Consider the following 144,179-nt stretch of genomic DNA (forward strand, 5'->3'; position numbering starts at 1 on the left):
CAGTATTCAAAGAGTCTATACTGCTTTGGTGGAGGAGGAAATGCTTCCGAAGAGGGAAGGATGAAGAAAAGTGTCCTACGGGTGGTAGAGTACACCCCATAGATGTGCGACTGCGAGAGGTAGAACAAAAGGCAAAAAGGAAACAGATACAAGAGCTAAAGCACAAGGAAAGGGAAAGAGAACGTGCAGCCGGACAACAAGAACAGGAACGTGAGCATGCCATTCGATTAAGAGAGATGGATCTGGAAGCACTCCGAATCCAGTCAGGCCATCCTGCACCCTCAACAGAGTTTGATCTTGGTCGGAACAGCCGACTTGTACCGCCTTTCAACGAAAAGGAGGTGGACCTATATTTTACTCGTTTTGAGCGGATTGCCATATCCCTAAAATGGACACGAAATACACTATATATACAGAAGTATATGGACACCCCTCAAATTAGTGTATTCGGCTATTACAGCCATACCCCTTGCTGACGGGTGTATAAAATCGAGCACACCGCCATGCAATCTCCATAGACAAACACTGACAGTAGAATGGCCTTACTGAAGAGCTCAGTGACTTTCTGCCCTGCTAGAGCTGCCCCGGTCAACTGTAAGTGCTATTATTGTCTAGTCTAGGACCAACAATGGCTCAGCCATGAAGAGGTAGGGCACACAAGCTCACAGAATGGGACTGCAGAGTGCTGAAGCTTATAGCGTGTAAAAATCGTCTGTCCTCAGTTGCAACACTTACTACCGAGTTCCAAACTTACACTGGAAGCTTCATGAAATTGGATTCCAAGGCCGAGCAGCCGCACACAACCCTAAGATCATCATGCTCAATGCCAAGCACTGGCTGGAGTTGTGTAATGCTCGCCGCCATTGGACTCTGGAGCAGTGGAAACGTATTCTCTGGAGTGATATATCACGCTTCACCATCTGGCAGTCCGACGGACGAATCTGGGTTTGATGGATGACAGGAGAATGCTACCTGCCCCAATGCATAATGCCAACTGTAAAGTTTGGTGGAGGAGGAATAATGGTCTGGGGCTGTTTTTCATGGTTCGGGCTAGGCCCCTTAGTTCCAGTGAAGGGAAATCTTAACGCTACAGCATACAATGACATCCTAGACAATTCTGTGCTTACAACTTTGTGGCAACAGTATGGGGAAGGCCCTTTCCTGTTTCAGCATAACAATGCCCCCGTGCACAAAGCAAGGTCCATACAGAAATGGTTTGTCGAGATCGGTGTGGAAGAATTTGACTGGCCTGCACAGAGCCCTGACCTCAACCCCATCAAACACCTTTGAGATGAATTGGAACGCCGACTGCGAGCCAGGCCTAATCGCCCAACATCAGTGCCTGACCTCGCTAATGCTCTTGTGGCTGAATGGTAGCAAGTCCTTGCAGCAATGTTCTACATCTAGAGGAAAGCCTTCCCATAGAGGCTGTTTTAGCAGTAAAAGGGGGACCAAATCCTTATTAATGCCCATGATTTTGGAATGAGATGTTCGACGAGCAGGCACTGTTAAAGATGCTATCTTTCAGGCTTATGAGTTAATCTCTGAGGCATACAGACAACAGTTCCATAAATGACAAAATACAGAATCACAAAGCCATGTTGAATTCGCAATCAATCAGTCAATCAAATGTATTTATAAAGCCCTTTTTAGATCAGCCGATGTCACAAAGTGCTGTACAGAAACCCAGCCTAAAACCCCAAATAGCAAGCAAAGCAGATGTAGAAGCATGGTGGCTAGGAAAAACTCCCTAGAAAGGCTGGGAACAGGCTTGTCTTTTTGATCGGTGGTTTGGTTCTCAAGAGGCCGAAGGAATTAAAGACACTCATCAAGCACTGCAGCAGTAATGAAAGTAGGAAAGTGTTTCAATGGGCCTGCGTTGTTGTTATTATTAGTGGCTTGAGTCTTTTTTAATTGAGAAATATTAAACTTTTTCTGTTCATCGGAGGAACAACATGAATTTGTGCATGAGGCACAAATAATGCAGTGCGACTTGAATTTTTCCATCAGCTTTTTTTGGTCAGTGGAGGAGGGGAGAGCAGAGGAATGTCAGCCCAGTAAAATAAAAATAAAAATAAAATGATTTAAATGTATGCTCACTCAGCTATGCTTCACAAGTAATACAACAACGGATCTATTACCGGTGTGATCATATAGCCTATCTCAAATTTTGAAATATAATTTTCAAAAATGGCCCGAACAGCAATGCATTGGCAGGGCAATTCAAGAAAAGTCAATATGCGGTGATAATGTATTGGGCTTATAGCTTACTGCACAAACCTCATTGCTAAAGTACTGTTTTTAATTGGTTCATGTTGCATAAGCAATGTGTCTATTTCACAATAATCTATGCTACTGGGTTCGTTTCATGAGCTGACATAAAAGATCCCAGAAATGTTCCATGCGCACAAAAAGCTTATTTCTCTTAAAAATGCTGCACACATTTGTTTAAATCATAGCATTTATCCTTTGTCAAGATAATCCACCCACTTGACAGGTGTGGCTGATTAAACACCATGATCATTACACAGGTGCACCCTGTGCTGGGGACAATAAAAGGCCACTCTAAAATGTGCATTTTTTTCACACAAATGTAACGTGTGCGCTGGGAGTCAGGAAGCAAGTTCATGGAGTGCATAATTTAATAAACAAATGAACAAAACAAAAGACACAAACAAAGCACAGACATGACACTGGAACAGAAACAATGATGCCTGGGGAAGGAACCAAAGGGATTGACATATATAGGGAAGGTAATCAGGGAAGTGATGGAGTCCAGGTGAGTCTGACGACGTGCAGGGGCGCGTAACAATGGTGACAGGTGTGCACCATAACGAGCAGCCTGGTGACCTAGAGGCCGGAGAGGGAGCACACGTGAGAGTACCCCCTCCCCGATGCGCGGCTCCGGCCGCAGGACACCGAGCAAAATGACGATCCCGGGGATCAGGAGTGGACCAGTCACCTCTGCTGAGGCGCCGGAAACCTGTCAGTCCTGCTGAGACGCGGGAGCATGACTACCTAGAGCGCTGGAGAGAGCATACGTGACGGTACCCCCTCCCCGGGGCATTCGGCTCCAGCCGCAGGACGCCAACCAAAGGGACAATCCCGGGGATCAGGAGCGGACCGGTCACCCCTGCTAATGCGTGGGAACCTGACAGACCAGCTGAGGCAGGGGAGCCTGGCGATCCAGCTGAGGCATGAGAGCCTGGCGAGCCGGTGGAAGCAGGAGAGCCTGGCGATCCGGTGAAGGCATGAAAGCCAGACGAGCCGGCTATAGCAGGGGAGCCTGGCAATCTGGCTGAGGCATGAGCGCCTGACGACCGGAGGCAGGGGAGCCTGGCATCTGTCCGAGGCATGAGAGCCTGTAGCTGCTCCCGGACCTGACATCATTCCCATCGAAACAATTATATATTTTTTTAAATAGAAACACTCCCTGAAGCTTCCCTTTGGTGAGGCGTCATTCTGTAACGTGTGCGCTGAGAGTCGGGAAGCAAGTTCAGGGAAAGCATAATTTAATAAACAAATGAACAAAACGAGACACAAACAACGAACAGACATGACGCTGGAACAGAAACAATGACGCCTGGGGAAGGAACGAAAGAGTGACATATTTTGGTAAGGTAATCAGGGAAGTGATGGAGTCCAGGTGAGTCTGACGACGTGCAAGTGCGCGTAACGATGGTGACGGGTGTGCGCCATAACGAGCAGCCTGGTGACCTAGAGGCCGGAGAGGGAGCACACATGACAACAACACAACGCCACAGATGTCTCAAGTTTTTGAGGGAGCATGCAATTGGCATGCAGACTGCAGGAATGTCCACCAGAGCTGTTGCCAGATAATTGAATGTTCATTTCTCTACCATAAGCCACCTCCAACGTCCTTTTAGAGAATTTGGCAGTACGTCCAACCGGCCTCACAATCGCAGACCACGTGTAACCACGCCAGCCACGACCTCCACATCCGGCTTCTTCACCTGCGGGATCATCTGAGACCAGCCACCTGGACAGCTGATTAAACTATGGGTGTGCAAAACTGAAGAATTTCTCCACAAACTTTTAGAACCCATCTCAGGAAAGCTCACCTGCGTGCTCGTCATCCTCACCAGGGTCTTGACCAGACTGCAGTTCGGCGTTGTAACCAACTATAGTGGGAAAATGCTCACCTTCGATGGTCACTGGCACACTGGAGAATAGAGCTCTTTACGGATGAATCCCGCTTTCAACTGTACCGGGCAGATGGCAGATAGCGTGGATGGCATCGTGTTGGCGAGCAGGTTGTTGATGTTAACGTTGTGAACAGAGTGTCCCATGGTGGCGGTGGGTTTATGGATGGAATTTTAAATTCACAGAGATGCCGTGACGAGATTCTGAGGCCCATTGTCGTGCTATTCATCTGCTGCCATCACCTCATGTTTCAAGAATCTGTACACAATTCCCTATGTTGCAAGGATCTGTACACAATTCCTTGAATCTGAAAATGTCCCAGTTCTTCCATGGCTTGTATACTCACCAGACATGTCACCCATTGATCACGTTTGGTATGCTCTGGATCGACGTATACGACAGCGTGTTCCAGTTCCCAGCGATATCCAGCAACTTGTCACAGTCATTGAAGAGGAGTGGGGGAACATTCCACAGGCCACAATCAACAGCCTGATCAACTCTATGTGAAGGAGATGTGTTGCACTGCATGGGGCAAATCGTGGTTACCCCGGATACTGACTGGTTTTCTGGTCCAGGCCCCTACGTTTTTTTAAGGCGTCTATGACCAACAGTATTCCCATTCATGTGAAATCCATAGATTAGGGCCTAATGCATTTATTTAAATTGACTGATTTCCTTATATGAACTGTAACTGAGTAAAATCTTTGAAATTGTTGCATATTGCATTTATATTTTTGTTCCGTGTAAATATAAGTGTTGATATTAGGTGACAGGGGTCCCTACTTCAACATTATTGTGTTTGGATGTATTTCTAATACCTTTTAAGACTGTTTCCGGAAGCTGTTGTCTCAGACCCCTTTTCCATTTGATTGACCAGAAATCAAAGGCTTCACTTATTTCACATTTTTAGGATGGAAAATGGTTTAAAAATGTATATATGCCTTAATATAAACAAATATATATAGACTCTTATCTTTCATTTGACACCCAATTTGACATGCTCCTATGAACTTCACATGTTGGTGCTCATGGATCCTTTTAGATGGGAATGTCCATATGTTGTTTCAAGCTGGGTGAATGACAAACTGATAACGGTTGCATCCTCTGCCCAAACGCAGTGGGCGCTCCACGCGCCTCGGGGATTGACCTGTGTCGTGCAGGACGCCACTCAGAGTGATCAATGGGGTAGCATTGAGTGTAATATTTCCTGGTGTTTCTGATGCGTGCCGTTTGGTGAGACGTAGACCCGGTGGCAATGGCGAGACGGAATACCCTGTCTGTCTTGTTGAGCTTTGGCACAGAGTTTCTACCTGATAAGGTCAGGTTAGGCTATATTTGCTATTCTGTGAGAGCCTATGTTCTGAAACCCTACTGTGCTTTAGGTGCCAAGGATTTAGTGCAGTGTTTAGGAGGGAGATCCCAAAATGTGAGAAATGTGCAGGAGGGCATACCCAAGCAGGATTTTTTTCTTGTTGAATAAATCAATATATTTAACTATATAGAAGTATGTCTGTGATAAATATACTTTCATATATTTAAAATATATAATATATCTAAATTAGATGTATTTTTTGTACTTAAGTATATTCTTAGGATATTAGATAAATAGCAAAACAAATATATTTTGAATACAGCTAAACACCAAATGCACTTCAAACAACTATTATACGTAATTATATTAAAGAACCCCATTAATTTCAGTATCAATTTTAGTTTTAGTAATCATATTAAAGTTACTCTTTCTGTTCAAAGCATTGGATTTTGCAATCACATGAAAACTGTTTCCACACCATAACATAGAGAGAGATATGAAATGTTATGAGGTTACAGTACACAATCCAAGATCTCCATAAAAAAAATGGTCTGACAACAATATCCAGGAATTTCACAGAATCAATGTCAATGTGTAATTCAATTGTTAAATGCTTAGTATATGATATAACAACAAACAACTGTATCATAAATGTAAGGAAAGAAAGGTGGTGTTTTATGTCACACGATTTTTGCCAAAACTGTGAAGACTCCAAGCATGATAAAGGGTTTAAACATAAGTTTTGATTCAACTCATGAATTCAATTGAATGTATCTATATTCCCCCTTTTATATTTTAATGTATCCACATGGAAAAAATTGCAAATGTTTATTAATTACTTGGTACCCTTGTTTTAGAAAGATCCATATACACTGAGTGTACAAAACATTAGGAACACCTGCTCGTTCAAATCAAATCAAATGTTATTTGTCACATGTGCTGAATACAACAGGTGTAGACCTTACAGTGAATTGCTTACTTACAAGCCATTAACCAACAATTCAGATTTAAGAAAATACCCCCAAAAAAGAAAGAGATAAGAATAACAAATAATTAGTAGTAAATAACAATAGCGGGGCTATATACAGGTGGTACTGGTACAGAGTCAATGTGCGGGGCACCGGTGTCGAGGTAAATGAGGTAATATGTACATGTAGATAGAGTTATTAAACTCCTCTGACACCGCCTGGTATAGAGGTCCTGGATGACAAGAAGCTTGGCCTCGGTGATGTACTGGGCCGTACGCACTACCCTCTGCCTTGCGGTCGGAGGCCGAGCAGTTGCCATACCAGGCAGTGATGCAACCCGTCAGGATGCTCTCAATGGTGCAGCTGTAAAACCTTTTGAGGATCCAATTTGTAAGTCGCTCTGGATAAGAGCGTCTGCTAAATGACTTAAATGTAAATCTGAGGACCCATGCCAAATCTCTTCAGTCTCCTGGGGGGGAATAGGTTTTGTCGTGCCCTCTTCACGACTATCTTGGTGTGCTTTGACCATGTTAGTTTGTTGGTTATGTGGACGCCAAGGAACTTGAAGCTTTTAACCTTCTCCACTACGGTAGTATACTTAGACAGAAAAACCAAAAATGTGTGTTAAGTGTAATGATAGTAAAGATAGTACTAAATATACTAGAAAAGTACATCTCGTATTTGTAGTATATTATGTGAATTTGTAGCATATTTAAGTATACTTCAGTATACTTGTAATATATAAAAATGTACTTTTTTCTCAATTGGATAGTCAGAGGGAGTGTAAAGTTGGGATAGAGAAAGCACTGTGTGTGGGCAGCTAGGGATCCGAAGTGCCCTGTGAGAGAGAGAGAGGTTGAGATTGCCAGAGTTTGAGTGGGGAAGAAAGTGTCCTATGCTGAGGCAGTGACGAGAGTAGCGGTTAGCCCAAGGGTGAGGGATTCGACTGGGAGCCCCTCAGTGAGTAGGCCTGAAGAGAGAGATCCAGAGAGGATGAGTTTAATAAGGTAGGGTTTCTTGTCGTTTATTGCTATGGTGGCGCTTGAATCAATTTGCAGTGGAAATTAAGAATGGACATTTGTCCAAACAAATGGAAAAATAAGCTAAATTGATGTGGAAAAGGCTAGGGTTGATAATTCCTCATCGTATCTATGTAGGAGTATGTTTTCTGGAACTATGTACACCCAACTCGGTAAATTGAAGATATCCAAAGTGGTGGAGAAAGCTTTGGGTAAAGTTAAATCAGAGCAGGGCACCTATTAAAGGAGTCATTTCTGGAGTTGCATAATAAGTTAATATTGATATGCTAAAGTAAATTCCTGGAGTGGTTGATGCACGCTGGATGAATAGTGTGGTTAATGGCAAGAAGGAGAAGAGTTCGTCTCTCCTTGTGTTTTTTTTAAATGTGGAGTCCCTCCTGACTCGAGTGCAGCTGGGATATGTGTATTATCCTGTCAGAGCCTTTATATCCAGGCCTTTGCAGTGTAACATATGTCAAATGTTTGGACATGCAGAAAGTGTCTGCAGATGGAAGGACCCGAGATGTGGGACGTGTGGGGGAAACCACTTTGATGGAGACTGTATAGCAGAAGAGAATTACAGAGGAATAAAGTATTGTAACTGTGGTGGAGAACATGAGGCGACATTCCTTGGAAAGCCCATATAGGGTGAAAGAGATGGAGGTGGCCAAAATCAGGGAATTCAGTCTGTCTCCTATGCGGAGGCGGTAGAAAGGATAGAAAAAGTAGAATGTCCGATGTTGTCAGGTAGGCCTCTGCAGGCTGCAGAGTTGGCCTCCCACCAGCAGGATCTAGATATGCTGTATGTAAAGAAGGTGGACGTTATGGTTTTTATGGCAATGGTGATCAATGGCACAGCTAATGTGGAGGGAAAGTCAAGGAAGATGAGCATTATTGTGGTTGCGGCAGAGTGGTTTGACGTTTGAAGAACTGAAGGAGAGAGAGATAATATCAAAAAGTATCTCCCACTCTCACCGTGTGCAGTTTCCTTTTTTCACCCCTGTACAGTTGGTGGCGGTAATGCACCATCAAGATTGGATGCCAACCGCCGTTAAACCCCACCTAAGAAGAAGTAGTAAACGGAAATGAACCACAGTGACCATGAACAATTTCTTAGACGTTTATTAACACCCTGGATTTCAAAATATGAGTAGTCATAACTGCACAGCATCACATTCTCACCCCATATAGAGTATAATTCGTGTTGGAGACGATTTAGTTGATAGAAGGTATATAGGTAAAGCTAGCTACTAACGTTAGCTAACAATGGCTAACTGTATGGTGTTTCACACTCAAATAGCCTCCATTATGGAGGTGCTAGCGAATGCAGCCGTTGCAGAGATCTGTAAACTCGTAGACGACGACTATGCAGTGTTTCGTTTGGAAATAACTCAAACCCAGAAAGAAAACAGGACATTGCGGAGGAAACTACTGGAACTGAAGGTGGCACGGGAGCGCGCAGAGAGAACAATGCCAGAACGCTTCCTCTCCAGTCGTCCCAGTAGTGTCAAGATCCTCGACCGATACAGAGGAATGGCAAGAGGTACATTTTTCAGAAGGCCGAGGATGCGCGGCCTGTCGCACCGTTCCGCTCTGGACATGTTTTCAGATGTGTTACCCAGAATTTGGTCTTGGTCAGTTTTTGGATAGTATGCAATATATCCCCTGATTACTTAGCTATCTTGGTGCAAAAACACTCATTTTCTAACCAGATTATTAATTTACTGCATTTCCTATTATTTACTCAATGAAAACAATGTAACACATGGAACATAATACATCGATCAATAAATAGTATTTCAAGAAGTAATGAGAAATGTTACCTTAGTGTACAATATACAGTTGAGCATTGACAGTAGCTAACCTATCCACCTCTTTTCGCCCAATCACTCTCTCAGGTGAAGGACATCGCACTGGAGGCTACAGGAGCTTTGTGAAGCCAGTGGGACACAATACATGGAGAGATGACCAACCAATCACTGTTGATGAGGGGAGTGGAACCTCAACCCAGCACATTATCATGATAGAGGTAAGTGTAATAGTGTTACATAAAAATTACAGTACATCAAATGTTGCCATTTTATTTCAGAAAGGCTCCCCTCGGCTATTAATTTGCTTACATGTACATCCTCATTTATCTGCCATAGGGGAGCTTGTGAGACTTCCCTATGACATTGTTATCCAATAACCTCCTCTCTTCTTTGTCAGTCTGCAGAGGCTGCAGGTCCTGGGGTCAAGCTGGAGCAGTCTGAAGGAGAGGAGGACCCACGACACAGCACAGACATCCAGACTGGAATGGCTGGAGCACACCCTGTAGTCACGGAGGACCCCACCACTGCCCCAGTGCAGCCCAGGACCCGACACAGCATCACGGAGGTCAGTGGAACGCCAAACGCCGCACTCAAGTCAGAGACAGACACCGAGACTTTAACGGGGCTGGGGCGACTGGGCTGTCCTCCTGCTCCCCACTCAGAGTATTTACTTTACGCTAACCCGAGGACAGTTTTATCCAATTGGGACTCAGGTGATGCATTACAGACTCACAATGATCCGTCCTGTTCATACGCTACAAAGACACAGATGATATCTGGTGACATGCCTGTGGTATTAGATACACAGACTAATCCAATGAGAGGGGACTGGAACCGTTACAGTAGTAGTGTGTATTCTGAAAGGTACCTAGATAAGAAAGGGGAAGGTATTGTCATAGATGAGGTTATTGTGAAAGTTGAGCGCAACACTCCTCTGACATGGAATGCAGACGAGACTCACTTAAGAGAAGGACACTCGCTGGACAACACCAGTGACGTCTTAGATTACAAGGAAAGCTTAGAGACAAATCGAAATGTTGCGATCCACTCCCCTTTACATGCGTTCAGAGATTGTGACCCAGTGTCCACGTCGATGGAGCCTTCTGATTCACACGGCCGCGTCGTTTTTGATCAGGTATTGAACTCAAATGACAGGACTAGAGCCCAGGCTCAGAGAGGGGACTCTACATCGTGCAATAGTAAAGAGAAACGGTTCCTCTGCATGTTCTGTAACAAAGGCTTCAGCTGCTCCCATAATGTGAAGATCCACCAGAGAGTCCACACCGGAGTGAAACCCTACAGCTGTACACAGTGTCACATGCGCTTCGCCCAGGCTGGCAACCTGAAGAGGCACCAGAGGGTCCACACAGGGGTGAAACCCTTCAGCTGTACACAGTGTCACATGCGCTTCGCCGAGGCTGGTGACCTGAAGAGGCATCAGAGCGTCCACACAGGGGAGAAACCCTACAGCTGCCCCCAGTGTGAGAAGAGGTTCTCTCGCCAGGACCAGCTGAAGATGCACCTGAAGGTCCACAAGGGAGAAACGCTGTTTGCCTGTATGCACTGCGGGAAGAGGTTCTCAGAGAGAAGCTACCTCAGAATACACCAGCAGAAAAATCATTCCAATCTATAACATCGAAAGAAACCATTTCATGCGATAGCTTCTGACGTTTAGATCAAACCCTGCATTAAAGACAAATTTATACATTGTCATTGTTATCAGCAGAAAAGATCCACAGGTGCATTTGGAATAACGAGTAACAGATTTCAGTGTTGAATATTCCTGGATAGAATTTTGCATCCAGACATTGCGTGTTATATAAGCCTAAAGTCTTTTACATATTATGTTTGTACTGTGTAGGATATATGTTTACAAATGCCTGGATTACTTCCATTCACCTACGGAATTTTTTCCCAAGACACTTTTAATGACAAAATAAATGCAGTTCAACAAGTTAATGCTGATATTTAGTTGGGACATGTGTATATGTGGTTTTCATATGGTGTATTTAAAACGTGTTTATGTTTAATAAACACAAAATGGGACTTTTATTGAGATTCTCTTTAGTATTCATCACAGATGATCTCAACCTATTCTGCATACACACAACAGTGCTTTATAACCAATATACACTTACTAAATATTTCTACTAGGGCCATCATTTAACGTGTGACATGTTTATAGCTGTACATTTCTGGGATGCCGTTAATTGCGTTTCCATATTTTCACCACATGGAACCTTTTTTTTAAGCGCGTGTTTCCGCACCGGCGCTTTTAAATGCAGAACACAACAGGGAGCACAGCTACAGTCCATGCTTGCACGTTTGCATAGCTGAAGACTGTGTGCCTCTAGCCAAAATCATGTGAAAGTTATGCCTAATAGTACTGGAGCTATGTTTTTTCTTTCAGATGTGGATTGGTTTTAAACTACTCACAAGCTGCTGTTTTTTGATTTGATAACAAACACCATTGGTTAGCTAGCTAGTCATGTTACCTAGCAACCTGATAACTTGACCACTGACTAGGCTATGCACATTTGGATGGCACAGGAAGAACTGAAAAGGAATAGGCTCCTCAAAAATATGCTTCAGAGTTAGGCTGCATATGCAAGAGTGGGGTGTGTATGATTGTGTGTGTGTGTGAGAGAGAGGATGTGTGTTTCACGTTTTTATTGTCATGTGAACTAGTCCAGTGAAATGCCATTCTTTCTCTTTCCCAACAAAGCAGTCAACAATATCATAGTCAATAGTGCGGGAGTAAATGGGAGGGAGACTGCGTAGGACTATGTGTGTAAAGGTATCTGAACAGTACAGATGGTTATAATGCTTTCATCAGTTTAAAAGCTCTTTGTTCTTTGTATCCAAAGAGACAGTTCTTTTTACCTAGAATGCTTTAACAGTACTTAAAATGGTGTGTGTAAGAGAAAGAGTGTGTGTGTGTGTGTGTGTGTGTGTGTCTGTACTGTGTACAAGTGTTACACTTCAAGAACATTGATAAGAGGGATTAGGCCTACACAAACATTGGGAGCACTAATAGCTGTAGCTATGTTAGGGACTTTTGTGTTGTTTATGGTGAAAATACTATTAAAAGATTCTGATGTAGATCATTTTGTGTTTCCGTCCCTTACGATCAAAGCATCGTATGCCTGTACCTCAATGCACTACTTTTTAAATGGAAAAGTATTTCTTAGGGGGAGAAATTTGAGCACATTTAAAAATGTTGACTAATACAATTTACTAATGCCATTGACTTGATTATTGTTATTGTTTGACAGCCCTAATACCTACACATACCCACACACTAACAAACACATACTGTACATGTGAAAATAGTTTAGTCAGGTTTGTCTGATGATGACTTATCATATCTGACTTCTATTTACCCACAACATCATATTTATGGGTTTAAAAACAATGAAGTCATTCTGTAACTACAGTATAGGACTCAAACGTAGTGGGGATGGGTAACTCCATGCTGAAAGTGTGTTTATTATCTGTGTATGTATGTACCTGAAGGAGTGTAATCTGTATCACCTGTCTCTTCCAGGAGGAGGAGGGTCCAGAGGTGCTGCTAGTAAAGGAGGAGGGTCTGGGGAACCCTGAGGGGACCATGGTCATGGAGGACAACCAGACTACACCTCCTCCTGAACCAAAAGAGGAACCAGCTGATCTGTACAGGACCACACACAGTCTCACTGAGGTGAGCCCACTGTGAACTGGGTCGTTCCATGAAATGAGTGCCTTTTAAAAAATATTTTAAGTTGAAATTGTCCACCAATATTACATTTTAAAAGCCTGTTATGGGGCCTCCATAGTGGCACAGCTGTCTAAGGCATTACATCGCAGTGATGAGGCGTCACTACAGCCTGGGGTTCGAGGAAGCATGACTCGACCTTCGCCTCTCCCGAGCCGTTGGGTGTTGCAGCGATGAGACAAGATCGTAACTACCAATTGGATATCACGAAAAGGGGGTCAAATTACAAGAACAAAAATATATACTATTCCCGATTATCTGTAACCCAACTTGCCGTGGCTATTGATACAGAGATTTCTGTGCATGTGCTGGAATTATTTTTACGTAGCTGCTGCCCACTCTGCTGCCTGCGTAGCTAAAATTTACACAACATTTTTTTCCTCATCAATCGGCACATAATACCCCATAATGACAAAGTGAAAACAGGTTTTTAGAAATGTTTGCAAATTTAAAATAAAAATAATACCTTATTTATGTAAGTATTCAGAACCTTTGCCATGAGACTCGAAATTGAGCTCAGGTGCATCGTGTTTCCATTGATCGTCCTTGAGATGTTTCTACAACTTGATTGGAGTCCACCTGTGGTAAATTCAATACAGTGCATTCGGAAAGTATTCAGACCCCTTGACTTTTTCCACATTTTGTTACGTTACAGCCTTATTCTAAAATTGATTAAATTGTTTTTTCCCCTCATCAATCTACAGACAATACCCCATAATGATAAAGCAAAATAGGCTTTTAGAAATGTTTTCAAATGTATTCAAAATTCAGAGCTGAAATATCACATTTACATAAGTATTCAAACCCTTTACTCAGTACTTGAAGCACCTTTTGGCAGCGATTACAGCCTCGAGTCTGCTTGGGTATGACGCTACAAGCTTGGCACACCTGTATTTGGGGAGTTTCTCCCATTCTTTTCTGCAGATCCTCTCAAGCTTTGTCAGGTTGGATGGGGAGCGTCGCTGCACAGCTGTTTTCAGGTCTCCCCAGAGATGTTCGATCGGGTTCAAGTCCGAGACTTTTCCCGAAACCACTCCTGCGTTGTCTTAGCTGTGTGCTTAGGGTCGTTGTCCTGTCAAGAATCTCTCTGTACTTTGCGCCGTTCGTCTTTCCCTCGATCCTGACTAGTTTCCCAGTCCCTGCCTCTGAAAAACATCCCCACAGCATGATACTGCCAACACCATGCATCACTGTAGAGACGGTGCAAGGTTTCCTCCAGACGTGACGCTTGGTATTCAGGCGAAAGAATTCAATCGTGGTTTCATCAGACCAGCAAATATTTTTGTTCATGGTCAGAGTCCTTTACTGTAGGTGCCTTTTGGCAAACTCCAAGCAGGCTGTCATGTGCCTTTTACTGAGGAGTGGCCACTCTTCCATAAAGGCTTGATTGGTGGAGTGCTGCAGAGATGGTTGTCCTTCTGAAAGGTTGGGGTATTGTGTGTAGATTGAGGGGGAAAAAATATTAAATCCATTTTAAAATAAGGCTGTAATGTAGCAAAATGTGGAAAAAGTCAAGGGGTTTGAATACTTTCCGAATGCACTGTATTGGAAAGATCCTAGATCAGTACTCCTAGTCTGAGACTCTTTGTGGATACGGCCCCGGTCTTGGTTCATGTCGTCTTAAAGGTCCGTTCTGCCACTTTTCAATCTCATAATCATAATTTCCAGCACCAAATCAGTGTCCACATATGTGAAAACAAGACCGTTTCTATGATCTGTGAAAACAAGACCGTTTCTATGATCTGTGGTTGAAAAGATAAGGTCCTAAAAAAAACGCTTCTCTGTGACATCTCAGGGTAGGATTGAAAGTAAAAAAAACAAACCTGCACTGAGTTTCTAGCCCAAGGGAGGGTATTTTCTTGCTCCCCACATCACCGCGAATCTTAGTGTTTGAAAATCACTTTTCTTTTATGTCATCGGGTAGAATGTTTTTATTTTATATATATTTTTCTACTAAACTTTAGAAATGTGCCGTTTCCATGGTCGAGCAGCTGCACACAAGCCTAAGATCACCGTGCGCAATGCCGAGCATCGGCTGGAGTGGTGTAAAGCTCGCCGCCATTAGACTCTGGAGCAGTGGAAACGCGTTCTCTGGAGTGATTAATCACGCTTCACCATCTGGCAGTCCGACGAACAAATCTAGGTTTGGCCGATGCTAGGAGAACTCTACATGTCCCAATGCATAATGCCAACTGTTAAGTTTGGTGGAGGAGGAATAATGGTCTGGGGCTGTTTTTCATGGTTCGGGCTAGGCCCCTTAGTTCCAGTGAAGGGAAATCTTAACGCTACAGCGAAACAGACACCCGGACAGTCCCAGATCCCCGTCATTCGCTGGAGAAGGAAACTGAGATTTTGCGGAAAAAGATCAGGGTGCCTTGTGAGGATCAAGCAACGAGTGGCTAATCTGCCTTTGCATTCCGTCCTGCTAGCTAACGTTCAATCGCTGGAAAATAAATTGGACGAACTGAAAGCACGTATATCCTACCAACGGGACATTAAAAACTCTGATGTTTCACCGAGTCATGGCTGAACGACGACATTAAGAACATAAAGCTGGCGGGTTATATACTCATCGGCAGGATAGAACAGCAGCCAATGGTAAGACACAGGGCGGGGGCCTATGCAAATATATAAACAACAGCTGTTGCATGATATCTAAGGAAGTCTCGAGGTTTTGCTCGCCAGAGGTAGAGTATCTCATGATAAGCTGTAGACCACGCTATCTACCTAGAGAGTTTATCTGTATTTTTTGTAGCTGTCTACATACCACCACAGACCGATGCTGGCACTAAAACCGCACTCAATGAGCTGTATACAGCCATAAGCAAACAGGAAAACACTAATCCAGAGGCGGCACTCCTAGTGGCGGGGATTTTAATGCAGGGAATCTTAAATCAGTTTCTACTTCATTTCTATCAGCATGTTAAATGTGCAACCAGAGGGAAACATTTTTGACTACCTTTACTCCACACGCGTACAAAGCTCTCCCTCGCCCTCTATTTGGCAAATATGACCATAATTCTATCCTCCTGATTCCTGCTTACAGGCAAAACTTCAAGCAGGAAGCACCAGTGACTCTGTCTATAAAAAAGTGGTCAGAAGAAGCAGATGCTAAAGTACAGGACTGTTTTTCTAGCACAGACTGGAATATGCTCCGGGATTCTTCCGATGGCATTGAGTAGTACACCACAAAAGTCACTTGCTTTATCAATAAGTGCATTGAGGACGTCGTCCCCACAGTGACTGTACGTACATACCCCAACCAGAAGCCATGGATTACAGGCAACAGTTGCACTGAGCTAAAGAGTAGAGCTGCCGCTTTCAAGGAGCGGGACTCTAACCCGGAGGCTTATAAGAAATCCCGCTATGCCCTCAGATGAACCATCAAACAAGCAAAGCGTCAATACAGGACTAAGATCGAATCGTACTACACCGGCTCCGATGCTCGTCAGATGTGGCAGGGCTTGCAAACAATTACAGACTACAAAGGGAAGCACAGCCGAGAGCTGCCCAGTGACATGAGCCTACCAGATGAGCTAAATATGCTCGCTTCGAGGCAAGTAACACTGAAACATGCATGAGAGCATCAGCTGTTCCAGACGACTGTGTGATCACGCTCTCCGCAGCCGATGTGAGTAAGATATTTAAACGGGTCAACATTCACAAGGCCGCAGGGCCAGACAGATTACCAGGACGTGTACTCAGAGCATGCGCTGACCAACTGGCAAGTGTCTTCACTGACATTTCCAACCTCTCCCTGTCTGAGTCTGTAATACCAACATGTTTCAAGCAGACCACCATTGTCCCTGTGCCCAAGAACACTAAGGTAACCTGCATAAATGACTACCGACCTGTAGCACTCACGTCTGTAGCCATGAAGTGCTTTGAAAGGCTGGTCATGGCTCACATCAACACCATTATCCCAGAAACCCTAGACCCACTCCAATTTGCATACCGCACCAACAGATCCACAGACTCCACACTGCCCTTTTCTACCTGGACAAAAGGAACACCTATGTGAGAATACTATTTATTGACTACAGCTCAGCGTTCAACACCATAGTGCCCTCAAAACTCATCACTAAGCTAAAGACCCTGGGACTAAACACCTCCCTCTGTAACTGGATCCTGAACTTCCTGGCGGGCCTCCCCCAGGTGGTAAGGGTAGGTAACAACACATCCGCCACGCTGATCCTCAACATGGGGGCCCCTCAGGGGTGCGTGCTCTGTCCCCTTCTGTACTCCCTGTTCACTCATGACTGCATGGCCAGGCACGACTCCAGCACCATCATTAAGTTTGCTGATGACATAACAGTGGTAGGCCTGATCACCAACAACGATGAGACAGCCTATAGGGAGGAGGTCAGAGACCTGACAGTGTGGTGCAAGGACAACAACCTCTCCCTCAACGTGATCAGGACAAAGGAGATGATTGTGGACTACAGGAAAAGGAGGACAGAGCATGCCCCCATTCTCATCGACAGGGCTGTAGTGGAGCAGGTTGAGCGCTTCAAGTTCCTTGGCATCCACATCACCAACAAACTAACACGGTCCAAGCACACAAGACAGTCGTGAAGAGGGCACGACAAAACCTATTCCCCCTCAGGAGACTGAAAAGATTTTGCATGGGTCCTCAGATCCTCAAAAGGTTTTACAGCTGCACCATCGAGAGCATCCTGACGGGTTGCATCATTGCCTGATATGGCAACTGCTCGGCCTCCGACCGCAAGGCACTACAGAGGGTAGTGCGTACGGCCCAGTACATCACCGGGGCCAAGCTTCTTGCCATCCAGGACCTCTATACCAGGCGGTGTCAGAGGAAGGCTCTAAAAATGGTCTCTTCTACGCTGCTGTAACTCTCTAATTATCTATGCATAGTCACTTTAATAACTATATCTACATGTACATATTACCTCAATTACCTCGACACCGGTGCCCCCGCACATTGACTCTGTACCAGTACCCCCCTGTATATAGCCCCACTATTGTTATTTACTGCTGCTCTAATTATTTGTTGTTCTTATCTCTTACTTTTTGGGGGGTATTTCTTAAAACTGCATTGTTGGTTAAGGGCTTGTAAGTAAGCATTTCACTGTAAGGTGTACACCTGTTGTATTCGGCGCATGTGACAAATACAATTTGATTTGATTTGACAATGACATTCTAGAAGATTCTGTGCTTCCACCTTTGTGAAAACAGTTTGGGGAAGGCCTTTTCCTGTTTCAGCATGACAATGCCCCATGCACAAAGTGAGGTCCAGACAGAAGTGGTTTGTCGAGATCGGCATGGAAGACCTTGACAGGCCTGCACAGAGCCCTGACCTCAACCTCATCTAACACCTTTGGGATGAACTGGAACGCCGACTGCGAGCCAGGCCTAATCGCCCAACATCAGTGCCCAACTTGACTAATGCTCTTGTGGCTGAATGGAAGCAAGTTCCCGCAGCAATGTTCTAACATCTAGTGGAAAGCCTTCCCAGAAGAGCGGAGGCTGTTATAGCAGCAAAGGGGGGACCAACTCCATATTAATACCCATGATTTTTGAAAAGAGATGTTCTATGAGCAGGTGTCTACATACCTTTAGTGTATGTTGACACTGGTATTGTGCTGGAGATAATGAAAGTGAGGTTGAAAAGTGGTGGAGTTGCTCTTTAAGTGTCATGCCTTTGAAATATCAAACCATTAGAGAGTGTTTAGTAATCAAATCAACCAATATGTTTGCATAGTATCAAATCAACTAACATGTTTGCATAGTACTCATAGCAATCCCTCATTGCCCAATCAGAAGATGCTCCATTGCAGGGTGCTCATATCAGATTTCTTGATCCAACATCCTCTCACTCTGTATCTCTTACAGTCAGTAGACATGGAGGATGGGAAGCCTGATCTGCTGCTAGTCAAAGAGGAGAAAATAGAAGATGAACCAGAGAGCATTGATCTGCTGAGTGGACCTAAGATGGGGGAGCAAGGTAAGGGAGACATGCATATTTACATTTTAGTCATTTAGCAGACACTCTTATCTAGAGCAATTAGGATTAAGTACCTTGCTCAAGGGCACATCAACAGATTTTTCAACTAGACAGCTCGGGGATTCGAACCAGCAACCTTTCTGTTACTGGCCCAATGCTTTAACCGCTAGGCTACCTGCCTACATACAGTAATCAAATCAAATGTATTTATATAGCCCTTCGTACATCAGCTGATATCTCAAAGTGCTGTACAGAAACCCAGCCTAAAACCCCAAACAGCAAGCAATGCATGTGAAAGAAGCACGGTGGCTAGGAAAAACTCCCTAGGAAAAACTCCCTAGAAAGCCAAAAACCTAGGAAGAAACCTAGAGAGAAACCAGGCTATGAGGGGTGGTCCTCTTCTGGCTGTGCCGGGTGGATATTATAACAGAACATGGTCAAGATGTTAAAATGTTCATAAATGACCAGCATGGTCAAATAATAATAATAATCATAGTAGTTGTCGAGGGTGCAACAAGCACGTCCGGTGAACAGGTCAGGGTTCCATAGCCGCAGGCAGAACAGTTGAAACAGGATCAGCAGCATGGCCAGGTGGACTGGGGACAGCAAGGTGTCATCATGCCAGGTAGTCCTGAGGCATGGTCCTAGGGCTCAGGTCCTCCGAGAGAAAGAAAGAAAGGGAGAGAGAATTAGAGAGAGCATATTTAAATTCACACAGGACACATAAGACAAGAGAAATACTCCAGATGTAACAGACTGACCCTAGCCCCCCGACACATAAACTACTGCAGCATAAATACTGGAGGCTGAGACAGGAGGGATCAGAAGACACTGTGGCCCCATCCAATGATACCCCCGGACAGGGCCAAACAGGCAGGATATAACCCCACCCACTTTGCCAAAGCACAGCCCCCACACCACTAGAGGGATGTCTCCAACCACCAACTTACCGTCCTAAGACAAGGTCGAGTATAGCCCACAAAGATCTCCGCCATGGCACAACCCAAGGGGGGGGCGCCAACCCAGACAGGAAGACCACGTCAGTGACTCAACCCACTCAAGTGACGCACCCCTCCCATGGACGGCATGGAAGAACACCAGTAAGCCAGTGACTCAGCCCCTGTAATAGGATTAGAGGCAGAGAATCCCAGTGGAGAGAGGGGAACCGGCAAGGCAGAGACAGCAAGGGCGGTTCGTTGCTCCAGCCTTTCCGTTCACCTTCACAGTAATAGATCTTCATTGGGAATAGTGATGCGCCTGGCTATTTTCTTTTCTTCTATATTTACTTCATTCGTGAAATTAATCAATAGAACTTATGTTTACATGTAAAAGCAGACATTATAGTCTATGAACTTGACCAGGTAATTGACTATAACAAAAAACTCCATATGTAGAGTTTTCTCTGACATGTTTTTAAAGTCTATTTTGTAACCTCTTCCTGCAGGTGGTTGGTTGGAGGCTAACAGAGGAGACTGGACAACAATTTTGGATTCCCAGACCGGTGCAGCCAAGAGCCCAGGGGACAACGTCACTGAGCAGGCCAGGACCAGAGGTGACATAGTGGAGGTCAGTGGATGGGACAGCATCCTCAACTCTGGGCTGGGGAACAATACTGTTAACCACAACCAGAAACAGACAGTCGAACATAAAACAACAACCGAACTTAGTCTCCATGACAACAGGGCGAGGTGTAGATTTGGTCCACGGGGACTGGGAGGTATCCATATGCGGCAGGAGAGAACAGAAACAGACTCTGCTAACGATGCTCCGTCCTGCTCCTATAGTTGTGATTCAGAGAGACTGATGGCGCCTCAGGTTACCCCCCTAACAGGTGCTGCCTTCAGCCTGCCTTCTATAGGATCTATCAACTGGAACATGGACCCTGAGACAACACAGACACTCCCTGGCCCTCGTCCTCCTCACACTCTCCTAATGTTAAACCAGACCTCAGACAAAGCCAGTGCTTCAACACTAAATGGCTACACAAGCCCATTGACAAATGACAGTAGTAGTGATGCTATCAGTAGATCCGGTGGCAAAGAGAAGCGCTTTCCGTGTTTGTTCTGTGGGAAAGCCTTCAGTTTCTGCAAACAGGTGATCCACCAGAGGGTGCACACGGGGGAGAAACCATTCGGCTGCCACCTGTGCAAGGCCAGTTTTTCACAATCGTCCAGCCTGAACAGGCACCAGAGAGTCCACACGGGGGAGAAATCCTACAGCTGCCCCCAGTGTGAGAAGAAATTCTCCCGCCAGCACCAGCTGAAGATGCACCTCAAGGTCCACACGGGAGAGAGGCCATTCGCCTGTACTCACTGTGGGAAGAGGTTCTCGGAGAGGAGATACCTCAAGATGCACCAGCAGAAAAAACATTCCACCATAACATAGAAAGTAACCATTCCACTCGATAGCTTCTGACGTTTAGATCAAACCCTGCATTAAAGGTAGACGCAGCAAGATGACATAGATGCATCCAGTAAAGAGCAGTTGTGGGTCAATCGTTGAAGTGCAAGGCCCATACATTGGGTGATATATAAGGCATGTAATACAATATTGTGTTACAGCCTGAATTTAAAATGTATTTCATTTATATTTTTTGTCACTCGCCTACACAATATCCCGTAATGTCAAAGTGGAATTATGTTTTTCAAAAGTTTTACAAATGAAAAGCTGAAATGTCTTGAGTCAATAAGTATTCAACCCCTTTGTTATGGCAAGCCTAAATAAATTCAGAAGTACAAATGTGCTTAACAAGTCGCATAATAAGTTGCATGGACTCTATGTGCAATACTAGTGTTTAACTTGATTTGTGAATGACTACCTCATCGCTGTACCCCACACATACAATTATCTGTAAGGTCCCTTAGTCAAGCAGTGAATTTTAGACACAGATTAAACCACAAAGACCAGGGAGGTTTTTCAATGCCTCACAAAGAAGGGGCCCTATTGGTAGATGGGTAAAAACTAAAAAAGCAGACATTGAATATTCCTTTCATTACACTTTGGATGGCGTATCAATACATCCAGTCACTACAAAGATACAGGCGACCTTCCTAACGCAGTTGCTGGAGAGGAAGGAAACCACTCAGGGATTTCACCATGAGGCCAATGGTGACTTTAAAACGGTTACAGAGTTTAATGGCTGTGATAGGAGAACACTGACACAACAACATTGTAGTTACTTCACAATACTAACCTAATTGACAGAGTGAAAAGAAGGAAGCCTGTACAGAATAAACATATTCCAAAACATGCATCCTGTTTGCAACAAGGCACTTAAGTAATACTGCAAGAAATATGGCAAAGCAATTACATTTTTGTCCTGAATACCAGTGGTGGAAAAAGTACCCAATTGTCAAACTTGAATAAACTATAGATACCTTAATAGAAAGTTACTCAAGTAAAATACTACTTGAGTAAAAGTATTTGGTTGTAAATATACTTAACTATCAAAAGTAAAAGTGTAAATCATTTCAAATTCCTTATATTAAGCAAAGCAGACGGCACCATTTTCCTGATTTTGAAAATGTACGAATAGCCGGGGGCACACTCCAACACTCAGACATAATTTATAAATGATGCATTTGCGTTCAGTGAGTCCGCCAGATCAGAGACAGTAGGGATGACCATGTATTATCTTGATAAGTGCGTGAATTGGACCATCTTCATGTCCTGCTCAGCATTTAAATGTAACGAGTACTTTTGGGTGTCAAGGAAAATGTAGGGAGTAAAGAGTACATGATTTTCTTTACGAATGTAGTGAAGTAAAAAGTAAAAGTTGTCAAAAAATAGTAAAGTCCAAAAACTACTTAAGTAGAAATAGTTTGAAGTACTACTTAAGTACTTTACGCTACTGCTGAATACAAAGTGTTATGTTTGGGGTGATTGGGTTCACCTTGGGGTCAAGATAGGGGCTGCACCAAATGATTGATGTATTATAATAATTGATTATGCTAATGTTGTATTAATAGAAGGGGAGGGCTATAAGACCCCTCCCCCACTACATTTATAGGGTCCTGGACAACAGATTAGCAATATATATGCATTATAAGGTTTAATATTGTTCCACAGTTCTTTTCTAGTCTCTGCTTCTTATAAGAAACGGTCTGAGAGATGTGTGAGTTATTGCAGTCAAAACAGGGTGTCTGTGAGAAAGCACCTCAAGGCTAAAAGAGATTCATAGACGCAGAACCCTGCAGGGGAGTGAAAGAGATAAGAGACTAGTCAGACATACCACTATAAAGCAACTTGGGGAGTGGAAAATTCCTGCTGAGCCCTTAGAAAACACTGGAACTATTGTCTCTCCTGCAGGTTTGTATAACTGCATATGCATGGGCTTGGTCTCATGAGTAGAAGGTGTTGACGTAGGCAGTTACATCACTAGGGGTTGACTGCAAGCGTATTAAAGCAACTTGGGCCCTTTCCTATTTTGCAGAACTTACTCGGAAACATGTGTGCTATGTTCCCGTTGTCAACTTCTGTCTGTAATTGCATTAATAAAGGTTTTTGATTGATTTACTTAAAGATATTGTCTGATTGCTGATTTCACCAATAAGAAAATGATTGACAAGGAACCTACCCCAACATTTGGCGAGCTTGCCAGGAGTGAGTGTCCACCCCGGTTGGAGGAGATTCTACACCATGATGCCAGAGCTAATTAAACAAGGTAAGCAAACACCTGTTTAATCTAAGTCTGTAATTAATTGGCATTCACTGGTGTGGTTTCCCTCTAACAAGTAAGTGGCACCTCACTTACTCTAAAATATATACATACACTTTGAATATAACATAGTCGAATTCTAGATTGGAGAAATGACATAACGGGCTATTGGTGAAATGCATGCTGTCAATATATGATGAATGAAATGAATGATTGATGATTTTAATTTTTAGTTCGGGTGGTAATGCAGAGACCATTACTGAATACTAGTTATTTTATTTTGGAGAGGTGGTTCAGCGATAATAATCATCTATTTTTTATTTTGAAAGAGGTAATTCAGTGACAATTACCCAATACTAGTTATTTTGGTTTTGAAGAGGTGGTTCAGCGATAATCTTTTATTTTATTTCAGGTAGTAATGCAGCGACCATTACCCAGGCCACCTTGGCCTATGGGAGGGTGGTTTATTTTTTATTTTTGTAGAGGTAATTCTATGTGAAATTTACCCAGTGAATGAGTTGAGTTGTTTATGAATAGTGCGTTGTATGTTTCATTTGTTTGTTTGTCTGTGGATTATGGCGGGGGTTTTGGGTAATGGCCAAATGGTGGAATAAAAGTAATTTGAATAAAAGGTTGAGCATATTTGTTAGTGACACTTTCTTTCCATAGGACAGTATAGAAAATGTACAACCCTTAGTATACCAGTAAAATTATTACAAGGAAGTTCTGTAGAGATTTTCATAGAAAATTACTTTGTGACGCTATCACCAGGGGGCACTGGTGTATAACATATTACTGTTACTCTACACCCTTAAGATATAATATTAGGAATTGAAGTCTATCATGCGGTTCTCTCTGTGAGGCCCGTGTGTGAAATATATTTGAGTTTAGTAGAACCATTTACTATAGCCTGGATTAAGTGTAAGTAGAATTCGGATTACAGTATCACCCACTGTTGTTTAACACATACTGAAAGGAGATGGAGAATAATTTATATAGGCATATGTCTACATATTACACCCACTTTAGGATAACCCTATAGAAATTGGGAAAACATTACACGCAGACTATCTAAATAAAAAGCCGGAGCAGCGTGGCACAGTCAATCCAGAATGACGAGATAGGAGCAATGAAGCCTGTCACGCCTGTTGAATATATCAAAAGAAGTTTCCCGCTGTGGAATTTACATTCACTTTTAAGAAATGGCATGTCTGGACAGAGATGACAGGAGAAAATAGATATCCAATGGATGGTTCATTCAACAAGACTAGGTTGGATTTAGTCAAGGAGATAATTCAGACAAGAAAAATGGACAAAAAGAAGGGGAAGAAGAAAAGTACTCTTGTATCAGAAACTGTGATAGGAATGATGATGCTGGAAGGACAGATCTTCATGAACAAGGCTACCGTGACCAAACTAAAGCTGGAGAGAACAATAGAGTGCGGGAGGAAAGAAATGAGTCAGGACAGAGGCAGGTGCTGTTCGTTGATGATTCTGCTTATATAGATCAAAGCGCAGGGAAGAAACAACACAACCTTCAATGTTATGTCATAATTACGTAAAATTCTGTCAAGTTAGTTCGCAACGAGCCAGGCGGCCCAAACTGTTGCATATACCCTGACTCTGCGTGCAATGAACGCAAGAGAAGTGACACAATTTCCCTAGTTTAATATTGCCTGCTAACCTGGATTTCTTTTAACTAAATATGCAGGTTTAAAAAAATATACTTCTGTGTATTGATTTTAAGAAAGGCATTGATGTTTATGGTTAGGTACATTCGTGCAACGATTGTGCTTTTTTCGCAAATGCGCTTTTGTTAAATCATCCCCCGTTTGGCGAAGTTGGCTGTCTTTGTTAGGAAGAAATAGTCTTCACACAGTTCGCAACGAGCCAGACTGGGCTTGGTCTCATGAGTAGAAGGTGTTGACATAGGCAGTTACATCACTAGGGGTTGACTGTAAGCATATTAAAGCAATTTGGGCCCTTTCCTATTTTGAAGAACTTACTCGGAAACATGCGTGATTCTGTCTGCAATTGCATTAATAAAGGTTTTTGATTGATTTACTTAAAGATATTGTCTGATTGCTGATTTCACCAATAAGCAAATGATTGACAAGGAACAAGGAACCTACCCCAACAGGGGCAAATCCAATACAACACATTACTGAGACCCCTCCATATTTTCAAGCATAGTGGTGGCTGCATCATGGTATGCTTTTAATTGTTAAGGACTGGGGAGTTTTTCAGGATAAAAAAGAAATGGAATGGAGCTAAGCACAAGTAAAATCCTAGAGGAAAACCTGGTTCAGTCTGCTTTCCACCAGACACTGGAAGATTCATTCACCTTTCAGCAGGACAATAACCTAAATCTCAAAGCCAAATCTACACTGGAGTTGCTTACCAAGACGACAGTGAATGCTACTAAGTGGCCGAGTTGCAGTTTTGACTTAAATCTACTTGAAAATCTGAGAAAAGACCTGAAAATGGTTGTCTAGCAATGATCAACAACCAATTTGACAGAGCTTGAATATTTTATTTTAAGAATAGTGGGCAAATGATGCACAATCCAGGTGTGGAAAGCTCTTAGAGACGCACCAAGAAAAGATTCTCAGCTGTAATCACTGCCAAAGGTGCTTCTACGAAGTATTGACTCAGGGGTGTGAATACTTATGTAAATGTGATATTTCTAAAAACATGTTTTAACTTTGTCGTTCTGGGTCAGAGTGTTTAGAGATGTATTTGTTCTTTTTTTATCCATTTTGAATTGGATAAATTTGAGCTGTACACAATAAAATGTGGAATAAGTCAAGGGGTATGAATACTTTCTGAAGGCACTGTATATAGCCAAAAAAGTCAGTTACATAGTGTTTGTACTGTATAAGCAATATGATGTTCAAAAATAACTATTTCATTACTTTCATTCAACTTAATTTTTTCTCCAAGATGCTTAATGAGGAAATTAATGCAGTTTATCAAGTTCATGTAGATGACTTTCATTGACTCTCTTTTGTATACATCACATCTGATCTCACCCTATTCTACATACACCGGACTACACTTTATAACCAATATACACTTACTAAATATACATATACATACCCACACACTAATAAACACCTCTGTACACGTCAACATAGTTTAGTCAGGTTTGTCTGTTGACTATTGACTTATCATAGCTGACTTGTTTTTTACGCACATATTTATGTCCACCGTGATGGGTATTAACAAAAATGAAGTCATTCTGTAAGTATAGGAGGCCTCAACGTAGTGGGGATGGGTAAACATTCCATGTCAGTATTTTTTTCTGGATCAAAATGGGGCTTAGGTGGTGGGTATGACAGGGGGCGTGGCCAATGGTGCAGTCGCTGACTGTCTAGCTTTTATTTGTTAGTTCTTAATGATGATCTTAAAATACACTGCTCAAAAAAATAAAGGGAACACTTAAACAACACAATGTAACTCCAAGTCAATCACTCTTCTGTGAAATCAAACTGTCCACTTAGGAAGCAACACTGATTGACAATAAATTTCACATGCTGTTGTGCAAATGGAATAGACAACAGGTGGAAATTATAGGCAATTAGCAAGACACCCCCAATAAAGGAGTGGTTCTGCAGGTGGGGACCACAGACCACTTCTCAGTTCCTATGCTTCCTGGCTGATGTTTTGGTCACTTTTGAATGCTGGTGGTGCTTTCACTCTAGTGGTAGCATGAGACGGAGTCTACAACCCACACAAGTGGCTCAGGTAGTGCAGCTCATCCAGGATGGCACATCAATGCGAGCTGTGGCAAGAAGGTTTGCTGTGTCTGTCAGCGTAGTGTCCAGAGCATGGAGGCGCTACCAGGAGACAGGCCAGTACATCAGGAGACGTGGAGGAGGCCGTAGGAGGGCAACAACCCAGCAGCAGGACCGCTACCTCCGCCTTTGTGCAAGGAGGAGCAGGAGGAGCCCTGCAAAATGACCTCCAGCAGGCCACAAATGTGCATGTGTCTGCTCAAATGGTCAGAAACAGACTCCATGAGGGTGGTATGAGGGCCCGACGTCCACAGGTGGGGGTTGTGCTTACAGCCCAACACCGTGCAGGACGTTTGGCATTTGCCAGAGAACACCAAGATTGGCAAATTCGACACTGGCGCCCTGTGCTCTTCACAGATGAAAGCAGGTTCACACTGAGCACATGTGACAGACGTGACAGAGTCTGGAGACGCCGTGGAGAACGTTCTGCTGTCTGCAACATCCTCCAGCATGACCGGTTTGGCGGTGGGTCAGTCATGGTGTAGGGTGGCATTTCTTTGGGGGGGGGGCCGCACAGCCCTCCATGTGCTCGCCAGAGGTAGCCTGACTGCCATTAGGTACCGAGATGAGATCCTCAGACCCCTTGTGAGACCATATGCTGGTGCGGTTGGCCATGTGTTCCTCCTAATGCAAGACAATGCTAGACCTCATGTGGCTGGAGTGTGTCAGCAGTTCCTGCAAGAGGAAGGCATTGATGCTATGGACTGGCCCGCCCGTTCCCCAGACCTGAATCCAATTGAGCACATCTGGGACATCATGTCTCGCTCCATCCACCAACGCCACGTTGCACCACAGACTGTCCAGGAGTTGGCGGATGCTTTATTCCAGGTCTGGGAGGAGATCGCTCAGGAGACCATCCGCCACCTCATCAGGAGCATGCCCAGGCGTTGTAGGGAGGTCATACAGGCACGTGGAGGCCACACACACTACTGAGCCTCATTTGGACTTGTTTTAAGGACATTACATCAAAGTTGGATCAGCCTGTAGTGTGGTTTTCCACTTTAATTTTGAATGTGACTCCAAATCCAGACCTCCATGGGTTGATAAATTGGATTTCCATTGATTATTTTTGTGTGATTTTGTTGTCAGCACATTCAACTATGTAAAGAAAAAAGTATTTAATAAGATTATTTCTTTCATTCAGATCTAGGATGTGTTGTTTAAGTGTTCCCTTTATTTTTTTGAGCAGTATATATATAGGTCCATTCATCTGTATCTAGTTTTAGTCATATAAGTTTACACTGAAAATGTTTTTTCATCCTTTTTATTTTTATACATTTTTTATTTACTGTTTGGACATAGGCTGTGCGGAAGAATAAAATTGCATGTTGAAAGTGTTTACTATCTGTGTGTACATACCTAAAGGAGTATACTGTATGTAATCTGTATTACCTCTCTATTCCAGGAGGAGGAGGAGAAGGGGTATGAGGAGGGTCTAGGGAACCCTGAGGGGACCATGGTCATGGAGGACAACCAGACTACACCTCCTCCTGAAACCACAGAGGAACCAGCTGAGCAGCACAGGACCACACACAGTCTCACTGAGGTGAGCCCACTGTGAACTACGGTCTGAATGATATTAGGTCTTGATACATGTTGTCTTAAGTGTGGGACCATGCCTTTGAATTATCAGACCATTAAACAGTGTCAAGTAATCAAAGGGTTGTTCCATTTTATTTCAAACCTTTTTATACATATTTGCCCATGGTAGAAGGGTCAGAAAGTTACAATTTTTTTTACCTGAATGCCAAAACATTCAGGAGATAGAGGTGCTCAAAGTTGATCCATTTTGCTTCCACCACCATACCATGAGACAGCCATGTCTTCATTTAATTTGTTAAACTCAGAGGTTGTTTTGGTCCACAGATGCGTAAGTGGTACTTACTTTGTCAATTTCAGTCAGAAAATAGAAAGTTACATATAATTGAAAGCTACGGCACTTGTCTTTTTGGAAATTGAGCTCAAATTAATCTTACTGCTCCCCCCCCCCCCCCCCCCCCCCCCCCCCCCACACACACACACACACACACTCTATGGTCATATTCATAGAGTATGCAATTTAGGCCAAGTCACCAAAAGTGCGAAAGTGTTGTTTGCATGGAAAGGGTGGTCATCGTAATGCATTTTTCTATCCACATTTAATGTGACATTACCTTGAATCTAAAACTTGAAGCCTGTGGAAGTTCCATGGCAGAAATCAGCCTAAAGAGGAGCGAGAACCCTGTGTAAATCAGTGACGCCTCACAACACGTCAAACCAATCAAATGCCTTGCTTGGGCGGAGCTCCAAAGGTGCTCACCAGATTAGAGCCGTAGGAGCAACTCAAAGGACTAAAAACAAGCACCGGTGACAAAACATTTTTGAATGTTTGCAGCACGCTGGTTTTCACAGCATTTTTCTGTTACTCAATATGAGCTAAAGCTACAGCAGGAGGGGAGAAATGGTAGAGAATTTTGACATTTCTGGAGTGATATGTCTGTGCAGGCTAGCATGAGGGACACAAAGTAGCTAGTTGCAAGGTTTGTCTGTAATAAAGCCCTTTTGTGGGGAAAAACTCAATCTGATTGGTTGGCCTTGCTTCCAAGTGAGTGGGCCTATGCCCACCCATGGCTGCGCCCCTGCCCAGATTAAAGCCTAATGAATTTATCCTTATATGAACTGTACCTCAGCAAAATCTTTGAAATTGTTGCATGTTGCGTTCATATTTTTGATCAGTATAGTTAGCTACCGTTAGCTACTAGCTAGTTCAATTTCTCTCACGATACTTCTTCTTTGCGGTTTATGAACAGACTCCACTCTTCAAGTGTATTACCGCCACCTAATGTAGTAAAATATGCCCAAAAAACGAAATGTTTTAGATGAACAAATTCATACTAACTACCAAAAACAAACGACACTAACCAAAATTCACTCTACTTCTGTTAAAATCACAAAGGACAATCTGATCCCTACACAGGGTCAGGAGCCTGGTACATCTTCCACCGCCAGTACCCCTTGCAGGTTTTCCGCTGTGAATTCTTTCAGGCTCAAAAACTTTTCTGCAATAGCCACAATGATGTCCAATTTTTTTGCAGTACAATTAATAACTGTTACATAAACGCCATAAAATCCACCTTTTTCACACAAAGCGTGTCTGGTTCTCTTGATTGACAAACATTCACTAATGTCTGGGGTGTATCCACTACCATATCAACACTAGCGTCACTTGCTGTCTCAATTCTTTTGCTTGCCTCTGCGTAGGAGATCCTATGACCCACCCTTACTTTTGCCACCCTGACCCCCTTACAGGTCACTCCAAGACCTCTGGATAATGATCACCACCACAGTTGCAAAACTGACCTTCTTCACTCCGATCTTCAATATACTCCTTCCGTCTGCAAACATTTTCGACATGGTCAAATCCTTTACAGTTATTGCATTGTAGTGGCTTATGGACAAATACTCTATCTGCATACTTTGCATAACCTAACTTTACATGCATAGGAATGTGCTCTTTATCAAAAAACAAAGGAACCGACTGAGTTTCTTCCTTTTCCCCATTCACCATGTGGTTCAGGGGACAGGCACCAACCACATCTTGGATTCTCTTTCATTCTCTCTACTATTATTCTGACATTTCACATTCTTAAAATAAAGTGGTGATCCTAACTGAGCTAAGACGGGGATTTTTTACTAGGATTAAATGTCAGGAATTGTGAAAAACTGAGTTTAAATGTATTTGGCTAAGGTGTATGTAAACTTCCGACTTCAACTGTATCACTTACTTTCTCTGTTCCGGTTCTGTTCCTCTAAAAGAAATGTTTACGGTTCTTTTCTCTGAACCAGTTCCAACCCCTGGTCATCCCTACCGCCTTTGATCTGGCAGACTCACGAATACTTTGTTTGTAAATTACGTCTGAGTGTTGGAGTGTGTCCCTGGCTATCCATACATTTTAAAACAAGAAAATTGTGCTGTCTGGAATGTGAAATTATTAAGTGACTTTAAACTTTTACTTGAGTCATTTTCTATTCAGTCATCTTTACTTTTACTCAAGAACAACAATTGGGTACTTTCCCCACCACTGGCAGTACCATATTTCAAAGACCAGCATGCATAGCTTTTTAATTGAACCACACCCTTTGAGCTATGATGCCAACCAATAACATCCCTTTTCTTCAGTGTAAACGGGGCTCGCCGTTTGGTGTGATGCAGAACCGGTAAAGAGCGATACTGAAGTGACCCCGTCTGTACTTTTTTTTCAGTGTTTAGACAATAAAGTCATGTTAGAATATATAAGTTGTCAGTTGAGAGCTTTTGTTTTCCGAACCACCTACAGTGTTTTAGTTGTCAAACTTATGGTCATGTTGCAGCAGTGTGTAGTAAGAATATTCTGAGATGTGTGCAGGAGGGCATGTGACAAAAAAAGTGTGTTTCAGTGGAAAAAGCTGTGTCAATTGCTGGGGATCAGAAGTGTCTGGTGCGAGAGAGACAGTTTGAGGTTGTCAGGGTTCAAGCAGTGCAAAAAGTTTCATGCTGAGGCAGTAAGGAAAGTAGATGATGATGGGCAGAGGGTGAGGGAGTCTGAGAGGATCAATGTGAGTAGTAGGCCAGTACAGAGTGACCCAAACAATTTGTGCTTTAGTAAGGTTGGCTATTTGGCATTCATTGCTCTGGTCATTAATTGCACCGCACAGATGGAACAGAAATTCCAGAAGACTGATTTGGTAGTAGTTAGGGCCAAAGTAGTGGGAAAAGGTGGTGTGTTTCTTGGGAATAGTGGCGTGTATGTAGGGTAAAATGGTGGTGCAATTAAATTCCCCAATCTACTTTTCCATTTTCTGTGAACAAAATGTGAAATTCACACTATGACCTGTGAAAAACAGTAATACGCAACTAAGCGTCTAGTCTGCCGGAAAACCACACGAAGAAGAGTGTAAACGGAAGTGAACACCAAGAACATTTTCCACGTTAGCGTTTTTGTTGTTATTTAGATGTTTATTAACACCCTGGAATATAAAATGAGTAATTTAACTGCACATCATCACATACTTAAGACATGTAGTCTTTAATTCGCTTTGTAGACAGGACTTGGTTGATAGGTGTTATCTAGGTAACGCTAGCTAGCTAGCTGCTAACAATGGCTAACTGTATGGTTTTTCAAACTCAAATAGCCTCCATCATGGAGGTGCTAGCGAATGCAGCTGTGGCAGAGATCTGTAAACTCGTAGACGACGACTATGCAGTGTTTCGTTTGGAAATAACTCAAAGCCAGAAAGAAAACAGGTCATTGCGGAGGAAACTACAGCTACTGGAACTGAAGGTGGCACGGGAGCGCGTCCTCGCCATTCGACCCAGTAGTGTGAAGATCCTCGACAAATACAGAGGAATGGCAAGAGGTACATTTTGCAGAACGCATGGGTTGTCGCCCCGTTCCCAGCTGCACATGTGTTCATAGGTGTTACCCAGAATTGGGTCTTGGTCCGTTTTTGGATAGTATGCAATAATTCCCCAGATTATTTAGTAAAGAAACAATATATTCTACCCTGATTATTCATTTATAGCATTTCCTATGATTTAATCAATGTAATACATGGAACATAATACATAGATAGTAAAACCTGCACCAGATAGGTGCAGTGAAATCTGTTGTTTTACAGGGTCAGCCATAGTAGTGCCTTGCTCAAGGGCATATCAACTGATTTTCTTTAAAACCCTGTTGGCTTTGGTATTCGAACCAGCAACCATCTGGTTACTGGCCCAACGCTCTAACCGCTAGGCTACCTACCGCCCTGTATATCAAGATAAATTACCTTACGTCCTTGCCATTTCTAGACAGTGTCAATAGTGTACAATATACCGTTTAACATTCACAGTAACTAACCTAACCACCTCTTTACCCCCAATCGCTCTCAGGTGAAGGACATCTCACTGGAGGCCACAGGAGCTTTGTGAAGCCAGCGGGACACAATACATGGAGAGATGACCAACCAATCACTGTTGATGAGGGGAGTGGAACCTCAACCCAGCACATTATCGTGATAGAGGTTAGTGTAATAGTGTAAATCAAACATGGCCTGTTTATTTCAGAAAGGCTCCCCTCAGCTATTCACTTGCTTACATGTACATCCTAATTAATCTGCCATAGAGGCATTGGTATCTTCCCTACGACATTGTTATCCAACTCAACTCATGTATCGGTAATAACCTCCTCTCTTCTTGTCAGTCTGCAGAGGCTGCAGGTCCTGGGGTCAAGCAGGAGAGGTCTGAAGGAAAGGAGGACCCACAGCATAGTAGAGACATCCAGACTGGTGCGGCTAGAGAGCCCCCTGTAGCCACGGATGAACCCACCACTGCCCCAGTGCATCCCAGGACCCAACGAAGCAGCACGGAGGTCAGTGGAACGCTGAACGCCGTCTTCAAGTCAGACACGAAGACTTTAACGGGCCTGGGGCGACTGGGCTGTCCTCCTGCTCCCTGCACAGAGTATTTACTTTACGGTAGCTCGAGAACGGTTCTGTCCCATCAGGACTCGGGTGACGCGTTACAGACTCACAATGATCCGTCCTGTTCATATGCTACAGAGACACAGATGATATCTGGTGACTTGCCTGTGGGCTTAGATACACATACTAATCCAATGAGAGGGGACTGGAACCAGTACAGTAGTAGTGTGTACTCTGAAGGGTTCCTAGATAAGAAAGGGGAGGATCTGGTCGTAGATCAGGTGACTGTGAAAGTGGAGAGCGATGCTCCTCTGACATGGAATGCAGACGAGACTCACTTAGGAAAAGGACACTCGCAGGGCAACACAAGTGACTTCTTAGACTACAGGGAAAGCTTAGAGACAAATCTAAATGTCGCAACCCACTCCCCTTTACACCGAGTGACCATGTTGATGGCACCTTCCAATTCACAAGGCAGCGTCCTTTTCGAACAGGTATCAAACTCAAATGATCAAAAGGCCAAGGAGCGGGAAGGGGCAGCAACAACGGGTGGTAAAGAGAAGCGGTTCCTCTGTATGTTCTGTAACAAAGGCTTCAGCTGTTCCCAGAAGGTGGAGATCCATCAGAGGGTCCACACAGGGGTGAAACCCTTCACCTGTACCCAGTGTCACATGCGCTTTGCCCATGCGGGCAACCTGAAGAGGCACCAGAGGGTCCACACAGGGGTGAAACCCTTCAGCTGTACCCAGTGTCACATGTGCTTCGCCCAGGCTGGTGACCTGAAGCGGCACCAGAGGGTGCACACAGGGGAGAAACCCTACAGCTGTACCCAATGTCCCATGCGCTTCGCCCAGGCAGGTGACCTGAAAAGGCACCTGAAGGTCCACACGTAAGAAGGCCATTTGCCTGTACGCACTGCAGGAAGAGGTTCTCAGAAAGGAGCTACCTCAGGATACACCAGCAGAAAAACCATTCCACTCCATATCTTCTGACGTTTAGATCAAACCCTGCATTAAAGACAAAGATTCATTTTGATTGTTGTCAACAGAAAAGATCCGCAGATGCATTTGGAATAACGAGAGTAACCGATTTCAGTGTTGAATATTCCTGAATAGAATATTGCATCCAGACATTGTGTGATATATAAGCCTAAAAAGTCTGTTACATATTGTGTTTGTACTGTGTAGGCTATATGATGTCTGCAAATGCATGTTTCATTACTTCCATCCTCAATACATTTTTTCCCAAGACACTTTTAATAAAAAATATGAAGTTCATGCAGTTTTTACGTGTGGTATTCATATGGTGTGTTTGACACTTGTTTATGTTTAATAAACACAAAATTTGACTTTTCATTCTTAGACTTTCATTAAGGAAGCACTTTATAATCAATATAGACTTAAATATAATATATATACGTACACATATCCACACACTAACAAACACCTACTGTACACGTCAAAATAGTTTAGTCAGGTTTGTCTGATGGTGACTTATCATAGCTGACTTATATTTTACCCACAACATCATATTTATGTCCACCATGATGGGTTTAACAACAATGAAGTCATTCTGTAACTACAGTAAAGGACTCAAACGTAGTGCGGATGGGTAAACACTCCCAAGTGTGTGTGTACGTACCTGAGGGAGTGTATGTCTGTGTAATCTGTATCACCTGTCTCTTCCAGGAGGAGGGGTGTGAGGAGGGTCTGGGGAACCCTGAGGGGACCATGGTCATGGAGGACAACCAGCCTACACCTCCTGAACCCACAGAGCACCCAGCTGCGCAACACAGGACCACACAGAGTCTCAATGAGGTGAGCCCACTGAACTACTGTCTGAATGGTATTAGGTCAGGGCTCGTATCCACAGTGTCTCAGAGTAGGAGTGCTGATCTAGGATCAGTTTTGCCTTTTAGATCATAATTAATAAGAATATGTAGACAGGTGGGGACCTGATCCATAGACTTTGTGTATACGGGCCCAGGTCTTGATGTATTTTGTCAAAAGTGTGGGACCATGCCTTTGAGTTATCTAACCAGTAGCAAATTAACTTACATGTTGCATAGTACTCATAGCAATCCCTCATTGCCCAATCAGAAGATGCTCCATAGCAGGGTGCTCATATCAGATTTCTTGATCCAACATCCTCTCACTCTGTATCTCTTACAGTCAGTAGACATGGAGGATGGGAAGCCTGATCTGCTGCTGGTCAAAGAGGAGACAGTAGAAGACGGACCAGAGAGCATTGACCTGCTGAGTGGACTAAAGATGGGGGAGCAAGGTAAGGGAGAAATACATATAGCCAACATACAGTAATAGATCTTCAATGGGAAAACTGATGCGCCTGACAATTTTCTTGTCTGAATTTTCTTCATTCATTAAATTAAATCAATACAACTTATGTTTACATACACATAATGTATGAACTTGACCAGGTAATTGACAAAAAAACTCCATATGTAGAGTTCTCTGCCACGTTTTTAGTCTATTTTCTGACCTCTTCTTGTAGGTGGTTGGCTGGAGGCTAACAGAGGGGACTGGGCAGCCGTCTTGGATTCCCAGACCGGTGCAGCCAAGGACCCAGGGGACAACATAACCGAGCAGGCCAGGACCAGAAGCGAAATAGTGGAGGTTAGTGGATGGGACAGCATCCTCAACTCTGGGCTGGGGAACAAAACTGTTAACCAGAAACAGACAGTTGATCACAAAACAACATCCGAACTTAGTCTCCATGACAACAGACTGGCTGAGACCAGGACAAGGCGTAGATTCGATCCAGGACAGGGAGGTGTCCGTATGCGGCGGGAGAGAACAGGCGCTGCTCCTATAGTTGTGATTCAGAGAGACTGATGGCACCTCAGGTTAACCCCCTAACACATGGTCACTAACCTTTTCTGAGTAAAGATCACTTTCTGAGTCAAAATGCAAGCTAATGCAACATGAACTTATTAAAAACGGTACTGTAGCAATGAGGTTTGTGCAGTAGGCTATAGGCCCAATACGTTATCACCACATATTGGCTTTGCTTGACTTTCCCTGCCAATACATTGTTTGGACAATTTGTACAAATTAAAATTATATTTCAACATTTGAGATAGGCTATATGATCACACTGGTAATAGATCAGTTGTTGCATTACTTGTGAGGCACAGCTGAGTGAGCATACATTTAAATAGTTTATTTTTATTTTACTGGGCTGATGGTGCCTGCATCTGATGGTCAGTCTCAGCTGAGGGAGAGAGCAGCACATGGGCTCTGCCTCCCACTGTCCCGCCACTCTCTCTTTCCGCTGCTGTCACTGACCAAAAAGGCCTGGAGTCGCACCCCATTATGTCTGCCTCATGCACATGTTGTTAATCCTACGAACAGAGAAAGTGAATTTTTTTATTTATTTAACCTTTATTTAACCAGGTAGGCAAGTTGAGAACAAGTTCTCATTTACAATTGCGACCTGGCCAAGATAAAGCAAAGCAGTTCGACAACATACAACAACACAGAGTTACACATGGAGTAAAACAAACATACAGTCAATAATACAGTAGAAAAATAAGTATATATACAATGTGAGCAAATGAGGTGAGATAAGGGAGGTAAAGGCAAAAAGGCCATGGTGGCAAAGTAAATACAATATAGCAAGTAAAACACTGGAATGGTAGATTTGTAGTAGAAGAAAGTGCAAAGTAGAAAATAAATAATGGGGTGCAAAAATATTCTTCGATATAAAAAAAAAACAAGCCCCAAATAACAACAACAACAACGCAAGCCTATCAATACACTTTCCTACTCATTCATTACAACTACAGTGCTGGTTGTAGTGCCAGTGGAAGTAGGAAGAATGTGCATTTTATTGCTTATAAAAGTGTTGAAAACAAAGTGTTGACAGTTCTGAGTAAGAACTTAAACATGAGCTCACTCATAAAAACAGCAGCTCTTTGCTGTATTCGTTGACAGTCTCTCTCTAGTCATGAATTTAAACTTTTTAAAATCTCACAGTATCAACTTGGCTGTATCTTTCTTTTAAGCCTGCTACGTTACTGCAGACACGGTCATCTGAGCCGTTCGATTGGCCGGAGGTAGGCCTATAGTGCTCTTGATTTGCTCTCCGGGCCTGCCGGGATAGCAGAGTTGACCCATTTCATGTGTCTGAAGGTACAGTGGGAACACAGCTGAATCAGTTGCACCTACCACCAACAGCGCGAGACGAATACAAATAAATAGGATTTATCATTGGGTTTTTTACAGAAATGTTTGGCGATCGACCAGTTGGTGACCACTGCCCTGACAGGTGCTGCCTTCAGCCTGCCTTCTATAGGATCTATCAACTGGAACATGGACCCCGTGACAACACAGACACTCCCTGGCCTTCGTCCTCCTCACACTCTCCTAATGTTAAACCAGAACTCAGACAATGCCAGTGCCTCAAGACTAAATGGCTACACAAACCCATTGACAAATGACAGTAGTAGTAACGCTATGAGTAGATCCGGTGGCAAAGAGAAGCGCTTCCTGTGTTCGTTGTGTGGGAAAACGTTCAGTTTCCCCAAACAGGTGGAGATCCACCAGAGGATGCACACGGGGAAAAATCTGTTTGGTTGCCACCTGTGTCAGGCACTTTCTCTCACTCTTTCAAGCTAAAAAGGCACCACACAGGTGAGAAACCCTACAGCTGCCCCCAGTGTGAGAAGAGGTTCTCCCACCAGCACCAGCTGAAGATGCGCCTGTACGCACTGCGGGAAGAGGTTCTCAGAGAGAAGCTACCTTAGTCTTTGTAGTTAATTCTGTTGGTTTTGGATGTAGTGGGGAACTAGATGAGGTGAACTGAGGAAAGAATAAGTATGATGAGGCAGAATAGATTATATGGTGATGGTTGGTGTTATGGTGTCTGTAAAAATGCTTTACTGATGAAAAGTGACAACTATGTCCCTTTAGCTCAGGGGTGGGCAATTCCAGTCCTCGAGGGCCTGATTGGTGTCACAGTTTTGCCCCAGCCCCAGCTAACATACCTCACTCCAATAACCACCTAATCATGATCTTCATTTTAGAGTGCAATTTGATTAATCAGCTGTGTTTGCTATGGATGGAGAAAAGGTGTGACACCAATCAGGCCCTGGAGGACTGGAGTTGCCCACCCCTGCTTTAGCTTTTATAGTGAGGTAAGGATAGTGCCTTAATTAATGTTTACTTGACATGAAGATGTGTGCAATGTAATGTTGAACTTTTTCCAAAGTATTCTAAAATGTATTTTATCAAAGCGATGGTACCAGATTTAGAATAAAAGGGCAAGTGTTACCATAGTGAGAAAAGTTATTCTACTTGTCACGTATCGTACTGTACTTCAAAGTTATATTACTGTGTGACAATTTTGTTGAAATTAAATACATATTCAACTCTGTGCTGACTGACTTGGTTATTTTTGTATCATTGCAGGGACTGAGTTTCCCTAATCTCAGTCGAACCAAAACATTATACTTAATTCTTGGATCAACACAAATGGATATTTTTTATAATAAACTCCAATGGCTCCATATTGTTACGTACTTGAATCACACCGTTAGAGATGGGCTTGACTGGTTAACATTTTATAATATCATGTTTCTGTTTGTACAGCAAGGAGATTCTTATATGAACCTTTTATATGCTCTTCTGTGCAATTTGTATTTACAGTCTGCAGTCCATGAGGACCTGCTGATATCAGGTGTTGCTGGCGGGAGAGACTGGACCTCTGAGGCGGCTGGTCACAAACCCTGGCCCCGGATCAGAACCCTGGATCAGGAACCATCGCGCTTCCTTCCCGATTTGGAACTAGGACCGAACCATGAGGAACAGAGACTTCACCACACAGAACACAACCAGTGGACACGTGGACTGAACCACCTCAGTCCTGGTGGTCATCAGAGAGTCAGAGGCTCCAGTCAGGGATCCAGTCTGCAGCACAGACCCTTCTCTTCACAGTCTCAGTGCAGTGATGAAGCAAGGCCTGGCGCTGATAGAGATAGACCCTCCTGTTCCTATGATACAAACACCACAGTATCCATGATGAACAGAGCAGGTCACCCTGGGCTTCAGCCTTCAGAGAGAGTGGTGGGAGACCCCCCTGGTGGTAGTCTATCAGGAAGTCTGTCTTCTCTTTCAGGGTCTCGTCTAATGCCTGGTGACTGGGTTCATAGAAGGCCTGGACCTGGGTCTAGCCTTCCTCAGTTACCTCATGGTTACCACACCAATACAGACATGGTCAGGATTGGCGTTCACCCCAAGAGGTACCTAGCCCATAACACAGAACACAATCCCAACAACACCCAAACAATGGCTAGAGGTCAAGGAAGGAGCTCAAAGACTAACCACCTGAGGGTGGTGGCTCCTGCTTCTACCTCTGGTGTCATTGGCTCACAACGTGGGAGGCCGAGCGTTCGGTCGGACGCAGACAAGCCGCATGCATGTCCCACATGTGGGAAGCGTTTCACTGAGGCGAACTATGTGAAGAGGCACCAGACCGTTCACACCAAGGAGAGGCCCTTCAAGTGTAAATTGTGTTACAAGAGCTTTGCCTTCTTGAGTAACCTTATCAGACATAAGACTGTCCACAATGGGAAGAAATCGTAGCATTGTGACTTGAGATGCACAAAAGGGGATATCTGGGAACCATTTTTTTCCCTGACATAATATTATTATTAAGATGAAGAGTCTTGGGGCAAGAGGTTAATTAATCACATACCCCTCCTTAAAAACCTTTGTTAACTGTGTAAATACCTGTTTTTAGAGAGACAATAGCCTAAATCTAGGCTAGACCATGGACAGTTGAATATTTACTGTACTGAGGTGATGTAGATGGAATAAAGTCATTATATTGCATTATTTTCTACTGTATTCTCTCTACACACTGTTCTTTCTAAACGAGTGTTCTCTCAGCTTGAAAGATACTGATCATAGGAGATCTGATGTGTAATGTAGTAAGCAGTTCCGTATTTCGCATACCTTTTTCGTTTAACCATATCCTTTGAGCTATGACTCCAACCGAAAAAGACCCTCTTCTTCAGTGTAAACGGAATCGCTATGTGTATTAACTGTAGGGGTAGCCATGTTGCTGGAGATCAGACGTGTCCAGTGAGAGAATGGCAGGTCGAGGTTGTCAGAGTAGTACAGAAGGTGTCGTATGCTAAGGTAGTGAAGAGAGTAGTAGAGGAAGATCCAGGGCGAGGGATCCGAAGAGGTTCCGTATGAGTAGGCCGAAGTTAGAGAGTCAATCGAGAGTGATTGAAATAACGTGTGCTTCAGTAAGCTTGGCTTCTTGGCGTGCATTGTCAACTGTACCGCGGAAATGGAACCTAAATCACAGAAATGTTGTGCCAGCTGCAGAGAAGAACTTTACGTGATTTTACTGAATAAGATTTCCAAGTTGTGTTGAACGATAGTGTTCCGTCCTCCTAGGCTGCCTGTCTGGTATAGGATCAGATAGGGCCAAAGTGGTGGAATAATGATGAAGTTTAATGGTTGTAGGGTTCGTTTTTGTTTGTTAGTTTTTTAAGGCCAGGCACCACAGGCAGAAATTGTGTCAATTTTCAGATTTTGGGATATTTTGCAACTATAACTTCCATACTTTCATAAAATGTACAAATAATTTGGCAGTAAGGTATATAAATACTTTATTTGTATCATTTTATCCCAACTCCGTCAACTACACCATAAATGTCGTTCTTGATAGCATGTTTCATGTAGAACTTCAACCGCTATTTTTAAAACTCTCCATGTTGAATCATATATAATTCAAAAGCTTGTTTTCCGGAACATATCGTTAGATGGTCCATACATGGCTATATCATGTTTAGACGTAGTGCTTCGTGCTGAAAAAGTTGTCATTTCCTGACATCCGATTGGTTATTGGCATTTAAAGGCCCTTTTCGGCAACCTGATTGGTTCTAATGCCTCACGTACGGCGCAGCGCTTCCTTTTTTGAAAATATCTCCCGCGAAGAATCAACGTAAAGCGAGACAAAATGAGAAAATCTCGAAGAATATACCTACAGTATATGAATAAAAATAGTCGATCTCAGTTAGCCAATGCGATAAAAGCAGTGAATGAAAGAAAAAATGTGCCTGATCCGCCGATCGAGGCAGTACAGGTAGAGGAGGAAAAGGCCCGCAGCAGCGCCTTGAAACGCAAATAATTAGTTGAGATGAAGATGACAGCTAGCAGCGATCAACCAGACAGCAGCCAGGCAACAGTGGTTTTTATTCCTTTTATTTTTGATCCTAAGTGTCTAAACACTGGGCTGAAAATCACCATAGACTTCACCAACCAGTGATTCTGTCATGATAGAATGTGCAGACTGTAGTGATGTAATGTGCAGACTGTAATGATATAATGTGCAGACTGTAGTGATGTAATGTGCAGACTGTATTGATAAGAATATGCAGACTGTAATGATAAGAATATGCAGACTGTAATGATAAGAATATGCAGACTGTAATGATAAGAATATGCAGACTGTAGTGATAGAATATGCAGACTGTGATGATAGAATGTGCAGACTGTATTGATAAGAATATGCAGACTGTAATGATAGAATGTGCAGACTGTAATGATAAGAATATGCAGACTGTAATGATAGAATGTGCAGACTGTATGATAAGAATATGCAGACTGTAATGATAGAATGTGCAGACTGTATTGATAAGAATATGCAGACTGTAATGATAAGAATGTGCAGACTGTATGATAAGAATATGCAGACTGTAATGATAAGAATATGCAGACTGTAATGATAGAATGTGCAGACTGTAGTGATAGAATATGCAGACTGTGATGATAGAATGTGCAGACTGTATTGATAAGAATATGCAGACTGTGATGATAGAATGTGCAGACTGTATTGATAAGAATATGCAGACTGTAATGATAAGAATGTGCAGACTGTATGAAAAGAATGTGCAGACTGTATGATAAGAATATGCAGACTGTAATGATAGAATGTGCAGACTGTAATGATAGAATGTGCAGACTGTAATGATAGAATGTGCAGACTGTAATGATAGAATGTGCAGACTGTATTGATAAGAATATGCAGACTGTAATGATAGAATGTGCAGACTGTATTGATAAGAATATGCAGACTGTAATGATAAGAATGTGCAGACTGTATGATAAGAATATGCAGACTGTAATGATAGAATGTGCAGACTGTATGATAAGAATATGCAGACTGTAATGATAGAATGTGCAGACTGTAATGATAGAATGTGCAGACTGTAATGATAGAATGTGCAGACTGTATTGATAAGAATATGCAGACTGTAATGATAGAATGTGCAGACTGTATTGATAAGAATATGCAGACTGTAATGATAAGAATGTGCAGACTGTATGATAAGAATATGCAGACTGTAATGATAGAATGTGCAGACTGTAATGATAAGAATATGCAGACTGTAATAATAGAATGTGCAGACTGTAATAATAGAATGTGCAGACTGTGATGATAGAATATGCAGACTGTAATGATAAGAATATGCAGACTGTGATGATAGAATGTGCAGACTGTGATGATAAGAATATGCAGACTGTAATGATAAGAATATGCAGACTGTATGATAAGAATATGCAGACTGTAATGATAGAATGTGCAGACTGTAATGATAAGAATATGCAGACTGTAATGATAAGAATATGCAGACTGTAATAATAGAATGTGCAGACTGTAATAATAGAATGTGCAGACTGTGATGATAGAATATGCAGACTGTAATAATAGAATGTGCAGACTGTAATAATAGAATGTGCAGACTGTGATGATAGAGTATGCAGACTGTAATGATAGAATGTGCAGACTGTAATGATAGAATGTGCAGACTGTAATGATAGAATGTGCAGACTGTATTGATAAGAATATGCAGACTGTAATGATAGAATGTGCAGACTGTAATGATAGAATGTGCAGACTGTAATGATAGAATGTGCAGACTGTATTGATAAGAATATGCAGACTGTAATGATAAGAATGTGCAGACTGTATGATAAGAATATGCAGACTGTAATGATAGAATGTGCAGACTGTAATGATAAGAATATGCAGACTGTAATAATAGAATGTGCAGACTAATAATAGAATGTGCAGACTGTGATGATAGAATATGCAGACTGTAATGATAAGAATATGCAGACTGTGATGATAGAATGTGCAGACTGTGATGATAAGAATATGCAGACTGTAATGATAAGAATATGCAGACTGTATGATAAGAATATGCGGACTGTAATGATAGAATGTGCAGACTGTAATGATAAGAATATGCAGACTGTAATAATAGAATGTGCAGACTGTAATAATAGAATGTGCAGACTGTGATGATAGAATATGCAGACTGTAATGATAAGAATATGCAGACTGTAATAATAGAATGTGCAGACTGTGATGATAAGAATATGCAGACTGTGATGATAGAATGTGCAGACTGTAATGATAAGAATATGCAGACTGTAATGATAGAATGTGCAGACTGTGATGATAGAATGTGCAGACTGTAATGATAAGAATATGCAGACTGTAATGATAGAATGTGCAGACTGTGATGATAGAATGTGCAGACTGTGATGATAGAATATGCAGACTGTGATGATAGAATGTGCAGACTGTAATGATAGAATGTGCAGACTGTGATGATAGAATATGCAGACTGTGATGATAGAATGTGCAGACTATAATGATAGAATGTGCAGACTGTGATGATAGAATGTGCAGACTGTGATGATAGAATGTGCAGACTGTAATGATAGAATGTGCAGACTGTGATGATAGAATGTGCAGACTGTAGTGATAGAATGTGCAGACTGTGATGATAGAATATGCAGACTGTGAAGGTGATCGTGATGCATTTAGGAGGAGTGTTTACACTTCCTCCAGGCTGCAGGAGTGTTCCACGGGAGATGTGGCATTTCATATAAATGTGAGGATGGTTCTTCTAGCCCACGAACTTGTACTCGGTTATGCAGCCCTAAAGAAAATAAGAAAAGTACTAGGGATTCCTTCCTTGCTTCTCAGCTCATATCAGAGACATGACAGGTAAATAAAATGGGAGAGTAGCCCATTATTGTCAGGTGACTTGCTGTGCATCCATAATATTTATTTCCTTGCTCCAGCAAATGTTTTCAAAGTTAACAAAACAGAGTGATAGGAAAACATAACTATCCAATGAGACTGTCACATAGGCCTACAGTGTGATAGGGCTGTAGCCTAATGTGATTAGTGAGAAATGAGCGTAACATAAAGTAAATACATGCTGATATGCTAATATTTACATAGGGTAACATGCTGATATTTAGTCCTGCAGTTATGTCTGTAATGTCAACAGACATAAGTACTTTTCCCCTCTACTTTAGTTTCAGAGATTTACAGAGGGCTACTAGTCAATGGAGAGTGCTGCAAAGATAATTAGAAGAGCATACGCAGATATAGACCCAGACATAGCAGTGTTGCTGAAGGAGGATGAGGATGTCATCATAGACATTAATCTATCCTTCGATGGCACTTGGCACAAGAGATGATTCACTTCCAACTACGGGATAGGTGTGTGCATTGGTGCTGGTACCAGCGAGCCATAGAAAATGGTGAAGATCGACCCTGTCAAAAAAAACCTTGGAGGCCATACTTTTTAATAGAGAGGTTGCACAGAAAATGGTACCTGTAAATCATAGGATGTCAAATGATAACGTCCTCAAAAGAATGTAGCACGGAGGAACCCAGAATGCAAATGAATGTCTGAACTCTGTAAAATGGTCGCGATGCTCCTAAACTGTCTTCGTGGGCAAAAGCAGCATTGACGGAACAGCCAGTATGGCAGTACCCACGTTCAGTGAGGGAGCCACTGCTATAACAAATGTGATGAACAAATTGTGGCTTGACAGCACTTTGGTGACACTGGAGCAATCAGAGAGGCGTTGTGAGAGCTGATGCTACTTCAATGGAGTGTGCCAAGCGTAGGCGCAGGTCCCATGACACAGTCAAAAAAGTAAAGCGTCACCAGCAATAACTCATAGAGGGCCTTACATATGGGGCAGGCATAGCTGATTAATGTTCTGCACATTTCAACAGCCATACAGAATCCTTGTATGTGACAAATTGAGCAAAGCGATATGAGAATTTGCCCAAAACTGCATATTTGCCCAACAGACCAGTATTCAAAGCAAATGCTCTATTGCTTGAAACAAATGTATTAAACGTGCTAATGTATTTGTAAAATGTATATTTGATGTTTATTTTTCAGTTTAGAAGTGATATATGAATAAGAGTTTCATTAATGTGACATAAATGGTCATATTTATGGAAAGTACATTTTAATTGCATTAGCCTCTTTATCGGCCGTTTTCTCAAAATGACATGTTCCCGGTGCGCCAATTCATTTTTCTCAGTCTTCAAAGGACGTACATTCCCATTATTCCACACACAAGTTCTTAGGTCTTATAGTCAGACTTTTACAGGGGCTTTCTTATATATATCTTGTGTCGTTCTGATTTTAAGTGTCATTTTATATGTAAATATATGCAAAATATGCATCCGTCATACTGAATAGTGTATTTTAAATAATTCCAAGAAATGGCAATATTTTGATAAACTGATCTGTAAAAGACTGACCATTGAGTGTCTTAACACAATAAAACAAAACAAAAACATTCTGCCTTGAAGCAATGTGTTGAAAAACAGATTCACGTAATATGCAAATTAGCGCATATTTAAGGACGATTTGCATATCTAAATTTTAAAATAAATAACATTTGTAATACAATAATATCTTGTATTTATGTATACTTTCAACTGGTAAAGTTTCAGTCTGATGAGAGTAAAGAAATAATATCCTTATTAGCCTGTGTCCCCTGGCCTTAAAATGATTATTAAACAGTAACATGCAAAACACAAAAAACAGAACAGCCAGAGGGATTACACACAAAAAAAATTATACAAATCCACGTTATATCAAATCAAATACAGACATGTACTGAATACATTGACATTTTGTATGGCATACGTTTGAATGATTCTAAATATTTGTTCAAGTCCGATTTTCAAAAAGTGGTCTTTTTCTTCATACATTTTTAATTTGTATGAAAAATATTCCTAATAAAATAGAGATTTATGACATTCTGACGATCAATTGTGGAATCAGTGTAGTAAAATAATATGTCAAACTTAGATATTTCAATGGTTGTATGCATTTTTTTGCCAATATATCGTTTTACATCAGTCCAGAACACCTTACTATGTAAACAATTACTAAATAAGTGTTCAATAGATTCAGTTTATTGTTCACAAAAACTGCATTCACTGGTAACATCAGGTATATATTACGATTATTATATATATATATTTTTTTTTAACTAGGCAAGTCAGTTAAGAACCAATTCTTAACTGCCTTGTTCAGGGGCAGAAAGACCGATTTTTACCTTGTCAGCTCGGGGATTCGATCCAGCAACCTTTCGATTACTGGCCCAATGCTCTAACCACGAGGCTACTTGCTAAAATCAAGATATTACACGGGTAGAATCTATCGATAATCTTAAAGGAGATCACCTTTACTTTATTGGTCACCATACATTTGTGTGGAGTGAGCCAAGCAAAGCACCAGTTTACATCAAACGATGAAACACAACAAAATATAGCAAGAAGGAATATAATTCCTGTATTAAATATCCCTTAATAAACGATTGTTGAATTTCTTATCTATTAAACTTGTGCCATTCACCTGGATATCGCTTACAAAAGGAGATGTTTCAAAATATGCATTATAGGTTTTATAACAGTGTCATATTCCTTGCTTGAAACCTCAAAGTTGTATCTTTCCATAAATTCTGAGGTGAGTTGTGTTTATACAGCAAAGCACAGCCTGCTTGTGAAAAGCCACCAATTTCATAGGAAGTTTACCCACAATATAGGGGTATTGTAGTAAAAAATTAAGCCCTCCGAGCTTCTGAAAAACAAAATGAGGTATAATTGACTTTTTATATCTGATAGACATTTAGACCGCCAATACAAACCCTGTTGGTGATAACATCTCTTTTTATCTTATGTGGCTTGTTTTTCCATATGAAGATGTACAATAGCTTATCTATAAGGTACAGCAAATGCATTTGGGAATGTCAATAGATGAAAAAGATACGATGCATGAGATAGCCCCTCATCTTTGGATAAAAGCACCATCCCTTGAAGACTTATTTTTGATCATTCATTTTTTTATAGATTCAGTTACAGGATTCAAATTAAGATCATTCACAGCCTTAAGATTGTTGGTGATCTTTACACTGAGGTAGGTTACAGTATATTTTTCAGAGATGTTACAATCTGCTGGATTGACAGCTCCTTTCAGAACAAACATCTCACATTTGGAAAGATTTAATACCAAACCTGAGATTTTGTAGAACTGCTTCACAATATCCAATGCTATTCTAAAATGTGAGGTGTCATCCATCAGTTGGCATATCTTGATCTCTCTGTCCTGGAATGTACTGCCTTCAAATTGACTTTGTTAAACTAATGAGCACAAGGTTTGAGATACTAACAAAAATTAAAAAGGTGAGATTAGACAACCTTGTCATATTCCTTTGTAATTGTTAAACCTTGAAGATGTTCCATGGCAGAGTTTGATACAGCTATTGCCACCATTATACAGAGTTCTAATAGCATCAACAACAAAAAATGACCAAACTTCAAATGCTTAAGACAATGAAAGATTACATTTGTGAGATACTGTATCAAATGCTTTTCTGAAAATCCAAAAATAAGTTAACCCGGGAAGTCAACCAATATATCACAATACTCAACCAAATCTAACATCAGCCTCAGATTATTAGATATATGGCGCCCTTTCATAAACCCTGATTGACATTCATCAATCAGATAATTCAAGCACAACTTTAATCTTTTCACAAAGACTGAAACTATAATTTTGTAGTCGTTCTTTAGGAGTGTGATTGAATGCCAATTATCAATAATTAAGAGATCCTTGTGTGGATTAGATATAAGAGTAATAACCACTTGCTTCAGAGAGACAGGTAGTTCTCCTTATTTATAGCCTCCTTAAAGGTTTCAAGTAAAAATGGTGCTATTTCTTCAGAGGTTTTGTAAAATTCAGAGGTTAATCCATCGCAACCTGGAGATGTAATTTTTTAATTTTACGTTTTAGTCATTTAGCAGACGCTCTTATCCAGAGCGACTTACAGTAGTGAATGCATACATTTCATACAATTTCATACATTTTTTTTTTTTCCTGTGCTGGCCCCCTGTGGGAATCGAACCCACAACCCTGGTGTTGCAAACACCATGCTCTACCAACTGAGCTACAGGGAAGGACTAATTGAGCAACCCGATATTGGATGTCCGTAATGGATCAATCTTGACAACAAGACCGATTGAATTCTTCACTAACTGAGTTAACATTCTCTATAGAATCAAGGAGTTCCTTAGAGTCACTCAAACTGTCATCTAAGAAGTAAAGATTCTCATAAAACTTTGTGGTAAAGTCTGATAACAACTCTCTATCCTCAGAGGTTACCCCATTAATCTTACATTTCCGAAGTGTGTTGAGTTTCCCTCTCCTCTTTCCAAATTAAAAATGTATCTACTGTTCTTTTTGCTTTTTTCAAGCCATTGTTTTCTGAATCTTATCAAGGCTCCTCTAGCCTTTTCCTCTTATAATGCATCTAGTTGATTCTGTAAATCATTCAATTTAGCTTTTCATTAAGATCAAGATGCTCAATCTCTGTGACAGAGCTCAGCTACCTTACATCTCCTTCTTAAAGCAAGCCGTTTCACATAAGTAATACAGGCTGAGCGGATTTTACATTTCAGCAGATCCCAATATTTCCCATATTCTGCATTAGAGGTAGCTAAATTCCAGTAAACAGAAATGTGATTCTTAACATTTTTTAAATTATCATGCAATAACAATGAGTTATTCAATTTCCAATAACCACCAGAGTATTTCTTATCATCATCTTCATCTTCTTAGTCAGCCATATGACTTTATGATCCACCAGGACAGCAGGCAGTATTTTTTACCTTCACAGTGTTGGGCTCAAGACTAGAGGTTATCACCCACAAGTCCATTTTTGATTGTAGTGAACGATCTCTATTACTCCATGTGTACTGTTTCTCTCCAGGGTTTTTAACTCTCCATATGTCAATTAAGTCCAGGCTTTGGCAGAAATTCACAAATTTGTTCACACCAATGTCAGACCTATGGGCTAATTGATCAGTCTCATTATAATAAACCATATTACAGTCCCCACCAACTATAATCTGAATGGATGGATATTTTCTCAATTTCCTTTAGAAGTAAGTCATTTGCAGGACTAGAACAGTGTCCATATACATTACACAACACAAATAATCTGTCCATGTGGTTGATGACCGCAACTAGCCAATGTCCATCGGTGTCCCATTTGAGTAAAAAAAAAAATCCCTTTGAAATTATGTGCTAAAATTGCCACCCCAGCTGAATGATTTGTCCCGTGGGCCAAGAAAATGTCACTGCCCCACTGATTTTTCCCAAAATTATAGTCCTCTTTGCATGAATGTCTTTCTTGAACGAATACAAGATCTGCGTTGCAGTCCTTACAAAACAAAACAAAAAGCTTTCATCTTCAACAAGTTTTTGTATCCCCTTGGCATTGATTGACATAAACTTCAAGTCCATATACAGAATAGAAAGGAAAATCCTATGCAATCTCAACTCAACCCTCTCTGTAAAAAGGTGCTTCAGTCAAACGTTTGGAAACACCTAATCAGGGTTTTTCTTTATTTTTACTATTTTCTACATTGTAGAATAATAGTGAAGACATCAAAACTATGAAATAACACATATGGAATAATGTAGTAACTAAAAAAGTGTTATTTCATATTTGAGATTCTTCAAAGTCCTCACCCTTTGCCTTGATGACAGCTTTGCACACTCTTGGCATCCATATTATGACAGTGATTCCCTCAACGTCAGCAAGACAACAGCGGATAGTGGGCAACAGGAAACGGAGGGCCGAGCCACACCCCCATTCACATCGACGAGGCTGTACTGGAGCGGGTCGAGAGCTTCAAGTTCCTCTGTGTCCACCTAGGATCTGTCATGGTCCACACACCAACACAGTCGTGAAGAAGGCATGACAACACGTCTTCCCACTCAGGAGGCTTAAAAGATTTGTCTTTCGCCCTCAGATCCTCAAAAGGTTCTACAGCTACACCAGCTACACGCTTGGTATGGCAACTGCTTGGCATCCGACCGCAAGGCACTACAGAGGGTAGTGCGTACGGCCCAGTACATCACTGGGACTGAGCTCCCTGCCATCCAGGACCTCTATACCAGGCGTTGTCAGAGGAATGCCCTAAAAATTGTCAGACTCCAACCATCCAAGTCGTAGACTGTTCTCTCTGCTACCGCACGGCAAGCGGTATTGTTGCACCAAGTCTGGAACCAACAGGACCCTGAACAGCTTTTACCTGCAAGCCATAAGACTGCTAAATAGATAGTCCGGGTAGCTATTTGGTTAACTATTTAACTATCTGCATTCACCATTTTGCAGTAACTTTTTGGACTCATCACATACCCTGCTGCTACTGTTTATTATCTATCCTGTTGCCTAGTCACGGTATTCCTAGTTATATGTACATACCTACCTCAATTACCTCGTAACCCTGCACATCGACTCGGTACTGGTACCCTGTGTACAGTGCACCCTTTTCCACGTTTTGTTATGTTACAGCCTAATTCTAAAATGTATTAATTTGTTTTCCTCATCAATCTACACAGAATACCCCATAATGACAAAGCGAAAAAACTGTTTTTTAAACATTTTGGCAAATAAAAAACAGAAATACCTTATTTACATACAGTTGAAGTTGGAAGTTTACATACACTTAGGTTGTAGTCATTAAAACTTGTTTTCAACCACTCCACAAATTTCTTGTTAACAAACTATAGTTTTGGCAAATTACTTGTGCATGACACAAGTAATTTTTCCAACAATTGTTTACAGACAGATTATTTCACTTATAATTCACTGTATCACAATTCAAGTGGGTCAGAAGTTTACATACACTAAGTTGACTGCCTTCAAACAGCATGGAAAATTCCAGAAAATGATGTCATGGCTTTAAAGCTTCTGATAGGCTAATTGACATCATTTGAGGCAATTGGAGGTGTACATGTGTATGTATTTCAAGGCCTACCTTCAAACTCAGTGCCTCTTTGCTTGACATCATGGGAAAATCAAAAGAAATCAGCCAAGACCTCAGAAAAAAATGTGTATACCTCCACAAGTCTGGTTCATCCTTGGGAGCAATTTCCAAATGCCTGAAGGTACCACGTTCATTTGTACAAACAATAGTACGCAAGTTTAAACACCATGGGACCACGCAGCTGTCATACCGCTCAGGAAGGAGACGCATTCTGTCTCCTAGAGATGAACGTACTTTGGTGCGAAAAGTGCAAATCAATCCCAGAACAACAGCAAAGGACCTTGTGAAGATGCTGGAGGAAACAGGTACAAAAGTATCTATATCCACAGTAAAACGAGTCCTATATCGACATAACCTGAAAGGCCGCTCAGCAAGGAAGAAGCCACTGCTCCAAAACTGCCATAAAAAAGCCAGACTACGGTTTGCAACTGCACATGAGGACAAAGATCGTACTTTTTGGAGAAATGTCCTCTGGTCTGATGAAACAAAAATGGAACTGTTTGGCCATAATGACCATCGTTATGTTTGGAAGAAAAAGGGGGAGTCTTGCAAACCGAAGAACACCATCCCAACCGTGAAGCATGGGGGTGGCAGCATCATATTGTGGGGGTGCTTTGCTGTAGGAGGGACTGGTGCACTTCACAAAATAGATGGCATCATGAGGATGGAAAATTATGTCGATATATTGAAGCAACATCTCAAGACATCAGTCAGGAAGTTAAAGCTTGGTCGCAAATGGGTCTTCCAGATGGACAATGACCCCAAGCATACTTCCTAAATTGTGGCAAAATGGCTTGAGGACAACAAAGTCAAAGTATTTCAGTGACCATCACAAAGCCTTGACCTCAATCCTATAGAAAATTTGTGGGTAGAAATGAAAAAGCGTGTGCGAGCAAGGAGGCCTACAAACCTGACTCAGTTACACCAGCTCTGTCAGGAGGAATGGGCCAAAATTCCCCCAACTTATTGTGGGAAGCTTGTGGAAGGCTACCTGAAACGTTTGACCCAAGTTAAACAATTTAAAGGCAATGCTACCAAGTACTAATTGAGTGTATGTCAACTTCTGACCCACTGGTAATGTGATGAAAGAAATAAAAGCAGAAAGAAATCATTCTCTCTACTATTATTCTGACATTTCACATTCTTAAAATAAAGTGGTGATCCTAACTGACCTAAGACAGGGAATTTCTACTAGGATTAAATGTCAGGAATTGTGAAAAACTGAGATTAAATGTATTTGGCTAAGGTGTATGTAAACTTCCGACTTTAACTGTAACTATTCAGACCCTTTGCTTTGAGACTCGAATTTGAGCTCAGGTGCATCCTGTTTCCACTGATCATCCTTGAGATGTTTCTACAACTTGATTGGAGTCCACCCATGTTAAATTGAATTGATTAGGCATGATTTGGAAAGGCACACACCTGTATAAGTATTCAGACCCTTTACTCAGTACTTTGATGAAGAACCTTTGGCAGAGGTTACAGCCTCGAGTCTTCATGGGTATGACGCAACAAGCTTGGCACACCTGTATTTGGGGAGTTTCTCCCATTCTTTTCTGCAGATCCTCTCAAGCTCTGTCATGTTGGATGGTGAGCGTCGCTGCATAGCTATTTCACGGTCTCTCCAGAGATGTTTGATCGTGTTCAAGTCCGGGCTCTTGCTGGGCTGCTCAAGGACATTCAGAGACTTGTCTCGAAGCCACTCAAGCATTGTCTTGGCTGTGTGCTTAGGTTCTTTGTCCTGTTGGAAGGTGAACCTTCGCCCCAGTCTGAGGTCCTGAACACTCTGGAGCAGGATCTCTCTGTCCTTTGCTCCGTTCATCTTTCCCTCAATTCTTACTAGTCTCCCAGTCCCTGCCGCTGAAAAACACTCCCACAGCATGATGCTGCCACCACCATGCTTCACCGTAGGGATGGTGCAGGGTTCCTCCAGATGTGACACTTGGCATTCAGGCCAAAGTGTTCTATCTTGGTTTCATCAGACCGGACCAATTAAGAATGATGGAGGCCACTGTGTTCTTGGGGACCTTCAATGCTGCAGACATTTTTTGGTACCCTTCCGCAGATCTGTGCCTCGACACAATCCTGTCTCGAGGCTCTACGGACAATTCCTTCAACCTCATAGCTTGGTTTTTGCTCTGACATGTACTGTCAACTGTGGTACCTTATATAGACAGACGTGCACCTTTCCAAATCATGTCCAATCAATTGAATTTGCTACAGGTGGACTCCAATCAAGTTGTAAAAAACATCAAATTTACATTACATTTACATTTAAGTCATTTAGCAGACGCTCTTATCCAGAGCGACTTACAAATTGGTGCATCTCAAGGATGATCATTGGAAACAGGATGCACCTGAGCTCAATTTCGAGTCTCATAGTATTTAAATAATGTTTTTTAGTTTTTTTAAATTAAATTTGCAAACATTTCTAAAACCTGCTTTCGCTTTGTCATTATGGGGTATTGTGTGTAGATAAAACATTTTTTAATCCATTTTAGTATAAGGTTGTAATGTAAAAAAATGTGGAAAAAGGGATGGGTTCTGAATACTTTCCGAATGGACTGTACATATTGCACCATACACATTTTCCTATGCATTGTGTCACAGTAAAAGAAGGGGTCCATTCTACTCATGAGCACTTGTACTTTCATAATGGACACATATATATTGTGCATAAAATAATTTCCTGTACATTGTGTCGCAGTAACCGGGGGAGGGGGGTCCATACTACTCAGGAGCACTTCTAGTTTCCAAATGTTTAATAGGAGAACACAATAGCTCAACCTGTAACCAGGATCCATGCAATTGTCACGCCGAGTCGGATGCACGCTCATGCACAGATAGAGACGATAGCTTCAAATCATACCAAGCAAACAATTTGAAGTACACGTATTCAATCTTCCAGAATCAAAATGATACCTAATCGTTTATTTAATTTTCGCGCCTTGTAAAAAATGACTTTGATATCACAGGTAGAGAGAGGCTGCAGTAGCATAACGGTGGTGCTGTTGAGCAAATGTTAAATTGTTTAAGCAAGATGTGTTTACAGTCATGACAGAAAAACACAGTACATACAGACACACACAGCTTCACAGCAATATCTAATGAGCTTGATGTTTTTTTTCTATTTCATTAAAGAGAGATTATAAATAGTGTTTAACAACCTTTTCTTGGTCTATCTCCACATTTTTTAAAAGTAGTTATATTACAGTGAACTTTGATGACCCCTATGTAATAAATGAACCTGTAAATATAGCTGGTAGATTTATTTTTTTACATTTATGTGTGCCACTAGTAGATCAATAATCCATTGTTATTAACATGGCAAAGCATAACATGCCCATATTGTGGCAGCTACAAGATAGGAAAAACACTAGTTTATTGTATATTATAAACTGGGTGGTTCGAGTCTTAAATGCTGATCAGACCGTACGTATATCACAGGTATGACAAAACATTTATTTTTACTGCTCTAATTACAATGGTAACCAGTTTATAATAGTAATAAGGCACCTTGGGGGTTTTTGGTATATGGCAAATATACCACGGCTAAGGGCTGTATCTAGCCAGTCCACATTGCGTCTTACCACAGCCGTTAGCTGTGGTATATTGGCCATATACCACACCCCCCTCATGCCTAATTGCTTAATTACAGTAAACTTTGAGGGATTATAATTCAATTTCAACACAATTTAAACATTTTGTCACATGACACCAGTAGATCAATAATAGAGTGATTAACAGGACACACCATTGCTTCCTGGTGATCTTGGGGAAGAAGATGAGAGGAGGATGTACACCATTGAAGCCAACAAACAGAAGAGGAGCAGAAGAGACTCCAACCTAACTGCTGGAAGACAGATCCAACTCAGTGAGGAAAGGACACACACCAATTCTATGTAGCCTCTTGCATGGTGTTCGTTTCCATTCTTGCCTCTTGGAACTGTCCCTAAGATGAACCTTTCCTGTCTCTCCATTTCCATCTCCCTTACAGGTTTCCTAGGGGAACTATGAGGTGCAGACACAGGAGAGGCATCAGGCAGAGGACAGGAGAAAAGAGAGGGAGGGGATGGAAGGGAGGACAAAGAGAGGTGAAAACACATGCCCAAACCAGCCCCCTGTACACCTGATCTGAGGATACACACGTTAGTTATTTTTCTATTTTTTTGTTTGTATAGTGTAGTAGAGCTCTTAAGCTATCTAAAATGATATCATGATGGGGTTAAGACAATGGGATGATTCTGTAAGACAAACAATGAATGGAGATCAGGGATTTATTGTGGGAATTTAGATATTCAAAGTATTATTACATTTCACTTGTTTTTCTTACAATGTACTCATATATACATTTTATTATTGTATCAGGTATTTTTTTAAATGTATTTTCTGTTAAAATAAAGAAAATTTTATGTGCCTTTTTTTACATAAATAAACAGTGTTCTTGAATATATTAATAAATTAACATAATAGGGAGGAACATTGCTGCAACCACCAATCACTTGCTCCGTCTACCCTACCTGTACTCACCTACACTGTCCAGACTGCCTCAATAATTACTGTTGTTGTCACGTTCTCTTGCATAATTCTACAAGCGAGTTAAAATCAACATGCTTGGCTCTAGATTACACTTATCTAAACATACATTACATTGTGAGATCAGACGTAATATCACTATAACCTGAGTGTTCATTTTTAGAAGTTGCTTTCATTTCAGTGCATCTAATTTGTAAACATTTCAACTGTATTAAATAATTTGTTTCTTAAATTCCACAAAAAAATTAACAGCCATCAAAATAAAGTTTAGTATTTCTCGTCTTACAGTGCCTTCAGAATGTATTCACACCCCTTGACTTTTTTCACAATTTGTTGTGTTAGAGGCTGAATTTAAAATAGATTAAATTGTGATTTTTGGGTCACTGGCCTACACACAATACCTCATATTATCAACGTGTAATCATATTTTTTGAAAGTTTGACAAATTAATTCAAAATGAAAAGCTATAATGTCATGAGTAATTAATTATTCAACACCTTTGTTATAGAAAGCCTAAATAAGTTCAAGAGTACAAATTTGCTGAACAAATAATGTTGCATGGACTCTCTGTGTGCAATTATAGTGTTTAACATGATTTTTGAATGACTACCTCATCTCTGTACCTCACACATACAATTATCCGTAAGGTCCCTCAGTCGAGCAGTGAATTTCAAACACAAATTCAACCACAAAGACCAGGGAGGTTTTCCAGTGCCTCACAAAGAAGGGCACCTATTGGTAGATGAGAAGATTAAAAAACAGACATTGAGCATACCTTTGAGCATGGTGAAGTTGTTACACTTTGGATGGTGTATCAATACACTCAGTATGCACACATCACTGAGTACCACTCTTCATATTGTCAAGCATGGTGGTGGCTGCATCATGTTATGGGTATGCTTGTCATTGGCAAGGACTTGGGAGGTTTTTTTGGGGGGGGGGGGGGATAAAGCACAGGCAAAATCCTAGAGGAAACCCTGGTTTAGTCTGCTTTCCAACAGACATTGGGAGGAGACCAATTCACCTTTCAGCAGGATAATAACCTAAAACACAATGTCACATATAGACTGGAGTTGCTTACCAAGACGACATTGAATGTTTCTGAGTGGCCTAGTTAGAGTTTGACTTAAATCTGATTGAAAATCTATGGCAAGACTCGAAAATGACTGCCTAGCAATGATCAACAACCAACTTGACAGAGCTTGAAGAATTTTTAAAGGAATGATATGCAAATATTGTACAATCCAGGTGTGCAAAGCTCTTAGAGACTTACCCAGAAATACTCACAGCTGAAATCGCTACCAAAGGTGATTCTAACATGTATTGACTCAGGGGTGTGAATACTTATGTAAATGTCATAATTCTGTATTTCATTTTCAATACGTTTGAAAAAAATTCAAAAAACATGTTTTCACTTTGTCATTATGGGGTATTGTGTGTAGATGGGTGAGAGTAAAAAAAACGATTTAATCGATTTTGAATTCAGGCTGCACCACAACAAAATGTGGAATAAATCAAGGGATATGAATACTTTCTGAAGGCACTGTAACTGTCGAAACGAAGCTTTAGAGTACTTATTGATTAAATGGAGACCCAATGTATCCTACTGAGCCCATTTCAGCCATTACCGGGGTGTTTGACAGGTAATTTAAAAATATTCAGCAGTCACAACGTTAACGGGAAAAAACGACAGGCACAAGCATGAGTATGAAAGAGTCACAGGAGTAAAATAAATCAATCCAGCGATATTTAAGTGACAAGTGGATTTTACACCCCTCAAACACTGGAAATAGATTGCTGAAAAAGACAGAGGTGAGCTGGGCATGCGCGTTGCTACGTTAAGTGCTGCAAAATAAGCAGCGACGCTCCTCTGGGTGTAAACTGTGGATATCGAAACTAAAAGTGCTCCTGAGTAGAATGGACCCCGCTTTTACTGCGACACAACGTAAATACAATTCTGCAATAAATTATAGGAGTATACATACAAAAAAGTTTGGTTAACCGTTTATGCTTGAAAAAATAAACAAATCACACATCTTATAGAAAGACTTTTAATAATGATTCTTTGTATGATAAGTATAAAACATACTGACAATTGTACACATTTTCGGTCATTTTCGCCCGTAATTATTCATTTATAAAATGTACAAGACAGGACTCTTATTCTGAAGAATTCCAAAATTCTGTGCCCAGAAGTACTTAGTTATTCTAGCCTGCTTCAAAATGTCCTTTACAATGTCCTTGCTGTAAAATATTTGGACATGTGAGAAGTGTCTGCAGAGGTGAGAAGCCGAAGGACATTTAACATGCAAAGTAGAAGAGAATGGACAAGGAGCAAAGTGTTGTGTCTGTGGTGGTAGAACATGAGGCAACATCCTTAATGCCCAATTAGAGTTAGAGGTTGCCAAAACCAGGGCAGTTAAGAGTCTCCTATGCAGAGGCTGTCAGAAGGGGAGAAAGATTGAGAAAGATTGAGTATCTGTGAAGGTCCGATGGGGGTGAATACCGTTAGGCCTACACTGCAGCCTGAGTTGGCCATATACCACAAACCCCAAAGGTGCCTTATTGCTATTATAAACTGGTTACCAATGTAATTAGAGAAGTAAAAATATACGTTTTGCCATACCTGTGGTATACAGTCTAACATGCCATGGCTGTCAGCCAATCAGCATTCAGGGCTCTAACCACCCAGTTTATAACCCCCAATAACTCTCTCAGGTGAAGGACATCTCACTGGAGGCCACAGGAACTTTGTGAAGCCAGCGGGACACAATACATGGAGAGATGACCAACCAATCACGGTTGATGAGGGGAGTGGAACCTCAACCCAGCATGTTATCGTGATAGAGGTTAGTGTAATTGTGTTGCATTACAAATTAGTTACTTTGTAAATAAAATGTGGTCTGTTTATTTCAGAAAGGCTCCCCTCAGCTATTCACTAGCTTCCATTTACATCCTAATTTAACTGCCATCGGGGAGTTTGTTTCTTCCCTATGACATTGTTATCCAATTCAACTCATATACCGGTAATAACTTCCTTTCTTCTTGTCAGTCTGCAGATGCAGAGGCAGCAGGTCCTGAGGTCAAGCAGGAGAGGTCTGAAGGTGAGGAGGACCCATGGCACAGCAAAGACATCCAGACTGGAGCGCCCCCTGTAGCCACAGAGGACCCCACCACTGCCCCAGCACAGCCCAGACGCAGCATCACGGAGGTCAGTGGAACGCCGGAGGTTAGTGGAAGGCATAACGTCTTCCTCAAGTCAGAAACAGATATTGAGACTTTAACGGGGCTGGGTCGACTGGGCTGTCCTCCTGCTCCCCACTCAGAGCATTTACTTTATGGTAATACGAGCCCGAGGACGGTTTTGTCTCATCAGGACCCAAGTGACTAGATAAGAAAGGGGATGGTCTGGTTGTAGATGAGGTAAAAGTGGAGGGCGACATTCCTTTGACATGGAATGCAGACCAGACTCAGTTAGAAGGACACTCGCAGAGCAACACTAGTAACTTCTTAGACTACAGGGAAAGCTTAGAGACAAATCTAAATGTTGCAACCAACTCCCCTTTACATGCGTTCAGGGATCGCGACCCAGTGTCTAAGTCAATGGCACCTTCCGATTCACACGGCCGCATCCTTTTCGATCAGGTATTAAACTCAAACAACAGGACTAGAGCCCAGACTCAGGGAGGGGGAACAACATCAGGCAATAGTAAAGATAAACGGTTCCTCTGCATGTTCTGTAACAAAGGCTTCAGCTGCACCCAGAAGGTGGAGGTCCACTAGAGGATCCACACAGGGGTGAAACCCTTCAGCTGTACCCAGTGTCACATGTGCTTCACCCAAGCTGGCACCCTGAAGAGGCATCATAGGGTCCACACAGGGGAGAACCCTTCAGCTGTACCCAGTGTCACATGCGCTTCGCCCAGGCTGGTGACCTGAAGAGGCACCAGAGGGTCCACTCGGGAGCGAGGCCCTTCGCCTGTATGCACTGCAGGAGGTGGTTCTCAGAGAGGGGTTGCCTCAGGACACACCATCAGAAAAACCATTCCACTGTATAACATAGAAAGTAAAAATTCCACCTGACCGCTTCTGACTTTTAGATCAAACCCTGCATTAAAGACAAACATTGATTGTCATTGTTGTCAGCCGAAAAGATCCACAGATGAATTTGGAATAATGAGAGTAACAAATTTCAGTGTTGAATATTCCTGGGTAGAATATTGCATCCAGACATTGTGATATATAAGGCATATATAAGCCTAAAAAGTCTGTTACATATTGTGTTTGTACTGTGTAGGCTATATGATTTTCACAAATACCTTTTTCATTGCTTCCATTCAACAACGTACTTTTTCCCCCCAAGACACTTGAATGAATGCAGATGTTTTTGTTGATGTGTATGTGTGGTTTTCATATGATATATTTAACAGTTGTTTATGTTTAATAAACACAAAATGTGTTTTCATTCTAAGACTTTCATTGAGATTTTCTTTAGTAAGCATGCATCTGATCTCACCCTATTCTGCATACATACAACAGTGCTTTATAACCATTATACACTTACTAAATATACCTACACATACCCACACACTAACAAAACACCTACTGTTCACATCAAAATAGTTTGTCAGGTTTGTCTGACTTTTGACTTATCATAGCTGACTTGTTTTTACCCACAACATCATATTTATGTCCACCATGATGGGTTTAACAACAATGAAGTCATTCTGTAACTACAGTATAGGACTCAAAAATAGTGGGGATGGGTAAACACTCCATGTTGAAAGTGTGTTTATTATCTGTGTGTATGTCTGTGTAATCTGTATCACCTGTCTCTTCCAGGAGGAGGAGGGTCCAGAGGTGCTGCTGGTCAAGGAGGAGGGGTGTGGGAAGGGTCTGGGGAACCCTGAGGGGACCATTGTCATGGAGGACAACCAGACTATACCTCCTCCTGAACTCCCAGAGGAACCAGCTGAGCAGCACAGGACCACACACAGTCTCACTGAGGTGAGCCCACTGAACTACTGTCTGAATGGTATTAGGTCAGGACCCGTATCCACAAAATGTGTCAGAGTAGGTTTGCTGATCTAGGAGCAGTTTTACCTTTTCTATTTGGAAAGATCCTAGATTAGCACTCGTACTCTGAGACTAGGTGTCTAGGTCTTGATTAATTTTGTTTTAAGTGTGGGACGATGCCTTTGAATTATTCGTTGATTAAGCCGCAACTTTTTTCCCACGCTTTGAACCTCCCACGCGGCTAATATATGGATTTTTCCCGCTTTCCAATTTTTTTGAAAGGAGATGACTTCAGTGGTTTCAGTGCACAGGAGGAGGAAGATAGTGACCTATGACTTTCTTGGTAGGCTACTGTTTACTGCTAATTTTTAATTTTTTGTTACAAGCCGTGTTTCGTTAAAGCCTATTTATTTTTGTTACAAGCCGTGTTTCGTTAAAGCCTGTGTAAAGTTCATTTGTTTCAATGTACCGGTAGGCACTTGCGGCTTATAGACATGTGTGGCTTATTTATGTTCAAAATAATATTTTTTTTTAAATTCACTGGGTGCGGCTTAAATTCAGGTGCGCTCAATAGTCCGGAAATTACGGTACTTGACACATGCTAGCTGTACCTGAAGACTTCCAGTCTTTGTGCTAAGCTAGTTTGCACTGGCTCGCAACATTGCCTCTAACTTCCTGCATACTAAACACAGAGATGTAAAAATGGTATCCACAGGTTAATCTGACTCTGAGGAAGTAGATCATTGCCAAAATCACAAACTATCCCTTTAAAGAGTGTCAAGTAATCAAATCAACTAACACGTTTTCATAGTATCAAATTAACTAACATGTTTGCATAGTACTCATAGCAGTCCCTCATTACCCAATCAGAAGATGCTCCATATCAGGGTGCTCATATCAGATTTCTTGATCCAACATCCTCTCACTCTGTATCTCTTAAAGTCAGTAGACATGGAGGATGGGAAGCCTGATCTGCTGCTGGTCAAAGAGGAGACAATAGAAGATGAACCAGAGAGCATTGATCTGCTGAGTGGACTAAAGATGGGGGAGCAAGGTAAGAGAGAAATACAGTAGCCTACATACAATAATAGATCTTCAATGGGAATACTAATGTGCCTGGCTATTATTTTTCTATTAAACACATATGAAACAATATGAGTACTTCATTTATTAAACAATATCAATACAATTTGTATAAAATACAAAAATGAAATGTGTTCACCGAGTGTACAAATCATTAGGAACACCTGCTCTATCCATGATATAGACTGACCAGGTGAAAGTTATGATCCCTTATTGATGTAACCTGTTATATCCACTTTAATCTGTGTAGATAAAGGAAGGAGTCAGGTTAAAGAAGGGTTTTTTAAGCCTTGAGACAATTGAGACATGGATTGTGTATGTGTGCCATTCAGAGGGTGGGTAAGACAAAGTATTTAAGTGCCTTTGAACAGGTTATGGTAATAGGTGCCAGGCGCACCAGTTTGAGTGTGTCAAGAACTGCAACACTGCTGGGTTTTTCATGCTCAACGGTTTCCGTAGTGTATCAAGAATGGTCCACCACCCACAGGACATCCAGCCAACTTGACACAACATTGGCGTCAACATGGGCCAGCATCCCTGTGGAACGCTTTCGACACCTTGTAGAGTCCATGCCTCAATGAATTGTGGCTGTTCTGAAGGGAAATGGGGGTGCCACTCAATATTAGGAAGGTATTCCTAATGTTTTGAACACTCAGTGTATCTCAACATAAGTCAGACATCACCAGGCAAATAACACACAAAATATCCATGTCTAAAAATATATACATGTGTCATGTTAAGTCTGGACAGTAACATTTTCCTGTAGGTGGTTGGCTGGAAGCTAACAGAGGAGACTGGGAAGCAATCTTGGATTCCCAGACGGGTGCAGCCAAACGCCCAGGGGACAACATAACCGAGCAGGCCAGGACCAGAAGCGACATAGTGGAGGTCAGTGGATGGGACAGCGTCCTCAACTCTGGGCTGGGGAACAACACTGTTAACCAGAAACAGACAGTCGAACACAAATCAACATCCGAACTTACTCTCCATGACAACAGACTAGCTGAGACCAGGGCTAGGCATAGATTTGGTCTGCGGCAACAGGGAAGTGTCCGTATGCGGTGGGTGAGAACAGACACAGACTCGGCTAGCGATGCTCCGTCCTGCTCCTATAGTTGTGATTCAGAGAGACTGATGGAGCCTCAGGTTAACCCCCTAACAGGTGCTGCCTTCAGCATACCTTCTATAGGATCTATCAACTGGAACATGAACGCTGTGACAATACAGACACTCCCTGGCCTTCGACCTCCTCACACTCTCCTTATGTTTAACCAGACCTCAGACAATGCTAATGCCTCAACTCTAAATGGTTACACAAGCCCATTGACAAATGACAGTAGTAGAGATGGAATAAGTAAACGTGGTGGAGCCAAAGAAAAGCTCTTACCGTTTTCATTCTGTGGGAAAGCCTTCAGTTTCCCCAAACAGGTGGAGATCCACCAGAGGATGCACACAGGGGAGAAATCGTTCAGCTGCCACCTGTGCCGGGCCAGTTTCTCAGACTCATCCAACCTGAAGAGGGTCCACCCAGAAGAGAAATCCTACAATTGCCCCAAGTGTGAGAAGAGGTTCTCCCAACAGCACCAGCTGAAGATGCACCTGAAGATCTACACAGGAGAGAGGCCATCTGCCTGTGTTCTCAGAGAGGAGCTACCTCAGGATACACCAGCAGAAAATGCACACGGCCCATGTATAGTGAAATGTAATGTAGTACTAGTTATACTGAACAAAAATATAAATGCATCATCCAACAATTGGGTGAGTTACAGTTTATATAAGGAAATCAGTCAATTGAAATGAATTCATCAGTCCCTAATCTATGGATTTTACATGACTGGGCAGGGGTGCAACCATGGGTGGGCCTGGGAGAGCATAGGCCCCCCCACCTGGGAGCCAGGATAATCCTCTGGGGTGCCAGGCCCAGCCAATCAGAATGAGTTTATCCTCACAAAAGGGCTTTATTACAGACAGAAATACTCAGTTTCATCAGCTGTCCGGGTGGCTGGTCTCAGACGATCCCGCAGGTGGAGAAGCTGGATGTGGAGGGCTGGCGTGGTTACACGTGGTCTGGTTGAGGCCAGTTGGATACAGCCAAATTCTCTAAAACGACATTGGAAGCAGCTTATGGTAGAGAAATGAACACTAAATTCTCTGGCAACAGCTCTGGTGGACATTCCTGCAGTCAGCATGCCAATTGTATCCTCCCTCAAAATGTGAGATATCTGTGGCTTTGTGTTGTGAGACAAAACTGCACATTTTAGAGTGGCCTTTTATTGTCCCCAGCAAAAGGTGCACCTGTGTAATGATCATGCTGTTTAACTTCTCTAGGGTAGGGGGCAGTATTTTAACGGCCGGATGAAAAACGTACCCAAATTAAACGGCCTACTACTCGGGCCCAGGAACGAGAATATGCATTTGGATAGAAAACACTCTGAAGTTTCTAAAACTGTTTGAATGATGTCTGTGAGTATAACAGAACTCATATGGCAGGCAAAAACCTGAGAAAAATCTAACCAGGAAGTGGGAATTCTGGTGCTTGTAGTCCTTTCATGTCATTGACAATCAAACACACAGTGAGTTAGGGTTCATTTTGCACTTCCTAAGGCTTCCACTAGATGTCAACAGTCTTTAGAAAGTTGTTTGAGGCTTCTAGAATGAACAGAGAGCGAACAAGAAGGTGGGGAAGTTGGTGACCCAGGGAAGGACATCAGTTCATTGGCGCGCATTCACGTGAGAGTTAGCTGTGTTCCAAAATGTTTTTCAAGACACTGGAATCATCCGGTTGGAATATTACTGAAGTTTCACGTTATAAAGGCCCTAAAGATTGATGCTTTACAACGTTTGACATGTTTGAACGAATGTAAACAGAACTTTTTTAAAACTTTTCGTCGTGACATTTTCCGCGCGCTTCCTACACTTGGAGTAGCTAACTGAACGCGCTAACAACAAGGAGCTATTTGGACATAAATTATGGACTTTATTGAACAAAGCAACATTTATTGTGGACCTGGGATTCCTGGAAGTGCCTTCTGATGAAGATCATCAAAGGTAAGTGAATATTTCTAATGCTATTTAATATTTTATATGACTCCAAAATGGCGGGTATCTGTATTGCCTAGTGTATTTTTCTGAGCGCAGTACTCAGATTATTGCAAAGTGTGCTTTCCTCGTGAAGCTTTTTTGAAATCTGTCACAGCGTTAGCATAAAGGAGATGTTAATCTATAATTCTTTGAATGACAGTTTAATATTTTATCAACGTTTATGACGAGTATTTTTGTAAATTGTTGTGCTGATTCACCGGCAGTATTGGAGGCAAAATATTTTCTGAACGTCATTCGCCAATGTAAAATGGGGTTTATGGATATAAATATGAACTTGATCGAACAAAAAATGCATGTATTGTGAAACATGATGTCCTAGGAGTGTCATCTGATGAAAATCGTCAAAGGTTAGTGCTTCATTTAGCTGTGTTTTGGGTATTTGTGATGTATCTAGTTGCTTGGAAAATGGCTGTGTGGTTATTTGTGTCTATGTACACTCCCAACATAATCTAATGTTTTGCTTTCGCTGTAAAGCCTTTTTGAAATCGGACAACGTGGTTCGATTCAGGAGAAGTGTATCTATAAAATGGTGTAAAATAGTCCTATGTTTGAGAACTTTGAATTATGACATTTTGTGGTTTTGAATTTGGCGCTCCGATTTTTCACTGGCTGTTGAATAGTGTGAACCGTGGGTGGGACGATAGCGTCCCACCTGCCCGATCAGCTTCTTGAAATGCCACACCTGTCAGGTGGATGGATTATGTTGGCAAAGGAGGAATGCTCACTAACAGGGATGTAAACAAATTTGTGCACAACATTTGAGTGAAATAAGCTTTTTGTGCGTATGGAACATTTCTGGTATCTTTTATTTCAACTCATGAAACATGGAACCAACACTTTACATGTGTGTTTATATTTTTGTTCAGTATAGTTTGTTGGTAGTTAATTCTGTTGGTTTTGGATATCATAGGGAACTGGATGAGGTGACATGAGGAAAGAATTAGTATGATAAGGTGATGGTTGGTGTGATGGTGTCTGTAAAAATGCTTCACTGATGAAGTGACAACTAATTCCCTTTAGGTTGATGGTGTTTCATAGTGAGATAAAGATAGTGCCTTAATTCATGTTTACTTGACATGAAGTAGTGAAGATGTGTGTAGTGTTGAACCTTTTCCAAAGTATTCAAAAAAATTATTTCTGTAGTAGTGAAGATGTGTGTAAGAGAGTGAGAGTGTATGACAGTTTTGTTCAAATTAAAGACTAAATTGACTGTGTGCTGACTGATTTGTAAAAACAAATAAAAAATTCTGGGACTGAGTTTCCCTCATCTCAGTCGAACCAAAACATCATACAGTGCATTCAGAAAGTATTCAGACCACTTGAATTTTTCACATTTTAAGTTACAGCCTTATTCTAAAATGGATGAAGTAGTTTTTTTCCCTTATCAATGTACACACAATACCCCATAATGACAACGCGAAAACAGGTTTTTAGTCATTTTTGCACATTTATAAAAAAATATTCAAAACAGAATTACCTTATTTACATAAGTATTCAGACCATTTGCTGTTAGACTCGTAATTGAGGTCAGGTTCATCCTGTTTCCATTGATCATCCTTGATGTTTCTACAACTTGGAGTCCACCTGTGGTAAATTCAATTGATTGGACATGATTTGGAAAGGCACACACCTGTCTATATAAGGTCCCACAATTGACAGTGCATGTCAGCGCAAGATTCAAGCCATGAGGTCGAAGGAATTGACCTTCCAGAAGGACATCCATCTCTGCAGCACTCCACCGATCAGGCCGTTATGGTAGAGTGGCCAGACGGCAGCCAGTCCTCAGTAAAAGGCACATGATAGCCCACTTGGAGTTTGCCAAAAGGCACCTAAAGGACTCTCAGACCATGAGAAACAACATTCTCTGGTCTGATGAAACCAGATTGAACTCTTTGGCCTGAATGCCAAGTGTCACGTCTGGAGGAAATCTGGCACCATCCCTACTGTGAAGCATGGTGGTGGCAGCATCATGCTGTGGGGATGTTTTTCAGTGGCAGGGTGTGGGAGACCAGTCAGGATCGAGGGAAAGATGAATGGAGCAAAGTACAGAGAGATCCTTGATGAAAACCTGCTCAGGACCTCAGACTGGGGCGAAGGTTCACCTTCCAACAGGACAACGACCCTAAGCACACAGCCAAGACAACGCAGGAGTGGCTTCGGGACAAGTCTCTAAATGTTGTTGAGTGGCCCAGCCAGAGCCCCTATTTGAACCCAATCTAACATCTTTGGAGAGACCTGAAAATAGCTGTGCAGCGACGCTCCCCATCCAATATGACAGAGCGTGAGAGGATCTGCAGAGAAGAATGGGAGAAACTCCCCAAATACAGGTGTGCCAAGCTTGTAGCGTCATACCCAAGAAGACTCAAGGCTGTAATCGCTGCCAAAGGTGCTTCAACAAAGTACTAGTCTGAATGCTTATGTAAATGTGATATTTCAGTTGTTTTTTTATTTAAAAAAAAAATGTTTTTGCTTTGTCTTTATGGGGTATTGTGTGTAGATTGCTGTGGAAGAAAAAAACGTAATCCATTTTAGAATAAGGCTGTAACGTAACAATGTGGAAAAGGTTAAGGGGTCTGAATACTTTCCAAATTCACTGTGTGGAGCATTTTATTTGTTATAATAAATTCCAATGGCGCCATATTGTTAGGTACTTGAATCACAGTGTTATAGATTGGCTTGACTGTGGTTAACATTTTATAATATCGTGTCATGTTTCTGTGTGAACAACAAAGAGTTTCTTATATAAACCTTTGTACAGAAAATAATAATCTTTATTTGCAGTCTGCAGTCCATGAAGACCTGCTGATATCCAGTGTTGCTGGCGGGAGAGACTGGACTTCTGAAGCTGCTGATCACAAATCCTGGTCCCGGATCAGGACACTGGATCAGGAGCCATCTCTCTTCCTTCCCAAGTCAGAACCAGGACCCAATCGTGAGGGACAGAGACTCCACCACAACCACTGAACCACCTCAGTCTTGGTGGTCATCAGAGAGACAAAGGTTCCAGTCAGGGATCCAGTCTGCAGCCCAGACCCTTTTCTTCACAGTCTCAGTGCAGGGATGGAGCAGGGACTGGGGCTGATAGAGATAGACCCTCCTCTTCCTATGATACAAACACCACAGTATCCATGATGAACAGAGCAGGTTACCCTGGGCTTCAGCCTTCACAGAGAGTAGTGGGAGACTCCCCTGGTGGGAGTCTAACAGGAAGTCTGTCTTCTCCTTCAGGATCTCGCCTAATGCCTGGTGACTGGGTTCATAGAAAGCCTGGACCTGGGTCTAGTCTTCCTCAATTAACTCATAGTTACCCCACCAATACAGACAGGGTCAGGATGGGCGTTCACCACGAGAGGTACCTAGGCTATAACATAGCACACAATCCCAACAACACCCAAACAATGACTAGAGGTCAAGGAAGGAGCTCAAAGACTAACCACCTGAGGGTGGTGGCTCCTGCTCCTACCTCTGGTGTCAATGGGTCAGAACATGAGGCCGAGCATTAGGACGGACGCCGGCAAGACGTACGCCTGCCCCACCTGTGAGAAGCTCTTCGCTCATGCGAACTATGTGAAGAGGCACCAGGCTGTCCACACCAAGGACAAGCTCTTCAAGTGCAAATTATGTTACAAGAGATTCTCCTTCCTGACTAACCTTATCAGACATAGGAGTGTCCACAATGGGGAGAAATCGTAGCAGTGTGGCTTGAAATGTACGCAGGGGATGTCTGGGAACTATTCTTTAGCTTAAATATTATAGTTATCATGTGAAGTGTCTTGGGGTAAGAGGGTAATTCACCACATACCTCTCATTAACCCTTTGTTAACTTACTATTTGAAATTGGATTGTGAAAACCTATTTTTATGAGAGTTGCTAACACACTTTTCTTTCTAAACGACTGTGCTCTCAGCTTTAAAGACAGTGATAACACATCATTTGATGTGTAATGTTATAAGCAGTATCTTATTTCAAAGAACAGCGCGAGTACGTTTTTCATTGAACAGTGTCCAAGAACAATTTCCACATTAGCGTTGTTATTTAGACTTTTATGAACACCCTGGAACTCAAAATATGACTAATTTAACTGCACAGCGTCACATACTTACCCCAGTTAGCGTTTAATGCGTTCCGGTAACTCAGAGCTCACCAGGTCACCCACCTCTCGTGCATATTTTTTGTTCCGGCACCTGCCGATTTACAAATTAATCACTGATTACATGATTAAATTACCATAGTTATTCTACAACATTGCCAGATTTTTTGCATCTTGTTTTCGTTCTATTGTAAGGCCTACATGAAATGTACAAAACATGTTTGTATGTAATAATTCTGGCCATTTAAAAAAAAAAAATCCAATGGCTCCATATTGTTAGGTACTTGAATCACACTGTTAGAGATGGGCTTGACTGTGATTTAACATTTTATAATATTATGTCATGTTTCTGTGTGTACAGCAAATAGTTTTTTTCAGGTATCCTAGCAGTTAAGAGAGTTGGGCCAGTAACCGAAAGGTCGCTGGTTTGAATACCCGAGCTGACTAGGTTGAAAAACCTGTTGATGTGCCCATGAGCAAGACACTTAACCCTAGTCGCTTCTGTAAGTCTTTCTGTATCAAAGCGTCTGCTAAATTACTAAAACGCAAACGTAATACTTTTATACTTTTCTGCACAATCTTTGTTTGCCGTCTGCAGTCCATGAAGACCTGCTGATATCCAGTGTTACTGGTGGGAGAGAGCGGACCTCTGAGATGGCTGGTCACAAAGACTTTCCCCGGATCACGACCATGGATCAGAAGCCATCACTCTTCCTTCCAGAGTCAGAACCGGGGCCGAGCCACACATCAATATCTCAGGTGCCACCTACCACTGATGTTTCCTTGAGCAAGGAACTTAACCCCCTAAACTGCTCATTGGACGGTGCACTGCGGCTGCTCTGTGTTTGTATGTATGTGTGTGTGTGTGTGTATATATCAAGAGTTGGATTAAAGCAGAAGACAAATTTCCATCACACAATCCCAATAACAATGGCTAGAGTTCAAGGAGGGAGCTCAAAGACTGGCTCCTGTTTCTATCACCTCACATGGGAGGCCAAGTATTGGGATCGACGTCGACAAGCCGTACATGTGGGAAGCCTTCACTGAGGCGAAGTATGTGAAGAGTCCGCTCACACCAAGGAAAGGCCCTTCAAGTGCAAACTATGTTACAATAGCTTCTTCCTGACTAGCCTTATCAGACCGTGTGTCCAAAACGGGGAGAAATCGTAGCAGTGTGGCTTGAGATATACACAGGGGATATCTGGGACCTTATTATAGTTATCATGTGAAGTGTATTGGGGGCAAGAGTTTTTGAGCATCTCAGTTGAGCATCTGAGGGGTATGCTATGATTGAAGCTAGATCTACTCAAGGTTTTCTAAAGCTAGCCTGCTTCAGTTAGCTTCACACTTCAGCTCAGGCTCCATCCATACTATGAGAGTTGATATTGCTCGTCCGCCTGCGGCTAACTCTAGCAGGCTTGTAACTGCGCGTGCATGTCGCACGTGGCTAGTCAAACGCTGAACCCCTTATTGCTGAAACATCAAGCCATTGGCGATTCAGTGCCACATTTTCATGTGTGCCTAAATCAAAATGAAAGAAAAGTTATCTTGCAAATTCGGCAGGCTACCGTGCGAAATAGGCTTGTTGATATGCCGTCTTTATTTTGTTACTTAATTTAAAAAAAGATATATCTCACCTTTATTTAACCACTGCGACCTTCTCACTTCTATCAATACAAATAATTGTATTAAATCAAACACAAGTTTTACTGTGCGTGAAGTTTCAAATACATTGTCATTACTATATGTGTAATGTGATTGGTATTGTAACAACAACAACAAAAAAATACCAAAATTTTTTTTATTAATAAAATATTTAATCAGTCATATTCCTCAAATGAAGGGGATGCTGACGCAATCTTTGTGAGAGGTTGGAAATAAAAGTTAATTGGTGCTCAACTCGCAGCTCAGACACTTCATTCATGATAAATGGAGTTAGCCCGCCCGGGAACACGTTAATTCTGAAGGAGTCGTTGCCATGGAAATGTACTTGGCTAAAAGGTGAGCCACTTTCGTTGTATCGGTTATCCCGAATGGAACTCAAGAGTTGACCAAAGTTACCTCGCTAACTTCTCAAACCATGTAGTATAGGGCTCAAGGCACGCTTACATTCTCACATGATACACAGACTTGTTGTTTGGTGTGCTGGCATAGCCAAAACTCTGTCATTGAAGCGTAACACTAAATTAATCCGAATTTGGTTTTGCCTATGTTCTATTCATAAGAAATGTCCCCCTCTTTTTATAACACCTTTTAACGGTGGTACCTGTTCCTTTACTACGGTGATCAAATCTGTTAATGAAGAATGGTGCTGTCCGTTTGATATGTTTACTTTTATTTGCTTGTTTATTATTTACAATTTAAATTGGTCTTAGTTTCGTTGGCTTCCTTGAAACCTATAGGTTTCTGTCCTTGCCACCGATGGGATAGAGCGAGCCATCATTTTTAGATAATTTACGGTAATTTTTCTAAACAAGGCTGCGCTGGCTTCAAAGAAAATGATCATGAATGGTCATTGCTATCTGCAGTCTTTGGGACGTCCCTTCCTCATTGAAGTTGAAAATTAAAATGGGTAAGGGTAGGGGCGGCCGACGTCCCAAGGATTCCTGATAGCAACGACAAATCATGACTCGTTGGTTTGATGTAGCATTACCGTAGTTCATAGAACAGCACTCGTATCCTGTTCATTTAGCCACACCCTATGAGCTATGACGCCAAAAACGTCCTTTCTCTTCAGTGTAAACGGAAGTTAGCAATGACCAAAAACAAGTTTTTTTTTATTACTGTTATTTAGATGTTTATTAACACGATGTATCTCTAAATATGACTAATTAACTTAACAGCATCACATACGCATTGGAGACAGGACTTGGTTGGTGTATGTTATCTAGGTATAGTTAGCTAACAATGGATAACTGTATGGTTTTTCACAATCAAATGGCCTCCATTATGGAGGTGCTAGCGAATTCAGCCGTGGCAGAGATCTGTAAACTCGTAGACGACGACTATGCAGTGTTTCGTTTGGAAATAACTCAAAGCCAGAAAGAAAACAGGGGATTGCGGAGGAAACTACAACTACTGGAATTGAAGGTGGCACGGGAGCGCGCAGAGAGGACATTGCGACAGCACGTCGTCGCCAGTCGTCCCAGTAGTGTCAAGATCCTCGACCGATACAGAGGAATGGCAAGAGGTACATTTTGTAGAAGGCAGAGACTGCGGGGCCTGTCGCCCCGTTCCCGCCTGCGCATGTGTTCAGATGTGTTACCCAGAATTGAGTCTTGATCAGTTTTTAGAAAGAATACAATACTTTCCCTCATTAATTAGGTGTTTTATTTATTTTACCTTTATTTTACCAGGCAGGTAAATTAAGAACAAATTATTCTTGCACAAAGACATAATATTCTAACCAGATTCTTGATTTACTGAATGTCCTATTATCATACGCAATAAAAATAATGTGATGCATGGAACATAATCAATCAATCAATCAATCAATCAATCAATCAATCAATAGTATATCAAGAAGTTATGAGAAATGTTACTTTGCCAATTGTAGACAGTTATCAAGTGTACAATATAGCGTTGAGCATTGACAGTACCTAACTTAACCACCCCTTTTCCCCCAATCACTCTCTCAGGTGAAGGACATCACACTGGAGGCCTTAAGAGCTTTGTGAAGCCAGCGGGACACAACGTGTGGAGAGATGACCAACCCATAGCTATAGATGAGGGGAGTGGAACCTCAACCCAGCATGTTATTGTGATAGAGGTTAGTGTCACAGTGTAACATAAAATGACTGTACATAAAATGTGGCCCATTTATTTCAGAAAGACTCCCCTCAGCTATTAATTTGCTTACATGTACATCCTTATTTATCTGCCATAGGGGAGCTTGTGAGACTTCTCTACGATATTGTTTTCCAATTCAACTCAAGTACCGGTAATAACCTCCTCTCTGCTTGTCAGTCTGCTAATGCAGATGCTGCAGGTCCTGGGGTCAAGCAGGAGCGGAATGAAGGAGAGGACCCTAGACACAACAGAGACGTCCAGACTGGAGCAGCGGCTGGAGTGGCACCCCCTTTAGTCACGGAGGACCTTGCCACTGCGCCCCAGGCCAGGACCCGACGCATCATCACGGAGGTCAGTGGAACGCTGAACGACGTCCTCAAGTCAGAGACTTTAACTGTAACACAGAGGCTCTTATACACAGGATCTGACCACAGATCAGACCCAGAGAGACTGGGGCTGGGGCCACTGGGCTGTCTTCCTGCTCCCAGCTCAGAGTACTTACCAGTATTTCACCAGAGCCAGAGGACGGTTAATTCCCCAGGAGATGGTGATGCATTCTACACTGGCATTGATGATCTGTCTTGTTCTTACTCTACAGAGATGGACCCTGGCAACATATCCTTGGGCTTAGAGACACAGACCGATCTGTCTAGAGGGGACTGGAACCAGTACAGTAGTAGTGTATACTCTGAAGTGTGCCTAGATAAGAAAGGGGAGGTTATAGTGGTAGATGAGGTGACTGTGAAAGTGGAGGGCGATGCTCCTCCTACATGGAATGCAGATAATCACCTAGGAGACGGACAGTCACATGGCAGAGATTTCTTAGATTACAGGGGAAGCTTAGAGACAAATCTAAATGTCGACACTCACTCCCCTTTACATGTGTTCAGGGACCGTGACCCAGTGTCCACGTCATTGGGGCCTTTTGATTCACATGGCTCTGTCCTTTTCGATCAGGTATTGAACTCAAAAGACCAAAGTGCCAAGACGCAGGGCGGGGGAGCCACATCGGGCAATAATAAAGACAAACCGTTCCTCTGCATGTTCTGTAACAAAGGCTTCAGCTGCTCCCAGAAGGTGGAGATCCACCAGAGGATCCACACAGGGGTGAAACCCTTCAGCTGTACTCAGTGTCACATGCGCTTCGCCCAGGCTTGCAACCTGAAGAGGCACCAGAGGGTCCACACAGGGGAGAAACCCTACAGCTGCCCCCAGTGTGAGAAGAGGTTTTCCCGCCAGCACCAGCTGAAGATGCACCTGAAGGCCCACACGGAAGAAAGGTCGTTCACCTGTACGCACTGCGGAAAGAGGTTCTCGGAGAGCTGCTACCTCAGGATACACCAGCAGAAAAACCATTCCATTCTATAACATAGAAAGTAACCATTCCACTTGAGAGATTCTGACATTTAGATCAACCCCTGCATTAAAGACAAATGGTAATTGTTTTCAACAGAAAATACCCATAGATTAATAAAACCCATTAGGCTACAATACCTCTTATTCTCTGGCTGTATACAAAAATCTATACGTCTTCGAATGGGTCCAATAATTGCTAATGCAGTTAAAGTGTGGAGACAGGCCAACAGACATCTCATGATCTCATTCCCTTTTCACAGCCATTCTCCATTATGGACAATAACCTAATTTTATCGGGCTCAAAACCCTTTGTTTTTCCTCAATGGTCTAGTAAAAATATTTTCATCCTCAGTGATGTCTTTGACAATTCAGGTCTTCAAACTTTTCAAGACTTCAAAGAATCATATAATCTCCCAGGGACTTAATTTTTTTTCTCCTTATGCTCCGCTTGGCTTTCAAAGCCTACGGAGTACCCTGGGATTCCCTTATTGCCACCCATCCCCTAGTTGAGACTCTTTTGAATACTCCCAAATCTGTTGGCCTGGTCTCCACTCTCTACTCTAAACTTAACTCGATCGACAAGTGTTCACCTGCGGTCACTTCCATCTGGAACAGAGAACTAATAGGTTTTGGAGAACAGTTGAACTGGAAGGTGATATGGAACAATGTTTTCTCATCAAAAAAAACATCTCGCCAGGTGATTCATTTAAAATGTATTCACAAATGTTTTGATACCCCATATCGCCGCTTCCAGATAACTCTCTGGTGATAATCTTTGTAAACAGTTGCCCTCTTGGATCAGTCGGGATCTATATAGATATGTTTTGGGAATGCCCAGTGAATCTGTGCTTGAAATTCACTGTTCGACTGAGGGACCTTACAGATAATTGTATGTGTGGGGTACAGAAATGGGGTAGTCATTGAGAAATCATGTTAAACACCATTATTGCACACAGAGTGAGTCCATGCAACTTATTATGTGACTTGTTAAGCCCATTTTTACTCCTGAAGTTATTTAGGCTTGCCATAACAAAGGGGTTGAATACTTATTGACCCAAGACATTTCAGCTTTTCATGTTTAATTAAGTTGTAAAAATGTCAAATAACATAATTCCACTTTGACATTATTGGGTATTGTGTGTAGGATACAAAATCTGTGATAAAAAAATCTAAATTTTTATAAATTTTTAATTCAGGCTGTAACAACAAAATGTGGAATAAGTCAAGGGGTGTGAATACTTTCTGAAGGCTCTGTAGTAGTCGACGGAGGTTATCCGAGGATGAACGATTTTTAACAAACCCACTTTCATCAATAAATGAAGTTCTGTCTTGACTTTGGAAATAGTAATAGCTACCTGGTCTGAAAATAGTTTGTGTTGAGAACGCTCTAATGCAGTTAACATTTCCAATTCTGATGTTTTCTTTCATTGTGATTTATTCAACCCAGATGCAAATGCAGTTACATCATTTTTTTATAAAACCTTTGATGGCATCCCATAGAATCGGGGGTCACCAAGTGAATTTGTATTGATCATTATTCATTCATTTCAAATTGATCACAGAATGTAGGATAACCAGATGGAATTCAGTTATTTCTAACAATATGCTGTTCAGGCAATGAAAAAACGTTAGATCATATGAATTTGGAGTGTACACATTAATATTTTTTTGGGGGGAGTGTACACATTAATAAATTGTTTCTTTCCATTATGGATACGTTTATGGAAAGTGATTCTGCCTTCGTAAGTCTGGGTCTTTACCCAAGATGGTGACTTTTGAGTTTCCTATGTATCATTATGATTAGATCTTTAGATTTGTTTGGGGCTGATGAAAAAGCAGACAGTTTGTACAAATGGTTCTGCATTCTATGTGCATCCTTATAGAGCAGGTGTGTTTCTTGGAGCGTTGCTATATCAATATGGTTTCTTGCTAGAATATCAAGACAGCTAGACCGTTTGATAGGAAAATGTATCCGTTTCAAATTCCATGAGAGAATAGCTAGCATTGACATTTGTTTTTCAGAAAGGAATGTTTTATTGATGATAAAATGGTTATCGTTAGTGTTGATAAGCCCATGGATGTGTAACAAAAAGCAGGATCCACAGGGAAACTCACCCATTGGTCGTTCCCCACACAGAAGACTCCCTATAAACCGTCCCCCCCTCCCCTTCTTTGTCCCCCCTAACCTAATCCTCCCCTCCCTAACCTAATCCTCCCCTCCGAGTAGCAGCAAACGCTTGTGGGTGTGCCCGCAGCATATAGCAGCACGTTCGATTGGGTGTCAAGAATTCAGCATAGTACGTTTGTATGAAGGTCTGGTTATTAAATAGTTTAATCCATTCTCCATTTCATGAATTTATTCACAGGTAAATAGTAATATGCTCTAAACCGCTCTGGTGACAGACAAACTTTGCTGCCCTGTTTCCAATCGTCCACATGGCTAGCAGAACCTATTCAAGTAACTGCATTTCGAAAATATTATTAAAACATTTTTTTTTTAACTAACCAGCTACAGTGTAGGCTAACTCAAATGAGCTGCTAACGTAGCTATCTATCTATCTAGCCAACTTTACATACTGTATAGCTAGCTAGCTGAATTAAATATCACCAGCTACCTAACTTCATATTAGCTATCTATTTTGTTGTATTTGTCATTGTAAAAAACAAACTCCAAATGCATTTGTAGGTAGCTAGCTAACAGCAATTGAGGAGGGTGAAAGGATAACCAACCCAGCTGTCAAAGTGAGAGAGTAGGCTATTCTGGATAGGGCAGGTACTTTTGTGTAGTTCCAGTCCCTAGAAGTGAGGACAGAGATAATAGTAACATAATATTCAGTTCTGTCTAGTTTGAGCATAATGAAGTCTGTTTCTTGTGATGTTTTCTGTCCTCGGATACAGAGAGCAGTGAAAGCCTGCCTGCAGATGAAGAACAGTGGTTCTCAGTCCTGGTCCTGGGGACTCAAAAGGGTGCACATTTTAGTTTGTTCCTTAGCACTACACAGCTGATTCAAATGATCAACTCATCATCAAACTTCAATGGATATTTATGTATTCATTTGTGACGCTATCCTTGATATGATCCAGCTGTTGTCACATGCTACACGTGTGCACATCTATCTATCCAATGTTATCAAATCAAAAAAATGTCACGTGCCGAATCTCTTAAATAATTATGAATAGATCCACCATTGAGCACAAAAACAACACTTGCTACAGAATATTTTACATAGAAATAACCTTACCGTGAAATGCTTATTTACAAGCCCTTAAACAACAATGCAGTTTTAAGTAAATAGAGTTAAGAAAATATTTACTAAATAAACTAAAGTAACATTTTTGTTTAAAGTAACACAATAAAATAAAAATAATGAAGCTATATACAGGGGGTACTGGTACCAAGTCAATGTGCGGGGGTACAGGTTAGTCAAAGTAATTTGTACAGGGGTAAAGTGACTATGCATAGATAATAAACAGCGAGTAGCAGCAGTGTAAAAACAAAGGGGGGGATGTCAATGCAAATAGTCCGGGTGGCCATTTGATGAATTGTTCAGCAGTCTTATGGCTTGTTAAGAAGCCTTTTGGATCTAGACTTGGCGCTCCTTTACCGCTCCTTTATTGCCATACGGTGACAGAGAGAATAGTCTATGACTTGGGTAACTGGAGTCTTTGACAATTTTTTGGACCTTCCACTGACACCGCCTAGTATATATGTCCTGGATGGCAGGAAGCTTGGCCCAGTGATGTACTGGGCTGTACGCACTACCCTCTGTAGCACCTTACGGTCTGATGCTGAGCAGTTGCCATACCAGGCGGTGATGCAACCTGTCAGGATGCTCTTGATGGTGCAGCTGTAAAACCTTTTGAGGATCTAGGGACCCGTGCCAAATCTTTTCAGTCTCCTGAGGGGGAAAAGGCCTTGTGCCCTTTTCACAACTTTCTTGGTGTGTTTGGACCATGATAGTTTGTAGAGAATCAGTGTGGCAGATATGTTGTTGCCTACCCTTACCACCCGACTGACAGCCAGGGGCCAATATTATTATCCCTTACGACATGCATTTGTCAGCTAAATTGCACTTTTATTCTGTACCACTCAACTCCCATTTATAATGAGTCTCATTTGTAATAAGAGGGATATAGCTGGATATAGGCCTATGTATTGTTGATGCGTTGCTATAGTCGTGGATGGATCAGCGAAAGAGATCCAACATGCGCAATGTCAAAGTGGACAAAAAATTATCATTTTTTTTCAACATGAATGAAAAATAAAACACTAATATAAGAGATGCACCGATATCCGATATTTTCCTTGCCCCAAGAACAATACCGATAACCAATATTTTTTAAGCATTCTAGTACAATTAAATAGTTAACACACACATGGATGCAGCAGTCTAAGGCACTGCATCTCAGTGCAAGAGGTGTCGCTACAGTCCCTGGTTTGAATCCAGGCTGTATCACATCCGGCCGTGATTCGGAGTCCCGCATAATTGGCCCAGCGTCGTCCAGGTTTGGCCGGGGTAGGCCGTCATTGTAAATAAGAATTTGTTCTTAACTGAATTGCCTAGTTAAATAAAGGTTACACACACCACACCACACTGACCAAAAAGTTATTTTGTTTGCATTTACATATTTCCCCATTACCAGTAAAACATAATCAAAACCTATTTCTTTCACTTACTTGCTGTGCTGTTTCATTGTTCATTTGTTCAGTCGTTTCATTCTCAACCAGGATTTCATCATACATGTCAAGCAATGACGTTTCAGCTCTGTCTGTTCGTGGCCTCTCTTCCTCGGTGCGCACTGTCACTGTGTCTGTTTCCATCTTGTCTAGCTGTGTCTGTAACATTTCACGTAAACCCTGTTTCTTGTCTGCATCGAAGTAGCGGTCTTTGTACCTAGCATCGAGCATAGTGGCGACACCGTAAAGAGGCTCAGAGATAATGCCACCGACTCGCTTGTTCACAGCCTCGAGTACTTTTGTAAGTTTTAACCCCACGGTCTGTGTCGGCAGTTTTGTTGAGCAGGCGTTTCAATGCCATGACAGAGGGTATCACGTCTGCTGCGGACGCAGTTGATGAGCTTATTTCTTGAGTCAGTTGTTCGAATGGAGCTAGCTAGTGTGTTCATATTTGAAACATGTTCTCAAATGGCAGCAGCGGTATGAGGACCGGCACATTCTTGAGCATGCAATACGGCTTTCCTCAGTACGAAATCCTCGTCGACCCACTGTGCTGTCAGACTCGACATGCTCATGGGGCTGACATTGCTGGTCCAAATGTCAGTCGTGGAGCTAATAGCACGACTGACGCCCATAACAAGTAGCTCATAGATGTACATTTAAACAATACTGTGTAACTCCGGTAGGGCAACATCTGAAAAATAGTGTGTACCGGGGCTCGACCAGTCGGCGAAAGCCAACATCATCCACGACAGAGAACGGTTGATTGTCAGGGGCAATGAATTCCATTATCTTGCCGTTAATGGATTTTGCCTTTCAGTTGTCTCGCTGAAATGTTCTTACTCTTTCAAATGACTGCTCGACTTGAACTTGTTTAGTTGTTGGAAGTGTGCGCTTAGTATTTTTCTGCTTCTGTTGTGTGTAGCGCTGTATTTTTGGTGGCGTCATTACGTCATCTACTTACGTTATATAGGTATGCATGTCAGCTTTGACATCGTTTTTGCACATCGGCGTTAAACTAGACATCGGGCCCGATGCCGATGTTGGCATTTTTAGCTAATATCGGCTGATTCTGATATGCTCACCAATATATTGTACATCTCTAACTTATATATATATATATATATATATATATATATATATATATATATATATATATATATATATATATACTGTGATTAGATAAGTATTCAATACATTTTTGAAACACCTATTTGAAAAAATGTATTAAAAAAATACTTATTTTTAACTAAATACAATTTAATGTGCATATTCGGTAAAAAAATAAAATATAACATTTTTCCATAAATAATGTGCATATTTTTTCCAAAATACAATCCACATTAGTACAAAAAAATCTGATATACCATCATTCGATTGTATTATTATTTCGTTTTTTTAAATTTTGAAGTAAATATACATTTTGTCATATTTGTGGTTAAAAACTACTGTCAATTAAATGGGGGTCAGACCAACATTTTAAATATACTTAATTTTATTGATAAATGATTCATCCATTGATCCTGAGAGAGAATGACCAAAAATATGGCTTAGTTTTATTTATTTACTTATCTCACAGCCAGCATTAGCATCGCTGTTAGTGAAACAATGGGAGTGGTGGAGCCAATGCCAGGATGCTTCAAAAAGCATGCTCAAATCCTCAGTGTCAGTTCAAACCAAATGTTATCGCAACCCAAATACCATATTAAGTTGCACATATAGAATATTGGAGGATATTATAGAAATTCTGCATTTCCAGTATAATAACTATTTTTCAGAGAATACACACCAATACAGCACTATGTGTACATTCAGAGGGGTAGATGGTTTCTGTATTACAGTTCTACCAAGTATCCATAGCACTGACAGACTTTTATCAGCTGTTTTGACTGGAACTAACCGTATATGTAAGGTCATTTTGATTTTGTTCACAGTCATACCTAGTTATAACCCGTTATAACCATAGACAAGTACTTGAGGAGCTATATCTCTGCAGCTGATCTGTCTGTCACTGATACAGGTCCCCCTCTACCCTCTAGTGATAAAGCAGGATGCTACTCTACAGGACTGTTTTGCTAACACAGACTAGAATATGTTTCGGGATTCATCCAATGGCATTGAGGAGTATACCACCTCAGTCACCGGCTTCATCTATAAGTGCATCGACACCGTCGTCCCCACAGTAACCGTACGTACATATCCCAACCAGAAGCCATGGATTACAGGCAACATCCGCACCGAGCTAAAGGCTAGAGCTGCCGCTTTCAAGGAGCGGGACACTAATCCGGATGCTTATAAGAAATCCAGCTATTCCCTAAGACGAACCAACAAGCAGGCAAAGCGTCAATACAGGACTAAGATTGAATCCTAATACACTGGCTCTGATGCTCATTGGTTGTGGCAGGGCTTGAAAACTAATACGGACTACAAAGGGAAACCCAGCCGCAAGCTGCTCAGTGACGCGAGCCTACCAGACGGGCTAAATGCCTTTTATGCTCGCGTGGAGGCTAGCAACACTGAAGCATGCATGCACCAGCTGTTACGGATGACTGTGATCATGCTCTCCATAGCTGCTGTGAGCAAGACCTTTGAACAGGTCAACATTCATAAAGCCGCGGGGCCAGACGGATTACCAAGACGTGTACTCAAAACATGCACGGACCAACTGGCAAATGTCTTCACTGACATTTTCAAATCAAATTTATTTATATAGCCCTTCTTACATCAGCTGATATCTCAAAGTGCTGTACAGAAACCCAGCCTAAAACCCCAAACAGCAAGCAATGCAGGTGTAGAAGCACGGTGGCTAGGAAAAACTCCCTAGAAAGGCCAAAACCTAGGAAGAAACCTAGAGAGGAACCAGGCTATGAGGGGTGGCCAGTCCTCTTCTGGCTGTGCCGGGTGGAGATTATAACAGAACATGGGCAAGATCTTCAAATGTTCATAAATGACCAGCATGGTCAAATAATAATAATCACAGTAGTTGTCGAGGGTGCAACAAGTCAGCACCCCAAGAGTAAATGTCAGTTGGCTTTTCTTAGCCGATCATTGAGAGTATCTCTACCGCTCCTGCTGTCTCTAGAGAGTTGAAAACAGCAGGTTTGGGACAGGTAGCACGTCCGGTGAACAGGTCAGGGTTCCACAGCCGCAGGCAGAACAGTTGAAACTGGAGCAGCAGCACGGCCAGGTGGACTGGGGACAGCAAGGAGTCATCATGCCAGGTAGTCCTGAGGCATGGTCCTAGGGCTCAGGTCCTCCAAGAGAGAGAAAGAAAGAGAGAAAGAGAGAATTAGAGAGAGCATACTTAAATTCACACAGGACACCGGATAAGACAGGAGAAATACTCCAGATATAACAGACTGACCCTAGCCCCCCGACACATAAACTACTGCAGCATAAATACTGGAGGCTGAGACAGAAGGGGTCAGGAGACACTGTGGCCCCATCCGATGATACCCCCGGACAGGGCCAAACAGGCAGGATATAACCCCACCCACTTTTCCAAAGCACAGCCCCCACACCACTAGAGGGATACCTTCAACCACCAACTTACCATCCTGAGACAAGGCCGAGTACAGCCCACAAAGATCTCCGCCACGGCACAACCCAAGGGGGGGGCGCCAACCCAGACAGGAAGACCACGTCAGTGACTCAACCCACTCAAGTGACGCACCCCTCCTAGGGACGGCATGGAAGACCACCAATAAGCCAGTGACTCAGCCCCTGTAATAGGGTTATAGGCAGAGAATCCCAGTGGAGAGAGGGGAACCGGCCAGGCAGAGACAGCAAGGGTGGTTCGTTGCTCCAGAGCCTTTCCGTTCACCTTCACACTCCTGGGCCAGACTACACTCAATCATAGGACCTACTGAAGAGATGAGTCTTCAGTAAAGACTTAAAGGTTGAGACCGAGTCTGCGTCTCTCACATGGGTAGGCAGACCATTCCATAAAAATTGAGCTCTATAGGAGAAAGCCCTGCCTCCAGCTGTTTGCTTAGAAATTCTAGGGACAATTAGGAGGCCTGCGTCTTGTGACTGTAGCGTACGTGTAGGTATGTATGGCAGGACCAAATCGGAAAGATGGGTAGGAGCAAGCCCATGTAATGCTTTGTAGGTTAGCAGTAAAACCTTGAAATCAGCCCTTGCCTTAACAGGAAGCCAGTGTAGGGAGGCTAGCACTGGAGTAATATGATCACATTTTTTGGTTCTAGTCAGGATTCTAGCAGCCGTATTTAGCACTAACTGAAGTTTATTTAGTGCTTTATCCGGGTAGCCGGAAAGTAGAGCATTGCAGTAGTCCAACCTAGAAGTAACAAAAGCATGGATTAATTTTTCTGCATCATTTTTGGACAGAAAGTTTCTGATTTTTGCAATGTTACGTAGATGGAAAAAATCTGTCCTTGAAACAGTCTTGATATGTTCTTTTCAAACTCTCCCTTTTCAACCTCTCCCTGACCAAGTCTGTAATACCTACATGTTTCAAGCAGACCATCATAGTTCCTGTGCCCAAAAAAGCGAAGGTGACCTTCCTAAATGATTACCGCCCCGTAGCACTCATGTCGGTAGCCATGAAGTGCTTTGAAAGGCTGGTCATGGCTCACATCAACACCATCATCCAGGAAACCCTAGACCCACTCCAATTTGCATACCGCCCCAACAGATCCAGAGATGACGCAATCTCAATCGCACTCCACACTGTCCTTTCCTACCTGGACAAAACGAACACCTATGTGAGAATGCTGTTCATTGACTACAGCTCAGCGTTCTACACCATAGTGCCCACAAAGCTCATCACAAAGCTAAGGACCCTGGGACTAAACACCTCCCTCTGCAACTGGATCCTTGACTTCCTGACGGGCTGCCCCCCAGGTGGTAAGGGTAGGCAACAACAAATCTGCCATGCTGATCCTCAACACTGGGGCCCCACAGGGGTGCGTGCTTAGTCCCCTCCTGTACTCCCTGTTCACCCACGACTGCGTGGCCAAGCACAACTCCAACACCATCATTAATTTAGCTGACGACACAACAGCGATAGGCCTGATTACCGACAACGATGAGAGCCTATAAGGAGGAGGTCAGCGATCTGGTAGTGTGGTGCCAGGACAACAACCTCTCCCTCAATGTGAGCAATACAAAGGAACTGATCATGGATTACAGGAAAAGGCGGGCCGAACAGGCCCCCATTAACATCGACAGGGCTGTAGTGGAGCGGGTCGAGAGTTTCAAGGTCCTTGGTGTCCACATCACCGACAAACTATCTTGGTACAAACACACAAAGACAGTCGGGAAGACACCTTTTCCCCCTAAGGAGACTGAAAAGATTTGGGTCCCCAGATCCTCAAAAAGTTCTACAGCTGCACCATCAAGAGTATCCTGACCGGTTGCATCACCGCCTGGTATGGCAACTGCTCGGCATCTGACCGTAAGGCGCTACAGAGGGTAGTGCGTACGGCCCAGTACATCACTGGGGCCAAGCTTCCTGCCATCCAGGACCTATATACAAGGCAGTGTCAGAGGAAGGCCCAAAAAATTGTCAGACTCCAGCCACCCAAGTCATAGAGTGTTCTGTCTGCTACCGTACGGCAAGCGGTACCGGAACGCCAAGTCTAGGAGTCTAGCTTCTACCCCCAAGCCATAAGACTGCTGAACAATTAATCAAATGGCCACCCGGACTATTTACATTAACCCCCCCCCCCTTTGTTTTTACACTGCTGCTAGTCGCTGTTTATTATCTATGCAAAGTCACTTTACCCCAACCTACATGTACAAATTACCTCGACTAACTTGTACCCCCACACATTGACTTGGTACCGGAACCCCCTGTATATATAGCCTCGCTATTGTTATTTTATTAAGTTACTTTTTATTGTATTTTTTACTTTAGTTTATTAAGTAATTTTGATTTTGTACACAGTCATACCTAGTTAGAACCAGTTATAAACATAGGCGAGTACACAAGGAGATATATCTCTGTAGATGATCTGTCTATCTAGTCAAAATCACTGATACAGTTCCCCCTCCACCTCTGGTGGTATGGATAACTTATTATGTATCCAGAGAGAACTAGATTCAAATAAAGGTCATATACATTACCAGTCAAACGTTTGGACACACCTACCCATTCAAGGGTTTTTCTTTATTTGTACTATTTTCTACATTGTAGAATAACACATATATTGAATCATGTAGTAACCAAAAAAGTGTTAAACTAATCAAAATACATTTAGATTCTTCAAAGTAGCCACCCTTTGCCTTGATGACAGCTTTGCACACTCTTGGCATTCTCTCAACCAGCTTCATGAGGTAGTCACCTGGAAGCCATTTAAATTAACAGGTGTGCCTTGTTAAAAGTTCATTTGTATTATTTCTTTCCTTAATGCGTTTGAGCCAACCAGTTGTGTTGTGACAAGGTAGGGGTGGTATACAGAAGATAGCCCTATTTGGTAAAAGACCAAGTCTTTTAGGTCTTCATTGTAAATAAGAATATGTTCTTAACTGACTTGCCTAGTTAAATGAAGGTTAAATTTAACAAATAAAATACATTATTATGGCAAGAACAGCTCAGATAAGCAAAGAGAAACGACTGTCCATCATTACTTTGACTGACCTTCATGTCTTAATCCGGAAAATGTCAAGAACTTTGAAAGTTTCTTCAAGTGCAGTCGCAAAATCCATTATGCGCTATGATGAAACTGGCTTTCATGAGGACTTCCACAGGAATGGAAGTCCCAGTTACCCCTGCTGCAGAGGATAAGTTAATTAGAGTTACCAGCCTCGAAATTACAACAGAGTGAAGGAAACGCACCCAACAAGTGCTCAGCATATGTGGGAACTCCTTCAAGACTGTTGGAAAAGCATTCCAGGTGAAGCTGGTTGAGAGAATGCCAAGAGTGTGCAAAGCTGTAAAAGCGTGGCTACTTTGAAGAATATAAAATCTAAAATATATTTTGATTTGTTTAACACTTTTTTGGTTACTACAAGATTCCATATGTGTTATTTCATAGTGTTGATGTCTTCCTTATTATTCTACAATGTAGAAAATAGTAAAAATAAAGAAAAACCCTTGAATGAGTAGGTGTGTCCAAACTTTTGACTGGTACTGTATATCAAATTACTATAGGCTGAATTACGTGTTTTTGACTGGGGTCAAAATTACCCCAAAGGACTAGATTTCTTTTTAAACACCATATTGATACAGAAATACTAAACAATGATTTATATTTGCTAAGAACAAGTTGATTGACAAAGTCATGAAACATTTGAAGAATTGAATAAACCACTTTTGGGCTATGATAAGAAATATGTCTCTAGGGTCAAAATCACCCTAGTCAGTAGTATGAGGGTTAGACAGAATAGCCTAATTTTCATATGTGCCCCAAAAAATGTGTTATCACATCAGCAACAACAGTTTGTGAGATTTATATTTACTAGGGATGGATATGGAAGAAAAAAATTGTTGATACGATATCAGTTCTAGAAATAACATTGTATCTGTGTTCCTTTTCTGTTAACTTCCAAGGCTCTGTGAAGGTCAGACAACTGCTTGTTGATTGCCCAATGGGCTAGGTGTGAATGCTCTGAGCCTAAACATACCCAAATAGTTTGAATAGAATCTTGAGCCCATCATCCACCAACAGATAATTAGGTATGCCTTTTGAGAAGGTCTGTGAAAGAGAGTCATGTAATATATAGTCATTGTTAAGGCGGCTGCACGCTTCCCAACCGAAACAGTTCAGAACAGTTTGCTCTTATATTATGACATTTTGTGACATTTTGTTCGTTTTGGTGTTCGGCTAGGGTTTTGTCGGCTGTTCAGGCACACACTTTTTTTCTCTCAAGGCCAGCCGAACCAAAGTCTACGCACCTTCGTTTGTGATTGGTTAACTGTAAGGTTGACACAAGTTTCTTCTTATTGATACAGCCCTAAACTCAGTGTGAATTCAACATGGCGAATGACAAGCTAACCAACTAAACTAAAGATCTTTACAACTTTTGATCAAACATTTTGTCAGAGAAATAAAATCATAAGCGTCCCACAAAGTTTGGTAGCAAGGTCAAGCTAGTCAAAATGTTGCAAACGTTTGCAACATTATATAGTCTGTAGTCTCAGTTAATGATATTTGATGTTCATTAATGTTTTGGATATGTGTACTAAATAGCCCTCTTTTTTATTTTTCAAGGCACAAACACCAGTGAATGGAGACAGCACCTGGTTTTGTTCTCTGCGCCCCAGCACCAATGTTTCCTCTAAACTGCTGTGCAGAAGAAATATCAGCCCATGCAGAGAAGCACGAGATTGAACTTCACTCAACTTTCTAGAGTTTTCCTCGTTAGTTAACACAATCAACGTTTCCCTTTACTGTTGGAATTGTGATCGAATCAACACAATATTAGCCACTTTAAATGCAACATACCGAAACAAAACTAACTATGCAAGACTTAGTATGCAAAACTAACTATGCAAGATATTTTGTTGTAGGCAGAATGCATCGGAGTAGGATTCTGTTTTATTGACCGGCACGACTCAGGCCCGTACTCTACACAGACCGATGCACCATAACCAATCAGAGCTGCAGTAGGCTTATATGCAAATTGACCATTGCCATATATGGATCTGTGTCATTCACTTTGAACTGGACTGTGTTTACAGCATGAGCGGTCATTGGTAGATGCACTTGTTTTGAGATCAAAGCGAGAGCTACATGTAGCCACGTGCACATTTGTTCATATGCGTGAGTTATTAGAGGGTAGCATAATTTGTTTGATTCTTTGTAATAATGGTATGGGAGTAATGATGCATTGGATTTTGTAAAGTGGTTTCCTGCATCAAATAACACAACAACATTTTCAGTCACCTCCTTGTCTGAAGGACAACTGGATGAACTTAATGTCAAGCCCTGCATGTTTTTCGGAGTAGGATTCACCTTGGCTGCTAATGTAGGCTGAATGATACATAGAACTGCTATTTCCATGTTAAAATGTTATGGGATGCATTTTCTCCACTGTTTTTTTATGGTAGGCCACTCTGGTAGGCCTACATTATGATCAAATATCTACAGTAGTCTACTTGACCACTGTTAAAATGGTAACTTAAAGCGGGTACAGCCTCAGTGTTCACAGTAAACGTGCACCGGACGTTGCACAGAATTTTCACAATGTTCAAGTTTGCGCTCAGCAGACCAGAAATTTGCTCACTGCTCAATTAGAGGGAACATTGCCCCATCTCCCCTCTACCAATTCCTCTTCAACTTACCCCCACCTCTTTTGGGATAAGTGGTCTATTCAGTTGCTTGTTAACAGGGAGCCATGTAGGATTAAGACCTGTCAATTTATTACTGGCAGGACTCAGTTCCTAACATAAGCTTCACTGACCACAATGTGAAAGACTGTACATGTGATGATGTGTCTTTGAACATAAGACATTTTCCATCACCGATGTACTTTCTAGAAAACTGTTGTCTGCAGCATCAGTGGATATAATTATGTTGTGCAATAGATCACTGATCTTACAAATTGTGTCTAATAATATTTGACATGTTACATATGTAAATATGTGGAACATAATCTTCTTGTAAATCTTCCTGTGGTCATAAAGTCACGAATACCAGGTCGGGTTTTACCTGACATTGCATCATATGTCATAAACAGTTTACAGTTTAGTCATTTACCAGATGCTCTTATCCAGAGCAATTAGGGTTAAGTGCCTTGCTCAAGCACAGACTTTTCACCTAGTCGGTTTGGGGATTCAAACCAGCAACCTTTTGGTTACTGGCTCAACGCCTCTTAACCATTAGGCTACCTGCTGCCCAGACATCAATCAAACAGACAACCCACGCACAAATCGAACTTAGTCTTAAGTAACATAACTAAAGCCTACAGCCACAAGACAACACACCCCTACCTAATCACCAAAACCCCAAATCAGTCATCCACAAACCAGATTTTTACAACGATGGGTGAAACCATGAGGTTATCTAATTTAATAACTTAATTGTATTACTTCCTGCCACGCCACCCCCTCATAAATCACAAGGTGTGAATCACATTTTGACAGATTGGACCCTATAGGAACTACGGGTGATTCATTATGGGTGAATAAACTTGATTTAAAAGCTGATTGGAGATTTTACGGGAACATTTTTACAGTAATGAGAAATGTGTTTTTCTGTAATAAATATAATGGTTTTATGTCAACTTCAAATAATATATCATTTTTATGATTTAGGATGAATTAAAAAAAAATACTACATTTAATTCATAATAAGTGGGACACTTTTTGCATTTCCATCTTCTGTAACCTCTTTCGAGCCAAAACCATATTTTCAGTTAGCATTTGGTAAACTAGGACAGCAGGTTAGATAAACGGGGATAGTCGTAATTGTACCCCAATGACAAATTCAATTTTGTGTGATTAGGAAACATCTTAAGGATTTCAGAAATCTATCGAAAGAGGTGACAGAAGCCGGATATGAAAAAAGTGTCTCACTTTTTCAGAATTCATCCAGAGATAGTTCTACTTGGTGCCAAAAATGATAGGATACCAGTACAACAAGTACAACAAGAACCAGAGCCCTGCCTAACCAAAGTACAGGGGGTCCCTAATGTAAACTGGATGTCTTTCCTCCATTGGAAAAGCCTATAAAGACTGTCCCACTTTAACTACTCCATGCTGTACTTCTTTAGCTAGCTATAGTTGGTAAAGCAGGACAATTTAAAAGCATGACTGAATTACTCAATTGAAACATACTATTGCAACTTTTTCATTTATTTTGGTGTACTAGTACATAGTATGCACATTATAATACATGATTTTGCACAGTGCATTATTTATGACAGTTTTATAACCTCAAAGGGATACTTCGGGTTTTTGGCACTGAGACCCTTAATCTTTTTCCCCAGAGTCAGATGAACTCGTGGATGCCATTTTTATGTCTCTGTGTCCAGTATGAAGGAAGTTAAAGGTCGTTTCACAAGCCAATACTAACTAGCATTAGTGCAACGACTGGAAGCCACTGGGTATCTGCTAGCATGCTAGTAGACTGACTTGACAAAAGGGATCTGCACATTAGTTTTGATTTTCACTTGTCAGACCAAGAAATAAACGTCAGGATTAACCCTTTAAAGCCCAATATTATATATCTGTAACATTGTCTTTAAACACCTGGTTAAGTGTCTGTATTTGATTAATACATAAAAGGAAACCATTATCTTCAAGAAGACATCCCCATAAACACTTTTGGCACCCTCTGGTGGCCAATCGTAATTACACTCAGATTTGGGCTGAAAATCCCAAATACTCCTCCTAATGGTCTCGTACATTGTCAAAAAGTTGAGTTACTGAAATTCAATGCATGCAAAATGCGTATACAATGTCCAGGGACGCCTGAGTACAGTTTTTAAGAAGAATATTAATTTTGAGATAAGTAAAGCCACTTGAAAGTTTGTTACCTATATGTAACATCGGGGATTATGTGATGCAAACCAAACCCCACAGAAATATGTTTTGGGGGGCCTCCTTGAGCATTCCTATCACTCTTGATGTATTTTTTTTGCAAGGAAAACTGGATCTGGGTACTTAAAGGTTAAACTGTCGCAGTTTATATGATGTCCCAGGTTTTTTTCAAGTAACATTGTATAAAATGACTTAATGACTTGATCCGAACGCATTTCGGTAAGAATTTTGGGTGAAACTGTACAACATTCTGGCTAAAATGTAGACACAGTGCCATAAACTAGGCATCTTAGTCTTCAGAATGATAGTTGTTTTTTGCAGATACATCATGGTTTTGTAACTCAATTTGCTACCATGGTTAAAACTGGACTGCGTTCAGTATTTTGATGGATAATTGCTGTACTGAATGACCAATTGAAAACGTGGAGAGGTTGTGGTTTGGTGAACACTGTCTGCATGGCCACTGCCCTTTATACAGTGCCTCGCTTATTGCTTTAAGGCACACCTTGACACACCCACCAAACCGGAGCAAACGTATCTCAAAGTCTGTTCAAGAACGTTTTGGGGAAACGTGTTGTTCAGTACAAACCCTTCCGCAACGTAACAAACGTGCAGCGAACTGAACGCTCCTCTGGTTTCATGAGCATCACCAGCGCAAACCCTTTTAATTAGGCCACAGCTTTTGAACTATGACGCCAATTTAGCCACACCCTTTGAACTATGACGCCGATCATCCATGTAAACGGAAGTAAACGACCAATAACAATTTCCACGTTAGCGTTTTTATTTAGACTTTTATTAACACCATGGAACTAAGATTATGACTAATTTAACTGCACAGCATCACATACTTACCCCACGTAGTATTTAATTCGTGTTGGATACCGGTCTTGGTTGATATACGTTATCTAGGAAATGCTAGTTAGCTGCTAACGTTAGCTAACAATGGCTAACTGTATGGTTTTTCACACTCAAATAGCCTCCATTATGGAGGTGCTAGCGAATGCAGCCGTGGCAGAGATCTGTAAACTCGTAGACGACGATTATGCAGTGTTTCGTTTGGAAATAACTCAAAGCCAGAAAGAAAACAGGGGATTGCGGAGGAAACTACAACTACTGGAACTGAAGGTGGCACGAGAGCGCGTTGTTGCCAGTCGTCCCAGTAGTGTCAAGATCCTCGACCGTTACAGAGGAATGGCTAGAGGTAGATTTTGTAGAAGGCCGAGGTGCGCGGCCTGCCCTGGTTCATAGATAGCTCAGTGCCTGTCGCCCCATTCCCCTCTGCACATGTGTGACTGTAGATGTGTTAACCACATATGGTTAACTGGAATTGGGTCTTGGTCAGGTTTTGGATAGTATGCAATAATTCCCCTGATTACTTAGCTATCTTGCACAAAGACACAATGTCATATTCTAACCAGATTCATGTTTAATGCATTTCCTATGATTTACTAATTGAATACAATGAGGCATGATATATGATTAATATATGAAGTTATGCGAAGTGTTACTTTACATCCTTGCCAATTCTAGACGTGTCAATAGTGTACAATATATAGTTGAGCATTGACAGTCCCTAACCTAAACACCTCTTATCCCCCCATTTACTCTCTCAGGTGAAGGACATCTCACTGGAGGCCACAGGAGTTTTGTGAAGCCAGCGGGACACAATACATGGAGAGATGACCAACCAATCACTGTTGATGAGGGGAGTGGAACCTCTACCCAGCATGTTATCGTGATAGAGGTTAGTGTAATAGTATTAGATCAAAATTACATATCAATGTAGCCTGTTTATTTCAGAATGGCTCCCCTCAGCTATTCATGAACACCTTTATTTATATGCCATATGGGAGCTTGTGATACTTCCTGACAACATTGTTATACAATTAAACACATGTACCGGTAATAACCTCTTCTCTTCTTGTGTCAGTCTACAGATGCAGAGGCTGCAGGTCCTGGGGTTAAGCAGGAGAGGTCTGAAGGAGAGGATGACCTACGGCACAGCAGAGTCATCCAGACTGGAGAGGCGGCTGTAGCCATGGAGGACACCACCACTGCCCCAGCTCAGCCCAGGACCCGGCACAGTATCACGGAGGTCAGTGGAACGCTGAACGCCGTCCTCAAGTCACAGACAGACACCAAGACATTAACTGTAACACACAGACTCTTACACACAGGATCTGACCACAGATCAGACCCAGAGAGGCTGGCCCTGGGGAGACTGGGCTGTCCTCCTGCTCCCGGCTCAGAGTACTTACCAGTATTTCACCAGAGCCAGGGAACGGTTAATTATTGTGGTGATGGTGACATGTTAGACACTGGAGTTGATGATCCATCTTGTTCTTACTCTACAGAGATGGACCCTGTCAACATTCCCTTGGGTTTAGAGACACAGACTGATCTGTCTAGAGGGGACTGGAACCAGAACAGTAGTGGTCTATACTCTGAAGGGTGCCTAGATAAGAAAGGGGAGGTTATAGTCTTAGATGAGGTGACTGTAAAAGTGGAGGGTGACGCTTCTCCCACATGGAATGCAGATGGTCACCTAGGAGACGGACAGTCACAGGGATCAGATTTCTTAGATTACAGGGGAAGCTTAGAGACAAATCCAAATGTCACTACCCTCTCCCCTTTATACACGCTCAGGGATCGCGACCCAGTGTCCACGTCGATGGGGACTTCCGATTCACACAGCCACGTCCTTTTCGATCAGGTATTGAACTCAAACAACAGCGCTAGAGCTCAGGCTCAGGGAGGGGGAGCCACATCAGGCAATAGTAAAGAGAAACAGTTCCTCTGCATGTTCTGTAACAAAGGCTTCAGCTGCCCCAAAAAGGTTGAGATTCACCAGAGGGTTCACACAGGGGTGAAACCCTTTAGCTGTACCCAGTGTCATATGTGCTTTGCCCAGGCTGGCAACCTGAAAAAGCACCAGAGGGTCCACACAGGGGAGAAACCCTACAGCTGTACACAGTGTGAGAAGAGGTTCTCCCGCCAGGACCATCTGAAGATGCACCTGAAGGTCCACACGGGAGAAAGGCCATTCGGCTGTTCGCACTGCGGAAAAAGGTTCTCTGAGAGGAGATACCTCAGGATACACCAGCAGAAAAACCATTCCACTCTATAACATAGAAAGTAACCATTCCACTCGACTGCTTAGATCTTTTCCTGAGACAAAGATTCATTGTCAGTAGAGAAGATCCACAGATGCATTTGGAATAACGAGAGTAACAAATTTCAGTGTTGAATATTCCTGGGTAGAAATTGCATCCAGACATTGTGATATATAAGGCATATATAAGCCTAAAAAGTCTGTTACATATTGTGTTTGTACTGTGTAGGATATCTTATGTTTTCATATGGTTTATTTAACACTTGTTTATGTTTAATAAACATAAAATGGGACTTTTCATTCCAAGACTGTAATTAACAAGGTTTCAATCCAACCTTTTTATGTGAGAAAAGTACATGTCGGATGTAGTGATAGGCCTGATGGAAACAGAAACATTTTCGGTCAACTTTCCAAATGTCGACAAAACAAAGTACGCTAGACAAGATGGGATCTTTTTGTGACTGAGTAATGTCAATTATGTGAGAAATGTCAGTGGAAACACTTATGTTGTGTGGTCCTCCCGCTACGACTTGTCAGGAAAACAGTTTATTATGCAAAATATGAAATAAATAATGATGGCTTTCACAGGGTGGTGAAAGTGCATGGGGATGAACTAGATGGTCCTTTACGATAAATAAATATTGGTTGCCATTTGACAAATACAAATAATATCGCTCTTTTGTCCATAATAATAATCTCATCATGTAGACTATACGTGCAGATAGCACTGTTGGCTAGAACACACTGCCAATACCAGAGTGGACAGACGCCCCAATCCTATGTCCCAGTCCTGCCCTGGACAGACCTGTTCAATCTTCGTCCCAGTCCGCTCCTGGACAGAGTCCAGAGGAACAAGAACCATTACATTATTTTTAGCGAAAAACATCAATAGAGTTGAAAATGTGATGGAAACCCATTTAACTTGTACATGGAATTTAACTGTGAAAGGTATTTTTATGTGCGCTACATCATCACACAGAGCCTTTCATCCGCAACAAGTCAATTTGATGGAAACGCATCTCTGGTGGGAAAATGCGCATTTTGTATTTAGAATATTCGCATGAAAATGTGTCGCCAATTGGACGGAAACATGGCTACGGAGACACTCTTTAATATCTGATCTCACCCTATTCTGCATACACCCGACAAGGCTTTATAACCATTATACACTTACTAAATATACCTACACAGACATACCTAACATACCTACTGTACACGTCAAAATAGTTTAGTCAGGTTTGTCTGACTTTTGACTTATCATAGCTGACTTGTTTTTACTCACAACATCATATTTATGTCCTCCATGATGGATTTAACAACGAAGTCATTATGTAACTACAGTATAGGACTCAAACATAGTGGAGATGGGTAAACACTCCATGTTGAAAGTGTGTTTATTATCTGTGTGTGTTTACATACCTGAGGAAGTGTATGTCTGTGTAATCTGTATCACCTGTCTCTTCCAGGAGGATGAGGGTCCAGAGGTGCTGCTGGGAAAGGAGGAGGGGTGTGAGGAGAGTCTGAGGAACCCTGAGGGGAACATGGTCATGGAGGACAACCAGACTACACCTTCTCCTGAACCCACAGAGGAACCAGCTGATCAGCACAGGACCAAACACAGTCTCACTGAGGTGAGTCCACTGTGAACTACTGTCTGAATGGTATTATGTCAGGGCCTGTATCCACAAAACCTCTTAGAGTAGGAGTGCTGATCTAAGATCAGTTTTGCCTTTTAGATAATAATGAATAAGACTATATAGACAGGTGGGGGACCTGATACTCGATCAGCAATCTTACAATTTTATGCTTTGTGGATATGGGCCCAGGTCTTGACCATGCATTTGAATTCTAAAACTATTAAATAATGTAAGTAATCAAATTAAGTGACATGTTTGCATAGTACTCATAGCAATCCCTCATTGCCCAATCAGAAGATGCTCCATAGCAGGGTGCTCATATCAGATTTCTTGATCCAACATACTCTCACTCTGTATCTCTTACAGTCAGTAGACATGGAGGATGGGAAGCCGGATCTGCTGCTGGTCAAAGAGGAGACAATAGAAGATGGACCAGAGAGCATTGACCTGCTGAGTGGACTAAAGATGGGGGAGCAAGGTAAGGGATACATACATGGGTCTTTCTATAAATAATGGGGCCAATGTGTGACATTAGGATCAACATTTCTAAATGGTTTGAAGCAAAATCAAAATGATTTTCATGCAGTTCCACATACCTGTACTTAGAGGAATATATGCAAATTGTCCCTTAACGCCACCTATACAACAACATAGGCCCAAGACTATACATCCTTTAAGCAGGGTTCATACAGACATTGGCAAGTCAAATTCAAGGACTTTCAGGGATATTTTCAAGCACGTAATTGTAATTTTCAAGGACCCCATTACCACTTTAAGATTAATGGATTTTTAGGCCTTGTCAATGCATTGATATACAAATGATTATTATTACCTTCTGATGCAGCCACGCATAATAAAGCCATGAATAACGGTAGCATTAATCTCACCATTTGTATCTCACCATTGCTGTTTTTATAATGAGAAAGCCACCAAAAACCAGGTTCCTTTTGCACTGGAAGGATTTGTATGGAAAGCCAAGTTGAAGCCAGCATTAGATGATGTCATCCTCATAATAACCACACGTGGTTTTAACGCAACAGAGTAGTGCAGCACCCTTCAATTGAAGCAGCGGGAAACAAACGAAAGTTGCCACTCACAAAAACGGATCAAAAAAGAAATCAAGGATAATTATAAGGGAGCAGGAGAACTTATACATTGGTTACAATAATTACAAGGACGTTAGTGCCAAGATGTAGCACCAAATTCAGGAAATGTCTGATTTTCAAGGTAGGCTAATTCCAATACTTACATTTCTGAGCTTCAAGTTCAAGTAGGCTAAACTTCAAGCCTGTTGTATTGTTTAAAACTGCAGGTGTAACATGGAAACTAAAATGAATTTTTCATTACCAGATCATGTTTTGATGAAGCCCACTAGGCTGTGAAATGTGTCATTATACCCAGAATAATTCATAGTTCCACAGGGATGCTGGCCCATGCTGACTCCAATGCTTCCCACAGTTGTGTCAAGTTAACTGGATGTCCTTTGGGTCGTGGATCATTGTTGATACACACGGGAAACTTCCAGTTCTTGACACACTCAAACCGGTACGCCTGGCTAGGGCTGTTACGGTGTACGTATTACCGAGTCATGACCACAGTCAAATTCCATGTGACGGTAACTAGGCTTCTCCAAAACTGCACTCTGTCGTTGATGGTCATTAGTAGCATACCAAACTTGCTAACTGCCAGTCGCTAATGGCCTGGTACTTAGCGCTCTATTGTCACTCTATTCCAAGGGGTCTACTACACTGTTCCTGGAGAGCTACCGTCCTGTAGGTTTGTAACCCCAGTTAACTAACCTGGTTCAGTTTATCAACCAGCTAATAATTAGAATCAGTTGTGGTAGATTAGGGTTGGAGTGAAAACCTACAGGACAGTAGCTCTCCAGGAACAGGGTTGGAGTGAAAACCTACAGGACAGTAGCTCTCCAGGAACAGGGTTGGAGTGAAAACCTACTGGACAGTAGCTCTCCAGGAACAGGGTTGGAGTGAAAACCTACAGGACAGTAGCTCTCCAGGAACAGGGTTGGAGTGAAAACCTACTGGACAGTAGCTCTCCAGGAACAGGGTTGGAGTGAAAACCTACAGGACAGTAGCTCTCCAGGAACAGGGTTGGAGTGAAAACCTACAGGATAGTAGCTCTCCAGGAACAGGGTTGGAGTGAAAACCTACAGGACAGTAGCTCTCCAGGGACAGGGTTGAAGAGCCCTGCTCTAATCACTCTTACATCAATGCAAATGCAATCAAAAATCAAGAGTTTTGATGGCCTCTATTAAAAAGAGGTTCCCATCACCTTTCTATAGGCTAGGCCTACCATATTTATTTGTCAACTTTCATAATATTAAGCACATTACTTTGCTTTACAACGGGAGTAGCCTACCTGGCTGGCATGAAAATGAACCACAGAAAAAGTGTCTTCCATTTGCTATTTAAGTGCATACATGTATTTTTTTTCCCCCTTGTTCCAACAGGTGCATGATAATGGCCCATTCTAAATCAAAACTAATTTCACACATATATATATTATTTAGTATATGTAAAGACAAGATTAAATTGAGAGTAGTCTGATGGGTTACAATATTATAACTTGTCAATGAGGGTCAATGTGTGCAGTCTCATAGTCACACACATCATGTAGCCTAGCCCATAGTTTTGATAAGGTAAACTGGCTAAATAACTCCAAATGTAGCCTATACGCCTAGGGACCCTGGAACACGGTTGGAGAGCACATAGCCTACAGAGCCTAGTGACAGATGTGTTTTTATAAGCCCAGTCAAAATCAAATCAAATACATTTTTGTCACATGTCCTGAATACAACAGGTGTAGACCTTACTGTGAACTGCTTTCTTACAAGCCCTTAACCAACAATGCCGTTTTAAGAAATAGTTAACATAGGTGTTTTTTTTTGTCCAGGTGGGAAAGGGCAGTGTGGAGTGCGATTGCGTCATCTGTGGATCTGTTGGGGCGGTATGCGAATTGGGTCTAGGGTTTCCGTGATGATGGTGTTCATGTGAGCCATGACCAGCCTTTCAAAGCACTTCATGGCTACCGATGTGAGTGCTACGGGTCGGTTGTCATTTAGGCAGGTTACCTTCACTTTCTTGGGCACAGGGACTATGGTGGTCTGCTTGAAACATGTAGGTATTACAGACTCGATCAGGGAGAGGTTGAAAATGTCAGTGAAGACACTTGACAGTTGGTGCTCTGAGTACACGTCCTGGTAATCCATCTGGCCCCGCCGCCTTGTGAATGTTGACCTGTTTAAAGGTCTTGCGCACATCGGCTGCAGAGAGAGCGTGATCACACAGTCGCCCGGAACAGCTGGTGCTCTCATGCATGCTTCAGTGTTGCTAGCCTTGAAGCAAGCATAAAAGGCATTATTAAGCCCGTCGGGTTTCCCTTTGTAGTCCGTAATAGTTTTCAAGCCATGCCACATCCGACGAGCGTCAGAGCCGGTGTAGTAGGATTCAATCTTAGTCCTGTATTGACGCTTTGCCTGTTTGATGGGTCATCTGGGGGCATAGTGAGATTTCTTATAAGCATCCAGATTTGTGTTCCGCTCCTTGAAAGCGGCAGCTCTACCCTTTTAGCTCAGTGCGAATGTTGCCATGGCTTCTGTTTGGGATATGTATGTACAGTCACTGTGGGGACGATGTCGTCAATGCACTTATTGATGAAGCCAGTGACTGAGGTGGTATATTCCTCAATGCCATTGGATGAATCCCGGAACATATTCCAGTCTGTGCTAGCAAAACAGTCCTGTAGTGTAGCATCCGCGTCACCTGACCACTTCCGTATTGAGTGAGTCACTGGTACTTCCTGCTTTAGTTTTTTCTTGTAAGCAGGAATCAGGAGGATAGAGTTATGGTCAAGTTTGCCAAATGGAGGGCAAGAGAGGTTTGTATGCATCTCTGTGTGTGGAGTAAAGGTGGTCTACAGTTTTTTTCCCCCCTCTGGTTGCACATGCTGGTAGAAATTAGGTAAAATGGATTTAAGTTTACTTGCATCAAAGTCCCCGGCCACTAGGAGCGCCACTTCTGGATGAGCATTTTGTTTGCTTATGGCATACAGCTCGTTGAGTGCGGTCTTCGTGCCAAAATCGGTTTGTGGTTGGAAAATAGACGGCTACAGAAAATACAGATAGTGTGGTCAACAGCTTATCATGAGGTACTCGAGACTTCCTTAATATTAGATATCACGCACCAGCTGTTATTGACAAATAGACACACACCGAAACTCCTCGTCTTACTGGATGTAGCTGTTCTGTCCTGCCGATGCACAGAAAACCCAGCCAACTGTATATTATCCGTGTCGTCGTTCAGCCATGACACTGTGAAACATAAGATATTACAGTTTTTAATGTCCTGTTGATAGGATAGTCTCAAACGGAGCTCATCCAGTTTATTCTCCAGTGATTGCACGTTGGCCAATAGAATGGATGTTAGAGGCGGGTTACCCACTCGCCGACGAATTCTCACAAGGTGCCCCCCTGTATCTCCATCTTTTCTTTGTGAATAATGGGATTTGGGCCTGGTCCGGGAGGTCCATTCATTGCGCAATCGCGTGTGAAAACAGAGTTTTGACTGGCAATGATTTAAAAGAGGATCCCAGCTTTCTTGTGCTGCTATATTTATTGCTAAATTCTTCAAATGAAGCACATTAATCCACTTTACAACCGGTGTAGCCTACCTAGCATACAAAGGCTGTGCGTGAGTGTCAAGTTTGGGAAAGCTAATTTTCACCATAAAAATGCAATCCATGCATCATCGCATTTGCAGACTTATGTGAGAGAGCCTACTATTCATTATGTGATGAGTAGATTGGATAGTCATAATTTAGGTTAACAATATAACTCAATCACTGTTCTCAAAAAAGACTGCTCAATGCATGGCTGAGCGCATAGAGTAGGACTAGACTATAGGCTATATTAGAAACGTTTCTTTCTTTGCACGGGAAAAATTTGGCCTTTTTTATTTAAAAAAATGTCACGCAATTCTACTACACTTTATATGACTGGTGACATTAACATAATATTTTTAATACGACAAATTACAGGGTAACCTATTCTGCTGATTTTGACAAACAGATCAAAAACAAAGAATTGTCCATATAATAGGCCTACGAGAAGTGGAGACGCAAAGGAGGAAATTATTGTCCAAAAACAAACTTAAGTAGCACTGACCCAACAATGATAAATAGTGAATATGTGCAGTGCGCACTCACCGGGGATATTGCCAATAAGATATACTGGCTATACTGTTCGTTCAATGAAATTGAGAATTTTGATAACTTAAAGACAGATTCGTCTTTTCATTGTCTTCTCTTTACAGCAATAACCATTTGCTTTCTAAACAATGTTTTCCCGAGATTGTATTTTGAAATATTGAGACATGCCTGGCTTGCTTGGCCTCTACTTTTCAGACTCAACAATATATGTAAAGACCAGATTCAATTAAGAATAGTCTGATGGGTGAGAATATTATCAAGTGCTTGTCAAATAGTGAATGAGAGATGAAGTGTACAGCCTGCGCATGAAACGGAGCAGAGCTCATGCCTTTCATGACTTTTTTTCAAATCATCATTAGTCACATCATGCAGCTAGAATGTATACAATATGTTAACGTATAGCCTCATTTTTGTATCACAACTGAAGTTGCATAAATGTCTCTAAATTAAGCAGATAGGAGGACCTGTTTCTTTGTTAACCACTCAACACAGAAGCCGCATGTGCGCACTCCCTCAGGATATTTTCCCCAAACGATTCCCATCTATTTTATTCAGCTATGTTCAATTTTATTCTATTAAATGATGCCATGGAATTCTAAGCAAATCTTGTCTGCTAAATGAACTAGTGTAGCCCCCAGCCATATGGCATAGACCTAACATAAAGACAACTCAGAATATGCTATTCTGTTCTTCTGAAATAGGCTACATTTTCTACATAACATGTTTATTTAGACCCGTCTAAAATAAATAATGGATTTATTGTGGTGTAGGCTATATTCAATGGATCAGTGGAAGCCAGGAGATGCTAAAGGTGTTTATGTTAATTAACTGTCAATTACCGTGAGACCGGCAGTTATTTGCATGACAATCGCAGCCTGACAAAATTTCATGACGCCACAGGCCTACGCCTGGCACCTACTACTATACCCTGTTCAAAAGCACTTAAATCTTTTGACTTGCCCATTCACCATCTGAATGGCACACGTACACAATCCATGTCCCAATTGTCTCGAGGTTTAAAAATCCTTGTTTAACCTGTCTCCTCTCTTTCATCTACACTGATTAGAGTGGATTTAGCAAGTGACATCAATAAGGGATCATAGCTCTTTCACCTGGATTCACCTGGTCAGTCTGTCATGGAAAGAGCAATGTTCCTAACCCTATACTCAGTGTAAGGAGGCACAAAATGCTACGTAGTTACACTGCATTTCTGAGATCTCTGTACAAAAGAACTGTCCGACAGCTAGATCAAGGTAGATCTTACAGGGTTCAAGTTTAAAGTATAATTGAACTGATTAATATGATACAACAACTTACACAGTGAAAAATGCAAGGACAGAAAAGTAATGTCACCTGATTTTGGACAAATCCATTAAGACACCCACCATGACAATGGTTAAACAGGTTTTAAATGAACTTGTGAATTGTATTGAATATAGATAGCTATGTTCCCCTTATCTTAATGTAATTACATTTACATTTTAGTCATTTAGCAGACGCTCTTATCCAGAGCGACTTACAGTAGTGAATGCATACATTTTTTTCCCCCGGTACTGGTCCCCCGTGGGAATCGAACCCACAACCCTGGCGTTGCAAACACCATGCTCTACCAACTGAGCCACACGGGACCATGTAATGACATGAGGGGGAAAAATGGTCTGATTATAATCAGTGACTTATCAACAGCTGTAACAAGTAGTTAATAGAAAGACCCACATAGCCTACATACAGTATTAGATCTTCAATGGGAATAGTGGCTATTTTTTTTTCTTCACAATATAACTTTTGTTTACATACGAAAACTCCATATGTAGAGTTCTCTGCCATGTTTTTAAAGTCTATTTTCTAAACTCTTCCTGTAGGTGGTTGGCTGGAGGCTAATAGAGCAGAATGGGTGGCCATTTTGGATTCCCAGACCCAGACTGGTGCAGCCAAGGGCCCAGTGAACAACCTCACCGAGCAGGCCTGGACCAGAGGTGACATAGTGGAGGTCAGGGGATGGGACAGCGTCCTCAACTCTGGGCTGGGGATTAACACTGTTAACCACAACCAGAAACAAACAGTCAAACCCAAAACAACATCTGAACATAGTCTCCATGACAACAGACTGGCTGAGACCAGGACGAGGCGTAGATTTGGTCTGCGGGGACAGGAAAGTGAACGTATGCGACGGGAGAGTACAGACTTGGCTTACGATGCTCCGTCCTGCTCCTATAATTGTGATTCAGAGAGACTGATGGGGCCTCAGGTTGACCCCCTAACAGGTGCTTCCTTCAGCCTGCCTTCTATAGGATCTATCAACTGTAATATGGACCCTGCGATAACACAGACACTCCCTGGCCTTCATCCTCCTCACACTCTACTTATGTTAAACCAGACCTCAGACAATGCCAGTGCCTCAACACTAAATAGCTACACAAGCCCATTGACAAATGAAAGTAGTGGAGACAGAATCAGTAAAGGTGGTGGCGCCAAAGAGAAGCGCTTCCCGTGTTCGTTTTGTGGGAAAGCCTTCAGTTTCCCCCAACAGGTGGAGATACACCAGAGGATGCACACGGGAGAGAAACAATTCAGCTGCCACCTGTGCCGGGCCAGTTTCTCTCACTCCTTCAGCCTGAAGAGGCACCTGAGAGTCCACACAGGGGTGAAACCCTTCAGCTGTACCCAGTGTCACATGCGCTTCGCCCAGGCTGGTCACCTGAAGAGGCACCAGAGGGTCCACACAGGGGAGAAACCCTACAGCTGTACGCAGTGTGAGAAGAGGTTCTCCCGCCAGGACCAGCTGAAGATGCACCTGAAGGTCCACACGGGAGAGAGGCCATTCGCCAGTACGCACTGCGGGAAGAGGTTAACAGAGAGGAGCTGCCTCAGGATGCACCAGCAGAAAAAACATTCCACTCTAACATAAAAAGTAACCATTCCCCTGGATAGCTTCTGACATTTAGATCAAACCCGGCATTAAAGACAAATATACATTGTCATTGTTGTCAGCAGAAAATACCCACAGATTTCAGTGTTGAATATTCCTGGGTAGAATATTTCATCCAGACATTGTGTGACATATATGTGCCTTAAGTCTAAAAAGTATGTTACATATCGAGAGTTTAGGACTATAAGGTTCTATCTGCAAAAAGATGATTCTGAGATAATTGGCTTTACATTTCTGAACCCTCATTGGTTTGAATGGTGTCAGCTATTTTTTATCTTGTATTCTTTTTAACTAAACAGCATGAATTGGGTTATTAAGAGTACTAAATAGGTAGAGAACATTGAACAGAACAAGGCTATATCAATAACACAATTTTGAAAAAACATTCAGAACCAAAGCTCGCGATTTTGTGTTTGTATCAGGGGCAAATCTGGTGCTTTTAGATAGAATGCAAGCTATATTAGATCAAATCCAGACAGGAACTTTTATTTAGGGCAGGTGACCCAAATTACAAGTTCGATAAGATTGACAGACGTAGTAATAAAAAAGGCAAATTTAGGGAGCCTCCAAAGAGGCTGGAATATGTAATCGCTACAAATAATTTATAGGACACCTAGAGATTACTATTCCCAACTAAGACTTACTTTTTTTTCTCTCAAAGTAAGAAAAGCTATTCAAGAATTGACCATTTTTATTCCCAAAAATGCACGATATAGTGAGATCGGATTGTTGTCCGGTATCATGCCTAATTACATCAACAGAAAATACACTTAGCGACAGAATCTGTAGAATGAACAGAGTGATCTTCTGGACCCGGAATGTATTAAATACCTAAATGAAAAAATAAAAACCATTACAAATTTAGAAATAGCAGACAAAGAAAAGCCGACCCCCAATATAATTTGGGATGCCTTTTAAGGCGTACATTAGGGGAATGATAATATCATACTTGGCAAAAGTTAAATCTGATTTAGTGATTTATTTTTATTTCAATCTTAGAAAAAGCCCATAGAAGTCTTTACAAGGTAAACAAGAAAGTAATTTCTGAACTTAAGTAGGAATACGATCTTTTACTTTTGAAGAGAGCCAACATCTACAGGTTAAACTCAAATAAAGCATACTACTTAATGGCAAATAAATATGGTAACTATCTGGCAGCTCTCACAAAACACTACATTTTATGTTTTAAAAATTACAAATGCGGTAATTAGAAACAGTGCGATTAATGACAATTTTAACAGCTTCTATGAAAATGTATATAAATCAGAATTAAACAACAGTTGGACGGATCCTATAGCCTTAGACTCAAGAACCCTGAAGCAATTTTCAGCAGACAAATAACAATTACTTAAAACAGAGATCACTCAAAAATAAATATTGGATACTATTAAAACAGCATGGAGAAAAGCACAATTTTAGGGAAAAGTACACCTATTTACACAAATGACAACACTCGTCACTTAGTACGTCCTAGTTCCATGTATCAAACTGTTATTTCAGTTATATTAAAACCAGGAAAATCTGGAGAGTCCCCTGCTGATTATAGACCCAAAAGTTTAATAAATTGTGACAAATTAATAATAGCAAATGCTTAAGCATTAGCATGGCAAAAGTCTTACCAGATTTGATACATATCAAACAGGGTTGATTCAAAATAGACAGACAAATACAAGGACATGTTTAATACAATACGCAAAAAAACTAGATAAAGATTTATCAATAATGCTGTTGATGCCGAAAAGGCTTTCGACTGTCTTAAATTGCATATTCTATTCAAAACTTTGGAAGCTTTCAATTTTCCAGCTGAAATACATTTAAATAAAAAATTATATCAATGTCATAAATCAAAAATACTCATAATACATTACCTGATGAAATTGCTTTAGAAAGGGGCACAATACAGGGATGTCCTCTCACTCCCCCATCCTGTTGACGGAATTAAAAAGAAACTTAAGTTACATATCACAATAATGTTTGGGACATCAGAGATACCTTGAGGAAATCTTATTTGAGTCAGAAAAGGGTGTTCATATGATATACAAAACCTTGCAGAGAGCATATCCACCTGACAATCTCTTATAAACAAATATAAACTATGGGAACCAAGACTTAAAAAGAACTGATGTTGGCACAAGATGGAGGGAATGTTGGTGCATAACTAATGAAATTACAGTTAACAAATGTACACTTAATCCAGTATAAACTAATCGTTAAAATGTATTATGCAAGAGACAAAATTCACAAATGACTCAATAATCCATGCTTTCTGGGAATGCTATGACGTCCAAAAGTTATGGGTTGAATTAGAAAGTTGGCTGTCAGAAGTATTACAATGGTAATTACATTTTTATCTGTCAAATTTCAAGACATGGGATATGGGGGTGTAGTGAGATACACAATGGCTGGACGATTCTCCTCTCATCACTCGTCTTGAAAAAATATATATAAAAAAACCTGGAAATGAATCAATCCGCCATCATTACACATTGAAATAGCATGGGTGACCTAGAAAAACAAATTGGTACATTTACATTTTTTACATTTTAGTCATTTAGCAGACGCTCTTATCCAAAGCGACTTACAGTAGTGAATGCATACATTTCATTAAAAAAATTCCGTACTGGTCCCCCGTGGGAATCGAACCCACAACCCTGGCGTTGCAAACACCATGCTCTACCAACTGAGCCACAAATTGGTACAATTTAAGGCCAATGTAGCAAACAACAATGCAGGCACTAGGGATGGGGGTGTGAACATGTGCGTCTCGGCAGATGAGCTGTAGTCATTTTTGGGGGCGTCTGTAAGTTGTTGTTAATATGTATATGTTTGTATTTGGTGTTGGGGAAAAAACACAAATATACAGTACCCTCAAAGTATTCACACCCCTTGACTTTTTCCACATTTCTATTGTGTTAAAGCATTAATTTAAAATGGCTTACATTGAGATTTTTTTGTCACTGGCCTACACACACACACACAATACCCCATAATGTTGTTTTTTTTAAATGTTACAAATTAAATAAAAATTCAAAGCTAAAATGTTGAGTCAATACGTATTCAAACCCTTTATGGCAAGCCTAAATAAGTTCAGGAGTAAAAATGTGCTTAAGTAACAATACATTGCATGGACTCACTCTGTGTGCAATAATACTGTTTAACGTGTTTTTTTATGACTGCCTCATCTCTGTACCCCACACATACGATTATTAATAGCTGTGATAGGAGAAAACTGAGGATGGATCAACACCGTTGTAGTTACTCCACAATACTAACCTAATTGACAGAGTGAAAAGACGGAATTCAACACGAGAATACAAATATTCTAAAACATTCATCCTGTTTGTAACAAGGCAATACTACAAAATGTGGCAAAAACCCTTTTTGTCCTAAATACAAAGTGTCATGTTTGGGGCAAATACAATACATTACGGAGTACCACTCTCCATATTTTTAGTCATCGTGGTAACTGCATCATGTTATGGGTATGCTTGTAATCGTTAAGGACTGGGGAGTGGAATGGAGCTAAGCACAGGCAAAATCCTAGAGGAAAACCTGGTTCAGTCTGCTTTCCACCAGACACTGGGAGATGAATTCACCTTTCAGCAGGACAATAACCTGAAACACAAGGCCAAATCTACACTGGAATTGCTTACCAAGAAGACTGAATGTTCCTGAGGGGCCGAGTTAGTTTTGACTTCAATTTGCTTGAAAATATATGGCAAGACCTGAAAATGGTTGTCAAGCAATGATCAACAACCAATTTGACATAGCTTGAAGAATTTTGAGAAGAATAAATGGGCAAATGTTGCACAATCCAGGTGTGGAAAACTCTTACTTACCCAGAAAGACTCACAGCTTTAATCACTGCCAAAGGTGATCGTAACGTATAGACTCGGGGTTGAATTTTCCACATTTTGTTACGTTAGCCTTATTCTAAAATGTATTAAATCGTTTTTTCCCCTCAATCTACACACAATACCCCCATAAAGACAAAGCAAAAACAGGTTTTTAGACATTTTTGCTAATTTATACAAAATACACTACTGCTCAAAAGTTTGGGGTCACTTAGAAATGTCCTTGTTTTTTAAAGAAAAACAATTTTTTTGTCTATTAAAATAACATCAAATTGATCATAAATACATTGTTAATGTTGTGAATGACTATTGCAGCTTTAAACGGCAGATTTTTTATGGAATATCTAAATAAGCGTACAGAGGCCCATTATTAGCAACCATCACTCCTGTGTTCCAATGGCACGTTGTTAGCTAATCCAAGTTTATAATTTTAAAAGGCTAATTGTTCATTAGAAAACCCTTTTGCAATTATGTTAGCATAATTGAAATTATCATTAGAAAACCCTTTTGCAATTATGTTAGCACAGCTGAAAACTGTTGTTCTGATTTAAAGAAGCAATAAAACTGGCCTTCTTTTGACTAGTTGAGTATCTGGAGCATCAGCATTTATTGGTTCGAAATACAGGCTCAAATTGGCCAGAAACAAAGACCTTTCTTTTGAAACTTGTCAGTCTGTGACTATTTCTGTTGAATACACAGAAATTATTTGTTACTCTCGTGCATAGATTAACATCGAACTCATGGAATAAATACACCTGCTGCTGTCTTACCGTTAATGGGATCCTTCAAACCATCTGTGTACACTGCAAGGCAAGAATAAAACTGATTACTAATATATTGATATTAATACATTATTCCTACATTATCTTCTTCACACCACTGTTTCTTTTCTTCCATCAGGCTAAGATCAACATATGGTCTTGTATAAAACCATGGTGGCACATTTCCTACTGCCGCAGATGGCCCTATAACAAGGTCCCTGAGTCCATATTCATCAAACCTTTTCCCAATATCTGGGCCAAAACCCATCTTTTGATATTGTGATAAGGGCTTACCAAGAAAAACTTCCAAAATGACTAATTCGAGGCAGAAAAGAGTTGGAGCACTCAACAAAAAAAGCATTGATTGACTTATTTTAGCTCACTTTAATCCATTGCACAGGATCAGAACAGGTGACTGACGTTTCGACGTCAAGCTGACGTCTTCCTCAGAGTGTCCTGACCAGACAGTATCCACCCCGTTACACGTTAAGCGGAACATACCGGTGGATATGATAAGTGTCATTGACAGGCCTATACCCTTGCTAGAGAGAGTGAACGTCAAAGTCTACTGACTGGTACTAATAGAAAACAGGACAAAATGCCCCCACATTTGTGTTTTTCTGGTATTGAAACACTGGAACATCCTCAAAAGGGATCGAAATCAACGTGAGTTCACAACATTGCCCCCTTGCATTTGTTTTTGCCGTGCGCGCAATCTAGTCGATTCCGTTAGAGTTCCTCTGTCCAGTGTCTGTGTTCTTTTGCCCATCTTAATCTTTTCTTTTATTGGCCAGTCTGAGATATGGCTTTTTCTTTGCAACTCTGCCTAGAAGGCCAGCATCCCGGAGTCACCTCTTCACTGTTGACGTTGAGACTGGTGTTTTGCGGGTACTATTTAAAGAAGCTGCCAGTTGAGGACTTGTGAGGCATCTGTTTCTAAAACTAGACACTCTAATATACTTGTCCTCTTGTTCAGTTGGCACCGGGGCCTCCCACTCCTCTTTCTATTCTGGTTAGAGACAGTTTGCGCTGTTCTGTGAAGGGAGTAGTACACAGCGTTGTACGAGATCTTCAGTTTCTTGGCAATTTCTCGCATGCAATAGCCCTCATTTCTCAGAACAAGAATAGACTGATGAGTTTCTGAAGAAAGTTCTTTGTTTTTGGCCATTTTGAGCCTGTAATCGAACTCACAAATGCTGATGCTCCAGATACTCAACTAGTCTAAAGAAGGCCAGTTTTATTGCTTCTTTAATCAGAAGAACAGTTTTCAGCTGTGCTAACTTAATTGCAAAAGAGTTTTCCAATAATCAATTAGCCTTTTAAAATGATCAACTTGGATTAGCTAACACAACGTGCCATTGGAACACAGGAGTGATGGTTGCTGATAATGGGCCTATGTAGATATTCCATAAAAAATCTGCCGTTTCCAGCTACAATAGTAATTTACAACATTAACAATGTCTACACTGTATTTCAGATCAATTTGATGTTATTTTAATGGACAAAAATGTGCTTTTCTTTCAATAACAAGGACATTTCTAAGTGACCCCAAACTTTTGAACGGTAGTGTATATTATGGGGTATTGTGTGTAGATCACTGACAAAAATCTGTAAATTTAGTCAATTTTAAATTCGGGTTGTAACACAACAACATTTGGAAAAAGTCAATGGGTGTAGTTGAATACTTTCTGAAGGCACTGTAGGTTTTGTTGATTTCAAACTCATGAATGAAGAAAAAATAATAGCCAGGTGCATCACTATTCCCATTGAAGATCTATTACTGTATGTAGGCTATATGTATTTCGCCCTTACCTTGCTCCCCCATCTTTAGTCCACTCAGCAGATCAATGCTCTCTGGTCCATCTTCTATTGTCTCATCTTTGACCAGCAGCAGATCAGGCTTCCCATCCTCCATGTCTACTGACTGTAAGAGATACAGAGTGAGAGGATGTTGGATCAAGACATCTGATATGAGCACCCTGCTATGGAGCATCTTCTGATTGGGCAGTGAAGGATTGCTATGAGTACTATGCAAACATGTTAGTTGATTTGATTACTTGACACTCTTTAACGTGTGATAATTAGGGCTGTGGTGGTGACGAAATTTCATCAGCCGGTGATTGTCAAGCACATAACTGTCAGTCTCACGGTAATTGACGTTAATTAACATAAACACATTTGGCATCTCCTGGCTTACACACAAGCCACTGACGCAGACCTTTGGAACATCTATATTTTAAAAAGTCTAATAAATCCATGTAATAAAGCCTACACCGTCACAATAAATCCATTATTTATTTTAGACTGGTCTAAAGAAACATGATATGAAGAAAATGTAGTCTATTTCAGAAGAACAGAATAGCATGTCCTTATGTTAGGTCCTGATCTGGATATGCCAAATGGCTGTGGGCTACACTAGTTCATTTAGCAGACAAGATTTACTTAGAATTCCATGGCATTATTTTATAGTATGAAGAATACAATTGAACAAAGCTGAATAAAATAGAAAGGATATTTTCTCCAAACGATTTGCACTATTCTGTGTTGAGCGGTTAACAAAGAAATAGGTATTCCTATATGCTTAATTTAGAGTTATTAATGTAACTTTAGTTGTTATACAAACATTCTTTGCACAGGCTGTACACACTACATCAGTCACTCATTCACAATTTGACAACCACTTGATAATGCCTAGAATTTCAGGTGGCATCCATTTTGTGTGGCCGTAGTGCCCCCTCAAAAAATCCTTGCCTTTTGTGGCCAGTGGCCGTTGTGCCCTTCTCCCTGAGTGCTGCGTGCTCCATCACGTGATCGGGTCTTTCTCACAGGCTACAAGTGAAGACCGACACATCGGGGACGCAACTGGGTGAATCCTAATCCAATTCCGAGGTGCATATTGAAGATATTGGAAGAACTGTCCACATTTACTTTTTGTCAGCCAACAAGATGAGTAGGCCTAACGAACAGCAAAAGCACTAGCCTTTGTCAATCTACTATCCCCCATAGTACAAAAGTTAACTTATTCTATTCTGTGTGAGAAATAAATATTCCAAACATAGTCTGGGACAGTTGTGGGATGCGATAGATCCCAAATTAATACAACCACTAGCATCAAAAAACCTTTTTTACGCAATGTGTCTGACACAACAGATCAGAACGTTTAGCTTAAAATGTTGATAAACTATTAGGTTATTTCTTCACATTATAAGTGCTGCATTGTGCACATGGTAGTAGGCTGTAAGCGTGAATGTTCCATTAGCGGAAAACACCGTTATCAAAGGTGACCGCAAATGCAATTATGCATGTAATGCTTTTATTATAAAAGTGCATTTTTATGGTGAAAAATATCGCCCCCAAACTTGAAACTCTTGCATTGCTTATGTATGCAAGTTAGGTTCTACACCCCTTGTAAAGCGGATTAATGTGCTTAATTTGAAGAAGTTATTTGGCCACTTTAGTTGTGATACAAACCGTATTAGAACATATAGACCTATGGCCTAGGCTACATGAGGTGTGCGACTATGATTCGAAAAAGGTCGCAAAAAAAGGCAGTTTCTTATGCTGGGCATCATTCACAAGTGATAGGCTAATATTGTCACTCATCAGACTATTCTTGATTTAATTTTATCTTTACATATACTAAATAATATATGGGTGAAATCCGTTTTGATTTAGAATGGACCATTATCATGCACCTGTATCAAAACAGGGGCAGCGGGGAAAAATACATGTCATCTATGCACTTAAGTAGCAAATGGAGGACGCTTTTCCACGTGGTTTATTTTCATGCCAGCCATGTAGGCTATACTCCTGTTGTAAATATAAGCAACGTGCTTAATATTAGGAAATTTGAGAAATAAATATAGCGGCCTAGCCTATAGAAAGCTGATGGGATCCTCGTCTTTTTATTAGCGGCCATCACTGTGTTTTCTCCCGCAATTGCATAGCCTATAGAAATGTTGCGCAACATGAGCTCATGGGCTCTCATGAAGTGTTTGATTAGAATTTTGAATACATTTTCATTGATGCCAGAGTGATTAGTGGGACAATAGAGCGCTGAGTACCAGGCAGTTAGCAAATTTGGTAGGCTACTATTGACCAGCATCAGAGCTTGGAGAAGCCCAATTACCGTGACTAAACGGTCATGTGGAATTTGACCGCCTTCATGATCCCCGGTGTGGTGGTAATACGGTCACCGCAACAGCCCTAGTGATAATTGAAAGGAATAGTCCCACACTTAAGACAAAATGAATCAAGACCTGGGCCCGTATCCACAAAGAGTCTCAGGTTCCCACCTGTCTATATAGTCTTTGTAATTATGATCTAAAAGACTAAACTGATCCTAGATCAGCACTCCTACTCTGAGAGGCTTTGTGGATACAGGCCCTGACCTAATTCCATTTGACATTTACTGTACTTTTCTCAGCATTTTGCCATTGAGGTACTGAAGCAAGCACACTTGTCGTTTTTTGTTGTTTGTAACAGCCCCGCGTCCCCACCATCACAAAATTACTGTTGTTTACGCAATCCAAAAACGGTCCATTATAAATCACAATCTGGGTCAGGTGGGCATCATTTGACAGTTTATTCTATTGTCAACATGACTAGCTAATACAGTGGTAGGCTTTCAAAAGGTACTTCAGACAGACTGTAATTTTGGTGCACATAGAATGGAGTCATGAGTGTATTCAAGTGCGTGTTCCGCGGCTAATGTTCTTCACAGTACGACAAACACAGGCTCGTTGTGTTCAGGACAACCCAGGGTTTAACGCATGTCATCTTGTAACTGTGGATCAAACATAGCGATCATAAACGTTGATACTGTAAATGACGTTTTCAAATATGGAAATGTGAAGTGCACATTTGAACTCACAGGTGTGTGGTTTGCTCGTATGACATCAGTGGTAGTTATAATCCTCAACGTCTCATCTTCCAGAACGCATTGACTCTTCTCGATTTACATTTGCCTCACTCAGATGACAAATGTGCAAAAGTAGCCCAATTAGCGGGAGGGATGGGGGCATCTTGTCTCGCACGGTGCTCAAATTTATAACGGCTGTCAGTCAAAACCCATACAGTGATGGGAAGCGGAGAACCTGAGCCCTGACGTCATGAATAGCATGTTACTGTACATCCACTGCGTTCTAATTTAGGCGCGTATCAATGGGAAAAAAAATCAGCCATTTTCAATCAGTATATGGGATGACGGGCTGTGAGTGGAAAGGGCTACACCTATCATCATTAAACCCATCCTGGTGGACATAAATATGATATTGTGGGTAAATATGAGGCAGCTATGATAGGTTTGTCTTGATGACTTTTGACCTGAGTAAACAATGTACAGCAGGTGTTTGTTAGTGTGTGGTGTATTGGTTATAGAACGCTGTCGGGTGTGTATGTAGAATAGGGTGAGATCAGTGATGTATAGTAAAGAGAGTCTCAATGAAAGTCTTAGAATGAAAAGTCCCATTTTGTGTTTTTAAACAAAAACAGTGTTAAATACACCATATGAAAACCACACACCTCAACAAAAAATCTGCATGAACTTGATAAACGGCATTCTTTTTCTCATTAAAAGTGCCGTGAAAAAAATTCAGTAGTTGAATGGAAGCAATGAAATAGGCATTGGTGAACATCATATAGCCTACACAGTACAAACACAATATGTAACAGACATGTGCCTTATACATCACACAATGCCTGGATTCAATAATCTACCCAGGAATATTCAACACTGAAATCTGTAACTCTCGTTGTTCCAAATGCATCTGTAGATATTTTATGTTGACAATGAAAATGCACATCTGTCTTTAATGCAAGGTTTGATCTAAATGTCAGAAGACCTTTCTCCCCTGTGTGGACCCTCTGGTGCCTCTTCAGGGTGCCAGCCTAGGCGAAGCGCATGTGACACTGGGTACAGATGAAGGGTTTCTCCCCTGTGTGGTGCCTCTTCAGGGTGCCAGCCTGGGTGAAGCGCATGTGACACTGGGTGCAGCTGAAGGGTTTCTCCCCTGTATGGACCCTCTGGTGGATCGCCGCCTTCTGGGGGCAGCTGAAGCCTTTGTTACAGAACATGCAGAGGAACCATTTATTTTTACTATTGCCTGACGTGGCTCCCCCTCCCTGAGCCTGGGCTCTAGCCCTGTTGTTTGAGTTCAATACCTGATCAAAAAGGACGCGGCCATGTGAATCGGAAGGTGCCATCGACGTGGACACTGGGTCATGGTCCCTGAGACCGTCCTCATTCTTATCTCGCCACCCTTCAGAGTATCCACTACTGCTGTACCGGTTCCAGCTCCCTCTCATTGGATTAGTCTGTGTATCTAATACCACAGGCAAGTCACCAGATATCATCTCTGTCTCTGTAGCATATGAACAGGACAATCTTGAACGCGTCACCTGAGTCCAGATGGGACAGAACCGTCCGCGGGCTCAGGTTACCGTGAAGTAAATACTTTGAGTGGGGAGCAGGAGGACAGCCCAGTTGCTCCAGCACCGTTAAAGTCTCTGTCTGTCTCTGACTTGAGGGTGGCATTCGGCATTCCACTGACCTCCGTCATGCTGTGTCGGGTCCTGGGCTGCACTTGGGTGGTGGTGGGGTCCTCCGTGGCTACAGGGGGCACTCCAGCCAATCCAGTCTGGATGTCTCTGCTGTGCCGTGGGTCCTCCTCTCCTTCAGAACTCTCCTGCTGTGTGTGTGTATGTGTGTGTGTGTGTATGTATCTGTATATATTTAAAAAATATACATTCTTATATATATATTTTTTTGTGTGTGTGTGTGTGTGTGTGTGTGTGTGTGTGTGTGTGTGTGTGTGTGTGTGTGTGTGTGTGTGTGTGTGTGTGTGTGTGTGTGTGTGTGTATATATGTGTATATATGTGTATGTATGTGTGTGTGTCATTTATTTTAAAAATAATTTGTTTTGGGGGTACGTTTAATTTTGCAAAATCCTTGTTCCCATCTCCTAACCCACAATATGTAAATGTCCTGCTGTCTATGTCGGTTGCTGATGGTTTATGTTTAGACCGGCATTGCTTAGCAATATAATCTTGTGATGCTATATCTTGCTTATCTCAGGGATTGACCCAAGATGACGCTTAAGTGTGCAATATGTTTAAGTTGCAACTTATTCTGTTTAGGTTTATTAGATGCTAATTGAACACTTTATTCGCGGGAGCCTCCTCAGTTCAGATGTTAGTAGAAGTTCTAGGATAGTGAGAGGTGAACGTATAGTTGGGATTTTATTTTTGTTCTACCTCTTGTTCGAGGTCGGGCCGTGCTTTTTTGGCATCGGCCAGGCAATGTGTTTATTATTTTTATTTTTCAATTTTTTTCTCTCCTATTTGTGTATGCCTGTTAAATGTGGGTTGATGGGGGGTAAATGTAGGGGAACAGGGTGCAGAGTAAAGGTGCTTGGTTGGTTGGATACTGCTCGGGTGTAGGTGCTACATATGCTATAGTTATATAGTTCCACCATAGTTCCACCACCTACTCAGATGGTACTGCGCCGTTGCAATCTTCGCTCTCGCTCTCCTGCTACTCTCTCCTCTTCCATCCTATCATCTCTTCCCTCTGCTCAATCCTTCTCCTGATTCTGCCTCCTCAACCCTCCTCTCCTCCCTTTCTGTATCCTTTGACTCTCTATGTCCCCTATCCTCCCAGCCGGCTCGGTCCTCCCCTCCTGCTCCGTGGCTTGACGACTCATTGCGAGCTCACAGAACGGGGCTCCGGGCAGCCGAGCTGAAATGGAGGAAAACTAGCCTCCCTGCGGACCTGGCATCTTTTAACTCCCTCCACTCCACATTTTCTTCCTCGGTTTCTGCTGCTAAAGCCACTTTCTACCACTCTAAATTCCAAGCATCTGCCTCTAACCCTAGGAAGCTCTTTGCCACCTTCTCCTCCCTCCTGAATCCTCCTCCCCCCTCTCTGCGGATGACTTTGTCAACCATTTTGAAAAGAAGGTTGACGACATCCGATCCTCGTTTGTTAAGTCAAACGACACCGCTGGTCCTGCTCACATTGCCCTACCCTATGCGTTGACCTCTTTCTCCCCTCTCTCCAGATGAAATCTTGCGACTTGTGACGGCCGGCCGGCCGCCCAACAACCTGCCCGCTTGACCCTATCCCCTCCTCTCTTCTCCAGACCATTTCCGGAAACCTTCTCCCTTACCTCACCTCGCTCATCAACTCATCCTTGACCGCTGGCTACGTCCCTTCCGTCTTCAAGAGAGCGAGAGTTGCACCCCTTCTCAAAAACCTACACTCGATCCCGCCGATGTCAACAACTACAGACCAGTATCCCTTCTTTCTTTTCTCTCCAAAACTCTTGAGCGTGCCGTCCTTGGCCAGCTCTCTTGCTATCTCTCTCAGAATGACCTTCTTGATCCAAATCAGTCAGGTTTCAAGACTGGTCATTCAACTGAGACTGCTCTTCTCTGTGTCACGGAGGGTCTCCGCACTGCTGAAGCTAACTCTCTCTCCTCTGCTCTCATCCTTCTAGACCTATCTGCTGCCTTTGATACTGTGAACCATCAGATCCTCCTCTCCACCCTCTCCGAGTTGGGCATCTCCGGCACGGCTCACTCTTGGGTTGCGTACTACCTGACAGGTCGCTCCTACCAGGTGGCGTGGCGAGAATCCGTCTCCGCACCACTGGTGTCCCCCAGGGCTCAGTTCTAGACCCTCTCCTATTCTCGCTATACACCAAGTCACTTGGCTCTGTCATATCCTCACATGGTCTCTCCTATCATTGCTACGCAGACGACACACAATTAATCTTCTCCTTTCCCCCTTCTGATAACCAGGTGGCGAATCGCATCTCTGCATGTCTGGCAGACATATCAGTGTGGATGACGGATCACCACCTCAAGCTGAACCTCGGCAAGACGGAGCTGCTCTTCCTCCCGGGGAAGGACTGCCCGTTCCATGATCTCGCCATCACGGTTGACAACTCCATTGTGTCCTCCTCCCAGAGTGCTAAGAGCCTTGGCGTGACCCTGGACAACACCATGTCGTTCTCCGCTAACATCAAGGCGGTGACCCGATCCTGTAGGTTCATGCTCTACAACATTCGCAAAGTACGACCCTGCCTCACACAGGAAGCGGCGCAGGTCCTAATCCAGGCACTTGTCATCTCCCGTCTGGATTACTGCAACTCGCTGTTGGCGGGGCTCCCTGCCTGTGCCATTAAACCCCTACAACTCATCCAGAACGCCGCAGCCCGTCTGGTGTTCAACCTAGGATTAAGTAATCCTTTTAACCCCCCCCCTCCCCCCCCAAAAGATATAGATGTACTATTGTAAAGTGATTGTTCCACTGGATATCATAAGGTGAATGCACCAATTTGTAAGTCGCTCTGGATAAGAGCGTCTGCTAAATGACGTAAATGTAAAATGTAATAGGAACTACAAATGAGGAGGGCGGGGCTTACATTCACTTCCTGGAATGTCATGGGTTTAAACCAATTAAGAGAGGCAAAGTCCTAGCCCACTTGAAAGCACTCTCATCTGAAACCCATCTGAAAAACAATTCTCATAGCAGACTTAAATGTAGGTGGGTGGGGCAAGTGTATCACTCTAACTTCTCTGCCAAAATGAGAGGCACAGCAATTCTGGTACGGAAAGGAACTCCCTTTCTACTTAAAACCACTACTGCGGATAAAGAGGGTCGTTATGTGATCGTAATAGGAGAGATCCACTCTACTTCTGTAACTCTACTAAATATCTATGGGCCAAACATTGATAACCCCTCTTTTTTCAAAAGAGTCCTTGCCCTGATTCCAGATATCTCCCATACTAACCTGGTCATTGGAGTGGACCTTAACTGTGTGTTAGACCAATATTTGGATAGATCCTCTACCCGGCGAACCCCTACCTACTATTCAAGCGAATTCTTGAATACCTACATAAAAAATTCTAACTTATTTGATATATGGAGGATCTCTAACCCTACGGGTAGGGAATACTCCTTTTACTCTCATGTTCACAATGTTTATACTTGAATTGACTACTTTTTGGTTGATGCTAAACTACTCCCCTATACCTGTAATGTGAGGTATCATGATATTATAATCTCTGACCACAGTCCACTCACCTTCTCCCTGAGATTGGGTGACATCGTACCAAACGAGAGGGTCTGGAGGTTGAATCCTCAGCTCCTCACAGAACCAACATTCTGTGAACATCTTAAAGACCAAATTACATTTTTCTTTGATACCAACGACAACACAGAGACTTCCCCAGCATTATTGTGGAAAACACTGAAGGCTTATTTGAGAGGCTGTATCATCTCCTTTCAGACTGCCAGGAGTAGGCAAAACAGAGGAAAATTGGTAGAACTGGAGGGACAAATTCACTTACTGGATAGGGAGAATGCTAGCCATCCATCTATGGAGAAACATTTAAAAAATTACCTCTTTAAAATTTCAATATAATCAGATTCTCTCAGCTAAAATTGCTAAATCTTTTCTATATGCCAAGCAAAAATATTTTGAGTTTGGTGACAAACCACACAAATTACTCGCCAGACAACTTCAAAAAAATGTGAGTGACCGAATTATTCACAAAGTTAAATCTGCATCTGGGGAATTACTCTCTTCCCCCAAAGACATCAATGACAGATTTTGTCAGTTTTATGAGACTATATACATCTAAAGCGGATCCTAATCCCTTAATTATGCAAATCTTTTTTGGAGGACTGTAATCTTCCTGCCCTGAACCAGGAAGATTCTAACTTCCTGAATATGGAAATATCTCTTGAAGAAATTAGAGAAACAATGAAATCTCTAAAGAGTGGCAAGACCCCGGCCCAGATGGATACCCTGGTGAATTCTATAAAACATTCAGCAACATGCTCTCTCCCTACCTGCACAAAATATTGGTTCAGGCCAATGAGGATGGAACTCTCCCATCTACTTTGGATGAGGCGTTCGTTACAGTTATACATAAGAAGGGTAAAGATCCGGAAGAGGTAGGGTCATACAGACCAATATCCCTCCTTAATACAGACCAAAAGATTTTAGCAAAAACTCTGGCTAACAGGCTTAGCACTTTAATTGGCAAATTGATCCATTCGGACCAGACCGGCTTTATCCCTAACAGAAACGCATTCTTCAATCTCAGGCGCCTCTTCAACATTATGTATTCTCAGAGGTTACCTAACGTGGACCTTGCCGTAATATCTCTTGACGCCGAAAAGGCCTTTGACCAAGTTGAGTGGTCCTATCTATTCAAGGTCCTACAGAAATGTAATATTGGAGATGGGTTCATAAATTGGATCCAGCTTTTATATAGGAACCCCTGTGCGAGAATACTCACTAACCAATCATTGTAGCTTCGATTTTAACCTTCACAGAGGGACAAGGCAGGGTTGTGCGCTGTCGCCTATGCTCTTCGCCCTAATTATTGAACCCTTCGCTCAGGCGATCAGATCTCATGCAGCAATACACGGCTATAATACTAAAGATACTCTAAATAAGATTTCCCTATACGCAGATGACATTCTCCTCTATGTAACAGAACCCCAAGCTAGTATTCCAGCTATTCTTGATGTGATTAATTTGATTGGTACCTTCTCGGGATACAGAATAAATTGGAACAAGAGTGAATTAATGCCCATACGGTTGCAAAATACCTCCTGGCTAGAACATCTTCCAGTTAATCTTCAGAAAAATGTACCTACCTAGGAATTGTAGTTACCAAACAATACTCCTTACTATTTAAAGAGAATTTCCCCTCTCTGATGCAAAAACTCAAGGCAAACATACAATTTTGGAGAACTCTCCCAATTTCTCTGCTTAGAAGAATTAATGCCATTAAAATGGTCTTCCTCCCACAACTGCTCTACCTATACCAGAACATCCCAGTATTCATTCCTAAAGCCTTTCATAAACAACTGGACTCAATCATCAATCCTTTCATCTGGGATTATAAAACACAGAGGATAGGTAAAAAACACCTCTGTAAATCCAAGATGGAAGGAGGATTGTCTCTCCCAAATTTAATATTTTACTATTGGGCCGCTAACCTCTGCACTGTTACGTTTTTGCTGGATGACGCACCTCCGTCATCCAGCTGGCTTAGTAAGGAGCGCGAGGAGTGTCACCCCTTCTCTATTGGTGCTGTGATTTTGTCGCCTGTCAATCTGGAGATGTCACTTTATCGTAACAATCCTATTATAGATAGCATAGTCCGAATCTGGAAGCAAATTAAAGTCCACTTTGAAATTAGACCAATATCATTCATGCTCCCTGTTGCCAGGAATCCCTCCTTTGCCCCCTCTAACCTTGATAACACCTTTGAGCGATGGGGAGAGTTGGAGATAAGTACCATAGGGGATTTATATATAGAAGGGACCTTTGCTTCCTTTGAGTTGCTGAGGGACACTTATAATCTTCCCAGAAGTAACTTTTTCAGATACCTACAAATTAGAGACTATGTTAGAAAACACCTCCCAACATTTGGGAATGCTAAACCTTCCATGTTTGACGGATGCATAAAAATATGCCCCACCTCAGACAAACTGATATCTCGTATATATGACGCTTTTCAATCTGTTAGCGCACCCTCTACTGATGCCATTAAGGCAAAATGGGAGGAAGAACTAGGGACTGACATTTCGGTGGCAGACTGGGAAGATAGCTTGGAGTATATCCACACCTGCTCCATTAACTCCAGACATCGTCTCATACAATTCAAGGTATTACACAGATTACACTATTCCAAAGCTAAACTGCATGGGATAATTCCTGATACATCCCCTATGTGTGATAAATGTCAGACTGAGCAGGGTACACTACTCCACTGCTTTGCCCTATGCTCTAGCTTGTATGGTTATTGGTGTGGAATTTTTAGGATCCTCTCTGAAGTTCTGGAGACTTCAATAGACCCAGACCCGCTTCTGATAATTCTGGGAGTGTCTGATTTCCTAAACGGATTAACCAACCCCCCAAAACAACTAATCTCTTACAGTCTAATTTCGGCAAAAAAATGAATCTTGTTGTTTTGGAAAAGGAGGGAAGCGCCCTCTAAAAAATTATGGCTCAGCGAATTGGCAAACACTGTACACTTAGAAAGAATTAGATATATTCTGAACAATAAATTAGCAACATTTGATCAAATCTGTCAGCCTTTCCTCTCTAACTTGGACCAGTCGGCACTGTGAATTTGTACTTTTTAACGCACTCTCAATTGTAATATTTTAATCTACCTTTGGGCAGCATGTGCTGGCCCCGCCACCCGAGCAGTCGGGAGGGGAATAGGGGGGAATAAAGGGGGGGAATAAGTGGGGGGGTGACATCTACCCTCTTTCTTTCTACCTGTCCTTGTTCTGTATGTCTTGTTTTGTACTATTTGTTTTGTACCCAGAACTCTAGGTCTTGTTGTTCGTATCTGCTCTTTTATGTTTAGATAAGATTTGTATACTTGTCTTTTATACCTATACACACCATTCTTGTGTTTTCAATAAAAAAATATTTGAACAAAAAATAGTGTTTGGTTGGTCATCTCTCCATGTATTGTGTCCCGCTGGCTTCACAAAGCTCCTGTAGCCTCCAGTGAGATGTCCTTCACCTGAGAGAGTGATTGGTGGAAAATAGGTGGTTAAGTTAGGTATTGTCAATGCTCAACGCTATATTGTACACTATTGGCAGTTTGGACACTGACTAGAATTGGCAAGGAAGTAAAGCAGGGGTGGCAAACCCGGCCAATCCGCCCATGGGTGGTTTGAGTAATAAAAAAAGAAGTACAAACTCAATATACTTTACAATTACTAAAACAAAAAAACTGTATAGAAGTGATAATGGTCCCACATTCATAGTTTCATGACTGTCCAGCTTGTTAATAATCACCGAAATTAAAGATAGGTTTCATCCAAAAACGATGGATAGAGGATGATTGTTTGCTAATTTTGACAGCAAGGGAAAAAAAAATTCAATTCAGTGCGGCCCTCCAGACCTCATTGAACACTTCCCAACAACTTCTTGATACTGTTTATATATTTTTTCCCCCCGTTTTTTAAACACCAAACATACACATACGAACAACAACTTACAGACAGACGCACACAAAGACATCTCCTCTGCCCAGACCCGCATGCTCACACCACCCCCATTTGCCATGTTTTCATTTAGTAAATAATAGGAAATGCAGTAAATCAGCCTCAACTAAATAGCTGTAGTTTTCTCCGAAATACCCTTTTTTCTTTCGGACTTTGATTTATTTCTAAACGTAACATTACATAGTCTTCCTCTATGATTTTACAGATCTCTGCCACGGCTGCATTCGGTAGCGCCTCCATGATGGAGGCTATTTGAGTGTGAAAAAACACACAGTTAGCGTTAACTAGATAATGTCAACAAAGTCATGACTACAACGCGAATTAAAGACAACCGGGGGTAAGTATGTGATACTGTGCTGTTAAATTAGTAATATTTTGAGTTCCAGGGTGTTCATAAATGTCTAAATAACAACAATAAAAACCGATAACGTGGAAATTGTCTGTCACTTCACTACACTCTTATTCTTTGGTATAATGGCGTTTGCAACAATTATATGTGCGTTCCGCCACCTACTGTAGAGGTGGATAATAAAGTCCCCCGTCCCGTCCCCTCACAAAAAATGCAGTGTACAAAATAATACATTCATTTTTTTTTTTATTAAACAAAATCAAACTGCTTTTCTGTTCTAATCAGGTTCATACACAAGCTCAAAATGATCCTGTGAGGGCGGGACATTTCCTGGCTACAGTTGTCCTTGCAGTGCTTCTGCCGTTAAGTCTTGGAGGCCCATAATCTTCTTGGCTACAGATATAATGATGTCCAGCTTCTTGGACACTTGTGCAGTACAGTTAATAACTGTAGCTATAAATGCCACAAAATACACCTTATTCACAATAAGTGTATACAGATCACTTGATTGATGTATAACATTTGTATAACACTACCATATCTTTTTCAGAACTGTGGCCTCTTCCCCTTCAACTCTCTTCACCGCCTCCACATAGATTTGCTAAACAGCCCTGATCCTTCACAGCTCAACCTCTTTCAGCTAGCACTGCGATGCAGTGGCTTAGACCACTGCGCCACTCAAGAGACCTGTTTTTTTAAAGGTTTTGATTCAAGAATTAAGTATAATATTTTGGTTCGACTGTAATAAGGAAAACTCAGTCCCTGCAATGACGCAAACAAAATACTAGTCAGTTAGTACAGAGTCAATATTGTATTTAATTTAAACAAAATTGTCGTACAGTCACAACTCTGAAGTACAGTACTTTCATTGCACAAAACGATAAATGAAAACATTCATTTTAGAATACTTTGGAAAAGGTTCAACATTACATTACACACAGCTTCACGACTTCACGTCAAGTAAACATTAATTAAGGCACTGTCATTATCTCACTATAAAACAGTATCAACCTTAAGGGACAAAGTCTTTTTACAGACACCATCACACCAACCATCACCATAATCATCTACTCTGCCTCATCATCCTCAGTTCAACTCATCCACTTTCCTATACATTCAAATCCAACAGAATTCATTACAATCTAACTAGTTCTACATTATACATGGGCTGTGTGTATTTTCTGCATTTTCAGTGCGTACAGGCAAACGGCCTCTCTCTCGTGTGGACCTTCAGGTGCCTCTTCAGGTGGTGCTGGTGGGAGAACCTCTTATCACACTGGGGGCAGCTGTATGGTTTCTCCCCTGTGTGGACTCTCTGGTGCCTCTTCAGCTTGGAGGAGTGGGAGAAACTGGCCCGACACAGGTGGCAGCCGAATGGTTTCTCCCCTGTGTGCATCATCTGGTGGATCTCCACCTGTTGAGGGAAACTGAAGGCTTTCCCACAGAACGAACACGGGAAGCGCTTCTCTTTGCCACTGGATCTGCTAATAGCGTTACTACTACTGTCATTTCTCAGTGGGCTTGTGTAGCCATTTAGTGTTGAGGCACTGGCATTGTCTGAGGTTTGGTTTAACATAAGGAGAGTGTGAGGAGGATGAAAGCCAGGGAGTGTCTGTGTTGTCACAGGGTGCATGTTCCAGTTGATAGATCCTATAGAAGGCAGGCTGAAGGCAGCACCTGTTAGGGGGTTAACCTGAGGCCCTATCAGTCTCTCTGAATCACAACTATAGGAGCAGGACGGAGCATCACTAGCCGAGTCTGTGTCTGTTCTCTCCAGCCGCATACGGACACCTCCCCGTCCCTGCAGACCAAATCTATGTCTTGCCCTCGTCTCAGCCAGTCTGTTGTCATGGAGACTGAGTTTGGATGTTGTTTTGTGTTCAACTGTCTGTTTCTGGTAGTGGTCAACAATGTTGTTCCCCAGTCCAGAGTTGAGGATGCTGTCCCATCCACTGACCTCCACTATATTGCCTCTGGTCCTGGCCTGCTCAGTGATGTTGTCCCCTGGGCCCTTGGCAGCACCCGTCTGGGTCTGGGAATCCAAGATTGCTCCCCAGTCTCCTCTGTTAGCCTCCAGCCAACCACCTGCAGAAAGAGGTTAGAAAAATACTTTACAAACATGACAGAGAACTCGACATATGAAGTATTTTGTCAACTACCTGCTGAAGTTAATACATTATGTTTGTGTTTTTTTGTATGTAAACACAAGTTGTTTAATTTTATGAATGAAGAAAAAAGTATAGCCAGGCGCATCACTATTCCCATTGAAGATCTATTACTGCATGTCGGCTATATGTATTTCTCCCTTACTTTGCTCCCCCATCTTTAGTCCACTCAGCAGATCAATGCTCTCTGGTTCATCCTCTATTGTCTCCTCTTTGACCAGCAGCAGATCAGGCTTCCCATCCTCCATGTCTACTGACTGTAAGAGATACAGAGTGAGAGGATGTTGGATCAAGAAATCTGATATGAGCACCCTGCTATGGAGCATCTTCTGATTGGGCAATGAAGGATTGCGATGAGTATTATTAGTTGATTTGATCATTCAAAGGCATGTTCCCACACTTAAGGCAAAATCAATCAAGACCTTCAAATCAAATTTTATTAGTTGCGTACACATATTTTGCAGATGTTATCGCAGGTGCAGCGAAATGCTTATGTTTCTAGCTCCAACCGTACCTAACGATACACACAATAGAAAATAAGGATCAGAACGCGTAATGTCAGAGTCCGGAAAATAGTGTGATGGTTTGGGGATGCTTTGCTGCCTCAGGACCTGGACGGCTTGCCTTAATAGAAAGGAACCATGAATTCTGCTCTGTATCAGAGAATTATACAGGAGAATGTCAGGCCATCCGTCTGTGAGCTGAAGCTGAAGCACAGCTGGGTCACGCAGCAAGACAATGATCCAAAACACACAATCAAGCCTCCATGAAAATGGTTAAAAAGCAACAAACGTGAAGTTTTGGAATGGCCAAGTCAAAGTCCAGACCTAATCCCAATTGAGATGTTGAGGCAGGACTTGAAATGAGCAGTTCATGTTTGAAAACCCACAAATGTTGCTGAGTAAAAGCAGTTCTGCATGCAAGAATGGGACAACATTCCTCTACAGCGACATGAGAGACTGATCAACAACTACAGGAAGCGTTTGATTGGAGTCTTTGCAGCTAAAGGTGCCACAACCAGTTATTGAGTGTAAGGGGGCAATTACTTTTTTACACAGTGGAATTGGGTGTTGCATAACTTTGTTCATTAAATAAAATCTATATTTTGGGGGGTTATTTGTAAACGCAGGTTCCCTTTATCTAATATTTGTTTTGGTTGAAGATCTGATGACATTAAGTATCAAACATATGTGGAAATAGAGAAAATCCAAAAAGGGGCACATACTTTTTCACGGCACAAAAATATAGAATTTTTATTTATTTTATTTTAAAAAATGAATAAAGATGTAAAAATATATATCAGAACGAGCCTATCACAATGTCCCTTGTTTCATGAGCCGTTATAAAAGTTCCCTTCTCTAAAATGTGCAGTTTTGTCACACAACGTCCAACCGGCCTCACCACTGCAGACCATGTGTAACCACACATCCGGCTTCTTCACCTGCCGGATCGTATGAGCCACCCAGACAGCTGATGAAACTGGGGGTTTGCACAACCGAACAATTTCTGCACAAACTGTCAGAAACCACAAACTGTCAGAAACCATCTTGTCGCCCTCACCAGGGACTTGACCTGCCTGCAGTTCGTCGTTGTAACCGACTTCAGTGTGCAAATGCTCACCTTGGATGGCCACTAGCCCGCTTGGGAAGTGTGCTCTTCACAAATGAATTCCAGTTTCAACTGTAACGGGCAGATGGCAGACAATGTGTATGGTGTCTTGTGTTTGAGCATACTCACCAGACACCATTGAACATGTTTGGGATGCTCTGGATCGATGTGTAAGACCACGTGTTCCAGTTCCCGCCAATTTCCAGAAACTTTGCACAGCCATTGAAGAGGAGTGGGACAACATTCCACAGGCCCCAATAAACAGCCTGATCAACTTTATACAAAGGAGATGTGTCGTGCTGCATGAGGCAAATGGTGGTTTTCTCATCCACGCACTTACCTTTTTTTTAAGGTATCTGTGACCAACAGATGCATATCTGTATTCCCAGTCATGTGAAATCCATAGATTAGGACCTAATGAATTGATTTAAATTGACTGATTTCCTTACTCAGTAAAATCTTTGAAATTGTTGCATTTATATTTTTAGTATATGATCCGTTATTGATGTCACTTGTTAAATCCACTTCAATCAGTGTAGATGAAGGTGAGACAGGCCTGTTTACCCCACTACCATCTAGACAGTGGAGACAGTACTGGTGCATCAATGCTGGGACCGAGAGAATGAAAAACAGCTTCTATCTCCAGGCCATAAGACTATTAAATAGTCACCACTATCTGGCCTCCGCCCAGTACCCTGCCCTGAAACTTAGTCACTGTTAATAGCCGGCTACCCCCTCGTACTCTACCCTGTACCTTAGAGACTGCTGCCCTATGTACATAGTCATTGAACACTGGTCACTTTAATAATGTTTACATACTGTTTTACCCACTTCCTATGTATATACTGTATTCTAGTCAATGCTCATCCTATATAACTACTGCTGGCTTTACACACCTTTTCTATTCATATACTGTCCATAATGTCTATAGACATCATTATATATACACAAACACACTGACTATACCAAACATTAGGAACACCTTCCTAATATCGAGTTGTAACCCTCCCTTTTGCCCTCAGAACAGCCTCAATTTGTCGGGGCATGGACTCTACAGGGTGTTGAAAGCGTTCCAAAGTAATGCTGGCCCATGTTGACCCCAAGGCTTCCCACAGTTGTGTCAAGTTGGCTGGATGTAATTTGGGTGGTGGACCATTCTTGATACACACAGGAAAATGTTGAGCGTGAAAAATCCAGCAGCATTGCAGTTCTTGATACACACAAACCGGTGTGTCTGGCACCTACTACCGTACCCCTTTGAAAGGCACTTAAATATTTTGTCTTGCCCGTTCACCCTCTAAATGGCACACATACACTATCCGTGTCTCATTTTTTTCTCAAGGCTTAAAAATATTTCTTTAACCTGTCTCCTCCCCTTCATCTACACTGATTGAAGTGGATTTAATAAGTGACATCAATAAGGGATCATAGAATTCACCTGGTTAGTCTATTTAATGGAAAGACACATGTAAATGGGAGTGGGTTGCGACATTTGGATGTCTCTAAGCTTCCCTGTAGTCTAAGAAGTCACTAGTGTTGCCCTGCGAGTGTCGTTCTCCTAAGTGAGTCTCGTCTGAATTCCATGTCTGAAGAGCATCGCCCTCCACTTTCACAGTCACTTCATCTACGACCAGACCCTCCCCTTTCTTATCTAGGCACCCTTCAGAGTATACACTACAACTGTACTGGTCCCAGTACCCTCTCATTGGATTAGACTACAGTGCCTTCAGAAAGTATTCATACCCCTTGACTTATTCCACATGTTGTTGTGTTACAACCTGAATTCCAAAATGTATTTAAAAAAATGCTTACTCATCTACACACAATACCCCATAATGACAAAGTGAAAACGTTTTTATTTTATTGAAAATGAAGTACATTAATGTCTTATTTACATAAGTATTCACACCCGAGACAATACTTTGTAAAAACACTTTTGGCAGCGATTAAACCTGTGAATCTTTCTGGGTAAGTCTCCAAGAGCTTTCCAAACCTGCTTTTAAACTGCATCAAGCTCGGTCAAATTGCTTGTTAATCAATGCTAGATAACCATTTTCAGGTCTTGCCATAGATTCTCAAGTAGATGTAAGTCAAAACTGTAACTCGGCCACTCAGGAAAATTCACTGTCTCTTGGTAAGGAACTCCAGTGTAGATTTGGCCTTGTGTTTTAGGTTACTGTCCTGCAAAGGTGAATTCATCTCCCAGTGTCTGGTGGAAAGCAGACTGAACCAGGTTTTACGCTAGGATTTTGCTTAGCTCCATTCTATTTCTTTTTTATCCTAAAGAACACTGCAATCCTTAATGATTACAAGCATACCCATAACATGATGCAGCCACCACTATGCTTGAAAATGTGGAGAGTTGTACTCAGTAATGTCTTGTATTGTTTTTGCTCCAAACATAACACTTTGTATTCTGGACAAAAAGTTAATTGCGTTGCTACATTTCTTGCAGTATTACTTTAGTGTATTGATACACCATCCAAAGTGTAATTAATAACTTCACCATGCTCAAAGGGATATTCAATGTCTGCTTTTTTTTTTACCCATCTACCAACAGGTGCCCTTCTTTACGAGGCATTGGAAAACCTCCCTGGTCATTGTGGTTGAAATTCATCGCTCACATGCGGGCCCCTTACAGATAATTGTTTGTGTGGGGTATTCATTCATAAATCATGTTAAACACTATTATTGCACACAGAGTAAGTCCATGCAACTTAATATGTGACTTGTTAAGCTCATTTTTACTCCTGAACGTATTTAGGGGTTGAATACTTATTGACAGTTTTTAATTATTTTGTAAACATTATTCCACTTTGACATTATGGGGCATTGTGTGTAGGCCAGTGACCAAAAAAAATGAAATTTTAAATTCAGTCTGGAACACAACAAAATTTGGAAAAAGTCAAGAGGTGTGAATACTTTCTCAAGGCATTGTATATGCCTGATATATTACTAAGTGTCTGGATACAATAGACTACTCAGGAATATTCAACACATCTGTTACTCTCGTAATTCCAAATGCATCTGTGTAACACTCACCACTGCATCCTGTATCAAAAGGTTGGCTGGTCCTCATTAACGACCCTTTTTGTTTACTAAGCTTTACTACACAAGTTTCCAACTTACCTAACTTCGTTGGTTAACTCGAGGTTCCTCGGGTATCCACCGAACTAGGTAAATCCACTTTTAGTTATAAATGCACCTCATTGCTGTAACCAACTACAAAATGCATTACAATTGGATGTTCTGGTGCCGCTCGTGCAATTCTTATTGAGGAATGTAACTATTTTTCTTGAATATTTGTGTTGTGCTGTATTTCTTTGTTTTACATTGTCCTATTCATTGTATATGCAGAGCTCCCTTGTGAAAGAGACCCTGGTCTCAATGTTAACTCCCTGTTTAAATAAAGGTAAAATCAAAAATATATTTTCTGCTGACAATAATGGCAATTCATGTTTGTCTTTAATGCAGGGTTTAATCTAAACTGCAGACGCTATTAAGTGGAATGGTTACTTTCTATGTTAAAGAGTGGAATGTTTTTTCTGCAGGTGTATCCTGAGGTAGCTCCTTTCTGAGAACCTCCTCCTGCAGTGCGAACCACCTCTCTCCCGTGTGGACCTTCAGCTGGTTCTAGCAGGAGAATCTTTTCTCACACTGGGGTCAGCTGTATTATTTCTCCCCTGTGTGGACCCTCTGGTGTCTCTTCAGGTTGCCAGCATGGGCAAAGCGCATGTTACACTGGGTACAGCTGAAGGGTTTCTCCCCTGTGTGGACTCTTTGGTGCCTATTCAGGCTGGACGATTGGGAGAAAGTGGCCCGGCACAGGTGGCAGCCGTATGGTTTCTCCCCCGTGTGCATCCTCTGGTGGATCTCCACCTGTTGGGGGAAACTGAAGGCTTTCCCACAGAACGAACACGTGAAGCGCTTCTCAATGGCGCTGCCACCTTTACTGATTCTGTCTCTACTACTGTCATTTGTCAATGGGCTTGTGTAGCCATTTAGTGTTGATGAACTGGTGTTGTCTGAGGTTTGGTTTAGCATAAGAAGAGTGTGAGGAGGATGAAGGCCAGGGAGTGTCTGTGTTGTCACAGGGTCCATGTTCCAATTGATAGATCCTATAGAAGGCAGGCTGAAGGCAGCACCTGTTAGGGGGGTAACCTGAGGTGCCATCAGTCTCTCTGAATCACAACTATAGGAGCAGGACGGAGCATCGCTAGCCGAGTCTGTGTGTGTTCTCTCCCGCCTCATACCAACACCACCCCGTCCATGCAGACCAAAGCTATGCCTCGCCCTGGTCGTAGCCAGTCTGTTGTCATGGAGACTATGTTCAGATGTTGTTTTGGGTTCGACTGTCTGTTTCTGGTTGTGGTTAACAGTGTTGTTCCCCGGCCCAGAGTTGAGGACGCTGTCCCATCCACTGACCTCCACTATGTCGCCTCTGGTCCTGGCCTGCTCAGTGATGTTGTCCCTTAAGCCCTTGGCTGCACCCGTCTGGGGCTGGTAATCCAAGATGGTCGCCCAGTCTTCTCTGTTAGCCTCCAGCCAACTAACTGCCGGAAGAGGTTAGAAAATAGACTTTAAAAACATTTTTGAGTCCAGTTCAGACATTATAATGTGTGTTTTTCTAAACAAACATAGGTTCTATTGATTTCATTGGATGTATTGAATGAAGAAAAAAAACAGGCACATCACTTCAATGTGCTGTATGTAATACTATTCCCATTGAAGATCTATTACTGTATGAATGCTATATGTATTACTATTCCCATTGAAGATCTATTACTGTATGTAGGATATATGTATTTCTCCCTTACCTTGTTCCCCCATCTTTAGTCCACTCAGCAGATCAATGCTCTCTGGTTCATCTTCTATTGTCTCCTCTTTGACCAGCAGCAGATCAGGCTTCCCATCCTCCATGTCTACTGACTGTAAGAGATACAGAGTGAGAGGATGTTGGATCAAGAAATCTGATATGAGCACCCTGCTATGGAACATCTTCTGATTGGGCAATGAGGGACTGCTATGAGTACTATGCAAACATGTTAGTTGATTTGATCACTTCATACTATTTAATGGTTTAATCATTCAAAGGCATGGTCCCACACAAAATTAATCAAGACCTGGGCCTGTATCCACAAAGAGTATTAGAGTAGAAGTGCTGATCGAAGATCAGGTCCCCAAATGTCTGCATAGTCATTCATTATTATCTAAAAGGAAAAACTCATCCTAAATCAGCACTCCTACTTTGAGGCTTTGTGGATATAGACCTTGACCTAATACCATACAGACAGTAGTTCACAGTGGGCTCACCTCAGTGTGACTGTGTGTGGTCCTGTGCTGCTCAGCTGGTTCCTCTGTGGGTTCAGGAGGTGGTGTAGTCTGGTTGTCCTCAATGACCATGGTCCCCTCAGGTTTACCGAAACCCTCCTCACACCCCTCCTCCTTCACCAGCAGCACCTCTGGACCCTCCTCCTGGAAGAGAGGTGATACAGATTACACAGACATACTCCCCTCAGGTACGCACACACAGATAATAAACACACTTTAAACATGGAGTGTTTACCCATCCCCACTACATTTGAGGCTGTAGTAGTTACCTAATTACTTCATTGTTGTTAAGCCCATCATGGTGGACATAAATATGTTGTTGGTAAATATGAGTCACCTATTATAATTCAAAAGTCATCATCAGCCAAACCCAACTAAACTATACTAAACAAAAATATAAACGCAACACTTTCAAAGATTTCACAGAGTTACAGTTCATATTAGGAAATCAATCAATTGAAATAAATTCATTAGGCCCTAATCTACGGATTTCAAATGACTGGGCAGGGGTGCAGCCATGGGTGGGCCTTGGAGGGCATAGGCCCACCCACTTGGCTGACAGGCCCAGCCAATCAGAATTCATTTTTCCCCACAAAAGGGCTTTATTACAGACAGAAATACTCCTGGGCTGACATGCTCTATAGTTGTGAGGCCAATTGGACGTACTACCAAATTCTCTAAAACGAAGATGGAGTCGATTTATGGTAGAGAAATTAACATTCGATTCTCTAGCAACAGCTATGGTGGACATTTCTGCAGTCAGCATGCCAATTACACGCTCCCTCAAAACTTGAGACATCTGTGGCATTGTGTTGTGACAAAATTGCACATTTTATAGTGGCCTTTTATTGTCTCCAGCACAAGGTGCACCTGTGTAATGGTCATGCTGTTTATTCAGCTTCTTGATATGCCACACCTGTCAGGTGGATGGATTATCTTGGCAAATGAGAAATGTTCACTAACAGGGATGTAAGCAAATTTGTGCTTTACATTATATTTTTGTTCCGTGTGTTTTGACGTGTACAGTAGGTGTTTGTTACTGTGTGGGTTTGTGTAGGTATATTTAGTAAGTGTATAATGGTTATAAAGCACTGTTGTGTGTATGCAGAACAGGGTGAGATCAGATGTGATGTGTACTAAAGAAAGTCTCAATGAAAGTCTTAAAAACAAAATGGGACTTTTTATTCTATTAAACATAAACAAGTTTTACAGCTGCAATATGTAACTAGTTGGGCAACCTGACCAAATTCCCATAGAAATGTGAGTTATAGGTCTGTCTATAAGTCTAAAAAGTGGTACATCTGTTCTATGTGCACTATTTCCATGCTTCCCCGTCTTAAGTTACATTTTTGCGTCTTTTACTTTCAGTTTTGTACACCAGCTTTAAACAGCTGAAAATACAACATTTGGCAAACATTTCACTGCGGTTTAGATGGTACAATGATTCTCTACACAATGACTGCTTGTTTTGTCACAAACTGAAAATAGGCATATTAGAATTTTAGCAACCAGGAAATGGCAGAGTGATTTCTGCATATTGCATCTTTAAATACACCATATGAAAACCACACATACAACAATCTGCATGAACTTGATAATTAACTTTCTTATTAAAATAAAATTAAGCAGTTGAACGGAAGTAATGAAAATAGGCATTTGGGAACATCATATAGCTTACACAGTACAAATACAATAGGTAACAGTATTATTAGGCTTATATATACCTTAAAGTGCCTCCTGAAAGTCTACACACCTCTTGCAGTGTATACATACAGTATTAAATTGAATGTTTTTCTTAGCCATCTACACAAGCTACTCCACATTTTCAAAGTGAAAGAAAGATTATAGAACATAGTGTGACAGCGTTATGTTATGGGTATGCTTGTCACCGGCAGGGACTTGGGACTTTGTCAGGATCAAAATAAATATGAAAGGAACAAAGCCCAGGTAAAAGGTTAGAGGAAATCCCCCCTCAGTCTTCTGAAAACCTAACTCTGGGATAGTGTTTTATTGTTCAGCATTACAATTACACACATTTAATGCCAAAGGCACACCAGAATAGCTTTCCAAGAGGTGTTGAGTATTTGAGTAGTCCAGTCTCAGTCCTGAACTAATTTGCTTGAAAATCAGAGACAAGGTTTGAATATTGCTCGCCGTCAATGATTCCCAACCAAATTTACTGAGCTTGAGCAATTTTGACAAACACAATGGATATATGTTGCCCTAAGAGTTGTGCAAAGTTGGTAGAATCTTATTCAAAATTATTCACAGCTGTACTGGCTGCCAAAAGTGCTTCCGCCAAGTATTAACTCTGGGTTGTGAAGACATAGAAATCAAGACATGGTCGTTTTACTTTTTTTTTTTATACATTTGGAAAATGTTCTATAATTTTTCTTTCACTTTGAAAATGTGGAGTAGGTTGTGTAGATAGGTAGGAAACAAAGTCATTTAATCCCTTTTTAGATTTAATTTGAAGGCAGCAAAATGTGAAGACTGTGCAAGGGGTGTGTAGGATTTCATTAGAGACTGTATATCCCACAATGTCTGGATGCAATATTCCACCCAGGAATATTCAACAATGAAATCTGTTAAGCTCAGTTCAAATACATAAGATGAGACACGACGGTCTTAAGGAGCTAGCTTAGCAGAGAACTAGCTAGCTATTTTGCTGATATTCATCTGACAAGTTTCTAAGGCCCCGATTCTGACCCGATTTAAGCGTGCGTAAATGGAACGTAATTCACTTTTTATGGCAGTTCTCTCTATTGTATTCTGACCTTGAACTTAAGCATTTGAATAGCATACTATTCACCCACTATTTGTTTGAGGTTGAGCTACAATAAATGAAGGTGTGGCGAAGCTGTGTCCAGATACGCCGTATTCTAACCTTGACTTAATTCCCCTCATAATTCCAACACCTTTACGCGCGAGGAAACCATGCATGAGGTCGAGCCAACCTGCCATATTCCAAGTGGAAAAAGTATCTACTTTATTTTTACTGATAGAAATAACAGCATTCTCCATGCACTGTAATTTATACATGTAAATTAGTAATCCGTTTGGAAAAGGGGATTGTAAATACACATGGCAATTGTTTTAGATTATTTTTCCTTATGATCCCTAGAGGCAAAGGTGAAACCAGTCATATGGAAGCAAACCGAAAATCATATCAACATTGCCCCTTTTCCACCGTGAAATAAGATGTAAATAGCGCTGCCGTTATTCCGAATTTTAATTGTGTGCCCTCATAACTTGCGTGGATGAAATTTGGAGACCCAAACTATAGGCTTCTGTAGGGTTGAACCTGCCGAGTTGATGTATGCACTTTAGAATGTGTTGATTATATGCCCGGCCTTTTCTACGTTTTATTTTACAATTTGTATCATGTTAAATATTAGCCAATATCGAGAGCCAACGTCAGTAATACCCACACACATTTATTTTGCGTCATTCCATTCTGTTTACCTTTCTTTCCTGTCACACACTTGTTGTATTCGGCGCATGTGACAAATAAATGTTGATTTGATTTGTAAATTGTTCCTGAGGGTCGCTAGCATTAGTGGTTCATAACAGCCTAACGTTGTGCAATAATTTGGGACATGTAGCCTAATTGAATCATTATGGAACTCAGGCCCCACGTAGCAGTTTAAACCTGGAGCACGGTTCACGATGACTGGACTGTTGTCATACAGCTTCACGATTAGTAAGAAATTAGGGTAGATTTATAGGATTACTGTTCAATCCCTATTGTACACTTTTTTCCACCTTCCAATATTTTATGGATTGAACTTGAATATGACAACTTTCAGGGTGAATCGAACCACCACTTTTTTTATTCATAATTATATTTTGTGCGTAAAGGCTGTCCAAAACGTTTTTTTATTTATTTTTATTTATACATACTTTCCTAACCCAAAAATGTGCCTAAATAATCTACAAGAGTATTTTTAAATCTACCAGTTGGTGCTGAAACAGAAACGAATAGGCATAGATGGCTTTCTTTCAATGATCCCTATATTCTGACCCGTTCCCTCGATGTATTCTATTGAGTCTGTCGACATAATTCTAATTCAAAAGGTACACCATATTTAAAGGGATGGTTTATGCGGAATAAAGTCCTGTGTGGCTCAGTTGGTAGAGCATGGCACTTGCAAAGCCTGGGTTGTGAATTCGATTCCGTGGGGGACCAGTAAGAATAAGTATCAAAATGTATGCACTCACTACTCACTGTAAGTCACTCTGGGTAAGAGTGTCTGCTAAATGACAAAAAAATGTCATGTAAGATGAATGTGCTGAAAACACCATTGAATGAAAACTCCATGAGAAAATTTGTTGGGCAGCAAGTGGGAAGGTTTTCAGCAGTTGAATTAAATTTATTCAGAGCGTGCAAGGTAGCCACACCTGCAGAGAGCATTATGCGACTGAATAAGGTAAGTCTGAATACCAAATACTGAGAAGTGCGTAGGAAAGGCATAAATTCCTAAGTCGGAATCGGGCCCAAAGTGTACCCTGTTTCTGGTGCATGAACAGTTGAAGTTTACGCCTTATCCAAATACATTTAAACTCAGTTTTTCACAATTCCTGACATTTAATCCTAGTAAAAATGAGGTCAGTTAGGATCACCACTTTATTTTAAGAATGTGAAATGTCAGAATAATAGTTGAGAGAATGATTTATTTCAGCATTTATTTATTTTATCACATTCCCAGTGGGTCAGAAGTTTACTTAATTAGTATTTGGTAGCATTGCCTTTAAATTGTTTAACTTGGGTCAAACGTTTCAGGTAGCCTTCCACAAGCTTCCCACAATAAGTTGGGGGAATGTTGGCCCATTCCTCCTAACAGAGCTGGTGTAACTGAGTCAGGTTTGTAGGCCTCCTTGCTCACACACACTTTTTCAGTTCTGCCCACAAATTTTCTATAGGATTGAGGTCAGGGCTTTGTGATGGCCACTCCAATACTTTGACTCTGTTGTCCTTAAGCCATTTTGCCACACCTTTGGAAGTATGCTTGGGGTCATTGTCTATTTGGAAGACCCATTTGCGACCAAGCTTTAACTTCCTAACTGATGTCTTGAGATGTTGTTTCAATATATCCACATAATTTTCCTGCCTCATGATGCCATCTATTTTGTGAAGTGCACCAGTCCCTCCTGCAGCAAAGCACCCCCACAACATGATGCTGCCACGTGGAAACGGTCTCAACTGCACGTCTCGTCTTCTTGATCTGAATACCCCGTCTTTAGTCAGCTGTTGTACAACATAACATTCTAAAACTAGATAGTTTTATCTTGTCTCATGTCGGCTGTTGTATCTGAATTGGGCTTTACTCTCGTTATTCCAAATGCATCTGTGGATCTTTTCTGCTGACAGCAATAAAAAAATAATAAAGGTTTTGTTCTATAAGCTATCCAGTGGAATGGTTAATTTCTATGTTATAGAGTGGAATGGTTTTTCTGCTGGTGTATCCTGAGGTATCTCCTCTCTGAGAACCTCTTCCCGCAGTGCGTACAGGCGAACGGCCTCTCTCCTGTGTGGACCTTCAGGTGCATTTTCAGATGGTCCTGGCGGGAGAACCTCTTCTCACACTGGGGGCAGCTGTAGGGTTTCACCCCTGTGTGGACCCTCTGGTGCCTCTTCAGGTCACGAGCCTGGGCGAAGCGCATATGACACTGGGTACAGCTGAAGGGTTTTCCCCCTGTGTGGACCCTCTGGTGGATCTCCATCTTCTGGGGGCAGCTGAAGCCTTTGTTACAGAACATGCAGAAGAACCATTTATCTTTACTACCACCTGATGTGGCTCCTCCTCCCTGAGACTGAACTCTAGCCCTGTCGTTTGAATTCAATACCTGATCGAAAAGGACGCGGCCATGTGAATCGGAAGGTGCCATTGATGTGGACACTGGGTCAAGATCCCTGAACACGTGCAAAGGGGAGTAGGTCGCAACATTTACATTTGTCTCTATGCTTTCCCTGTAGTCTAAAAAGTCACTGGTGCTGCCCTGAGAGTGTCCTTCCCCTATGTGAGTCTCGTCTGCATTCCATGTCAGAGGAGCGTCGCTCTCCACTTTCACAGTCACCTCATCTACGACTATAACCTCCCCTTTCTTATCTAGGCACACTTCAGAGTATACACTACTACTGTATTGGTTCCAGTCCCCTTTAGACAGATCAGTCTGTGTCTCTAAACCCAAGGGCATGTTGCCAGGGTCCATCTCTGTAGTGTAAGAGCAAGACGGCTCATCACCACCAGTGTCTAACGCGTCACCATAGCCATCCCCACGGGAATTAACTGTCCTCTGGCTCTGGTGAAATACCGGTAAATACTCTGAACCAGGAGCAGGAGGACAGACCAGTCTTCCCAGCACCAGCCTCTCTGGGTCTGATCTGTGGTCAGATCCTGTGTGTAAGAGCCTGTGTGTTACAGTTAAAGTCTTGGTGTCTGTCTCTGACTTGAGGACGGAGTCGGGCCTTCCACTGACCTCCGTGACGCTACGTCGGGTCCTGGGCTGGGGCGCAGAGGTGGTGGGGTCCTCCATGGCTTCATAGGGCGCTCCAACCACTCCAGTCTGGATGTCTCCGCTTTGCCTTGGGCCCTCCTCTCCTTCAGACCTGTGCTGCTTGACCCCAAGACCTGCAGCCTCTGCATCTGCAGACTGACACAAGCATTGGATAACATTGTTGTAGGAAAGTCTCACAAGCTCCCCTACGTCAGATCAATTAGGATTTAAGCAAATTAATAGCTGAGGGGAGCCTTTCTGAAATAAACTGGTCACATTTGATGTACTGTAATTTTAATGTTACACTATGACACTAACCTCTATCACAATAACGTGCTGGGTTGAGGTTCCACTCCCCTCATCAACAGTGATGGGTTGGTCATCTCTCCACGTATTGTGTCCCGCTGGCTTCACAAAGCTCCTATTGCCTCCAGTGAGCTGTCCTTCACCCGAGAGAGTAATTGGGGTAAAAGAGGTGTTTATGTTAGCTACTGTCAATGCTCAAAGCTATACTGCACACTATTGACATTTTGAAAAAAGTATAGAATTGACAAGGATGTAAGGTAACACTTCTCATAACTTCTTGATATATTTATTGATTGATGTATTATGTTGCAGGCATCACATTGTTTTTACTGAGTAAATAATAGGACATGCAGTAAATCAAGAACATGGTTAAAATATGATAGTGTCATTGTGCAAAATAGCTAAGTAATTAGGGGAATTATTGTATATTATCCAAAAACTGACCATGAACCAATTCTGGGTAACACATCTGAACACATGTGCAGAAGGTAAGGGGCGACAGGCACTTAGCTATATATGAACAGCGACAGGCCGCTCAGCTTTTTGGCCTTCTGCTAAATGTACCTCTTGCCATTCCTCTGTATCGGTCGAGGATCTTGACACTACTGGGACGACTGGCGAGGACGCGCTCTCGTGCCACCTTCAGTTCCAGTAGCTGTAGTTTCCTTCGCAATCCCCTGTTTTCTTTCTGGCTTTGAGAAATTTCCAAACGAAACACTGCATAGTCGTCGTCTACGAGTTTACAGATGTCAGCCACGGCTGCATTCGCTAGCACCTCCATGATGGAGGCTATTTGAGTGTGAAAAACCATACAGTTAGCCATTGTTAGCAACTAGCTAGCGTTACCTAGATAACATCTATCAAACATGCCCTGTCTTCAACGCCAATTAAACACTATCTATTGTAAGTATGTGATACTATGCAGTTAAATTAGTCATAGTTTGAGTGCCAGGGTTGTAATAAACGTCTAAATAACAACAATAAAAACGCTAACGTGGTAATTGTTGTAGGTCACTTTTCATTTCCGTTAACACTGAAGAGAAAGGATGTTATTGGGTGGAGTCATAGCTCATAGGTTGTGGTTAAAAGAAAAACTGTATGTGCGCTGTTTTTTGAAATACGGTACTATCAGTATTTTTTAAATCTGAGAGCAGACTTGTTTAGAAAGTGTGTTAGCAAGAACAGAGTAGAATCAAATACAATACAATTCCATCTACATCATCTCAGTAAGGTAAATAGTCAACTGTCTTAGCTTTAGATTACCCAAATATTGCTACATTTCTACACAATCAAATATGACCCTTTTGGTGTCACTTATTGTAAATAAGAATAACATGTTTCTAAACACTTTTATACATTAATGTGGATGCTACCATGATTACGGATAATTATGAATGAATCGTGAATAATGATGAGTGAGAAAGTTACAGACTCACAAATGTCATACCCCCCCAAAATGCTAACCTCTCCTGTTATTGTAATGGTGTGTCTTGGGGGTATGATGTTTGTGCTTCTAACTTTCTCACTCATCATTATTCACGATTCATTCAGGATTATCCGTAATCATGGTAGCATCCACATTCATATAGAAGTGTTTAGAAACATTCTATTGTTATTTACAATAAAAGTGACTCAATTGACACAATATATTATTTACCATTCATTTCTATTAATTATGGAGGTCCCTGTCATTATAATAGTACTGTAGAGCTCTCTTTACTTGCACACAATAAGGCTGGATCTCCCCATCCTGGCCCTAAGGGTCCACAACCCAACACACCCCACTCAGCTTTAGGATATTAGTGAAACATTCATTATTGGTTTGCAAAAAAAGCACAATCGTTGCACAAATGTACCTAACCATAAACATCAATGCCCTAAAATCGATACACAGAAGTATATATATTTTTTACCTGCATATTTAGTGAAAAGAAATGCATGTTCGCAGGCAATACAAACTAGAGAAATTGTCACGTCTCCGGCATTCAGTGCAAGCAGAGTCAGGATATATACAGCAGTTTGGGCCACCTGGCTCGTTGCGAACTGTGTGAAGACCATTTCTTCCTAACAAAGACCGTAATTCATTTGCCAGAATTTTACATAATTATGACATAACATTGAAGGTTGTGCAATGTAACAGCAATATTTAGACTGTGGGTTGCCACCCGTTCGGTAACATACGGAACGGTTCTGTATTTCAATGGAAAAGTATATGTTTTGTTTTCTAAATGCTAGTTTCCGGATTTGACCATATAAATGACCAAAGGCTCGTATTTCTGTGTGTTTATTATATTATAATTAAGTCTATGATTTAATATTTGATAGAGCAGTCTGACTGAGCAGTGGTAGGCAGCAGCAGGCTCGTAAGCGTTCATTCCAACAGCACTTCACTGTGTTTGCCAACGGCTCTTAGCAATGCTTGAAGCACAGAGCTGTTTATGACTTCAAGCCTATCAACTCCCGAGATTAGGCTGGCAATACTAAAGTGCCTATAAGAACATCCATTCATATCCAAGGTATGTGAAATACAAATGGTATAAAGAGAAATAGTCGACGCGTCATAATGCCGATAATAATGACTATCTAAAACTTCTTAACTGGGAATATTGAAGACTCATGTTAAAAGTAACCACCAGCTTTCATATGTTCTCATGTTCTGAGCAAGGAACTTAAACGTCAGCTTTTTAACATGGCACATATTGCACTTTTACTTTCTTTATTTTTGTTCATTATATTTTAAGGCAGGCTGACAAACCTCAGTTGATTACCAAACTGTATCAAGGGTTGATATTGGCTTTTCCTGATGACACAAAACATGTAAAACAACAATGCGAGGAAGACCTGCGTTGCATATAATCAATGCGGTGCCTGGTAATTTATCATCAAATCACAGCTTACTTCAACTTTGCCATGATGACTGGTCTTCACTGGCTCTCTGACCCTGCTGAGACCGCTGTCATCATTTGATCCTGTTCAGATGTGGCATGATAGAGAATTACCTTGGTGTGCATGTATACATCCAAGAAAATAATCAATGGTTCAATAATTGAAATTACCATTATTCCCAAATCCCAAACTGTAGCCTACCCATCAACTCAAGATGGAACTTTGTACCCATTCACTGGTTGTTATAATATACTACAAAAGTCACTGGAGCTCTGTAGACTGGTCTTTCCTGGTTGTCTGACCCTGCTGGGACGCCTGTCACCAACTTATCCTGCTAAGAGACATGATGAGCATAGTGTAGTGTACGACTGTGCACCATGACAGTGAAGCCTGTAGAGCTGTTTATACTGTGTCAGTGTGAAAAGTAGGGAATTAGTTAGGGAAACTGACAGATCAATAATGTTACATTGCTGTACTGACTAATAAAAACACATTACACTGAAGAAACATCAGAATAGATCGGTCTTTAATCATTTGGCAGCTGGTTTCATCATTTGATTCAGGTCTAGTGTGATTGAGGCAAAAATAATAGCTAAAGTTAATGAGCTAGCTAGCTAACTAACGTTAGTCAACTTTTGGCTAGCTCTAGCTTATGGTACAATGGTAGATCAAATGTACTTCTTTTGAAATGGGACAAAACAACGGCTTCAAAACATTTCCATAGACACAACAACCGTTAAATACTGCTACCTGACAGATAGCTACTGTAGAGGCTAGCTAGAGCTGAACTGGCTACTAGCTAGCTAACTAGGTGCTAATAGTTCATTTATTTCAGTCGAGTGGGGATGGAACGTTGGCTAACGTAACATGTCAGTTACATTACTAGCTCAGCACTGGGAGTAAATACTTTCGCACTGTCAAACAGCATACCTTGCCAGCTAGATCAGTCAACTAAAGAGTTGCCAGTTTCTGCTCTGCTTGCTTTTACAACTCTGAGAAAAAGAGCAACACAGACAGCAGCTGCCCCTGATCACCTCTCCCATCCTGGTCCTATAAGCAATGCCTTCTCACAGCCTGTCCGCATGCTCTGTGGTGTCCGTGCGCCCTAAATCCAGCCCGCTGAAACCGGAAAACATTCTGCATGACCGCTCTGAGGTGTCCACATGGTCCTAAAACACACCGGTGCTGCGTTTTATATCACAGTGATATTATAAAACTGGGGGGGACAAAAATGCAATGTCAGAATGTGGGGGGTCCCCAGTTAAAGTTGCACCCCAGGTCCTACCCTAGGTTTACTGTCTCTCTAAAAAGGTATTTACAAGCCTTTTTCAAATGACATGTTAAAGGGTCAATGAGGGGTACAGTTGAAGTCGGAGGTTTACATACACTTAGTTTGGAGCCATTAAAACTTGTTTTTCAACCACTCCACAAATTTCTTGTTAACAAACTATAGTTTTGGCAAGTAGGTTAGGACATCTGCTTTGTGCATGACGCGTAATTTTTCCAACAATTGTTTTCAGATTATTTCACTTGTGTTTTACTGTATCACAATTCCAGTGGGTCAGAAGTTTACATACACTAAGTTGACTGTGCCTTTAAACAGCTTGGAAAGTTCCAGAAATGCCTGAAGGTACCACGTTCATCTGTACAAACAATAGTACGCAAGTATAAACACCATGGGACCACACAGCCGTCATACTGCTCAGGAAGGAGACGTGTTCTGTCTCCTAGAGATGAACGTACTTTGGTGTGAAAAGTTCAAATCAATCCCAGAACAGCAGCAAAGGACCTTGTGAAGATGCTGGAGGAAACAGGTACAAAAGTACCTATATCCACAGTAAAATTAGTCCTATATCGACATAACCTGAAAGGCCGCTCAGCAAGGAAGAAGCTACTGCTCCAAAACCGCTATAAAAATGCCAGACTACGCTTTGCAACTGCACATGGGGACAAAGATTGTACTTTTTGGAGAAATGTCCTCTGGTCCGATGAAAAAAAATTGAACTGTTTGACCATAATGACCATAGTTATGTTTGGAGGAAAAAGTGTGAGGCTTGCAAGCCAAAGAACACCATCCCAACCGTGAAGCACGGGGGTGGCAGCATCATGTTGTGGGGGTGCTTTGCTGCAGGAGGAACTGGTGCACTTCACAAAATAGATGGCATCATGAGGCAGGAAAATTATGTGGATATATTGAAGCAACATCTCAAGACATCAGTCAGAAAGTTAAAGCTTGGTCGCAAATGGGTCTTACAAATGGACAATGACCCCAAGCATAC

General features: G+C 41.7%; 4 protein-coding genes across 7 annotated transcripts; 2 read left to right on the top strand and 2 right to left on the bottom strand.

Moving 5' to 3' along the window:
* Window positions 1-8,552: 8,552 nt before the first annotated feature.
* On the top strand, window positions 8,553-107,205 carry LOC115201837 (zinc finger protein 768). 4 transcript variants are annotated; one of them, XM_029765694.1, is made up of 8 exons: window positions 8,553-9,006; window positions 9,362-9,492; window positions 9,672-9,679; window positions 33,656-33,821; window positions 35,562-35,690; window positions 36,045-36,156; window positions 36,385-36,506; window positions 39,540-40,724. In XM_029765694.1, the coding sequence occupies exons 1-8, from the start codon at window positions 8,730-8,732 to the stop codon at window positions 40,473-40,475; spliced, it is 1,881 nt and encodes a 626-aa protein (XP_029621554.1). In that variant the 5' UTR covers window positions 8,553-8,729; the 3' UTR covers window positions 40,476-40,724. The 4 variants fall into 4 exon arrangements, with proteins under 4 accessions (XP_029621554.1, XP_029621555.1, XP_029621556.1 ...); XM_029765695.1 differs by lacking the exons at window positions 36,385-36,506; window positions 39,540-40,724 and adding an exon at window positions 103,023-107,205; XM_029765696.1 differs by lacking the exons at window positions 33,656-33,821; window positions 35,562-35,690; window positions 36,045-36,156; window positions 36,385-36,506; window positions 39,540-40,724 and adding exons at window positions 12,822-12,974; window positions 18,885-18,996; window positions 20,441-21,657 and having other exon boundaries at window positions 9,672-9,839.
* LOC115201854 (zinc finger and BTB domain-containing protein 18-like) lies at window positions 72,630-75,192 on the top strand. Its single transcript, XM_029765724.1, has 3 exons — window positions 72,630-73,100; window positions 73,549-73,679; window positions 73,877-75,192. The coding sequence occupies exons 1-3, from the start codon at window positions 72,818-72,820 to the stop codon at window positions 75,065-75,067; spliced, it is 1,605 nt and encodes a 534-aa protein (XP_029621584.1). The 5' UTR covers window positions 72,630-72,817; the 3' UTR covers window positions 75,068-75,192.
* A 16,693-nt stretch (window positions 107,206-123,898) lies between the features above and the next one.
* On the bottom strand, window positions 123,899-125,466 carry LOC115201925 (oocyte zinc finger protein XlCOF8.4-like). The gene is made up of 2 exons (XM_029765814.1): window positions 125,417-125,466; window positions 123,899-125,191 (listed from the first exon to the last, which is right to left on the bottom strand). Exons 1-2 carry the CDS (start codon window positions 125,427-125,429, stop codon window positions 124,296-124,298), a joined length of 909 nt encoding a protein of 302 aa, XP_029621674.1. The 5' UTR covers window positions 125,430-125,466; the 3' UTR covers window positions 123,899-124,295.
* Window positions 125,467-137,546: 12,080 nt separating this feature from the next.
* Window positions 137,547-139,567, bottom strand: LOC115201879 (zinc finger protein 184-like). Its single transcript, XM_029765761.1, has 3 exons — window positions 139,459-139,567; window positions 139,027-139,151; window positions 137,547-138,864 (listed from the first exon to the last, which is right to left on the bottom strand). Exons 1-3 carry the CDS (start codon window positions 139,481-139,483, stop codon window positions 137,644-137,646), a joined length of 1,371 nt encoding a protein of 456 aa, XP_029621621.1. The 5' UTR covers window positions 139,484-139,567; the 3' UTR covers window positions 137,547-137,643.
* Between the last annotated feature and the right edge of the window lie 4,612 nt (window positions 139,568-144,179).

Source organism: Salmo trutta, chromosome 11 (assembly GCF_901001165.1).
Source record: "Salmo trutta chromosome 11, fSalTru1.1, whole genome shotgun sequence".
NCBI lineage: Eukaryota > Metazoa > Chordata > Actinopteri > Salmoniformes > Salmonidae > Salmo > Salmo trutta.

What these genes read in the sequence shown, in the direction of transcription:
- LOC115201879 (XM_029765761.1), bottom strand. Translation starts at nt 139,483, where the DNA reads ATGTGTTACCCAGAATTGGTTCATG. An exon ending in TTACCCAGAATTGGTTCATG is followed by an intron (nt 139,152 to 139,458) that starts GTCAGTTTTTGG and finishes TCTCGGGTGAAG; the next exon opens with GACAGCTCACTGGAGGCAAT. An exon ending in AGCACGTTATTGTGATAGAG is followed by an intron (nt 138,865 to 139,026) that starts GTTAGTGTCATA and finishes TGCTTGTGTCAG; the next exon opens with TCTGCAGATGCAGAGGCTGC.
- LOC115201854 (XM_029765724.1), top strand. Translation starts at nt 72,818, where the DNA reads ATGGATAACTGTATGGTTTTTCACAATCAAATGGCCTCCATTATGGAG. An exon ending in ATACAGAGGAATGGCAAGAG is followed by an intron (nt 73,101 to 73,548) that starts GTACATTTTGTA and finishes TCACTCTCTCAG; the next exon opens with GTGAAGGACATCACACTGGA. An exon ending in AGCATGTTATTGTGATAGAG is followed by an intron (nt 73,680 to 73,876) that starts GTTAGTGTCACA and finishes TCTGCTTGTCAG; the next exon opens with TCTGCTAATGCAGATGCTGC.
- LOC115201837 (XM_029765694.1), top strand. Translation starts at nt 8,730, where the DNA reads ATGGCTAACTGTATGGTGTTTCACACTCAAATAGCCTCCATTATGGAG. An exon ending in CCCAACGAAGCAGCACGGAG is followed by an intron (nt 33,822 to 35,561) that starts GTCAGTGGAACG and finishes TGTCTCTTCCAG; the next exon opens with GAGGAGGGGTGTGAGGAGGG. An exon ending in CCAGAAGCGAAATAGTGGAG is followed by an intron (nt 36,507 to 39,539) that starts GTTAGTGGATGG and finishes TTGTATTTACAG; the next exon opens with TCTGCAGTCCATGAGGACCT.